Here is a 142578-nt window from a genome sequence, read left to right as displayed (position 1 = left end):
AGCTCTATGTGGCTCCATGAAAATAAAGTATATTTTTTAAAGGACTCTCTAAACCACAGACAAAAGGACGGTCTCAGACTTCTGCAGTTGCAAATAAAAGATGAGGGATTTATCTCCAAAATCAACCCAGAAGCAAGCTGGATCCTGCCACATTAAATTACGACATGTCAACCAGGTACCTGCAAAAATAGAACTGTGTAGGCGTGAAGTCTTTCTGTAACTCTTTGGGTTGAGAATGTCCTGCCTAGATGCTCCCTTCCCCACCAAACTTAATACACACTTCTATTACATTTCAGCTTATCGGCTCAACCTGTGTAACAACAGAATTTCTCAAAGAAGAAGAGTTGGTTTTTATATGCCGACTTTCTCTACCATTTGAGGAAGAATCAAACAGGCTTATAATCACCTTTTCTTCCCCTCCCCACAACAGACACCCTGTGAGGTTGGTGGGGCTGAGAGAGTGTGACTAGCCCAAGGTCACCCAGCTGGCTTTGTGTGTAGGGGTGGGGAAACAAATCCAGTTCACCAGATTAGTGTGTAGTGGTTAAGAGTGGTGGTTGGAGTGGTGGACTCTGATCTGGAGAATCGGATTTGATTCCCCACTCCTCCACATGAGCGGTGGAGGCTAATCTGGTGAACTGGGTTGGTTTCCCCACTCCTACACATGAAGCCAGCTGGGTGACCTTGGGTAAGTCACAGCTCTCTCAGCTCCACCTACCTCACAAGATGTCTGTTGTGGGGAGGGGAAGGTGATTGTAAGCCGGTTTGAGTCTCCCTTAAGTGGCAGGGAAAGTCGGCATATAAAAACCAACTCTTCTTCAGCTTAGTGTCCGCCACTCATGTGGAGGAGTGGGGAATCAAACCCCGTTCTCCAGATCAGAGTCCACCGCTCCAAACCACTGCTCTTAACCACCACACCACGCTGGCTCTCTGCGTGCAGATAGACTGCTCCAGCTGTCTGCATGCAGATAGACTGCTCCGACATGCAATGTTTTAGGTTGGACTGCTCTACAGGTTGAACATTTCTCTGCAGAGAGACTGTTTGTCCGCTCGCTTCTGTGGGAGGGAGGGGGAAAGGCTGGGTCTGAATCCTGAAATTTTATCCTGAAATTCTGCTACTTTAGCCAGATATGTGGGCAGCATGGACATACTTGAGAGTAGCCCCCCACACACACAAATGAGGCATACTGTTTCCAGGTAGACCCTACCCTATAATGTGATGTCCTCTGCTGCCTCCTCCCAGAATAAGATGAAAGAAAATAAAAGCATCCTCAAGGTCGTTCACTGTTTCTTGAAAGCGACAATTATGAGACGGGGAAAGGACCTGAGCAAACCATATGTGATAAACAGAGGAGGGGGTGTGGCTCAGTGGTAGAGCATCTGCTTTGCATGCGGAAGCGGCATCTCCAGTTAAAGGGACTAGCAAGTAGGTGATGTGAAAGACCCCTACCTGAGACCCCGGAGAGCTGCTGTCAGTCTGAGTAGACAATACTGACTTTGATGGACCAAGGGTCTGACTCAGTATAAGGCAGCTTCAAGCATTCTAAATATCAACAGAAGTATAGTGTCCAGATCACGCGAAGTGATGGTATCGCTTTACTCTGCTCTGGTTAGACCTCACCTAGAGTATTGCATTCAATTTTGGGCACCGCAATTTAAGAGGGATGTAGACAAGCTGGAACGTGTCCAGAAGAGGGCAACAATGATGGCGAGGGGGGTCTGGAGACCAAATCCTATGAGGAAAGGTTGAAGGAGCTGGGTATGTTTAGCCTGAAGAGGAGAAGACTGAGAGGTGATATGATTCTATGACCTTAGGCAGATGATGAGAGGGAGGGCATCTTGGGCATCTACTGGGCATGGAGTAGGGGTCACTGGAGGTGTGGGGGGAGTTAGTTGTGAATTTCCTGCATTGTGCAGGGGGTTGGACTAGATGACCCTGGTGGTCCCTTCCAACTCTATGATTTTATGATCAAGGCTACAACGATTTAACTCCATTTATAGGTTACTGAAGACCATAAGACCAACCCACAAACCAGAGTATTTGAAGTAAAATCTTCAGACATTGAACTCTGGCCCTTATCTATTAGCAGGTCAGATCTGCAGCATGGGAAATACCATTTTTATCAAGCCCACCTTAGCAAAGAAAGGCAACTGCATGATTTTAAAGGGGAACTCCTTGCCTGGGAGGGAGCGGTTAAAACGCTTAAGGCTGTTTAGTATGAAAAGAAGGCGGTTAATGGGAGACATGATAGAGGTGTATAAAATTATGCATGGTATGGACAGGGAGAAGCTTTTCTCCCTCTCTCATAATACTAGAGTGTGGGGTCATCTGCTGAAGCTGGATGGTGAGAGAATCAAAACTGATAAAAGGAAGTATTTCTTAACGCAACACATAATTAAATTGTGGAACTCCCTGCCCCAGGATGTGGGGATGGCTGCCAACTTGGAAGGCTTTAAGAAAGGAGCGGACATATTCATGGAGAAGGCTATTCATGGCTACTAGTAAAAATGGATATGTCATGATGCATGCCTGTTCCCTCCAGTCTCAGAGGAGCATGCCTATTATCTTAGGTGCTTTGTGATCTAGAGAACCAGGTTTGATTCCCCGCTCCTACACATTGAGCAGCAGAGGCTAATCTGGTAAACTGGATTTGTTTCCCCACTCCTCCACACAAAGCCAGCTGGGTGACCTTGGGCTAGTCACACTCACTCAGCCCCACCTACCTGACAGGGTGTCTGTTGCGGGGAAGGAAAGGTGATTGTACGCCAGTGTGAGTCTCCCATAAGTGGTAGAGAAAGTCGGCATATAAAAACCAAGGGCGAAAACGCATGGGAGGTTTTGCCTTCGATTTGCCGCTCTCTGAATGCACATTTCCCCCATCTAAATTCTCAAAACTCAAAAATAAGCCCCCACCCCCATGCAGAGTTTGGAGAATTCAGATGGGGGAAATGTGCATCTAGAGAGCGGCAAATCCAAGGCCAAACCTCCCATGCGTTTTTGCCCCAAGCCTTCTTCGTGTTCTTCCAGACCCCCGCCCCGCTCCAAAAAAGAAAAAGAAACTTTCTCCTTCGCCCCTCTCCATCCAAAAGTGAGAAAGAAGGGAGGCTTGGAGAATGTATTGTGAAAATCACTTTTTAACGGGGCCATTTAACGGATACTCATCGATCTAACCCCTGATTCACATTTTGTGTTAACTTTCATATTAGGCATTGATTTCATAATGTTGGATATGACAAGATCAGACACATTAAAATAATATTGGGATTAGTTCTGTTAGCAAAAGAGGATACAATTTAATTTTAGACGGACGAGGGAAGAGGGGGAAGCCATGTGATTGTTAAATCAGAACAACATTTGTTCTTTCCTTTATGATTATATTGTTTTCTACGGATAGACGGAACGAAGAAAAATAAAAAAAAAATTATTTAAAAAAGCCAAAAGTGAGAACGAAGTCCCCCGCGAGGCTGCGGGCCAGCGGAGCCCCCCTTCGCCCCCTTCCCCCGGCCCGCGCGGTTCTCCTCCCCGTCCAATCGGCTGCAGACGGGCGCGGACCGCCGGCGCGGCGATTGGCGAGCTCGGGGCTGGGTCCCGCCCGGTTTGTGAATGGGGAAGGGGCGGAGGGGGCGGAGCTCCGAGGCATCCTGCACGCCATATAGGCGCCGGGTCCCTTTCCCCCCCCCCCCCCGGCGTCGGGAGAGCCGTCTGGGCGCGCTGCTTCTGGGCTGCTCCGGATCCCGGCCGCGCGGAGAGCAGCAGGCAGCAGCTGGATTTGGTTTTTGGGTGTTTTTTTTTTTTGGTTTTTTTTTTTTGGGGGGGGTGTTTTTTCAAGAGCCGTCCAGACAACCCCCTGGGACACGGGTCGAGCCTGGGGGCCGCAGGCGCGCGCGCCCCGTCCGTGCCAGCCGTCTGCAAAGCCCCGGACTTGGAGAGCTTGAGACCGGCCGGGGCGCAGCGGCTGGAAACGGCGGCTTAAGGACTCGGCCGGCCGCACGGGCGACTTCCACCTCTCCTCCCCCCAAAGGAAACTTTTCCCCCGGGAAAGCCGAACTCGGGACCGCTCCGACGGAAGACTTGGGGTTGATCCCCCCCCCCTTGCGCAGGTACCGGTGTGGGAGACCCGGATCGGGGGCCGCGTAAAGGCGCATTTGACCTCCGGGCGAGAGGTTTGGCAAGCGACCCCCCCCCCCGGCTTCCTTCCCCCCCCCCCCGGAACGCGCAGCCAGCCGCCGCCGCGCAGGGCCTTGGGGGTGGCGGCCCCCGATGCCTTTTGAGCCGCGCGCCGGCGCGCCCTGAAGCTTCCGAGCGCCCCCCCCCCCCTCGCCGAGCCGGACCATGGCCTGGGCCTCCTGCTGGGGCCTGGCGGTGCTGCTGAGCGCCCCCTGGGGGCTGCCGCGGGGCAGCGCCGGGCAGCCCTGGGCGGGCGAGAAGGGCATCTCGGTGCCGGACCACGGCTTCTGCCAGCCCATCTCCATCCCGCTCTGCACCGACATCGCCTACAACCAGACCATCCTGCCCAACCTGCTGGGCCACACCAGCCAGGAGGACGCCGGCCTGGAGGTGCACCAGTTCTACCCGCTGGTGAAGGTGCAGTGCTCGCCCGAGCTGCGCTTCTTCCTCTGCTCCATGTACGCCCCCGTCTGCACCGTGCTGGAGCAGGCCATCCCCCCCTGCCGCTCCCTGTGCGAGCGGGCCCGCCAGGGCTGCGAGGCCCTCATGAACAAGTTCGGCTTCCAGTGGCCCGAGCGGCTCCGGTGCGAGAACTTCCCCGTCCACGGGGCCGGCGAGATCTGCGTGGGGCAGAACACCTCGGACGCGGCCGGCGGAGGGGGCACGGGCGGCCCCGGGCCCCCCACGGCCCGCCCCACCCCCTACCTGCCCCACCCCCGGGGGCCCCCGCCGCCCCCCGCCGGCTACGCCTTCGCCTGCCCTCGCCAGCTTAAGGTGCCCCCGTACCTGGGCTACCGCTTCCTGGGCGAGAAGGACTGCGGGGCCCCCTGCGAGCCGGGGCTGTCCAACGGGCTGATGTACTTCAAGGAGGCCGAGGTCCGCTTCGCCCGCCTCCTGGTGGGCATCTGGTCCGTCCTCTGCTGCGCCTCCACCCTCTTCACCGTCCTGACCTACCTGGTGGACATGAGGCGCTTCAGCTACCCGGAGAGGCCCATCATCTTCCTCTCCGGCTGCTACTTCATGGTGGCCGTGGCCTACGTGGCGGGCTTCCTGCTGGAGGACAAGGTGGTCTGCGTGGAGCGCTTCTCCGAGGAGGGCTACCGCACCGTGGTGCAGGGCACCAAGAAGGAGGGCTGCACCATCCTCTTCATGATCCTCTACTTCTTCGGCATGGCCAGCTCCATCTGGTGGGTCATCCTCTCCCTCACCTGGTTCCTGGCCGCCGGCATGAAGTGGGGCCACGAGGCCATCGAGGCCAACTCCCAGTACTTCCACCTGGCCGCCTGGGCGGTGCCCGCGGTCAAGACCATCACCATCCTGGCCATGGGGCAGGTGGACGGGGACGTGCTGAGCGGGGTCTGCTACGTGGGCATCTACAGCGTGGACGCCCTGAGGGGCTTCGTCCTGGCCCCGCTCTTCGTCTACCTCTTCATCGGCACCTCCTTCCTGCTGGCTGGCTTCGTGTCCCTCTTCCGCATCAGGACCATCATGAAGCACGACGGCACCAAGACGGAGAAGCTGGAGAAGCTCATGGTGAGGATCGGGGTCTTCAGCGTCCTCTACACGGTGCCCGCCACCATCGTCCTGGCCTGCTACTTCTACGAGCAGGCCTTCCGGGACTCGTGGGAGAAGACGTGGCTCCTCCAGACCTGCAAGAGCTACGCCATCGAGTGCCCCACCGACTTTGCCCCCATGAGCCCTGACTTCACCGTCTTCGTCATCAAGTACCTCATGACCATGATTGTGGGCATCACCACGGGCTTCTGGATTTGGACTGGCAAGACGCTCCAGTCTTGGCGGCGCTTTTACCACAGACTCAGCACGGGCAGCAAAGGGGAGACCGTGGTATGAGGGTCTCCCCCCAGCCCCCTTTCTCAAGGCCGCTCTTGGTTTCTTGTGTGGGAGACAAGAGAAGGAAAATGGGGTGGAAGGGGCGGGTGGGGCCTCCAAAATCTGCCTTGTTCTTAACCAACAGAGAAAAAATTATGCGTGCAAAGAACCTCCTGACTTGGTTTTCCTCCCTGGCCGAGTTGGAAATGCACAGAATTAAGTGTCCTTTTTAAGACTGCTCTCGAGAGACAGACAGTACATTTCTCACCCTGTGAGGATCTTTCTTCCTTTTTTGGGGGTGGGTGGGCTGCCTTTTTATTCTTTAAACATAAGTTCCACAGTGTGGTCAAGGGGAAAGGCTGGAATTTTTGTGGCATGAGTGTGAGTTAGAAGGAGGGGGGTGGGCAGGAAAGAGGAGGCCATGGGTCCATCTTGCAAAATGTGGCCCTGTTCACCCTGCCAGATTGTAACCTTAGATGGGCGAACCGTTCCTTAAATCCGAATTTGTTCTCTCCGATTGCAGAGTCTGCCTTTCTTGCCTTTGTTTAAGCTGAAGCCGCCGATTCAAACCCTGTTGGGGGCTCCTGTTCGGGCCGCAGGCCTGTCCACGCTGACCCGGGAGTAAACCGCCCCGATCGCGACGGGGCTTAACTTCTGAGTTAATGGGCACAGGGTTGGGTTGCAAGAGGGGACAACGAAAACTTTTCTCCCACTGCAGTTTTTAAAAGTTTTTTCCTTTCCAGTGGAATCCTCCTTTGGCAAAAGTGGCTTGCTGAGGTTTTTGGGGAGGGGCAGGGAAGGAGGGAAAGCAGAGCTCCTATACAGGGCTGTAAGAAGAAGTGACATGTTGATTTTTTTTCAGGGGGATGCTTTTTTTTACTCGCTGGCCTTTTGTTAGCGGAGACAAAGGAGGAACAGAAGTGTGTGTGTGTGTGTGTTTCTTCCCCCCCCCTGTGGTAAAGCATAAGCGCAGGATTGGTTTTTATGGGCAAACTAACAAAAGAATTTGGCGGGGTTCAGCTCTGGATGCAGCCCGGCTCGAGCAGTCCCACATTCCTTGGGAACACAGAGGGGAAAGGAAGTCTCCAGAAAGGGTTGCTGCCTAACTGAAGGAAATCCGAGACGCCCCCCCCCTCCCCCTGTTTAAAAACACTGCTTTAATTCAGAACACCTGACATAACAGCCCCGCATAGAAATCTGTAAAACAAGCACGGATAAATATCTCCTTTCTTTTCCACAAGCCTCCATTTTCCTGTTCATTATATCTTGCCCTTTGATACAGGAAAAGAAGGATTAGGTATTTGGCAACAGGACAGATAATCTGGCGACGTGGAGCTGAACCGTTTTGGGTCACCATCCTGCGCTCTGGTTACGTGCTTGGGAAATCCTTTGGGGTTTGTGTGCTTAACTCTCTCGGCTAGACCGGGGCTGTTTTGCAAAAGTCGGGTCTCCTGGGAGCGAATTGGCTGCATATTTTCTGCATTGTGGGCTCAGTAGGTTAGCATAAAACGATTCAGAGATCTCCGCTTCTACTCATGTCTGACGAAGGGGGCTTTGACTCTCGACAGACTTTTGTTGGTCTCTTAAGGTGCTATTGGAATCTAGCAATTAAGGCTGTGATCCTTTGTACACTTGCTTGGAAGGAAGTCCTGTGGGACTGGGAAGTGTAGTTTCCGTTTAAATGGGTGTAGGATTGGGCTGGGCGTCCTCCTGAATGACACCAGTCATGACTAATTTCTGTCCTGTTAATTGGCATTACCACAAATTTAAAAAATTCTGGTTTGTGCTCGGGGTGCAGAGATTGGGATGGTACGGTAGTTAAGCGTGTCTTCAAAGTCCTTCGGATGTGCATTTCTTTCTTTTTTTAAAAAAATCAGCATTATGGACACTTTAAAAAACACTTGATGATATCATAATCTTGGCCTTCCAAAATAAAAATGCAAACCTGTTTTAAACATGCATCATTACGTGTGACATTTCCTGAAATAGGACCACTGATTAAAAGCCATTATTTGAAAACCTGGTTTAAGAGGCTTGGAGAAGAAAAGAGTTGTCTTGACATTTGAAGAAGGAATATGAAATGCACCTGAAGGAAAAAATAAATTTGTCACCCCTGCCCAAAATTTTTGATTGGTTATTGTGGACCTAATTTCCTGCCCCCCCCCCCAACAAATTAATTGGAGACCGGTAGATTTTTACAAGCCTTACTTCAGTTTCCCCTTCACTCACAAAGACTGCAATCATTTCCTCTTTTTAATGAATGGAGATCAAATTGTTGTTTTTATAAAACCTCTTTAGAAAAGAGGGCTGGTAAGAAAGAAGACAGCTGTCAGTTGGGTCTGCTAGCAGGATGCGTGCGTTTGGGGATGAAGCAGGGAGAGAAATAACCCACTATAATTTTGCAGTATAATTGATTATCAGGGTTCAGTGATCCCGGTACTTCCCCCCTTTTATGTGTGCACAAGACAAGCTGAAAGTGCTGTATGTATGTTTTGTAAATCTGACATTTTGTAAGAAAATATATATGTATTTATGTTTTTACTTGCTTTTTGTTTTGTTTTCAAAGGTCTGCGGAAGACCCATTTCATCATATGTACAGAACACAAAATAAATGGATTTTTAATAGTGTAGGTTTTTTTATTTTAAAGTCCCCTGTAATGTTCATGTTTCTTATCCTGTGTTGCTTAGGTCTCTAAATCCTAAACAGATTTGTCCCCTTCTAAGACCATTGACCTCAGTGCTAAGTCAGTTTAATTCCAAAGTTTAATTCTGAAGGTGAGGCTGTATTCAGACATAAAAAACCCCCAAAGAACAGCCCTTGTTTATCTTTCTGCCTCCCCTTCCAAAGGGAACTGAATGATTTCTAAACTAGGAAGTCCTCTATCTTGAGCTCCCAAATTTGTTGTGATGTCGCAGTTTGGGTGCTGGAAGTTAACACACTGGCCTTTGTTTCTTGCACATAAACTAGGATTGCAATCCCATTGTGATTTGGTCTTCGAAATGAAGCAATTGCTCTACAATACATCCCTGATCTTCCAAAACGTTTCTTTCTTCTGCCGGTCGCTTTAAGGAAGCCTATTGATGTTAGTTATTTTTGGTGTGTCCCCCCCCCCCCGCCCACCCCTCTATAAAAGTGTGACAATCTTTTGACCCCTCCTAAAGTTCACCCAGGCTACAGATGCAAGAAATGTTAGCACATAAACTTACACATAGCTACTGGGAGGAAGAGGGTGACTTACTCAGAGTAAAAACTGGGAGAGGAAAATTTTCATTTGTAAATGCTTCTTTGTTGTTTTTTTAATTCCAAGCTCCTGTATCTCTTTAACATTCTGCCTGGATTTGTTCTTCCCACACCTCCATTCTAGCTTGGAAGGGGTCGTGCAACCCTAAGCATCTTTCCTCTCACCTGAGTTCAGGGGTACATGACAAGCTAAGGCTGTTTGGGCCTTGAGACCCAAGGAATAGTGTTTCTGAGTAATCAGGCACAGGATTGCTAAAATCCCGGGTAATTCTTTTCCTCTGCTAGAAGTCAATCTGTGCCAACCACGCTTCATTTCTTTAAAATGTTATGCACAGAATTCTTGACTTCAGGCATTATTTTATTGGGGAGAATAGTTTTATCACAGCTTTGTTAGAAGTCACCCAGTGTATAAGCATTGCTTTCAGTAACCAAAGATATTGCAGTTTATTTATTTAGAATATTTCTATGCCACCTCTTCAGAATCCTCAAGTTTACAGTGCTTTGATGCTAAACATCGTGTGTGGACGGTTCAATGTAGATCGTTAGAGTTAGGGTGACTAAAAATCTGCAAAATAGACTACATCCAGTAAATCCTTTTCCCCACCCTGCAAGGTTCTGTCTAGCTGTATTAGATTTCTGTGTCTCCCTTAGTAGGAATTTGAACCGAGACCTCCTGGGCATGACCCAAATTCTAGCCACTGTGACATACTGGTTCTCAAGCACGTTTCTTTGGATTAAGTTTTAGGTGCTCTTCCAAATTAATGGGTTTTTAATGGTATAAATGATTTACTCCTCATTTGTTGCCCAGGATGCAGAAGGTTTCTCCTCAAGGGTGCATTTCCATTGACAGGATACCTTCCCCCCCCCCCCCCCCTCAACACTACAAAATGCAATTTTCGGTTGTTATAAATATTTTGTCCAGTGTATTCCTTGCTGTTGAGAATTCTAGCAAGTGACTTATGCATAAACGCTGGAACGCCAGTAGTGCTCTCAGTTTGTTCCCCACCCCATTTTTGACCTTTTAAAAACAAATTATAATTTTATTGTTCTCAAATGATTGTAATACAGTAGTGTAGTGGTTGTAATATTTCCCACTCCAACGTGCCATTGTGAAAATGTTCATGTGGCCTTTTCCCTCCAAAGATGGGGGGAAACAATACACTCTGCAAGGACCAGGCTGATGACTTATTTAATGAACAGAATTTATCTGCCACCTTTCTGCCCAGCCAGGGCTACCAAGGTCCCTGGAAATGCTCTTGAAATTAGGTGAAAATGTTCCCTAGGAACAATAGTCTACTCTTGAGTGTAGAAGACGGCCAGGTATTAGCCCTATATCTGATGCTCTATTGGCACCATTGAGTAGCTGATGCTCTATTGGCACCATTGAGGTGCTTTATCAAAGGAAGGTTGATTTGGGAGATGACTGTCATGGCCCTGAATCCTTTTAGGTATCATGTGACCCCCCCCTCAAGAGCCAATCCTGTGCCACGGCCTTCCCAAAAACCCACTCCCAAACAAGCCTCATTCCTTGAGTTTGAGAAAACTGTTCTTAAAGGAGATTAATGGGGTCTGCGTGTGCCAAGTGGCATAGATCCTTGGCAGCTCTTGGTCCTGGGCACACGGCAACAAGTTTCCAAGCTTCAGTTTGGATTTTACATAGATTCAGCTAGAATGCAGACTTATTACCATGGCTTCTTTTTTTAAAAAAAAATACACCCTACATACGCAGGCACATGTCATTTGCTTGGGTTCCTGGGTTTTGTTTTGCATGTTGTTGATAAGGTTGCCAGGTCCCTCTTTGTCACTGGCGGGAGGTTTTTGTGGTAGAGCCTGAGGAGGGCAGGGTTTGGGGAGGGGAGGGACTTCAATTCCATAGAGTCCAATTGCCAAAGCGGCCATTTTCTCCAGAGGAACTGATCTCTTATCGGCTGGAGATCAGTTGTAATCGCGGGAGATCTCCAGCCACTACCTGGAGGTTGGCAACCCTAGTTGTTGAGCATTGTTAGAAAGATAACAAGGAAAATGGCCTCTGCCCCAACTTCCGCGAGGGGGCCCTTAATAATTGCCACATTTCAACATGAGAAATATCAAAGCTAATGAAATTAGTGTAGCTTTTTGCCAAGACTCGAGGCATCGACCGCTTCACACAACATTTCCATCTCTCAAGGTCCCACCAACTTACCTTGACCCTATTATCAGACTTTCCCTGACAACTGGAAAATATTATATTTTTTTATAAACCCCAGAGTGGCAGATTGCCTTTGTGATCTCTGTAAAGTTCACAGAGTCAATGCCGTTGGGTAAATCGGTTCCTAATTCATCTTGCGCACAAGACGTACCAGCAGAAATCCAACTTATTTTTTCCCTCCAGTCTAAACCTCGTCAGAGAACGGATTTTTATTTATTTAAATTTAGAAATAAACCTGAAGTAAGAAGTGGCCTGGAGCCTGCATTTTGACAAGCGTAAACTAACCCCTTTTGGTATTAGGAAACCCCAACCTGCAAAAACTTGTTCATCCGAGGTGCCCCGGCCATGTCACAACTTGGTTTGATTGCAAGTAAGTTTTTATTTCATATGAGGATTGTCGTGTTGTTGTTGTTTTTTAAAGACTGAGAATGAAGCAAGCCCGGCACATTGTGTCACAGTGCGGCTTGCCAAAATAAATCTCTGCTTAGCTTGAGTGTTGTGCACAGACAACAGGCTTAAGCGCACCTAATTCTGTGGAATTCGCTGGATTGGTGCCAGACGTTGCTGCGTTGGCCCTAAACAATACAACATGGCAAGTGCCGTTGGACCCATTTCTGATGTTCTCAGAAGGTGCAAGCTTTTGAGTCATACATGATTCTTCATCAGGCAGAATGGAAAGGTAGCAGGAGCTGAGCTAATAAACACAGAGCAAAGTGCTTTGCGTGAAAGGGATTTCCCCCCCTCCCAAATAGACGGTGGTACAAATTCATTTTTAGCTGCTTGAAATACTTAGGAATCAGAACAGCTTCCCTACTATGGTAATGATTCAAGACATCTGTTAAATCCATAAGGCACCAGCTTGGAGAAACTTCTGTGCATGTTGAAGTCACCTTATACTGAATCAGTACATTGGTCCATCAAAGTCAGTATTTTGTCTACATCCAGTACACCCTCGAGGTTCTGTCTAACTGTATTAGATTTCTGTGTCTCCCTTAGTAGGAATTTATTGGCAGCAGATCTCCAGTATCTCAGGCAGCGGTCTTTCACTTCACCTACTGCCTGGTCCTTTTTACCTGGAGATGCCAGGGATTGAACCTGGGACCTTCTGCAAGCAATGCAGAGGCTTTCCCACTGAGTCATGGCCCCTTTCCATTAAATGGTATTGAGTGGGAACAGTATATTGAACGCCATCAAGCACATTCACTACACATTTCAATGAAGCTTGTATAGGAGGTGTGACTTAGTGTCTGTTTATGTGAATGGGTAGCTATAAGAGAATGCCCCATGCAGCTTCAGGGACAGAAAGACTACTTCAGACATGTAGCTGCAGTGATCACAGGAGCCTTGCTCTGCAGCCAGGTCTGCTATCACAGGTAGGGTTTCCAACCTCCAGGTAGTTATTGCTGTGTTCCGTATGGAAAAATACCGAAATAAAAAAAAAATTACAAATAAACCTTATTTGCTTTTACTGTATGTTGTATATACTTCTTACAAACTTACAATCATTTAGCTTCTCACATACATATACATGTAGATTTACACTTCTGAATACATAGGCATGATATAGTCGGGAAGTTTGTAGGAAGTATATACAACATACAGTAAAAGCAAACAAGGTTTATTTGAAATTTTATTATTTCGGTATTTTTCCATACGGAACACAGCAATAACCTCCAGGTAGTAGCTGGAGATCTGCTATTACAACCGATCTCCAGCCAATAGAGATCAGTTCACCTGGAGAAAATGGCCGCTTTGGCAATTGGACTCTATGGCATTGAAATCCGTCCCCAAACTCCACCCTCCTCAGGCTGTGCCCCAAAAATCTCCCACTGGTGGGGAAGAGAGACCTGGCAACCCTAATCGCAAGCAACGAGGCTGGTTTGAGTAGAAAGCTTTCTCCATTCACACATTTGGTAAATATGCTCCAAGCCAGAGGAAATTATGTTCGCAATTTTCCTCAGCACCATCCTTTCTCGATTAGGCAGTCCAAGTGCACAGGCTTTACAGTCTACACAGGAATCTGAGTCACAGATGGAATCATGATAAATAGAGCAATAAAAACAACAACACTGAAAGGTATCAGAATTGTCAACTGTAATGGATTATATTTGTATAACAACAGAACCATCTAGGCTTGCCAATTCTGGGTGGGGAAATACCTAGAGATTGGGGGGGTGGAGCCTATGAAGGGAGGGGAGGGACCTCAACAGAGAATAATAGAGTCCACCCTCCAAAGAAGCCATTTTCTCCAGGGGGGTCTGATCTCTATCGGCTAGAGATCAGTTGTAATAGCAGGAGATCTCCAGCTGGTACCTGGAGGTTGGCAACCCTACTTGTGATAGCAAACCTGGCTGCAGAGCAAGGCTCCAGGGACCACTGCAGCTACATGTCTGAAGGAGTCTTTCTGTCCCTGAGGCCGGATGTGGCATTTTCTTATAGCTACCCAAGTGACACTGGGATCCCCCCCCCCCCATTCACATAGGTCAATCACGTTAGAAGGGCGTCCTTCGGCTCAGGAGTGCTTGAGTATTTGTTTAAACAATGTGTAAATATTTGACTGATCCATGCAGTTTAATTTAATGTGGTGGTGGAAAGTGCTGTCAAGTCAACTTGTGGTGACCCACCCAAGGGGTTTTCAAGGCAAGAGACATTCAGAGGTGGTTTGCCATTTCCTGCCTCGGTGTAGCCACCCTGGACTTCCTTGGTGGTCTCCCACTGAAGTACTAACCAAGGCTGACCCTGCTTGGCTTCCAAAATCTGATGCAATCAGGCTAGCCAGGGCCATCCAGGTCAGGGCAATGTAATAATCTAATATGCAATGCATTTAAAATCGGGGAGCTGTGGCTCAGTGGTAGAGCACATGTTTTACATACAGAAGGTCCCAGGTTCAATCCCCAGCCTTTGCTGTGAAAGGATCTCTGTTCTCAGGTGACTTTTCTTTGCCAGCCTCTGGGCAGCTGCTACCAGTCAGAGTAGACAACCCTGAGGTACAAGGTAGGGTTGCCAGGGCCCTCTTTGCCACCGGAGGGAGGTTTTTGGGAGGAGCCTGAGGAAGGCGGGGTTTGGGGAGGGGAGTCCAACGCCATGGCGTCCAATTGCCAAAGTGGCCATTTTCTCCAGGAGAACTGATCTCTATCGGCTGGAGATCAGTTGTAATAGCGGGAGATCTCCAGCTAGTACCTGGAGGTTGGCAACCCTAGCCATCCAGATTAGAGCCTAGTACTCGTACACACACGTTCACCTGCTTTCTTGTAATACAAAAAAAGTCCATGTTCTAGATCAGTGGTTCTCAACCTGGAGCCATATGCCCCCCCCCCCGGAAGGCCCCAGGATATTCCAAGGGGGCCACAGGTGAAAATTGCGTAAATGGGGGGGCCGCGGCACGAGACTAGGGGGCCACAGAGGGAAGTGAGAAGTGAAGAAAACAGAGAAGTGACCAAGAAAAGAAAACAGAGAAGTGAAGAAAATAGAAAACAGTGGTAGAGGTTTTGTTCTCCCTTGTATGTGAACATTGTTGACTAGCGTGTTGTATTCCCTTTTTGTGGGGTATTTTTGGAAAATTTCAGTTTCCCAATAAGAACTGCAGGTGTGCATTTTGCGTGGCTGTTTATGCTTCTTCTTTGTCCCTTGGCTATTTGCAAACAAAACATTTAAATAGCTACCTTTCTACTGGTAGAACTGGGGGGCCACAGGAAGGAAACAAGGTCGGAAGGGGGCCACGGTCAGAAAAAGGTTGAGAACCACTGTTGTAGATAACCTGCCAGCCTGCACATTGTCTTCATGGACGACATTCAAATAATTTTCTTGCTACTTTGGGAAGGTTTAACCATGGCAGCGCCTACTCAATGCATTTTTCCACTCTGAGATTATCCTCTGCAGATATTAAGATCTGATAGGACGAGGCCAAGAAACTTGACGCTTGCAACATATAATAAAACAAATATGACTCGGCGGTCCATGGTTGCTTAAAATTTTTTTTAAAGCACATTTCTTTTGAAGTTTACGACACCCACAATTCTCAAGACTTCTAATTGTCAATAATTTTTCTTTTCTTTTCCCCTGCACATCAAAGGCATGTTCCTGGCCCCAAATCATCATCTTGTTTTTTTTATAGAGTCTGCACTGGAGACAGTCGAATTGAACGGCTTCCCAAATGTTTATCTAAACGGTGAAGTAGATCAAGTGTCTTCCATGGCCCCTTTCCAAGAATTTCCTGCACGCCCTGTTTCCCCCCAACCCCCAAGCGGAGCAGTTGCCAAAGTTCCAGTGTAGGTAAAATGAAGAACATAGCAAAGATACAGAATTAAAAGAAGACTATTACCCAGTGGGGTGGGCTGCCGAATAAACACTGGTGTTAACTGACATGTTTTATCAGCGTTCTGCACGGTGTTTAGATCCCTACAGCCGATTGCGTCCTTCACGACTTTCACGTTCCCGTGAAAAACCAAACTGTCCCTGAAAGAAATAAAAGGGGTGTGTGTGAGTGTGTAAGTGTGTGTATGCACACACCATACAGCGCTATTTATAAAAAGGGGGGGAAGGATTTGGGTGGTTGTTTTTAGCGTGTGTGCCTGCGCAGAAGTCCAGCGCTCACTCCGATTCTCGGAAGCAAAAGTCAGCCTCTAGAACAGCAAACCTTCCTAAATGTAAAGGTGCAATCTTTTTTTCTTTTCTTTTTTAAATGCAATCTCTGAAAAAGAAAAAGACCCTGGTAATGCAATACTTTTTTTTTTTTAATATGTAGAAGTTTCAGCTAGCATTTCCTGTCCTTGTTTTATGAGCTGTGCGCATAGCAGCATTCCACGGGGACCGGCAGCCAGTAAAATGGATGTCACTCGACACCCTTCTACACAGACTCGTAGAAGTCTGGAACTGAGGAGTATTATGTGGGCGGATGGAAAAAACGCTTTAGAGCTCACTCTTGTTCATGTTGCCTCTCATTTTTACTGTACCCTCGGAATTCTCCCTAAGGTTAATAAAATAAAACATATTTCTCCATTCTCATAAAGAGAACTTATTCAGAAGTAACCCTAATCAGCACTGTGGTTAGGGGGAGGGAGGTGAGCCAGTTCTTATTTTCCCTTTCTTAGGATAATTCTTGGGTACATTTAAGAAGGGCTGGAATTCAGATGTCCCTCACAAATCTTTGCTGTTTGAATAGATGGATTTTACCAACTCTTAAAAATATATATATAAAAACTTTTTTCGTGGATATAACCCTTTTTTAAGAGGATCATCACATTCAGGGTTGTCTTCCTTTTGTGTAAATATGGAATGTCTATTTGGATTCTCCCTAAGGCGGTACTTCTAAACATATTGTTCCCAAGCCAGATGTAATGGCTTTTTGAATGTTACAATAATGTATATTAGGAACCTGTCAATCATATGTAATGGGACTGCGTACTACCCATGATTCTGCTGATATGCGCAGTTGCTATGTTGAATGAAAACGAGCCACGCGTGTATTTAGCATGTACAACATGCATGAACCAACCTCTAGATTTTTGCAGAGCTCACATTAACATGTGCTCAGGTTGTACATGCAAGGTAAATACATGTGTTGCCCCGTTCACACAACATGGTGATTTGATTAGGGTTGCTAGCTCCGGGTTGGGAATTACCTGGAGATTTTGGGGGTGAAGCTTGAGGAGGGTGAGGTTTGGAGAGGGGAGGGACTTCAATGCCATAGAGTCCAATTGCCCAAGTGGCCATTTTCTCATGGTGAACTGACCTTTATCAGCTGGAGATCAGTTGTAATAGCAGGATATCTCCAGCTACCACTTGGAGGTTGGCAACCGTAGCTGGGAAATACCTGGAGATTTTGGGGGTGGAGCCTGAGGAGGGGAGGGACTTCAATGAGGTATAAGGCCTTCAATGAGGTATAAGGCCATAGAGTCAATCGGGTATAAGGCCATAGAGTCCACTTTCCAAAGTGGCCATTTTCTCCAGGTGAACTGATTTTAGTCGTTTGGAGATCAGTTGTAATAACGGGAGATCTCCAGCCACCTCCTGGAAGTTGGCAACCCTAGACTCCATGGATTGGGAGGATCGTGGGTTGCGTGTGCTCCTGTTAGGAACAGTTGGTGGGGTTCCAGTATGCATTGCTGTAACATCTGAAAAGGTCTGCTGCTGAATGCGGTAACAAACTCACCCAAGGCCATGTTTTGGCCAGGGACTGGAATCGCTAGTTTCAATCACAGCTTTTCCCCCAGCGGCTGCATGCTAATTCCTGGCCAGACAACTTCTCTGGACTGCTTGCTGCTGGATGGCAAAGCTGCCTTTCTTCCTCCAGCAGTAAACAAAAACGGCCTTTCAAGGCATTAAGAACGTTAATCCATTCCCACTGCTCAGGGTTGCCAACCTCCAGGTACTACAATTAACAATAAACCTGTGCTCTAACAGTATCGACTATCAAAAATATGTTAGCACGTGGGCTCATTCAATAACATCAACCACTTACTGTGTATTCAATTTTATATTTTTCTTAAACAGAACCAATCACAACAAATATTCTATTGCCTGACTGTCTGACTAAACCTAAATGTATTGTGACATCAAAACTGATACAGCTCAAGATTGATACAAACGTTCTAAATGTTACAAAATAGTAGAAACGAGTTGTGCATGCAAATGCAGCAAAAATGAAAGTCCATTAAGAAATGAAACCAAGACCTTCGTCCTATACAGTAAACATCTCCTTTATAGGACAATGTCCTTGGTTTCATTTCTTAATGGACTTTCATTTTTGCTGCATTTGCATGCAGAACTCGTTTCTACTATTTTGTAACGTTGGTATCAATCCTTTAGAACGTTTGTATCAATCTTGAGCTGTATCAATGTTGATGTCACAATGCATTTAGGCTTAGTCAGGCAATAGAATATTTGTTGTGATTGATTCTGTTTAAGAAAAATATAAAATTGAATACACAGTAAGTGGTTGATGTTATTGAATGAGCCCACGTGCTAACATATTTTTGATAATCTCCAGGTACTAGCTGTTGCAACTGATCTCCAGCCAATAGAGAGCAGTTCATCTGGAGAAAATGGCCACTTTGGCAATTGGACTCCATGGCATTGAAGTCCCTCCCCTCCCCAAACCCTGCCCTCCTCAGGCTCCGCCCCCAAAATCTCCAGGTATTTCCCAACCCAGCGCTGGCAACCTTACTCTCAGCCCATGGGCGGGGTTTTTCCCAACATTTGCTGCATTAAATTTGCAACACGTTTAGAGCATTCACAAGTCCAGAGGATCATAGGCAACTCCTAGTAACTTAAAAACAAACCCCAAGAAACAAATTAGCTTTCACATTAGATGCTGGCCTTTTAAGTTTATTTATTTGCTTCATTTATACCCTGCCTTTCTCCCTTGCACTTGTCCACTTTTGAGACCTACATGAATTTCTTCTGGTCCTATGAGACTGTGTTTTTTCCTTGCACTTTACTGATACAAATAGCTGATGAAGCCATGAGCGAAATGTGATTTGGATCTAGACAACACGTCCTAACAGCTTCCCTGCGTGGCTCCTGCCTGGGACTCCGCTTTCCAGCAACTTACAACATCTAAAGGAGTCCATTTTTGAGTATAAAAATTTTCTTACCTGTTACTCAGGACACTCAGGAATTGACGTTGACTTACCTGACTCCCAGGATATTTATACATTGAACTTTTTTGCTGCTGGACTGCTATTGATATCTATATGTGTATCTGGTTATTACCTTGTTGTATATATTGTTCACTTTTGCACCTTCCTTCACCTTTATAAATTAGTACTTTAATATATATTGTGTGAGTGCTGCCTGGATTCCTTCCTTTCTCCCTGAAGTGGCTTACCACGTTCTCTTCTCCTCTGTTTCATCTCCACGACAACCCTGTGAGGCTAAGGAAAAGTCACTGGCCCAAAGTCACCTAATGCGATTCCTTGGCAGAAGGGAGATTAGAACCTCTCAGATCCTAATCTGATTCTTCAACCATTACACTACACTAATCGTTGACTAGAAAGGAAAATTCTGCCAGACGCTGCTTGTTCCTTGGTGGGTGGTGGGAAAATGGGGAAACCCTGCATCTTGCAAAATTTTCCAGTTCACAAGTAGCTTTGCTCAATTCCATTGCACTTTTTGGAGTTCAGAACTCCGCAGGTTAGTTTCTAGGATTTCCTCTTTTGTTTGAAGATGCTGTGGGACCAGGGCCTTGGGATCCATGTGTTTCATCTGTTGGATGTGGTGCCGGTCTATGGTTGCCAGCTCCAGGTTGGGAAATAGTTGGAGATATTGTGGGTGGAGAGCAGGGTTTGGGAAGGGGAGGGGAAGGACTTCAATGCCATAAAGTCCAATTGCCAAAGCGGCCATTTTCTCCAGGGGAACTGATCTCTGTCGCCTGGAGATCAGTTGTAATAGCGGGAGATCTCCAGCCACCACCTAGAGGTTGGTAACCCTGCCTATGCTGCTCTAACACACTTCCTCCTTAAATCTCCTTTTCTCTTTTTACCTGAGTTTTAGCAGTTTATCTAACTCTTTCCTGGATGGCCCAGGCTAGCCCGCTGTCATCCGATTTCAGATGCTAAGCAGGTTCAGCCCTGGTTAGTGTTTGAATGGGAGGCCACCAAGGAATATGAGGGTTGCTACGCAGAGCCAGGCAATGGCAAACCACCTCTACTCGCCTCTTGCCCCGAAAATCCTATGGGGTCACCTTAAGCCAACTGTGGCTTGGCGGCCCTTTCCACCATCACCACAGTAACCCAGTCCCAACAGCCTGACCGAATGCCCAAGGTTTTCAATCCCCCGTGAGGTTACCCAGGGCAAGGGCACTCTTGCCGGCACGCCAACTTGGAAAGTAGGCGAGGAATTCCTTCAGATGGCGACTGTGCCAAATGGCCTCCCCGGAACAGTTTGTTTCCCGGCCCCCCTCCACAAAGGTTCTCTCACCCGCTGTAGGGAGAATGCAAATTCCTTCCCGGTTTCCACACATAAATGGTGCCATGGCCACAAGACGTCTGGCGGTTCCCGAACAGATGTGGGGAAGGGAGGGAGAAAGGAAGAGGAATAGAAAGTCAGCCACAAAACCAAGTTGTCCATAAAAGCGTCTGATAAGCCACTCATGAGCAGCAGAAAACCAAACTGACTGCAATCAGGGAGAGCTGTAAAAACCCATATAAGAGGTTTGTGGAAAATAAAACCCAATAGGATGGGTTAACCCAATAGAGGCTTTTATGAATTAAATTTATGAATTTATGAATTAAATTTGGATATGGACATTTATAGAGAGATTATGGATTGTAAGGAAAGGGGATGTTTTTAAAGAGTAGAGAAGAACTTGAAATTAAAGATTGGTTTATGTATTATAAACTAAAAGATATATTTAATAAAGATGAGCTGATGGGATTTAGTAAAATAAATCTAAATTAGAAATTATATTAGGTAAGGGAAAGAAAGGATCGATAGGAAAAATATATAAATTATTAATTGAATTAAACTTGGAACAAGAAAGAATTAAACCAGTGATGGTAAAGTGGATGCAGGAACTAGGATATTTCCAATATTGATTTGGAAATGTGGGGAAATCTCTGGAAAAAAGAGTATAGATTTGCAATTACTAATGAAATTAGAGAGAATTTATACAAAAGGTTTTATAGATGGTATATAACTCCTGTGATGATAAGTAAAATGAAAAATGGAGAATCGGACCTATGTTGGAAATGCGGAATTGAAAAGGGAACCTTTATGCATGCATGCCTAGTGGTTCTGTAAAATTTTTTAAAGTTTTTGGATAAAAGTTTTTCAAGAAACCAATAATTTGATTAATATTAAAGTAAAAAAGGATCCGGCTTTTTGTTTATTGGGAATTCCTCAAAGTAAAATGGATAAATATGATAGAGTCATATGCCAATATAGCTTTGCAGCAGCAAGAATCATAATAGCTAAATCCTGGAAGCAAACAAATAAACCTTCAATCATTGACTGGAGAGAGCAACTATGGATGTATATGCGGATGGCCAAGTTAACAGTTTTCCTACATGGAAAAGATATGGAAGAATTTAAAATAACATGGGCAAAGGCCGTCTCATATTGGGACAAACTGGCAAAAATGAATTTTACTGTCTTAGTTAATGAGTTATAGAGATACATGAGTATATCTATATATTACTGTTATGAATAATTTTATAAACTGTTAAGACACTTCTCCGGAAGTCTGGTGATGGGTCACTGTTTTAAGGTGGGTGGTGGGTTTTAAGGGTATTTTAAATTGTGTAATCTTTTAGTATATTATGTAGTTAAAATATTTTGTATGTACTCTTTTGTTTTTTCTGTTTTTTAAATATTTTTTATTATAAAAATAAAAAACAATATTAAAAAAAAACAACCCCTTATTTCTGTTAGGCTTGAGACAAATGGTGTCAGCCTGTGCAAAAGAATACCTTAATGAGCATCTGACATCCCAAAATGACAGTGTTCAGAAACTTATCAAAATTGTTTAAATCTAACAGATTCCTCTGCTGATCTCCTGAGAGCTGCCATTCTTCAGCAAGGGCACTTCAAAGGGAGAGTCCAAGTTGCTGGATTAGATTTCATCCATAGGTTTGATTGTCTCAAACTGGAGTTAAACAGAGGTGGCACCTTTCTTAGTCCGGATAGGTGTTAAAGTGCTTAACATAGTTATCTCCAGTTACAGCTCCTGTGGAAAGGTCACTGGGGGTTATCTTGTATACTTTTTGCATTTTGCATACAAATGTCCAGGACTGAATCTGTTGGGGGCTGTGGCTATTGAACCCATTTTCACATTTTTTTCTTTTGTGTGTTTTTAGCCCACTCTTCCTTCAAAGGAGCTCAGGGCAGCATACATAGTTCTCACCTGCTCCACCTTATCCTCGCAACAACAACCCTATGAGGTAGGTTACGCTGAGAGAGAATGGCTGACCCAAGGTAACCTGTACGTTTTATAGCCCAGTTAGTGGGAATTTGAACCGGGGTTTCCCCAGTCTTAGTCCGACTCTCTATCACATAGAGGTCATTTATGCATGGTCGCTTTAACCTCCTTTATTCCCCGTTTCAGCCAGGATCAAAGTAACCCGGGTTGGGGAAAACTGTATGCATTGGTTGGAATGATCAGGGACGAAACTGTGTGCTGATGGAGGCATGAATACAGAAAAGCAGTCTCCCAAGTTCAAATCAAGTCCCACCCCTTTAAATGCTGCTCTGTAATTGGCTTACCTCGTGAGAGAAAATCTCCTTCCCCCCAGACGCAACTGCCACATAAAAAAGCATTTTAAGAACAAAACAAAAAAACCCGGAGCAATCTGAAAGAAGGGGGGGGGGGGAGAGAAATCCAAGCTTCATTTTTAAAAAGCCTTTCTTTTGCTCAGAAAGAGCTCCCATGAAGCAGGAAGCACTTGAATCCCCGCCTCTTTACACGCTGCTTTGTAATTGGCTGTGAGAGAAGCCAATCTTCTGTGCTTCCCCTATTTGGCTGGCTGCATGCTGCCTTGAAGAGGGGTTTGGAAAAGGGCGGGGCGAAGCTCAACCCGAGAAAGGTGTACGCTCGCTCAGCAACTCCAGAATGAGCCAGGATCCACGGTTTGATTCGGGCAAGAAGAGGAATGGGAAGAGCCAGATTCCTTTTGTGTTGAAGCAGCGTTGAGCTTCAAAGGAATGAGGTAACGTGCATACCCATGGCGAAAACGCATGGGAGGTTTTATCCTTGGATGTGCACATTTTCCCCAGATAAATTCTCAAAACTAAAAAATAAGCCCCATGCAGAGTTTTGAGAATTCAGATGGGGGAAATGTGCATCTAGAGAGCGGTGAATCCAAGGCAAAACCTCCCGTGCATTTTCACCCCCCAAAATTTGATCCTGGCTGAAACAGGGAATAAAGGAGGGTTAAGCGACCATGCATAAAACACCAGAGTTGCCTGCTCTGGGTTGGGAAATACCTGGAGATGTTGGGGATGGAGCCTAAGGAGGGTGGGTTTTGGGAGGGGAGGGACTTCAATGGGGTATAATGTCATAAAGTCCGCCTTCCAAAGCAGTCATTTTCTGTCAGGTGAACTGATCTCTGTCACCTGGAGATCAGTTGTAATAGCAGGAGATCTCCAGCTACCACCCGGAGGCTAAACAAGTGAAAAAAATACCACTGTGCCATCGTGAAGCTGTTTTATATGTATTAATAATGGTATACCATTCCATTCATGAACTTTTATATAGAAATTGTAACATAAATCATGAACTTGCATTCAAATTGTATTAATTGTAACAAATTGTATGCAAGTTCATGATTTATGTTACAATTTCTGTATAAAAGTTCATGAATGGAACGGTATACCATTAATTAGTACATATAAAACAGTTTCATGATTGCACAGTGGTATTTTTTTCGGGACATACTAAAACTGACAGCGATTGCCCATAGACAATACATGATTGCCCATAGGGAATGCATGCTTGCCCATAGAGAATCAGGCAAAACACACTTGCCCATAGAGAATAAGGCAGACCATGCTTGCCCATAGAGAAACAGGAAAACTACGCTTGCCAATAGAGAATAAGGCAGACCACGCTTTCCCAGAGAAACAGGGAAACTACGCTTGCCAATAGAGAATCTGAAAACTAAGGACAGCGATTGCCCATAGACAGTACATGATTGCCCATAGGGAATGCATGATTGCCAATATTCTGAATTGGCAACGTGTGGTTTCCCTTATTCCCTATGGACAATCATGTATTGTCTATGGGCAGCCGCTGTCCTTAGTTTTAGTCCGTCCCTTTTTTTTCACCTGTTTAGTCCTAGGTACCACTCCCCTCTATATATTGGTTGGTATAACCACCTGGAGGCTGGCAACCCTATTTACACATGAAGCTGCCTTATACTGAATAAGACAATTATTCTATCAAGGTCAGTATTGTCCACTCAGACTGGCAGCTGCTCTCCATGGATTCAGGTAGGTCTTTCACATCTACTGCATGGCCCTTTTAACTGGAGATGTCAGGGATGGAACCCGGGACCTTCTGCGTGCAAAGCGGAGGCTCTTCCACTGAGCCACGGCCCTCTCTAACTACTGACTTCTGTGGTATTGTTTTTGTAGCTTTATTAAGCAAGGCTCATTCTGCAATTAAAATATGTACATAAAAAGGTCTGCAAAGTCTCCCACATCAGCTGAGAGAATGAAATTCATCTTAGACTTGGGAGGAGGAAAGAGGGACATGAACTGAGGGTTTTTTAATAAGTAAGTAAGTAAAATCACTTGGCATTGACTAAAGTAGCCATGATTTCAGGAGAGAATTGAGTCAAATTTTTAAAAAACACATTCTTAATCGGATTTGTTTTATCAGACCACTTAATTAGTTCTGGCTTTCAGTCACTAGTAATGAGCATCTGTGAGGGAAAGCAGAGAAATGACTGTTTATTCAAATGGTAATAATTTTGAGTTTCTTTAATTGTCTCCTGGGGGGGAAGGGGGAGAGAGAGAGAGAGAGAGGCATTTCTCTGCTTCTCTGCTGTCTGAAGTCATCATAATTGGAGACTGACTTTCTTCAAAAATACTCATATGTGACTTTAAACTTCAACCTTGCCTATTTTTGCTAATTTTGTAATATTATCCTCTATGTGTAGTCACTGCATATGTGTAATGTAGTATATAAATACTGTTTTCACCTTTGCATATCTTGTTGATCCTGTACTGAATTCCTTATTACCAGGAGGTTGGCAACCCTAAATATAAAATATCATTTGCTCCTAATACTGAAATGTAGCTTTGTGTTCCTTCAAGTCTCAGTTATCTTCCCTTCCGATGCCTTAACATGACACCTGGTTTTTTGCTTTCAGCGCACCGTATCTATTGAAACGTTACCAAAGAACTGGTTAAAAGGCAAATGAAATTCTTCCATCAATTGGCAGTGAAAAAAATGACAAACAGCCAAACTGGGTCGACTTTACAAGCAGGAAATAAAGTGGCAGTGGGTTTAAGGAGGATTCTCCCGCCTTCTGACGGGGCCAAAAAGTTCCTGTACACAGGCCCAGTTGCCAACTCTGGGTTCCCTCCACCCATGACAATTAGCCATGTTGCAAAAGACTTTGCTAGACGGGATCAAATGCAGCAGAAGCTCGGGATCACATCCTCTAGCAGGAAGTTTCCTTCCCGAGCAGCTTCCTAGGCTCCCGAGCCCCCTCCCCTCGCACCCCGGGGGCTGCCTCACTCTTCTGGAATGTGCAGGCCTTTAAGTGTCATGCACATCGAGGCCAAGCGGTTAGCCGGCTCCCAACCGGTGGAAAAATAAAACGAAACCAGGGCCTATGGCTGGCCTGCGCACAGGGAGCATTGAATTACCATGTTTATTAATGGGGGTTCTTTTAGACGTCATACAGGAGGGATCTTTTTAGGCTTGCAAACACTGTGTGTGTGGGTGCTGGGGGGGGAGGTAGTTTCCCCCTCAACTTCTTCGGGATCGGCCTCCTCTTTGTAAGCACGCTCTTGAAGTGGCTTTACAGGGAACCCTTTACGGCCATTGTCCTCCGATTCACATGTGAGGAGAATCCCCCCCCCTTTCCCCGCTTTCCTCTTGTCAGGGGACAAGGCTTCCACAATATGGATTTTATTGTACACCCCCACGCCTCCCGCCACCGGCCCTTGTCAAAAGCGGAGAGGCTTCTCCGCCACCCTGGCCAGAAACAGGAAATTACTATTCAGGAAAACACAAAAGGCGCATGGATTTGCGTGGCACAAAAGATCATTTCTGAAGAGAGTCAGTCGTTCCCTCCCCCTTGGGTCCAAACATCTGCACCAGGAAGCCGAGGCCCACGTTTCCTAACCTGCCCTGTGCACATCAGCATGCGCAAGCGGCGCAGGGCAGGTGTGCGATATACGATCGCCTGGCCCTCCGACTCGCTAGCATTATTTTTCATACCAGCTGTATCTTAAACACTCGGTTAAGATGGTGATTAGGGGTGGTGGCGGGGGGGGGGTGTCACAGCGGGGGCCTTCTGAAGAAGAAAAGACTTTGAATGAGCCCATGAAAGCTGTTGCCAAGGAACCAGATGCTATGAACATGCCACTCCGGGAGCATAAGAATACAAACCATGGGAGTGCTTGCACGGAGCATGACATGCATGGGGTGGGTGGGGGGTGGGGAGGATTGAGCCAGGAAACATTAACCCTTGTGGTGCTTGAAAGAGAATCCACACGCACATCCACGCATCGAGAGACCAATATGGAATCCGTCTGAAATTAAGGCACCCGACAAATGGTGCGTCCCTTGACACGCGTTACCAAACTGCATGCATGCGCACAGACAGACCGAGCTTTTCAACATCTTTGCTCCCCTTTGCCTGACCTAGCATGGTTTTGGATGTGTGACTGGCCACCAAGATTAAGTTAATTCATGCCATTGTATTCCCTATTACTAGGGTTGCCAACTGCCAGGTGGTAGCAGGAGATCTCCTGCTAATTCAAGTGATCTCCAGCTGATAGAGATCAGATCACCTGGAGAAAATGGCCGCTTTGGCAATTGAACTCTATGGCATTGAAGTCCCTCCCCTCCCTAAACCCCTCCCTTCTCAGGCTCCGCCTCAAAAATCTCCCGCCGGTGGTGAAGAGGGACCTGGCAACCATACCTATTACTTTGTATGGGTGTGAAAGCTGGACATTGAAGAAAGCTGATAGGAAGAAAGTAGATTCCTTTGAAATGTGGTGTTGGAGGAGAGTGTTACGGATACCCTGGACCGCCAATAAACAAATCAGTGGGTTATAGATCAAATCAAGCCTGAACTGACCCTAGAAGCTAAAATGACTAAACTGAGGCTATCATATTTAGGTCACATCACGAGAAGACAAGAGTCACTAGAAAAGACAGTCATGCTAGGAAAAGTTGAGGGCAGCAGGAAAAGAGGAAGACCCAACAAGAGATGGATTGATTCTATAAAGGAAGCCACTGCCCTCAATTTGCAAGATCTGAGTAAGGCTGTAAAAGATAGGACATTTTGGAGGACATTGATTCATAGGGTTGCCATGTCGGAAGTGACTTGACGGCACTTACACACACACACAATGTCCTGCAGGAATACGGCCAAATATTTTGACTTCACAGTAAGGCATGAGAGGAAATTTAGCCTTCTGTTCACATTCACAGTTAAAGGAGGTGCTCTTGAAAAATCAAAAGGAATCAGGTCTGTTTGGTTTTAAGACAGTTTCTGGTAGAGTTGTCAAACTCCATCTTGGGAAATTTCTGGAGATTTGGGGGTGGAGCCTGTCAGGGGGGATTGGGGGAGGGGTTTTGACAAGAATCTAAGGTATGCCTATGGTTGCCAACTTCCACATGGCACCTGGAGATCTCCCACTATTACAGTTGATCTCCAGACAATCCAGATCAGTTCCCCTGGAGAAAATGGCTGCTTCGGAGGGTGGACACACATTATGTGTGTTAAGTACTGTCGTCGCTTCCGACTCATGGCGACCCTATGAATCATTGTCCTCCAAATCTTTAACAGCCTTGCTCAGGTCTTGCAAAGTGAGAGCCGTGGCTTCCTTTATAGAGTCCATCCATCTCTTGTTGGGTCTTCCTCTTTTCCTGCTGCCCTCAGCCTTTCCTAGCATGATGGTCTTTTCCAGTAACTCTTGTCTTCTCATAATGTGATCAAAGTACGACAGCCTCAGTTTAGTCATTTTAGCTTCCAGGGTCAGTTCAGGCTTGATTTGAGCTATAACCCACTGATTTGTTTTTTTGGCTGTCCATGGGATCCGTCACACTCTCCAACACCACATTTCAAAGGAATCTACTTTCTTACTATCAGCTTTCTTCAATGTCCAGATTTCACACCCATACACAGTGATAGGGAATACAATGGAATGAATTAACTTGATCTTGGTGGCCAGTGACACATCCTTACACTTCAGAATCTTTTCTAGCTCCTTCATGGCTGCCCTTCCCAGTCTCCATCTCCTTCTGATTTCTTGGCTGCAGTCTCCCTTTTGGTTGACGATGGAGCCAAGGAATAGAAAGTCTTGAATAATTTCAGTTTCCTCATTGTCAACCTTAAAGTTGAGTAATTCTCCTGGAGTCCGTCCTTTTGTATTATCGCATTATACACTGCCAAAATCTCCAGGCATTTCCCAACTCAGAGCTGGCTACCCTAGGTATGCCATGGAACCTGTTCTCTGAAGCTGCCACTTTCTCCAGGGAAAGTGATTTCTCTAGCCTGGAGATTGGTTGTGATTCCAGGATAACTCCAGTTCTTACCTGGAGGTTGGCAACCCTAGTTTCTAGCCTTCTTCATGCCCATCAAAACTGCTGCCCTTGGTGGGTGGAAGAGTCGCAGGTCCCCTCTCCTCAAGCTCTCATTTCCCAGGCCAGGCTCAGCTGTGTCCTCTGGCTGACCACAACTTTACCCTCCTTTATAATTACTTCAAGCCCTTTACTGAAAAAGTGAGTCATGGCTTAAAGAGGTCACTCCTTTTTCAAACTGAAGCCAGGTGGATTGGTCCGCTCCAAAGAGAGATGGAGCAGCATGTCAAATTTAATTTTTCTTTAAAAAAGGCTTTCCTCGTCTGCTCTGTATCCCCCCCCCCCAAAAAAAAGCCATAAAAACTGCAATGTGATTTTTAGAGGCTCTGAATCGGTTTCCAAAATTTTACTAGTTTATTTCTATAAGTTCTTGTTGGACCTCATATGGACAATGTGCTAGCCATTAATATATGTGAATGTTCGTAATATGCTGCTCTAGTATGACACCCACTTTACAGATGGTCGTGCTTATTAGCTCTCACATGAGGATGCTAGGAAGGAACGCTACGAAATACCCGCATCTCTGGAAACCCTACCCAGAACAACAGTTCTTATACTAGTGAAGAAAGGTCAATTTTCAGATTGTACCTCAATCCCTCCAAAACTGCCTTACAGTGAAGTTATTTATTCCTCCCTAACATTTATGTGAAGAAGCTGTAAATAGCCTCTCCATCCCCATAATGGTCCTATTCTAAATAAACACGCTTGGTACCAATTTAGCGAGCCGACTGGTTTATGATCTTTATCTCATTGGTAATTAATGTAATTATCCTATAAAAAAAGAGAGAGGGTGATTGTCCCATACTGAATCATTTTCCTTGATATATGTTCCATAGGGCCCCGCCACTTCCACAGTTGACCATGTAAAATCACAAATCATATGCATGCCTACTTGCAAGTAATTCCCACAGAGGACACTGAGGCTTAAAAAGTAATCAAATATCACCTCAGAGCCTAAAGCGGTAATTTTTTTTGCCTACCACCTCTGAAATGAACAAGGATATTATTATTTATCATTTTTATAACACCAGTTCAGACGGCTTTCCGGTCCTTATCTCATTCATAACTCATGTCATTATGCTTTTTAAAGAATTTATTCTTAAGACAAAGAAGCTTTGTAGCCGTTGTAAATCAGTTCGCAGCAGTTCGAGTGACATCGACAGGATAAACCAGATGCTTTCAGCAATATTTGTACCATTCACATTTCCTGGACTCTCTCCAAATGAAGGGCAAGCGCTCACCACTTGCTCTGTAAAGAAGAAATCCAGAGATAGCTGCAGATATAGGAGGACCTTTGAGCACAGCTGCCTATGCTCCCCGATCACAGAACCATAGAGTTGGAAGGCACCACCAGGGTCATCTAGTCCAACCCCCTGCACAATGCAGGAAATCCACAGCTACCTCCCCCACACACACCTTCAGTGACACCTACTCCGTGCCCAGAAGATGGCAAAAAAAACAACCCTCATCCTGGTTCCCTGGCCAATCTGGCCTGGAGGAAAATTGCTTCCTGACCCCAAAGTGGCGATCGGAATTACCCTGGGCATGCAAGAAAGGGCCACGAGAGCCAAACACTGATGCAACCCTTCCTGTCCTCCTTCTCCTGATCTGCCTAAGGCCATAGGATCAGCATCGCTGCACCCTTTGCTTTCCCCATAGGCTTACAAGGTCCCTCTTTGCCACTGGTGGGAGGTTTTTGGAGCGGAGCCTGAGGAGGGTGGGGTTTGGGGAGGGGAGGGACTTCAATGCCATAGAGTCGAATTGCCAAAGTGGCCATTTTCTTCAGGTGAACTGATCTCTATCGTCTGGAGATCAGTTGGAATAGCAGGAGATCTCCAGCTAGTACCTGGATGTTGGCAACCCTAATTACAACTAATCTCCAGGCGACACAGATCAGTTCACTTGGAGAAAATGGCTGCTTTGGAAGATGGACTGTATGGCATTAAAGTCCCTCCCTGCCCCAAGCTCCTCGCTGCCCCAAGCCTGGTCTTCGCATTCCTCTGTTAACTCGACTCTTCCCTCTCCCCTGAGCTCAGCCTGGGTGAAATCCCTGTGGATAAGGCAAAGTGTGGGATACGTAAGCTTGGTTTCTCTCACAGCCAGTTACAAAGCAGCATGTAAAGAGGTGGGGATTCAAATGCTTCCTGCTTCTTCGGAGCACTTTCTGAGCAGAAGAAAGGCTTTTTAAAACTGAGACTTGGATTTCTCCCCTCAGATGGCTCCGTTTTTTGTTTTTTGTTTGTTCTTAAAATGCTTTTTAATGCAGCAATTGGATTTGGGGGGAATTTTCTCTCACAGTAAGCTCTCCAAAGCAAGCCAATTACAAAGCAGCATTTAAAGGGGCGGGGACTTGATTTGAGCTTGGAGACTGCTGGTGCATAGGTTCCTAACAGGAACGTGTGGGTCCAGCGAGCAACGAACTTCAGGTAAAACTCCCATGCATAAACGACCTTTGAATTATCACATGAAGATGAGCAATCTTTCACATCTGACAAGTGGCAACACTATTTGTAAAGGATTCTGGGAACCGTAGCTCTGCAAGGGCATTGGAGGTAGCTGTCAGACAATTCTCATCATTAACTTCTCAAAAGTCGCCTTAAGCCGGTATCGCGCATAGATATGAATTTTTGGTTCAGCTCTTAACATCCTTCTTAAGGATGAATATTCTCAGGTAACAAAATTAGTGGCCAAGTTTTGTAGAATAGTATTCAATTATAGTAAATCTAAATAGAAATGAAAAGTGGTAGCGTGGGTTGATTGTTTAATGTTATATTGCTGACCAGTTTTTAAAGAGAGTAATGTTTTGTATAGTGTTTTAACCAAAAGGAATTGTTTTCTACTGCCGGTTTGGGTAAGGCAATGTACCTGCAAACATTTTATGTTTTGTCTAAGGACCGTAAAATTGAATAAATTCGAAATTTGGTTCGGCTCCAAGCTGGGTGATATTTCTATGTCTGGGTGGCAGATCACCAACTCAACCAATTAGGGAAAGTCTACGCCAACCGTCCGTAAGGAGGCACAGAACATCAGACACCGTGTCCGCGGCCTTAAAAGCAAACACCCGGGTTGCCCAAACTGGCGCTAATTGGTTCCCACCTTGACAGCCTCCGAAGAAGCATTTTGATGTGAGCAGAAGCGATTCATCTGCCTTCTTACCCCCTTGACAAATGTGGTTCGCAGGCAGCGTCTGGGAACGGGCGGCTGCGCCCACGTCTGCATTTTGCTAAAACTAATTTATGTACTGAGCCGGAGCCTCCAAGGATATCAACTCAGCAACTTTCACAAGAACTAATATTCACTTGAAAGCAAAGAACTGTTGAAAGAGAAACAATCTGCATTGCTGCAGCTTCGGGCACCGTGTGGAAGTTGAGAGGCGGAGTGCCGAGGCACCTTTACCATATTTATTTTGTTGCTGCAGGGAACCCTGGGATTTTCCTTTGACCTTTTGCATTTACATAAGCGGGGACAGCCATGCCGGCGTTGTTCCGTCTGCAGCTGCTGCCAAGATGAGCACAGGAGCTGTTGGAACAGCTTCTCAACATGGCACACTCTTTGTTGATACGCCAAGCAAATGCAGTCTCTAAAATGGGCTGGGTGGGCCTTTAAAAATAAAGGCAAATCTGCAGGGACAAGATACCACTTGCTGTGACAATTTTGGCAGTAAAATCTACCCTCAAGTCCTCATGAGACCATTCAGTGAGCTACTTTTTAAACACTCTGAATAGGGTTCCCAGTAGGGTTGCCAGGTCCCTCTTTGCCACCAGCGGGAGGTTTTTGGGGCGGAGCCTGAGGAGGGCAGGGTTTGGGGAGGGGAGGGACTTCAATGCCATAGAGTCCAATTGCCAAAACTTTTCCAGGTGATCTCTATCGGCTGGAGATCAGTTGTAATAGGAGATCTCCAGCTAGTACCTGGAGGTTGGCAACCCTAGTTCCCAGGTGCCTGCTAATGGCTAGGGTTGCCAACCTCCTGGTACTAGCATGAGATCTCCTGCTATTACAACTGATCTCCAGCCAATAGAGATTGGTTCACCTGGAGAAAATGGCAGCTTTGCCCACTGGACTCTATGGCATTGAGGTCCCTCTCCTCCCCAAACCCCGCCCTCCTCAGGCTCTGCCCCCCAAACCCCCCAAACCTCCTGCCCAGAAGAACAGGGTTGCCAACCCTGGCTTGGGGAAAATTCCTGGAAATTTGGGAGCACTGCCTGGTATGGGTAGAGTTTGTGGAGGGGAGGGCGCTCCTTGGGGATGCCATAAGGTGTGCCCTTCGAAAACTGCCGTTTCCTCCAGGGGATCTCTGTAGTCCGGCCGCATTACTTGCGGCCATGCATCATTTATGATAAAAACTCAGAAGTGACATAGGGTAGCTCTAGGAATCGCCAGAAACGCTGCGGTTTTACCATAGAGGTTTTCAGCATTGCCTAGAGCTACCCTATGTCACTTGCAGGTTTTTACTGGATGAGACATGGTGCTGCAGCTAGTATTGTGGACCCCCCCCCCATGATCCTGCCCACAACCCTCCCACCAGTTGCCAGGCAACCCTAGCTTTCCCCATTTGAATTGCAGCCACCCCATGCAGTATTTCAAATTGTTTTGGGAGCTTCTCCACAGCTGCTTCCACACGGAGGGTGTTCCCCCCCCACCACCACACACACAGAGGCAACTAAGGTGGAATGCTTTGTTTCTTGGCACATCCAGATGACACCACAGCGCAATTATGCTCCCATAGACCTTTGCCTGCCCTTGGTACGCTCATTCCCAAAAGTGGTTTTCTCTTCTTCTTCTTTTTGAAAAAACACAGCCCAAGAACATTCTCTTTCCATCTGGACAGGAAGGTGTACATTTTCGAAGGTCCTACCCACATTGGTGCCATGAAGGTGAAGGGCGCATAAAACTCCCTGGTGGCAGCTCTGTTGGCCAGTGAACATGCCTTGGTGCTTGAAGCTAAAGAATGGAACAATATGTGCCATGTTTTGAATCTAATAGGGCAAGAGGCTTAAATGTCCTATGAAAGAATTGAATACTATGCACAGACTCCTCTGAGATCGAATGACTGATGAAGCCTTTGGTGGAAACGGACTCCTAATTTGTATCCGGAATGACCGTCTCCTTCTTTGATCTCTTTCGGATCTTTTTGATCCATTTTGGATCATTGTTCAGCATCCACACTTACCTGACCACCAGTATTCTTCATGTCTTGTTGGATTTCTCTGTCTTATTTACCCCCATAGAATTATAGAGTTGGAAGGGAGCACCAGGGTCATCTAGTCCAACCCCCTGCACAATGCAGGAAATTCAAAACTACCTTCTCCCCCCCACACCCCCAGTGACTAGAAGATGGTCAAGATGCCCTCCCTCTCATCATCTGCCTAAGTTCACAGAATCAGCATTGCTGACAGATGGCCATCTAACCTCTTCTTAAAAACCTTCTTAGAAGGAGAGCTTACCACCTCCCGAGGAAGCCTGTTCCACTGAGGAACCGCTCTAACTGTTAGAACGTTCTTCCTAATGTCTAGACGGAAACTCTTTTGATTTAATTTCAACCCGTTGGTTCTGGTCCGACCTTCTTGGGCAACAGAAAACAATTCGGCACCCTCCTCTATATGACAGCCCTTCAAGTACTTGAAGATGGTTATCATATCACCCCTCAGTCGTCTCCTCTTCAGGCTAAACATATCCAGCTCCTTCAACCTTTCCTCATAGGACTTGGTCTCCAGACCCCTCACCATCTTTGTTGCCCTTCTCTGGACACGTTCCAGCTTGTCTACATCTTTCTGAAATTGTGGTGCCATGTGAGGTTGGATTGTAATGTTTGTTCACATGTGTGCGTAGACACTATATAGATTGCTATGCATTGTAGCATGTCACGTATGTTTCTTGTTCAGTTTCATTACATGTTGTTCCATTCTTTAGCCTGGTGTTGTTTCCCTTCAAACATTGCTTTTTACAACACTATTTATCATTTTCGACTTGGGGTTTGAAGCAGCGACAAATGCAAAACGGAGATCCTCGCGGCGTGCGTGCAGTCCACGTTTCCAAACGAATGCAGTCCACGTTTCAAAGCTAATTTCCCATTAAGCGTGATGCAGGAGTTGCTACTGAAGAAAACCCCACCCAAAGGCCCCAGCATACAACATAGTTCTGCAGCTATTGTAGGCAGCTATGGTAGGCAGATGTGATCTACAAATATAGACGCTACAAAACTGTTCCTGGGTAACCCTAGATTATGTTGGTGCAAGACCATATCAATGGTCTTTTTAAATTCTTACATGTAAGAAAGCAGAGGGGTTTTAGGTCCAAATATTTCCCTCCCAGCTGGGAGTTCTAATCCTTTTCTAATGCCTGGTTTGTTAGTTTTTTAAAAGAGCTTTCCCCCCCCCCCCCGCTTGCTCAGGAAACCCCGTCTTCTGTCTGAAGGCTTATTTGTTTTGTACATTTTCTAGTGCTGTTTGTATTTTGTAAAGCACGTTGAGCACATGTTGTGTGAGAGGCACTCTACAAAATCCAGCGGAAGGTAGCCTGCTGTATAACTTTGTGCATGGCAGCAGGGGGGCACTTTGAGAAGATTGATACTGAAGTACGCTTGACGTATAAGACTGGTTTCGGGAGTGAATTCACTCTCCGAGTGCAAGCAGAACGATCCTTTTTCCGACGCAAGACAGAGCTCCCTTCCCCTGCCTTCTGAATTCTCAAGACAAATTAGGGTTGTTTCTTTTTCAAGTTCAGAAAGAGATCCCATCCAAAATGAGAATTGTCAACTCTCTTGCTTTGGGGAAGGGAAGAAAAAACAAAAAATAATCCGAACGGCAGCAATTCAGAGCAAAAGGAACTCTTCCATTTTATGATACGTGTACATTTTCTCTTATTTAGGGAGTCTGCAAATAGGACTGCATTAAAGTTGCCAACTGTGGTTTGAGAAATTTCTGCATATTTGAGGGGTAAAACTTGGAAAAGGCGGGGTTTCCCTGCATAAATGGCTATAAAGCCCACCCGTAGGGTTGCCAGGTCCCTCTTCGCCACCGTCGGCAGGTCTTTGGGGCGGAGCCTGAAAAAGGTGGGGTTGGGGGAAGGGAGGGACTTAAATGCCATAGAGGCCAATTGCCAAAGCCAGGTACCTTCTTCCATACACACACAAAAAGTCTCCCCAGGAAGTGAAATGCAAGGAATTATGGACCCTGGGATTTGTTCTTATTTTTTTGCTGTCAAGTCTCAGCTGATTTATGGCGACCCCGTAGGGTTTTCAAGGCAAGAGACCTGCGGAGGTTGCTTGTCATTGCCTGCCTCTAGGTCAGGCCCTTGGTATTCCTTGAAGGTCTCCCATCCAAATACTAGCCAGGTCAAGGCTGAGAGTGTGCGACTGGCCCAAGGTCACCCAGCGAGCTTCCATGGTGCCAGCGGGGATTCAAACGTGGCTTTCCCCGGTCCTAGTCCGACACCTTAACCAGCACACCACGCTGGCTCAAGCGGGATAAACTCTCTGGACAAGAGTTCAGCTTATATGCTCTGTGCTACTTATGACAAAGAGAGAGAAAAAGAAATACTAGAAGTTTTTGATTTTCTGGTAAACCACAGAAATAATGAGCTGAAGTTGCTGCATGAAATGCTTTTTTTTGGGGGGGGGTGCCCTATTACAGGTCAAACCATTTTTGAAATCTGAGCCTGTTCTTTTCAAAATCAGTGCATTCTCTCTCTGTGTGTGTCTCCCTCTCTCCCCAGCCTTCCCTCTCGCTAGTTTAAACAGCTTAATTTCCTTTTGCTGCCATAGCAACACAGAAACAACCCCAGAGTGCAATGAAAAGGATAGCAGAGCCGCACAAACCTGGGGACCAACCGGCACAGAAGCAAGGGCCGCCACACAGACGACAGAAAACTTACCTTACGGGAACGGATACTATAACAGGGGACATGCAGGCTCTTTGCTTATTTCAAAGGTAGAGCAGATTTATGGACCTGGTACCAGTCCTCTCGTCAGGCCCACATTTGACGGCGTTGGCTAGCTTTTTTGGGCCAGGTGAGGCTGTCCTAAAATGCCAGGAAGCAATGCTCCCAGAGGGCCGCTGAGGTCGTGCGTGCCCTCGTTTTAAAAATGCCCCACCTGTCTCTTTTAAGTCGTGGGGCTGGGCAGGTGGTCCGAAAAACCCAGGAGAAGTTGGAAGTGCATTTCGAACCAGAGGTAAGTCCTCGTTCCCAGGAACAGACAAGAGTTGTTTTCTGGTCAGGTATTCTAACCAAGGTTAAAGTTAGCAACTGTTTTGGGAAGCCCCTCTTTTTTTAGAATTTCTAGAATGTGTACAGTTTGCAGAAGCAAAAAAAAAATTAATCTGGCTTTACTGGCCTGTTTTAATATATAATGGGAAGATTCAGAAACAAGACTGTGATTTCGTGAAAACAGTTCCACCATCCTAGTAACATTCCCAGTCTAGCGATGACTTTAATTGGTCTTTTTAAATGTTGGCCAGAGGAGTTTCATGTGAGTTCAAATATGCCAGATCTGAAGTAATATCCTCATGGACCAATTTTATCCAGCTCAGGCTTAAAACCAGCCTCGGCCATTTATCTGGTTTATCGAATCCACCCACTCTAAGAGCTTTTAATGACAGTTCCGCCATTTCGATAGTGTCTTAACTATTACTATGGTCGTTTATGCATGGGAGTTTTACCTGAGGTTATTTGCTCGCTGGACCCACACTTTCCTATTGGGTATCTATGCACTAGCAGTCTCCAAGCTCAAATCAAGAAGCATTTGAGCCTCTGCCCCTTGAAACACTGCTTTGTAATTGGCTGTAGTGCTTACTGTGAGAGAAAAGTACCCCCGAAATCCAGTTTGTCACATAATAAAGCATTTTAAGAACAAAAACATAAAACTGAGCTATCTGAAAGGAATGGGAGGGGGGAGAAACCCAAGCCTTGTTTTTAAAATCCTTTCTTCTGCTCACAAAGAACTTCGACAAAGCAGGAAGCGGGAAGCATTTGAATCCCTGCCCCTTGACATGCTGCTTTGTAAGTGGATGTAGTGCTGTCTGTGAAAGCAACCAAACTTCCGTGTCCTGCGCTTTGCAGGGGTCTTTCACATCACCTACTTGCCTAGTCCCTTTAACTGAAGATGCTGGGGATTGAACCTGGGACCTTCTGCAAGCCAAGCAGGTGCTCTACCACTGAGCCACAGCCCCTTCCCCAGCCACAGCCCCTCCCCGAAAATCTTAGGGCCTTATGCTGCAGCTTACTTAGCGTGTACATCAATCCAGTTTTGCTGAGATGATTCACCATATAAACACTAAAGTGGTGGACAACTGCCTGTAGGAGTTTAAAGGGAATCGGTGGGCACACCACAGTTTCCAGTCCTGGTATGAATGTCTGACCGAGAGCCTCGTCCTGCAGCCAAACAGACTTAGTAGCAGAAAAGACCTAACAGCTCCAAGAGCGAATGTTGCTGGCCTCATGGAAGTCTGCCAGACTCAGCATTCCCCGTGACATCTGCGTGATGGTCACAAGACCGAGCCTTCAGACATACCAGCAGCTGCATTTCAACTTGGTGTCCTCTACAGGGGACGACTGTACTCCTCTTAGGTCAGTGACACAGACAGTCGATAAAGTCTTGAGGAATAGCCACGTGACTGGTAGAACTGTGGCTTTGGAGTAAGGTTGCCAACCTCCAGGTACTATCAAAGAGAAACTCTATGCTGAAATAGAAGCTCAAACAAAGTAAACGGCACGAAGGCTCAAGAACAACAACAACGATAATAACACTTTAGAATATTTAAAAGCACTTTAGAATTTTTTTATTATATTTAATAAAATTGATATGCATGTAATATAGCTTCTATGTAGTTTCTGGTTGTTTAAAAATAGGATTTAAAAATAGGTTAAGAAATAAAAATAGGATTAAAAAGCATTTAGGGCCCATTCCTGAGAAATGGGCCCAAAGCCCTTAGGAGGCCGACTACGGCTAGGAGGCGTTCCGGCGCCCCGGGAGGCGTTCCTGGGGCGTAACGGCGCCGGCCACGGGGCAGGGCTAACGTTAGCCCCTTTTTATTTTTGTGAAGATACGCCGCCAGTTTGCCTCCTAAGCCCGGCATGGGCATTCCTTTCAAGAATGCGCTGTTAAAGTATTATACTGTTAAATATGTTCTAAAAAGCCAAAAGCTAGTTGCAGCACAACTGTAATGATCCCGTCAGAACCGGGTTGTCAAACCCATGAAAGAAAATGGAGGAAGAGCAGAATAAAAATGTGATCGGCCCCTTGGAAGAGAGTTCCTTCATTTTTTTTCCTCCTTTCAGGCCCTGGAGATAAGATACTTGCTAAGCTGGGCAAATAAGTTTGTTGAGTTTCCCTTTCTAATATTCTTGTTTTGCCCCTCCATGTTAGGATTACTTCAACTGGAAATCCTCTGAACGCCGCTGCTATGATACCAGAGCACTGGATGACAGTAAAGTCATGGAGGGATCTTGGAGCCTGTACCTTCCGAAAACCTACAGCACAAAAACAGGCGCGCTCGTTCTGTATTCGGAAGATCTAGCCAAACCGTCTAGGAAGCTGAGAAAGAGCCAGCAAATATTTAGAAGCAAAAGCAGGGCCTTACATGTAGAACTTCACACCCTGCGAGATCTGGTGCGAGCCATCTTGGCATATGGAGGCAAACAGGTAAAAAGATACAGCCAATTCATATTGAAGACTAAATAATGTACTCATTTCTAGTTACAGTAGGGTTGCCAGGGTCCTCTTTGCCACCAGCGGGAGGTTTGGGCTTGGGGAGGGGAGAGACTTCAATGCCATAGTGTCCAATGGCCAAATCGGCCGTTTTCTCCAGCTGAACTGATCTCTATCGGCTGGAAATCAGTTGTAATAGCAGGAGATCTCCACCTAGTACCTGGAGGTTGGCAACCCTAAGTTACAGGGTTTCTTTTAAAAGTTGTTCAGTAATAATTAATGCTTGTATCATCACGAATCTTCCTTTTTTATCTAACCAAGTGAGGATCACCTTTAGGGATCAAATGTGAACAAATGGGATATAGCAATTATATCATTTTTAATTACCCCCAAAGAATCCTGTGAATTGTGGTTTGGCAAAATGTTGTGACACTTCTTGGCTAAAGATATCTAGCTCCCTTGCATAGAATTTGGGTTCCCATGGAAAACCAAGCACGTGCTTGTAATGTAGATAAACCCATTTAAAAGAAAAACTCTTCAGCATCTTCTAAATGAGAAGTCCAACAATAGAGAAATATCTTTGAATGCTTAAAAAGTGCTGTTGCGAGAATCATTTGGTATACAGGTTGTGTATCCCTTATCCCGACTGCTTGGGACCAGAGGTGGTCCATATTTTGGGTCTTTCCGTATTTTGGAATATTTGCATATACATAATGAGCTAGCTTGGGAATGTGACCCAAGTCTAAACACGAAATTCATTTACGCTTTATATGTTTTATATACACTTTATACACATAGCCTGAATGCAATTTTAAACAATATTTTAAATAATTTTGTGTACATTGAACCATCAGTAAGCAAATTGGCATGTTGCCGAGGGTCCTGTGAGTAATGCCTGCATGCCGGCTCAAAAAGTCTGGCTTTAGGATCAGTCCGGATAACAGATGTCCGGATAAGGGATACTCAACCTGTATTTGATTCATTTGGATTGTACCAATTCATTTGCACTGTACCAATCATAGTATTCTACGATGAAATTCTGTTTTGGCCCTGGGAAGAGAACCCGTTAATAAATCCCGGCTGACCCAAGAAGAAGGCGGTGCCACACAACCGAAGACAAAACGCACCTCTAAAATAACTCCCTGTGATCCGAGCAACCTCAGTGTATCCAAGCACAACATCCATCAAAGATTAAAGGCACCGAAAGAAAGGCACTGCTGTGACCAAGCACGTGAAATCATGCGCTGACTGCCACAGACAATTAGAATCCAGCAGAGAGGTTCTCAGGCATTTGCAAATCATGTTGCCTGCTGAAGGAGCTAGCAAAAAATGAAGCTGGAATTAACCCATCATGCTGTCTTATCAGGCACAATGCTATGTTGCTGATTTTTTAAAATTCACTTTTAAAACCACCATACAAAACATAAAGGCCATTTATGCATGGCTGTTTCCTCGAGGTCACCCCGCCAATTTCTTCGGGGCTTTGCTTTGATTATGCTCGCATTTTCCGACTGTCAGAGGTTGCCTCGCTTTCCCTGCGCATTCCTCCTGCGTTTTCTGGATGCTGGCTAAACATGAATCAAGAAAATGCATGCAAAATGTATGGAAACACTGGGGGGAGAGCGGAGGGAAATATGCAAGCACAATGCCAGGGTCTTCTTCACAGTAAGCCAAGCCAACATTTAGGATTAGGATTAGGATAAGAAGAAGAAGAAGACAACGACTTGGTTTTTATATACTGACTTTCCTTCCCCTCCCCACAACAGACACCCTGTGAGGTAGGTGGGACCGAGAGACTGTGACTAGCCCAAGGTCACCCAGCTGCCTTCATGTGTAGGAGTGGGGAAACCAATCCAGTTCGCCAGATTAGCCTCCCCCCTTCATGTGGAGGAGTGGGGAATCAAACCCGGTTCTCCAGATCAGAGTCCACTGCTCCAAACCACCTCTCTTAACCATTACACCACGCTGTGCTTATTGAATACTAGCTAGTGAAATAAAAAAATACTAAAACTAGGAATGCCTACACAAATACCCTTGAGCAGAAGTGTGCAAATTGGAACCCGGGAAGACAGTGATTACAGAGAGTTAACTGGCTGTGGTACCACAGAAAATGGACATGTCTCAGCATGCTTTTTATTACTCAGCGCACTTCCAATGGTTTTCATAACAAGGCACCAGAACATGTTAATAATACAATTCAACGGCACTCCGCTCAGCTAGAAACCAAGTCTAATTTAGATTCTGTCAGTTCCCCTAAATTTCAAGGCCTACTTCAGTTGGAAAGGGGAGAGGGAGACTTTCTTAGCCTCAGTTGGTCAGTGATGAGGAGCCCTCCCCAAAGACTTCATAGAACATCAGTCTCCTTTCTTTAAAGTTATGTATTTGTTTCCATTTCTGTTTCATTGTACCTTAGGGTTGCCAGGCCTGGCTTGGGAAATACCTGAAGGTTTTTTGGGGGGAGCCCGAGGAGAGCAGGGTTTGGTAAAGGGAGGGGCTTCAATGAGGTATAATGACAGAGTCCATTTTCCGAAGTGGCCATTTTCTCCAGGTGAACTGACCTCTGTCACCTTTTCTCAGGGCAGATCGACCCAGAAAAGCTGTGGAAGCTACTGGGGGAGCATACCTTTCCTTGCATTCCTCTTCTCTGACAATCTTGTTTCTGAGACTTGGGGGTCCCTCATGAACAAAATGTGCCCCAGTGCAATGGGTTTATTTATTTACTTACTTCATTTATACCCCACCAATAGAAACCCAAAGCAGATCCCAGTCGGATGCTCTAACCCTTACACAACACTGTTGCAGTGAGGAGGAAGAACTGGGCAAAAATCACTGCCGATTTCACCCGGTTCTTTCTCCTCCTTAGCTTTTCCCATACTTTTGTTCATGAGGGTCCCTCAACCCTCAGAGAGGATTTTTGAGATAAGCCAAGGATGCTGGGGGAAGACGTAGTCAAGGAAACCTCCACTCTGTCAACATCTTGCCTACTTGATTGAACCCAGTATGTTTTCTGATAATCTCACTCCTCTTAAAATGCTCTGTCTGCCTTTACTCTTCACTTTTTAATTGCTCACAGGACTATGGGAAGTTTTTAGATTCACTGTGACCCAGAAAGTAGCGACCCTGAAAATGTGGTTTCTTCTCAACATCTGTTGGTTAACAGTTGGCCTTTTTTGCAGGGACGTTTCCCTGCGGTCACCCCCACCAACTGCTTCAGGGCTTCCTTTTGATTATGCATGCCTTCTCTGCTGGTCAAATAAGGTTGCCAACCTCCTGGTAATAGCAGACGATCTCCTGCAATTACAACTGATCTCCAGCCAATAGAGATGAGTTCACCTGGAGAAAATAGCCACTCTGGCAATTGGATTCTATGGCATTGAAGTCCCTCCCCTCCTCAGGCTTTGCCCCAAAAACCTCTTGCCGGTGGCGAAGAGACACCTGGCAACCCTACCGCCAAAGGTCCCCTCGCTCTCCCCATGTGTTTTGCCCACCTTTGCTGTTTTATCCTGAATCTGGAAAATGCAGGCAAAACGCACGGGGAGAGCGAGGCAACCGCTGAAGGGCAGAAAAGGCATGCATAATCGAAAGAAAGCCCTGAAGCAGTCGGCGGGGGTGGCTGCGGGGAAATGTCCCCGCATAAAAGGCCAATGCCTACAAACATGGTCTGGGTAGAACTGATTAGAATCTCTCAGTCTCTCAGAAATGCATCTTGCTTTATCTATGTTAAAGGCACGGAGGGATCGGAAGGAGACAGCAGGGCAGCCGTATCTTCACTTCCTACGTGATCCAGCTATCCAGCCCGACAGGCAAATGAGACCAGGTTATTCAGCCAAGAGGTACCTCCTCAAACTCCTCAAGGTCGCTCAGACCTGGGATCCAAACATTTTACAAAAACTTCAATGTGCAGGTCAGTGTTAGTAACAATTAAGCCAAGGCTAGTGCCGATGTGTCTAAAAATTAGCACTTTGAGGCCTATGGAAGAAAATGGCCATAAATATTTCCTGGAGGGGTTGTTCAATAGCTGTACTTTACTAGGGTCGTTTGTGCAAGGGCGTTTTACCTGGGGTTCGATGCTGAGTAGGGTCGGCCCTGGTTAGTACTTGGATGGGAGACCACCAAGGAATACCAGGGTTGCTACACAGAGGAAGGCAATGGTAAACCACCTCTGTTAGTCTCTGGCTTTGGAAACTCTGCTGGGTTGCCGTAAATTGGCTGTGACTTGACGGCACTTTACACACACAGTTTACAATACACCCTTATTCTTGATACACGGTCTTATATGTTGTTTTTAATTTCCTTGGGGTGGTTCTTTCTTGTGCTCTCTGCATGTATGCCACATACATTCCAGGATACATCAAGGATCCTTTCGTGCTTGAGGACAATGTACAGTACCACAGAAGGAAACAAGATCTGTCAGCTGTTCCTCCAAAATATAACCTCCTGCCTGTTTTCTGTCCGCCTTGCTCATATCCATGGGCTGAGATGGAGAAGGCAAATCCAGGTACGGTATGAAATGAATGCATGCTAACAGGGCATGCGAATATTTATGATGTGACTTCAGGGTCTGCACAGGGGATGAGCATCATTAGAATGGGGTCCTCCAGTACCAGGGCTGCCAAGCCCAGGTTGGGAAATACCTGGAGATTTGGGGTTGGAGCCTTGGAGAGGGCGGGGTTTGGGGAGGAACCTCAGCAGGGTATAATGCCATGGAGCCCACCCTGCTACTCTACTAGCCTGAAGCTTTCTTCCAGCCTAAGGTGAGTTCTTCGAACTTTAGAGCCTCTTCCTTCAACAGAGGCGCCACTGAGGTCAGAGGAAGTCATCTTAGAACATAAGAACATAAGAAAAGCACACTGGATCAGACCAAGGGAGGGGCTGTGGCTCATTGGTAGAGCATCTGCTTGGCATGCAGAAGGTCCCAGGTTCATTCCCCAGCATCTCCAGTTAAAGGGACTAGGCAAGTAGGTGATGTGAAAGACCTCTACCTGAGACCCTGGAGAGCCGCTGCCGGTCTGAGTAGACAATACTGACTTTGATGGACCAAGGGTCTGATTCAGTATAAGGCAGCTTCATGTGTTCATGTGTCCAAGGCCCATCAAGTCCAGCATTCTGTTCACACAGTGGCCAACCAGGTGTTTCTAGGAAGCCCACAAACAAGACAACTGCAGCAGCATTGTCCTGCCTGTGTTCCAAAGCACTTCATGTAATAGGCACACTCCTCTGATCCTGGAGAGGATGGGTATGCATCATGACTAGTATCCATTTTGACTAGTTGCCATGGATAGCTCTGTCCTCCATGAACATGTCCACTCCCCTCTTCAAGCCTTCCAAGTTGGCAGCCATCACCACATCCTGGGGCAGAGAGTTCCACAATTTAACTATCATAGGCTGGAGGAAGGTTTCAAACTTTGCTGAGTGGCAGGGTAAGGTACAGGCCATTAAGTTTAGTAGCGGGTTCCAATCCTAAAAGCCCAAGGACTGCTGCATTAGGGGTATTCGGGGTACTTCAATTCCATCTCCTCTTCGTGGCCACATCACATTGAAACTGTGGCAGTGGGCTGGGCAGGTATGCTCTTAAGCACAGCAATGTCAGAATCACTTGAGTATTTTCACACCCAAGTAGATTTTACATGTGCCGAGGTGAGGAAGCCAGCCAGGCAACCGGATTTGGGTGTTGTTGCGGTCAGTAGAATGGTTGCCAAGTGATTGGCAGAGAGGGAGATGAACACATCGGATCCATACTAGGTAGTTTGTGTCTTCTGCCAAGGCTTTTACCAACCCTTCCTTTTGTGCTGCCGAATTTCACAGTTGTTCACGCCCCCTGATAAGTAGGAGCCATTAGGATTTTCTGCCTGAGGCACCAGCATGTCCTGCTTTCACCTTTAAAGGACTCTTGAAATTATCTTGTACAATCCCGGTGCACATGTGAATGCTGTTAACGCAGGACAAAAAGTGAGCCCATTTTAAACTGAATACATATTCTTGCCTTTGGTTTTACACACACATTTCCAAAAAGGGAAAATGCAGATATCCATTGAAATATCACTTGTGGAAACTGCCAAAGCATCCCAATCTTTCCCTTGGCAAAGGCCTCTTTTATATATTATACGACTGCTTCTTTTTTGTATTATTTGTTTGTTTATTTATTAGATTTTTTTAGTCACCGCTCACCCAAAGGGTGTCGCAGCAACTTACATCTCTCAAAAAACATCATAATAAATGTTAAAAACCAACAAAATCAGGTAATATGTATAAAATTAAGATATATAACTCAGCATCAGACCAATATCAAACCAGCCCAGAACATCTGGTTAACAGCTAGAGAGCCAGTGTGGTGAAGTGGTTAAGAGCAGAGGACTCTAATCTGGTGAACCAGGTTTGTTTCCCCACTCGTCCACTTGAAGCCTGCCAAGTGAACTTGGGCCAGTCACAGTTCTCTCCAAACTCTCCCAGCCCTACCTACCTCAAAAGGTGCCTGTTGTGAAGAGGGGGGCTAGGTGTAGGGTTGCCAGGTCCCGCTTCACTACTGGCGGGAGATTTTGGGGGCAGAGCCTGAGAAGGGGAGGGTTTGGGGAGGGTTTGGGGAGGGGAGGGACTTGCATAAGTGCTGACCCCACAACAGCTGTATTGCCCCCCATGATCTGGCAACCCCCTTCTGAGAGTGGCACATTTTCCTCTCCTACAGGCCTTGGTCTTTCATCCAGCATGAAATCTGAGAACGAAGCCAGGTTGGTGGATGGCTACAAAGGAGAACAACACGCCAGAAGGAAACCTCCGATTCCTTTCAGGATTTCTGTAAGAAAGCTCAGTTTTCACTTGAGTCCTCCGGATACAAAGGGGAGCACCTGGAGACAGAAGGCCTCATATGGAGGAACTGCAGAGGTAGGACCATTTTTTTGTGTTTCCTGCAAAAAGCAGAACAACAGTGGTGGCAGATCTACGCATAAGTTTTACAAACAGTTTCCAAATATCTAAAAACAAATCCATATGCAGGAATTTCACAACTACTTCCTCCACACACACCCAGTGACCCCTACTCCATGCCCAGAAAATGGCCAAGATGCCCTCCCTCTCATCATCTGCCTCTCATGAACTGCCTAGGGTCATAGAATCAGCATTGCTGACAGATGGCCATCTAGCCTCTGCTTAAAAACCTCCAGGGAATCTGGTCACTTGGAGATGGCCGTCCATCCCCTTCGAGCAAAATCTGCCTCGTGATGTCTTTTCTCGTCAATAGCCTCACCTTTGGCAGATCAAAGACAGCCGGAACTGGGCAGTCGAGCCTGTGTACTTAGTTCTGTGTGTTGCAAGAGTAGCCAGCGTTTTACAGTGGATCTGTAAGGCATCTTTGAGCCTCACACCCTTATTGCTACTCTCTGGCAACCAGGAGGAGCGGGGAATCCTTGGGTCAGCAGGGTTTTGTTCCTCTCCTGTTAGCATTTGAGCTGTGCACCTCCTAGTGCCCCCTGGTGACATGAAACTGAATCGCTGGTTAGCCGACCAGATTTTGTTCCACTTCAGTTTCACTCCAGTGGTGGTGTGGTGTATAGTCTCCCTGGCATCCCAAAGCAACACCTGAAGTGGAAAATCCAGCTGGAACCGCCTTCCCCTCGATCAACATATAGGGTTGGATATAGAGTAATTTTTCTGCTGATGGAAAGCACTTCCGCTAGCAGAATTTAACTTTTCTGCCTCTCCTCCTTCTGAGGTCCGTGAAATGTTGTTCCTGAGGTTAAAAGGGGCCATTTTGGAGAGCAAGAAAAGTTGTATTCTGCTGGCAGAAGTGTCTCCCATCAATGGAAAATTTAGCCTGGATCCAACCTTCTGTTAAGTAGGGTTGCTAGTTGGTCAGGAGGAAAAAAAATACCCCATCCTGTTAATAGAGGCTTAATTTGAGGGAATCGGCAGATTAAGCTTTTCAAGGCCCTAAGGTAAATGGCATCCCATTCAGCCTCCATTAAAGGCACAGGACCGACCTTTCCCGTCTAGGCTGTAGGCAACCATGGTTAACAGAAACCGCCCTTTAGGTTCAACCCCTAATATTTAATTTACTAACTAAAAGCATTACTGCCTTTGAAAGGTGACCAAAGCTGTTACCGGCAACAACATATCTCTTTCTTTGTAAAAGCAGGGGGTGCCTCTGTGGCCCTTTTGTAACACAGATGAGTGTGGGACTATCCAGATGTGCGGGCCACTGAAGCCGTTGATACATTCACGCTGCGTTACGTAGGAGCGGGCTGCGGAAAAGAGGCGTGTGACTGTACTCTGTGAGGCCAAGCTGAAACGGTCATTCATAAATGCAGATATTGAACTGCTTCTGTCCTTCAATCTAGAACCCCAATGTGGGAGTTGACCAAAACCTGGAGGCAGCCAAGGAGGGTCAAGACCAAACTGAATCGGCAAACCAGTCTACAGATTGCCCAGTTTTGGAGAAGATCCGTAGTGATACTTTGGATCTTTGGCGTGAGAAACCCCACGTGACTTTCTATGGAGGTTTTTTCCCTGGAAGAAAGATCTCAGATAGTGGTAAGAAGCTAAGGTAGAGAACTGGTTAAAAGTCATCGGCTGGTTATTTCCATGCAATGGATATGGGGAAGTTTCTTAAATGAAACCCATAGTTTCTGCCTTCTAAACACATGTGAGCAATTTGCTGATTGGAATGTTCTTAAAATGCATTGTCTTAAAATATAGGGGAGGTTAGAGGTCAGAGAAAAAACAGAGATCTCTCCACCCACAGTAGGCACACAACATTCCTACTATACACCTTGACATTACTGACAATTGGCATGCTGATTAATAATCTGTACAGTTTCTGCAGCCCAAACACAGGTTGGTGTGAGTCGTTTAATCGGAAGTTGTGCACAAGGTCTCACAATAAATAAGGTATGCACAAGGAGTACCCTGCAGGATTGTTTTAGTGAACTGGCATCAATTGGTGCGTGGTTTACAGGTTTCACACTTGGATTACTGGCAAATGTTCACCTTTGTCACTTTTTTTTTCCTCTAAGGGCATTTCTAAGAAGCCCTTCAGTCCCACAAAAACTTTTGCCTGTCATTCCTTTCACATACTAGTGATTCTAACATCCCAGCTCTACCCTTTAACATAGAGATTTATTTTTCTTTTTTAAAGAGCCATATCTGGTTCCATACTGAGCCTAGGGTTGCCAACCTCCAGGTGGTGGCTGGAGATCTCCTGCTATTACAACTGATCTACAGGCGGCAGAGATCAGTTCTCCTGGAGAAAATGGCTGCTTTGGCCATTGGACTCTATGGCATGGAAGTCCCTCCCCTCTCCAAACCCCGCCCTCCTCAGGCTATGCCCCTAAAATCTACAGGTATTTTTCAACCCGGAACTGGCAACCCTAACTGAGCTGCATGCTGCTCTAGAGCATAATAATAATAATAATAAATTTTATTTATACCCTGCTCTCCCTGGGTGAACCAGACTCAGGCTGGCTCAAAACGGATGAATATATACATAAATAAAAAATACAAATTAAAACAATCTAACCATTCTAAAACAGTACTATAATTAGGGTTGCCAGCGCTGGGTTGGGAAATACCAAGAGATTTTGGGGGCGGGGCCTGAGAAGGGCAGGGTTTGGAGAGGGGAGGGACTTCAGTGCCATGGAATCCAATTGCCAAAGCGGCCACTTTCTCCGGGGGAACTGATCTCTATCAGCTGGAGATCAGTTGTAATAGCAGGAGATCTCCAGCCACCACCTGGAAGTTAGGAATCAAAATAATGCACTTGTATAGCTAACAATAAAAGCTCAGACTCAAACTGAAATGCAATTAGGTCTATTCAAAGGAACAACCTTAATTATAAGAATAAATACGTGCTCAAAGAGCAAAAGACAAAAATCAAACAAAATTCACAGTTACAGTATCCCAAAGGTAAGTATAAGTATACAATTTCTCTAAAAGGTAAGTCGAGGTATAATAGGCCAAAAGTCCAAACATCCAACTGGTAAGTATGCACAGGCAACAGAGTAGTTATAAACCGCAATGGGCTTCCGGTAAAGTCCCCATTTCATATTCTTTTTTCAAGCTTCAAATGTTTCCGTGTGCCAATAACCCTTATGGGAAAAGAAGCTTGTAAGCTTGCAATTAAATATGGACAGCTTTGGTAACCATAAGGGTTATTGGCACACGGAAACATTTGAAGCTTGAAAAAAGAATATGAAATGGGGACTTTACCGGAAGCCCATTGCGGTTTATAACTACTCTGTTGCCTGTGCATACTTACCAGTTGGATGTTTGGACTTTTGGCCTATTATACCTCGACTTACCTTTTAGAGAAATTGTATACTTATACTTACCTTTGGGATACTGTAACTGTGAATTTTGTTTGATTTTTGTCTTTTGCTCTTTGAGCACGTATTTATTCTTATAATTAAGGTTGTTCCTTTGAATAGACCTAATTGCATTTCAGTTTGAGTCTGAGCTTTTATTGTTAGCTATACAAGTGCATTATTTTGATTCCTTGCCTTCCTTGTGTACTTGGAGCCAGTTTTTGATTACTCACCACCTGGAGGTTGGCAACCCTAAGTATAATAAGCCTATGCCGATGGCACCTAAATGCTTCACCTTGGAAGGATGCCATAAAAGAAGTGTGGGCCCTGCCCTGTGTTTACTGCAAACTTGTGCAGAGCTAAAGCAGAGTTTAAAGTGGCAGAGGCACTGAAGATACGTAGGACTGCCGTTGGCATTCTCATCTTCCTGCCAAAAGCAGGAACCCCCGAGATGGAAATCTCTGTGTCTCGCCTCCCCTCGGTGCATGATGTCGACTGGCTTGCTCTGTCCCTCCTCCCCCATGGCCCCTTTTGCTTTCTATTCTGCCCTCCAGTTTGTAAGCTCTGGAGAACGTGGTTGATTCCTTGCGCAGTTGTGCATTATCTGCCTTGGTATGGCGGGAATGTGTGAAGGTAAGTTTCTGTAAAACAAAAATGTGAAAGGATAATCCACTAGTGTGATAGACAGATGGGGTGGAGCAGGAGAAGAGATGATAGCCACGTGTCGAAGTACTGTTTGCTCTCATCCAGAAATTCCTCAGCTATGTAAACACAAGTCCGCTTCACACCTTCCATGTTAAGAGGACACCTAAAAAACATGAACTTATCATTGGTGGGAGCTGGGGAAAGCCAAGACTCCCTTATTGCATACTGTCCCCAGACTTCTCCCCCGAATATATTGTACCAACATTTAGACAGTTCTCCCCCCACCCCGAGGGTTGCCAGGTCCTTCTTCGCCACCGCCGGGAGGTTTTGCAGGGGCAGAGCCTAAGGAGGGCAGGGTTTGGGGAGGGGAGGGACTTCAATGCCATAGAGTCCAATTGCCAAAGCAGCCATTTTCTCCAGTTGAATTGATCTCTATTGGCTAGAGATCAGACGTAATAGCAAGATCTCCTGGTAGTACCTGGAGGTTGGCAACCCTACCCACCAACTTTAGGCAAACATTTGGAACATTCCAAGTATATTGGCATTTCTGGCGCAATTGTTCTGTTTTACTTCGTTAGCTAGTGTGGTGTAGTGGTTAAGAGTGTCAGACTAGGATCTGGAAGAGCCAAGTTCGAATCCCTACTCATGCCATGGATAGGGTTGCCAGCTCTGGGTTCGGAAATACCTGGAGATTTGGGGGTGGAGCCTGGGGAGAGCAGGGTTTGGGGAGGGGAGGGACCCCAGCAGGGTACACTGCTATAGAGTCCATCTTCCCAAGCAGCCATTTTCTCCAGGGGAACTGATCTCTATTGTCTGGAGATCAGTTGTAATAGCAGGAGACCACCCACCACCTGGGGGTTGGCAACCCTAGCCATGGAAGCTTGTTGGGTGACCTTGGGCCAGTAATACCTTTTCATCCTGACCTACCTCACAGAGCTGTTGTGAGGATAAAATGGCAACGAGGAGAAAGATGTAAGCCACTGTGGATCCCCGTCGGTGAGAAAAGAGGGTTATAACTGATATAAATAAATAAGGGTGTTTTTTTTCTGATTTTTAGACAGAATATCTTGGATGTTTTAGCAGTTTGATTTCATTAGATTTGTAAGCTGCTTCAAAGAGGTGGTGGATGCTTGTAAAATAACAGTTTAAATATTTTAAATGATAAAAGAAACGTGCATTCCATATAGAGTTGCCAACCTCCAGGTACTAGCTGCAGATCTTCTGCTATTACAACTGATCTCCAGCCAACAGAGATCAGTTCACCTGGAGAAAATGGCCATTTGGGCAATTGGACTCTATGGCGTTGAAATCCCTCCTCTCCCCAAACCCTGCCCTCCTCAGGCTCCACCCTGGAAACCTCCCACCGGTGGCGAAGAGGGACCTGGCAACTCTAATTCCATATCCAGGAATCTATCCAAATAAAATTAGTTGTTCTGAAATCCCCTTGAAATGAATGGGTGTTAATCTATTTGGCACTGGAGCGGAGCTGTTGCGTTCGAACTCTCTTTTTCTCCGGCCTCCCGCAGTCAACCAAAGGAAACTGAAGAACTCGAATGGCAGAGAAGGGGGCCCTTCCCATTTCTTGCCCCTTATCCAGACTGGCACAAGCTCCAACCAGAATGAAGCCAGGAATACACAGAGGAAACAGGTGAGTTCATATCCGTTCACACAGCTAAAGCTTCATGGATGAAGGAAATAAATGTCATCCCCTGATGGCAATGCCTGTAGGAATTGCTTTCATGGATCATTGATAGGATTGCCAACCTCCAGGTACTAGCTGGAGATCTCCTGCTATTACAACTGATCTCCAGCCAATCGAGATCAGTTTCCGTGGAGAAAATGGCCGCTTTGGCAATTGGACTCTACGGCATTGAAGTCCCTCCCTTACCCAAACCCCACCCTCCTAAGACTTTGCCCCCAAAACCTCCCACCAGTGGTGAGGAGGGACCTGACAACCCTACCACTCACAGTGTCGTTGTGCAAGTAAAATGGAGGAGAGGATACCGATGTAAACTCCTTTGGGGAGAAAGGCCAAATATAGATGAAGTAAATAAATAAATACCCATGTAACTGGGTGTGTTTGGTTCCTCTGTCTTATTGCAGTTAGGTACAGCTCCATAAAAGCCACAGAAATGTAACTTTGCAGGGCGTCTGACATCATTCTTGCTGTTTGTGATCAGCTGTCAGCTAGAGGTAATACTACAAGTACCAACAATAGTGCTCTTAAAAATTATTTCGAAACAGTTACAATAGCGTGGACGAAAATCAGTTCTGAAGCCAGATTTTAATTAGCATCCTTGCCTGTCTGCAGAGCAAATCCCTAGCAGGGCAGGGTAAAAAAAAATTAGGAATTGATTTCTAGGAGCCAGGCGGGCTATAATCCTCTTGGAGACATTTGAAAGGGGTGGTGTCGAGGATGTCAGAGGTGGGTGTTGTCAAAACAACTTTGGTGTCAAAGATGACGAAAAACAATGTCTTGAAGTTTTGTTTTCCTGCAGATGCCAGAGATTTTTAGGTTACCTGTGATATCCGAAGACCAACTCAGTGCTCACAGGGGAAAACTTAAATCCAGAGAGCTCCCAAAAGAACTTGCGATCTTTCCTTTGCTGGTTCGGTTGGAAAGGGAGCCCCACACCAAAAGGAAAAACACTAGAGGTACAGAAACACACTCTGGACAAATGATAACCACATGCCCTATAATACTACTAATAATAATTGTTTGCCATGAAGTAGCTGCCAACTAATGGTGACCCTATAGGGTTTTCAAGGCAAGAAACTAGGGTCTTTTATGCATGGCTGTTTCACTCACCGTCACCCCTCCGACGACTTCGGGTCTTTGTGTTGATTATGCATGCCGCTTCCGACCGTCAGAGGTCGCCTCGCTCTCCCCCTGTGTTTCCCCACATTTTGTCTGCATTTTCAGTTTCAAGATAAAACAGGTCTCTGTGGGGGCTGTGGGTCTCCGCTGGGTGGGTGAGTGCAGGAGCAGCACAGCCCGCATGCACCATGGAGGACTCAGTGAGGAGAGGGCCACACGACGCTCCCCCAGACCAGGAGCAGCTGCGAGGCGCAACAGAGGCAGACCCTGACTGGTGCCAGCAGCCTGCATCTAGTTCCCACCCACAGATTTGGGGCAGGCACATACGCGGGAGCCAGGCACCGGTGGCCCTGGGGCCCACTGGCCTTCATGCGGTGCCAGCTCGGCTTGGCGTGGCTGCGGTGGGCTTGGAGGCACGTGGGTGAATTAGTGCATAGGCAGCTCGTTCCCACTGGAAGCTGAATGGGAAGCGGTGCGGCTGCAGCTGGAGGCGCTGCAGCGATGAGCCTGCGCCCGTTCCTCCAACCAATAACTGCCGCCATGGCCTACGCTGCCTCCTCTCTGCCACCGCCCCCTCTATTCCCATGTCCGGGGCAGGTGCTCCCCACAACCCCCCCTAGATTCGGCCTTGTGATTAGGTGCCCTCAGATCATATTTTGGGGTCCATGTTATCATTACCTTTTCCATTTAAACTTTGGCCCTTTATACAGGGATGTTTCCCCGCGGTCACCCCCGCCGACTGCTTTGGGGCTGCCTTTTGATTATGCATGTCTTTTCCGCCCGTCAGAGGTCGCTTCGCTCTCCCCGCGCATTTTGCCCGCGTTTTCCAGATTTTGTTTTAGTGGGGAATCGTCCCTGCATAAAAGACCATAGAGTCCAGAAAAAGCCACAGGGAATTGATGTTGCTAGTACAGGAGGAAACCATCTGCAGACGGGTGCCAACATCCAGTCTGCTCAATCATTCTAGTCATTTTCTCTCTTTCTTTTCAACAGCTGGTTTTGACAGATCCGGTTCTGAGGCTTATGTCTGCGATAAGCTGTTGGCTCTTTCGTCAGATGATCACGTCCCTGAGCCAGGACACAGAAACAAGCAGCGCCTGGTGGTCAGCAGTGAGATCCCACAGAATCCTCAGTGTAGTTTTTCCTTACCTCCAATAAGTAACGGAGAGTTTACCCTCAGTAGGACGAAGACAAGAAAGAGAGACAGTGGAGCTGAAACGAACAGTCCACATCAAAGAGGTTAGTCATCCCAGGCAAATAGACAGAGCGCAAAGCATATAGAAGGACTTGTATGTTTTCCTCTACTGAGGAAATAGCAATTCGGGGAGGCAATTTCTAGCAGGAAAACAGTGTGGGGGATAAGGGGAAACAACCCTTGTTCACGGAAAATGCCATCAAGTCACAGCCAACCTATGGTGACCCCATAGCCCTAGAACAGGGGTGGGGAACGTCAGGCCCAGGGGCCATATAAGGCCTGCGAAATCATTTGGTCTGGCCTTTCATGGGTCCTGGCAGATCTCTAGCTCAGAAGGATCTAAGGCTGGTGATCCGCCCCCTCCCGCAGACAGGAATACCCTCTATTCAAGGTGGATGTGAGTTTGTTTTGCCAAGAAAAGGAACCTTTTTTCCCCCTTGCAGAAGAGTTGTTAGCTATGGAGCTGCTAGGACCACCCAAGAAACTGTGTTAACCCTTTCCCACCCGGGCTGTGGAGAAACTACGTGGCAGACACTCAGAGCCGTCTCCGGTTGTGCCTCTTGGCTAAATGTTTGACCAAATATAGCAGGCTAATTTTTAAGTTGATAATTTTGTATGGCCCGCGAATGATGTTATAAATATCCAAATGGCCCTTGGCAGAAAAAAAGGTTCCCCACCCCTGCCCTAGAAGGTCGGACCAGAACCAACAGGTTGAAATTAAATCAAAAGAGTTTCCGTCTAGACATTAGGAAGAAATTTATAAGTTAGAGTGGTTCCTCAGTGGAACAGGCTTCCTTGGGAGGTGGTGAACTCTCCTTCCCTAGAGGTTTTTAAGCAGAGGCTAGATGGCCATCTGTCAGCAATGCTGATTCTGTGACCTTAGGCAGATCATGTGAGAGAGGGCATCTTGGCCATCTTCTGGGCATGGTCACTGGGGGTGTGGGGGGGTAGTTGTGAATTTCCCGCATTGTGCAGGGGGTTGGACTAGATGACCCTGGTGGTCCCTTCCAACTCTATGATTCTATGATTCTATATTGTTTTCAAGGCAAGAGACTTTCAAAAGTGGATTGCCTTTGCCTGCCTCTGCTCAAGAACCCAGGACTTCCTTGTCAGTCTCCCAACTAACCAGGGCTGACCCTGCTTTCATTTCTGAGATCTGACAAGTTTGGAGTAACCTGGATCATCCAGGTCAAGGCAAAACAACCCTTATGTGTGAAGTGCCATCAAGTCGCAGCTGACTTATGGCAACCCAGTCGGGTTTTCAAGGCAAGAGACTAACCGAGGTGGTTTGCCATGGCCTTCCTCTGCATGATAACCCTGGTATTCCTTGGTGGTCTTCCATCCAAGTAGTAAGCAGGGCCAACCCTGCTAAGCTTCTGAGATCTGAGGAGAGCAGGCTAGCCTGAGCCATCCAGGTCAGGGCAAAACAACCAGTGCTATTTGTCCCATTTGGTTGTCTTCTCTTCCCCCCTCCCACATAATTGCTTTTAACTTAAAACAAAACAAAACAAAACAAAAAACCCACAGGAGATCCCAGGTCTTCTGCCTGCCAATTTTTTTCCCCAGTTGGATCCTAAGACCCAGTTCAAATATGCACTGTGGTTGCTGAAATACTTGGATTCCTCTCCACGTAGTTACACAATGTCCCTGAGATTTCCCCACTTGTTTATCTGCCAGGGAAATGTCTCACTTTGGGGAGGGGATGTCTGGCTTGGATAGAAACTGCTCAGCTTCGCACAAGCAGCTTTCCATGCAAGGAGGCACCCCTGCCATTTGGTAGCAACAGTTGAAGTATCCCAGACCCAGGCCCGTATGCCTGGACAGGAGAAACGTATGCTTAGTCATCAACACACGAAATATCTTCTTAGTGGCATTAGGCAAGGAAGCATTTGGTTCTGTAAAAACAAAGAGCCAGCGTGGTGTAGTGGTTAAGAGCAGTGGTTTGGAGCGGGGGACTCTGATCTTGAGAACCTTGTGTTGATTCCCCACTCCTCCACAGGAGCGGCGGAGCCTAATCTGGTGAACTGGATTCGTTTCCACACTCCTGCACACAAAGCCAGTTGGGGGACCTTGGGCTAGTCACAGCTCTCTTCCATCTCTCTCAGCCCCACCTACCTCACAGGGTGTCTGTTGTGGGGAGGGGAAGGGAAGGTGATCGTAAGCCGGTTTGATTCTTCCTTAAGTGGTAGAGAAAGTCGGCATATTAAAAACCAACTCTTTTTCTTCTTATAGTCTGCATGACACAAGTAAATCTGTATCAAAACTTAATGCATGAGGAAAATTAGGATTCACCTGAAAAGGAGGCCGCTTTGGAGATCCCTTTTATGGCTCTTTCATGAAGATAGTTTCAGAAGGTGGCTGTGTTTAGTCTGCAGTAGAACCGCTAGATTTGAGTCCCGTAGCACCCTCGAGACCAACAAGAGTTTGGGGGTATGCGCTTTCGAGAGTCAAAGCTCCCTTTATCGAAGATTAGTTAAGCAACATCTCAATGTTTATTTGGCCATTGACGCTGTGTGCAAAATGTACTTTAGAAACAGTATTTGCCTTGGGTTCCCCCTGCTACCTTAGGGTGAATAGAGTTTAGTGGTTAAGAGCATAGTGGTTAGGAGCAGCGGACCCTAATCTGGAGAACCGGGTTTGATTCCCTGCTCCTCCACATGAGCGGCGGATGCTAATCTGGTGAACTGGATTTGTATCTCCACTTCTCCACGTGAAGCCAGCTGGGGGGTGACCTTGGGCTAGTCACAGTTCTCTTAGAGCTCTCTCAGCCCCACCTACCTCACAGGGTGTCTATTGTGGGGAGGGGAAGGGGAGGAGATTGTAAGCCAGTTAGATTCTTCCTTAAGTGGTAGAGAAAGTCGGCATATAAAAACCAACTCCTGCTCCTCCTCCTCCTCTTCTTCTTCTTCTTCTTCTTCTTCTCTGTCTTGTACCTTTCTGTATTCTTCAGAGTGCAGCTGTTTTTCTAATTTCATTTATAAAACTCCATATGTATGTTTATCCCATTAAAGGAAGTTTTGTCCTTGGATTGAAAAACAAAAGAAAATGCATATTTTAATATTTTCAACAGAGGATGGGGAAGAAAGATTCATGGTCCACCAAGTGCCAGCCAATGAGTGTTGAGCCCAGCTGGTAAAACAGTCCTCTATCTATGAAAGTTCATACTGAAACCAGTTTTTAACCATATCATAGAGCACTGTCTTTCTTTACATCTTTTGCAAAGAAAGATCATACAAATGAATGACATTCCCCATCCTGTACTACTATTGTATCTTGTGCTTTTTTAATCAGCACCTTTTCTGTTCTTCATTTCTATTCCCTTGCCTTCTTTTCAGAGAGTATCCAAGATGGCGTCCCAATGTTGGGTCCCCTGTCAGCAATCACCAGAAAGAAGGATCCAGGAGATCAGGATAAAAGGGCTGTCTTTGAAACCTCCACCATCACCAGTGCTGGCATAAATGGTGTTTGTAAGGATCTACCTGTTGGAATTACTAACACTGTTATGCAAGAAAAACTGGGAGGTAATCACTAGTTTTGTGCAGGGAATCTAACTACCTTTCATCGTATACGGAGACTTATGTTGGTCTACAAACAGGGTTGCCAGGTTCCTCTTCGCCACCAGTGGAAGGCTTTTTGGGGCGGAGTCTGAGGTGGGTGGGGTTTACGGAGTGGAGGGACTTCAATGCCATAGAATCTAATTGCCAAAGCGGCCATTTTCTCCAGGGGAACTGATCTCTATCAGCTGGAGATCAGTTGTAATAGCAGGAGATGTCCAACTACAGCTGTTGTTCTAGTACAGATGCTGGATTTCTCAATTGCCAAACATTCTGGCCCCTCTGAATGTAAATAAAACTTTAAATGGAAATGAAGGATTTAAGCAGGGGTTACCTAGAGTTAGCATCAGCTGCAGTTCCCAGTTGGTTGACTAACTTCGTAGTGGTACCCAAGTCCCACCCAAGTGCATAGCATATGTTTCCTGGCTATACGTTTTAACACCATTGCTCACTTAACTCCCTCCCTTGTTTTCCAGAATGTCATACTGGCACTTCACTCAGCAGTCTCCCTGTGGGTCGTGATGGAGAAAATGTTTGTCCATCGCCCTTGGGATCCGTTCAAGCTACTAGAGATCCTGAATATCTTGAATTTGTTCCGGTGGAAGAAGGTAAGAGCACAAAAGCTACAGGAGCCTCTTGCTGATAAAGAGCCAAGTGCATATAGAATGCGGACGCCAGACAACCAAAACACATGAGTTAGTCTGATCGGTGTCTTCCTCAAGACAATGCTGCTTGTGTACGTTCAGAAAATATTTGTATAGCAAGTTTATTTGTGCAGTGATTTGTACAGAACAGGTGAAGTTGTAAAGTTCCACTCAAAAGAGAGACGGCATATATTTAAACATTTCTAAAATATATCAATATATAACATATTTCATTTCGTGTGGGTTTGTTTGCGTGCCTGTCTATATAGAAAGATAAATTTGAACGTGTGCATGTGTAACGATAATTGAAAAGTTACTTTGTTGGAATTGGCCCAATACAAGCAGTGCATTTCTCATTTTTAAATCAAGAAGGCAGCTCATTTGTAATCTGCTCAGGTATTTGTACTGTGTTTCAGCCAGCTCGTCTGAGTCACCAGGCTTCTGAAAGGCACTCTGACGTAATCATCAGAAACTGACGGGCATGTTGTTGACTTGCAAGGAAAAAGAGCACATGTTGTGCAATCTTTCTTGCGCTTTCTCCAGCTGGGGCCTGGAGATCTCCCGAGATTATATTTGATCTCCAGATGGTAGATATTGATATGCCTGTATTATTGTATTAATATTGTATTAATATCAATATTATTGTATTAATATAATAATACAGCAGGAGGTTGAGAGTTCAAAGCAGTTTGTTTATTAGGCCCAATATACACACCGGGTGAGAACTGCCCAAATGCACAATTCACACACCAGAACAAAGGATTGCAACAACGTTTATAACTTCTGGTCAGGGGTGTTACAATTACGTAATATAGTGCGTAGAGACACAAAGACCCAATAATGGATATATTTGGATTAGCATATTCTGTCAGTATGGTTTTGAGGCGTGGATTTAGGTGGCTACATGATCTGTAATGGAGAAACGAAACTTAACATTCTCATCTGACACCCCTAAATCACTGCCTTGGGCCTCATTAGGGTGGCTACCTGTACCAGGCCTGCAAGGATGATCTCACTGGCATCTGATTCGTAGTGGATGCCAGTTTATGCTAACTTGGTGATCACACAGGAGTGAATAGGAACCAAAGAATAATACTTGACCCCTTATACATGGGGTATTGCCATTATATATGTGTGCAGAATATGGTATTGTGCTAGATGCTAACCCTTATACCCCGGGCTTAGCATCTTTATAAGTGTGAGTATGCGGACTGAGTATAAAAGCATACATTTCCAATAACAATGAAGATTATAGGCATTACAATATCAGCTCCTCTGGAGAAAATGGCTGCTTGGTAGGGTTGCCAGGTCCCTCTTCCCCACCGGCGGGAGGTTTTGGGAGCGGAGGCTGAGGAGGGCGGGGTTTGAGGAGGGGAGGGGCTTCAGCGCCATAGAAGTCTAGCTCAGGGGTTTCCTCCACGCTTTCCCCAGCTATTCCCCCCACCGCTCCTCCAGCAGGGGTTTTGCTGGGGGCTGTTATCAGCAGTAGGAAAAGCGCTGTAGTGTTAGGAACCTTTATCTCACACCATTAAGTCTGCTAAAGAAGCACTCAGGCTGAGTCACCGGAGAATGGGCAGAGCGCGGGGGCCTTTGATCGGCTGAGGCCTCAGATCTCTCCCCCTGCCTGGCTGACTCAGAGAGACAGCCCCGGCCTGAGTAATTAACTCTCAAGGCTTTCGCCGTGTTGGATGGATTATAGTAAAGGCCTGCTTCATTAACACGTGCTTTGCCCTTGGAGGACCCTGTGAGATAAAGCAGGTCTCCCACCTCTCTCCCCTGAAGCTGCCCTTGAGAGTGGACCCAGCTGGGAAATGTGGTCCAAATGGCCCTGCCCCAGCGCCTTCATCCCATGCTGTGCTGTAGAAACGGTTGGGTGCAAATTAATATGAAGCCAAAGGTACTTCACAGCGGGTAAGGGACAGGAGCTGTGAAGCAGGAAGCGCCCGGTTCAAATCCTGTCTCTGCCATGAGCTTATTATAGGTAACATTAGAGAAAGCACCCTGCAGCAAGACGCCATCTGTAATGTGGAGGTGATAAAAGTACTGAAGCTAGGGTTGCCAACCTCCAGGTGGTGGCTGGAGATCTCCCGCGATTACAACTGATCTCCAGGCGACAGAGATCAGTTCACCTCGAGAAAATGTCCACTTTGGAAGGTAGAATCGTAGATTTGGAAGGGACTACCAGGGTCATTTAGTCCAACCCCCTGCAAAATGCAGGAAATACTTCCCCTCCTCACACACCCGTGACCCCTACTCCATGCCCAGAAGATAGTCAAGATGCCCTCCCTCTCATGATCTGCCTAAGGTCATAGAATCAGCATTGCTGACAGATGGCCATGTAACCTCTGCTTAAAAACCTCCAGGGAAGGAGAGCTCACCACCTCCCGAGAAAGCCTGTTCCACTGAGGAACCGCTCTAGCTGTTAGAACATTCTTCCTAATGTCTAGACGGAAACTCTTTTGATTTAATTTCAACCCATTGGTTCTGGTCCGACCTTCTGGGGCAACAGAAAACAACTCAGCACCATCCTCTATATGACAGCCCTTCAAGTACTTGAGCATGGTTATCATATCACCTCTCAGTCTTCTCCTCTTCAGGCTAAACATACCCAGCTCCTTCAACTTTTCCTCATAGGACTTGGTCTCCAAATCCCTCACCATCTTTGTTGCCCTCCTCTGGACACGTTCCAGCTTGTCTACGTCTTTCTTAAATTGCAGTGGCCAAAACTGAACACAATTCTCTAGGTGAGGTCTAACCAGAGCAGAGTAAAGCGATACCATCACTTTGCGTGATCTGGACACTGGACACAGGTAGACTCAGGTCCTTTGGTTGTCTTCTGAGGTGTTGATGGTATGAAATCCCTTACCTGGTTATCTCTTTTACCTTGCCCTCAGGGTGTACAGGTCTTTAAGTAGCCCCAGGAAAGGTGGCAGAGGCTGCCTCAGGACCTTTCTCTCAGACTCTTGGTGGTTCCGTTCAGGAGTTGAGGGTGTGGTGGGCCTTGCGACAGCCTAGCAATCGTCCACACTTCCCAGTCCATTCCTGTCTGTTTACCTGTTCTGAAATGAGCTTCTTAAGAGGGGCAAATCTGATCTTCTCGTGGGTCAAGCCTTCCAATGATCCAGAGACCTTTGGTGGCAAACACGAAGGAGAAATTGGGGGAGGGAGACAGGATGTCTTCCACCTTCTCTTTCTCTCTACAACCAGCTTTAACTCTCCTGGTTGCAAATCGGATTGAGAGTGTCATCCTAAATAGAATTATCCCCATCTCAGTCCATTAAAAGGAATAACTGTTTAGAACTGCACATACACATACCATACATACAAGTTTTTGATTTTTTTTAAAAGCCAGTTTCTTACTGAAATCATGAGACGTTTCCCCCCCCCCCAAAAAAAAAACTTGGCTTAACTGTTTTTGTTCCAGACTTCCCATAATTTTAATGGTACTTTCTGATTTTCAGGTGAAACATGCTAATCCTAATGTATTGTTAGCCTTATGACTTATGGCGACCCCATAGGGTTTTCTAGGCAGGAGACGTTCAGAGGTGATTTGCCATTGCCTGCCTCCATGTCACGCCCCTGGTATTCCTTGGTGGTCTCCCATCCAAATACTTTCCAGGGTCGAGGCTGAGAGTATGTGACTGGCCCAAGTTCACCCAGCGACTTTCCACCCAGAGTAGAGATTCGAACCTTGGTTTCCCAGATCCTAGTCCGACACTTTAACCATTACATCACGCTGGCTCTCATCGTTAGCCTATGCTCAACTTTAATTCTCACTTGAGAGCCAGCGTGGTGTAGTGGTCAAGAGCGGTGGTTTGGAGCGGTGGACTCTAATCTGGAGAACTGAGTTTGATTCCCCACTCCTCCACATGAGCGGCGGACTCTAATCTGGTGAACCAGGTTGGTTTCCTCACTCCTACACATGAAGCCAGCTAGGTGACCTTGGGCTAGTCACAGCTCTGATAGAGCTCTCTCAGCCCCACCTACATCACAGGGTGTCTGTTGTGGGGAGGGGAAGGGGAGGAGATTGTAAGCCAGTTAGATTCTTCCTTAAGTGGTAGAGAAAGTCGGAATATAAAAACCAACTTTTCTTCTTCTATCTTTTTTTTGTAGTTCGCAGTTATGTGTAAAAATAAAAATATAAAGCTATGCTCAGTGTTTACTACCATTAAAATTTCTGTGACTATACGCTGACTCTCCCTTTCCCATTACCACGGTCTCTTTAGAAGGGCTGCTCGCTGCATTCTGTCACAGCAAAAATAAAATTTCGTTATGCTTTTCTATTCCCTCTCTCCGAGTATACTTCAAGCTTCACATTCATGATTTTTCATGCTCCAGAGCATCTACCTTTGAACTCCATGGCAAACAGTTAACATTTAATAGTATTTGTTCCCCCAAATCCAGTAGTAACACGTTTACACCAAATCCTCCTTTTTTTCTGCTTCTTTTTGTTTAATCATGGCTTGTCTTTATCCACATTCCTGGGAGTCGCAGATATTTCCATTCAAGTCAGAGAAGGCTAAACAATATAATCTTGAGATGGAGAACAGGGACACCGTCGGGTCGTTAAGTGCTTTGTTTCTCGGATGACTTATTTGCCCACTTCAGAGACAACAGCGCTGTACAAAGAGTTGGTGTGTCTCTTTAGTCATAACAAGATTTGAGATACACAGTCTCCTTTTTGACAACTGTGTGCCCACCTTATGAAGTAATGCCCCATTCTGGGTTAGCAAGTCACATCCTTTTCACCTAAATCGTTTTTGAGATACAGAGCCCAGTTTTATGCTGCACTGCACGGCAGCCGTGATCAATGGGGTTGCCAACTCCGGGTTGGGAAATACCTGGATATTTGGGGGTGGAGCCTGAGGAGGGCGGGGTTTGGAGAGGGGAGGGACTTCCATGCCATAGAGTCCAATTGCCAAAGCGGCCATTTTCTCCAGGGGAACTGATCTCTGTCACCTGGAGACCAGTTGTAATAGCAGGAGTTCTCCAGCCACCACCTGGAGGCTGGCAACCCTAGTGATCAAGGGGCTACATAGCATGAGGAAAAGGTCCAGGTCAGACTGACTAGTACATCTGAGAGCATTTTGCTTTTTTCAGCCTATAACATGTGACTTGGCTCACTTGTTTGAATCACATGATTTGTTCTACTGGGTTTTCCCCCTATTGTGCAAACACTTGCATTAAGCAGGGGGTTGGACTAGATGGTCTGTATGGCCCCTTCCAACTCTATGATTCACCTTTGATATTTGAGACAGTTTCCCTTGTTTCTGCTTATAACATACTATGGTCTTTCTTCAACTAAGCATTCTCAACTAGATTCTTTTCATCAGTAACATTTCCAGGATCACTTCTTAAAACACATTTCTTGTGACTGCAGAGTACGGTTGCCAGGTCCCTCTTCGCCACCAGCGGGAGGTTTTGGGGTGGAGCCTGAGGAGGGCGGGGTTAGTGGAGGGACTTCAATGCCATAGAGTCCAATGGCCAAAGCGGCCATTTTCTCCAGGGGTACTGATCTCTATCAGCTGGAGATCATTTATAATAGTGGGAGATCTCCAGCTAGTACCTGGAGGTTGGCAACCCTACTGCAGAGGGTTCTCTGCAGTCCTGAGCCCAGCTTCTTGCTGGGGAGGGTGGGATATACAGTGAGGGGAAAAAATATTTGATCCCTTGCTAAATTTGCCCGTTTGCCCTCTGACAAAGAAATGACCAGTCCATAATTTTAATGGTAGGTTTATTGTAGCTGTGAGAGACAGAATAACAACAGGAAAACCCCCAGAAACCCAGAAGACAAAAGTCAGAGATTGATGTGCATTATAATGAGTGGAATAAGTATTTGATCCCCTATCAACCAGCCAGGTTAGGGTTAGGGTTAGGGTTCTGCTGTCGACAGAAGCAATCAATCCATCAGATTCCAAACTAGCCACCATGACCAAGACCAAAGAGCTGTCCAAGGATGTCAGGGACAAGATTGTAGACCTGCACAAGGCTGGACTGGGCTACAAGACTATTGCCAAGCAGCATAGTGAGAAGGTGACAACCCTAACCCTAACTGTCAACCTCCCTGGGTCTGGGGCTCCATGCAGGATCTCATCTCATGGAGTTGCAATGATCATGAGAACGGTGATGAAGCAGCCCAGAACTACACGGGGGGAACTTGTCAATGATCTCAGGGCAGCTGGGATCATAGTCACCATGAAAACAGTTGGTAACACACTACGCCGTGAAGGACTGAGATCTTGCAGAGCCCGCAAGGTCCCCTTGCTCAAGACAGCACATGTACAGGCCCGTCTGCAGTTTGCCAATGCACATCTGAATGACCCAGAGGAGAACTGGGTGAAAGTGTTGTGGTCAGATGAGACCAAAATCGAGCTCTTTGGCATCAACTCAACTTGCCGTGTTTGGAGGAGGAGGAATGCTGCCTATGACCCCAAGAACACCATCCCCACTGTCAAACATGGAGGGGGACATATTATGCTTTGGGGGTGTCTTTCTGCTAAGGGGACAGGACACCTTCACCGCATCGAAGGGACGATGGATGGGACCATGTATCATCAAATCTTGGGTGAGCACCTCCTTCCCTCAGCCAGGGCATTGAAAATGGGTCGAGGATGGGTATTCCAGCATGACAATGACCCAAAACACACGACCAAGGCAACAAAGGAGTGGCTCAAGAAGAAGCACATTAAGGTCCTGGAGTGGCCTAGCCAGTCTCCAGACCTTAATCCCATCGAAAATCTGTGGAGGTTCGAGTAGCTACACATCAGCCTCGAAATCTTACTGACTTGGAGAGGATCTGCAAAGAGGAGTGGGACAAAATACCTCCTGAGATGTATGCAAACCTGGTGGCCACCTACAAGAAACGTCTGACCTCTGTAATTGCCAACAAGGGTTTTGCCACCAAGTACTAAGTCATCTTTTGCAAAGGGATCAAATACTTATTTCACTCATTATAATGCACATCAATCTCTAACTTTTGTCTTCTGGGTTTCTGGGGTTTTTCCTGTTGTTATTCTGTCTCTCACAGCTACAATAAACCTACCATTAAAATTATGGACTGGTCATTTCTTCGTCAGAGGGCAAACGGGCAAATTCAGCAGGGGATCAAATACCTTTTTCCCCTCACTGTAAGTTGCCTTCTCCTGCCTGTGTGGAATGTGTTGGAAATTATCTATCGTGGTGATATTTCTAGTATTTAGCAGAGTGCATTAAGCTAAGCTAAACAGCAGAAGCCTACACATGCGTGCGTGTGTGAAAATAAAAGGAGCATCAGTCGTTTGCTCTAATCAAACTAAAGTACATTTATTGTTGAAATACACATTGGATAGGAAAGGACAAACAAGGGTCCCTTATCCTAATCTACCTTGCTAATTCTCTAGGTATAAAAAGGTATCTGCCTTCCACTCCATCTTGGGGTGGGAAGGCCTGGACGCACGGAGCGCCCGGCTCTAGGTCTTGCTTGGATGAAGGGCAAAGGGGAAGTTTCCCTGACAATATATCTCTAAACATCAAAGGGGACATGAAATGAGGGTGAGGTGCAACTAGAGATAACCTTCCCGTGTCCTGTCTATCTATCTGACTCTCTGGTCAGTCCCCCTCTCTAAATGTGCAGGCAAGTGACCCCGTCTAGAAGGGCACATTTTCCAACAGAATGGCAGTTAGGAGCATGGATACAGGAATGAAAGTTGTGTTGAATACATTCCAAAATCCCCCTCAAGGAACCTGCTTGCATTTACCATCACGCTCTCTGTTTCCATCAGAACAATCTAAAATACAAAATCCCAAACATACATGACTCTCAGGCTGCTTCCATATGGAGGTTTTTCTTCAATGTGGCTTTCAAACTGAAGGGTGTATTTTTTTTAAGTTTCTACACAACATCATTCTCTAATCATCCTGTTTTCAGGTTTTCCCCCATCCTCGATATGCTCTTTTGCAAACCTGCCAGCATGGTGTAGTGGTTAAGAGCGGTGGTTTGGAACGGTGGACTCTGATCTGGAGAACCGGGTTTTATTCCCCACTCCTCCACATGAGCGGCAGACGCTAATCTGGTGAACTGGGTTGGTTTCCCCACTGCTACACGTAAAGCCAGCTGGTGACCTGGGGCTAGTTAAAGCTCTGATAGAGCTCTCTCATCCCCACCTACCTCACAGGGTGTCTGTTGTGGGGAGGGGAAGGGAAAGGTGATTGTAAGCTGGTTTGATTCTTCCTTAAGTGGTAGAGAAAGTCGGCATATAAAAACCAACTCTTCTTCTTCTCTCCCATCTTTTTGGAAAGGCCGCAATCTAAGTTCCTTATCAAATGGTGTGCATGTTCCTCCCCTTTAAGCATCCGGCTGACATGGGCACCATTTCCTCCCACAGGCTTCTTTTTCCAAGCATATTTTTCCTGCAGCTCCACGAGGGCTTCTTGAGGTTTTGTTGTTCATTAGTACAACAGATCTGTAAATTTGGTTAATTCCTAAAACAAGGAAAACGTTGCTTCATCTGCATGCTCAGTGCTGTCTCGGCCTAATTCATGGAGATGAAGGATGATTGCCCATCTCTGCCTAATGCCTGAAAGGTTTTGCTTATCTGGTGATTGAGGTGTTGTCAGTTTAAGGAATCAGACTAGAGACTTTGCAATCGGAGCAATTAAACAGAGGATTTACTTGTTCTGTGAATACATTAAGCAGAAGCTTTTGGGGGATTTCTAGAGTTAAGTACGAGTTCCTTCCTCTTATTAATTCAGCGGTTTGAATTATTTCAATTTGGATTTCGTATTACAGTGGATGGCACAGGATCCCTTGAAGCAAAAATTGGTGTTTCCAGAAACCTGTCGGAGATCTCCTTTTCTGCTCCAGAACTGGATGAGAAGGTGCTGCTGATGATACTGTGTTATAAGTTTCATGGATCTCCCCACCCCACCCCCCAAAAACATGGTGCAAGTAGACAATTTTGGACTCTATACTTAATGGTCTTGTGTCCCCTTCTCCTTTAGATGGTATGTACACAAGAACACATGAAGCTGCCTTATACTGAATCAGACTCTTGGTCCATCAAAGTCAGCATTGTCTACTCTGACCAGCAGCGGCAGAGGTCTTTCATGTCACCTACTTGCCTAGTCCCTTTAAGTGGAGATGCTGGGGATTGAACCTGGGACCTTCTGCATGCCAAGCAGATGCTCTACCACTGAGCCATGGCCCTTTCCATTAAAAAAAAACATATGAACACATGAAGCTGCCTTATACTGAATCCGACCCTTGGTCCATCAAAGTCAGTATCATCTATTCTGACCGGCAGCAGCTCTCCGGGGTCTCAGGCTGAGGTCTTTCACATCACCTACTTGCCTAGTCCCTTTAACTGGAGATGCCGGGGATTGAACCTGGGGCCTTCTGCATGCCACTGAGCCACGGCCCCTCCCCAAAGCTACAGCCTGCTTTTGGGGGGGGCCCTGCTGAGTCAGGGCCCCAAACTTCCACCCCAAAGTCCAACCCTGACAGCACCAGTTCCCCAACTACTATAAGTGCAAAGACAGAAGACTATCCACACTTTTCATGACTACAGCAGTTGAAGTGCTTCCTTCCATTTCCATGCTAGAGATTTCCTCTGAGCAATGCCGTTTAATCTCGGCATGAAGGAGAGCTCTTCTGCTAACTCCTGCTGCCAGAGACACATAGAACTGGAGAGACGGTGTAGTCTGAAGTTACGTAAACATATTAATATCATACCCTCGCAGTGGAGTCTCTGTTATCCCTCTTTCGGCTATTTGTTATATAATTGGCTGTTGAGAGCGATCCACATTCCTATAAAAGTGGAGGCAGATGTAACATTTTAGAGCAATGGGACTGGTTTGAAAAAGCATAATCACTTGCTTTTAGTGCAAAGGTACCCTTTTCTGTCCAGGCTAAAAAAATGTTTCTAGAGGTTGGCACAAAAGCCAGCAGTGGACAGGACTGATTGGCTAGCACCAGTTCGGTTGGATCCAAACTAAATTGACAATTTCCACCGATGCCCTCCCCTTCCTACTGCAGACCGGCCTGATGTCATTCTTAAGGGTCCCCTGTCCTTCCAGGGAGCCAGCGTGGTGTAGAGGTTAAGAGCCGTGGTTTGGAGCGGTGGACTCTGATCTGGAGAACCGGATTTGCTTCTCCGCTCGTCCACATGAGCGGTGGACACTAATAGGGTGAACTGGATTTGTTTCCCCGCTCCTACACATGCAGCCAGCTGGGTGACCTTGGGCTAGTCACACTCTCTCAGCCGGCTTACAATCACCTTCCCTTCCCCTCCCCACAACAGACACCTTGTGAGGTCTTTTGTGGGGAGGGGAAGGGAGGGTGATTGTAAGCCGGTTTGAGTCTCCCTTAAGTGGTAGAGTAAGTCGGCATGTAAAAACCAACTCCTCTTCTTCTTCCTCCTTCTTCCTCCTCCTCCTCCTTCTGCAGCATTTTGTGACAATCAGTGGGCTGAAGTAGGAAGAAAGAAGCAGGAAAATTTTGTTCTCCCACTGGAAAATTTAGTCGTGATCCACAGGGGCATGGTGATGACAAATCGGCTCATCCACCATGCGCTTGAAGACAATTGGTGAACGGACAGAGTGTAGATAAATGTGTTTGTGTCACTGCTGTGTTTAGGAATCGCTGTTTTACAGAAAGAGGTTGAAGATTTGTGTTGAAAAAAGCATTTAAAAAAAGACAACACCATCCCATTTGTTTTGGCTGTAGGATATTTTCCAAGGGACAGGTTTCTATTGCCTCTTGTGAAGCTTGGTTTCAATGTTTAGCAATAATCCACGGAGGGGGGGGAGGGGGGCAAGATTTAAAGCAGAAAAGAAAAGGAACAAAGATAAAAGAAAAGTCTTTTTTAAAAGATGAGACAGGCAAGAAGATAAGCTCCAATATTGAATTTTTTTTTACTCTTTTGAATGAACGGACTGGACTCCCCACTGTGAGCATTATTAATATTTATCAGTCCATTTTTGCATAATGATAAAAGCACAGAATAGCTGCAGTTCAGGAACCTTGATTCCAGTGGTTTCGACACAGTAGCGCAGGCCAAGACTGTGAGCTGGGAGGGCCGAGTTCAAATCCTGCCTCAGCCACAAACTCACTATGTGGTCTAGCCACTGTTCTCCCTGTGTGCTACATAAATGATAAGATTATTGTTCTCAGTATGTCTTGGGTCACTAAAGATTCACCTTTCCAAGAGTAATTAGGGACGACTGTTGTCAATCAGTGCCTGAGTTCTTAAAAACGGTGGTCCTAAGACTGAACGGCGCCTGCTTTGGATAGTCCCATGCTTTCTTCTTAACCCCTCTCCCATCTAATCCAAAATAAATAAATAAATCTTTATGTGTCCCGTACAGATTTAGGACCTGACCTGGGTAGCCCCAGGCTAGCCTGATCTCATCAGAGCTCAGAAGCTAAGCAGGGTCAGCTCTGGCAAGTATTTGGATGGGTGACCTCCAAGGAATACCAGGGTTGTGACGTGGAAGCAGGCAATGGCAAACCACCTCTGAACATCTCTTGCTTTGAAAACCCTACAGGGTGGCCATAAGTCAGCTGTGACTTGAGGGCAAAAAAAAAAATCTAGGAAGCTAAGCAGGGTTGGACCTGGTGGATGCTTAGATGGGAGGCCACCGAGGAAGTCTAGGGTTGTACACAGAGGAAGGGAACGTGAAACCACCTCTGTTTGTGTCTTGCCTCAAAAACCCTACGGGGGTTGCCATAAATCGGCTGCGACTTGACAGCGCTTTCCACCACCAGTCTTAGGCGTTTTCTACTCTTGAATCCTGAATACAGGAGTTTCCTCCAGTGGCCGCCACTCCCAGACATTCCTGTCATCACTTTTCAATGTGTCTAATCTGTCACAGCCTCCCTTCCCCCCCACACACACACTTTATTACCTGAGGGAGAAAGTGTTGTGCAACAACAAGACAGCAGAGAGGAGACGCTAGTGACATGCTCAGGATTGGGAGCTGACAGCTCTTAAAATCTAATCTGAGCCAGATCTCCCTGGGACCAAGTTTTTCTTTCTTCTCAGTGCCCAAATGTGCTTTGCTGGAGGGGAAGATTCCCTCCGGAGAAACGGTTTCTCCCATTTGCTGCCTCCATCAGTGCAAGTAATATGGTCAATGGGAGGTTGTCTTTTGCAAGAAAACCCCAGCGCTGTAGCTGTGTTAGTCTCTTGTAGCAGAACAAAAGTTTATTGGAACCTTAAAGACTAATAACATTTATTCCGGGTTGAACACGGGTTGAACACGGTGCATGGATACTTTCACTCACATTCGCCCTCAGTCTGCCTCGGTTGTTCCTTGGAGTTATGCATGAGTTTTCCCTCCATTAGAGATTACCTTGCTGCCAGGCCTCACAAATCCTGGGACTTCCCGTTCCTCTACTAACCCGATTCTTCGATCTCCCTTGAGATCGGCCTGGGTGAAATCCCCATGCATAAGGCAAAGCATGGGACAAGGAAGCTTGGGGGAGTGACATTTTTGTAACAGAAAGCACTACAGCCAATTACAAAGCAGCGTGTCAAGGGAGGGGGATTAAAATGCTTTCTGCTTCCTGGGAGTTCTTTCTGAGCAGAAGAAAGGATTTTAAAAATGAGGGTTGGTTTCTCCCCCCTCCTCCCCCGTTACTTTTAGAGAGCTCCGTTTTGTTTTTGTTTTTAAAATGCTTTTTAACACAGCAGTTGGTTTCCGCAGTGGGGGACAGGACTTTTCTCTCATAGTAAGCACTACACCCAATTACTAAGCAGCGTTTCAAGGGGTGGGGACTCAAATGCTTCTCGATTTGAGCTTGGAGACTGCTGGTGCACAGATACCCAACAGGAAAGTGTGGGTCCAGCGAGCAAAGAACCTTAGGTAAAACTCCCATGCATAAACGACCGTTGTATCGAAGGAAGTGAGCAGTGACTCACAAAGTCTCATACCGGAATAAATGCTGTTAGTCTTTAAGGTGCCACTGGACTTTTATTCTATAAGAAAACCCTGCTGATTTAGAAGTTTCTGGATATGGAAATAAAGCAAGAGCCTGTCTTGCAGTGCCCCACTAGTCACTGGAACAATCATTCATCGTCCATAAATCCAAATTATGAATGTCCCAGGGTTTAAGCTCACCTAGGTCTCTGTTGGGTTTCAGCCTCTGCATATGTACACATTTGTGTTGACGCGTCTTTGTGGGTTCAAGAAATGCTGAACTCTCCCCTCTGTCACTCTTCTCTCACCTGATCTGGTCTAGCGGCAGCTGCCACGTCCTTAAGCCATCTCTAACATATTAGCCTACTGCAACAGTTAAAAAAATGTCATTGCCAATTTTGCTCATTTCAATAGTAATTTCTTCGTTTTTACTAATCCCCTGTATAACCCTCTTCTGATTAAAACAACACTTCCCTGACAGAACTCTGCCTAAAGATCCACAGACAAATGGCACTTTCAGAGTGTGGACTCTGTGGAATTACATCCTGAGTTTCCCCCGTTCCCAAACTCCATCCTCCCTAGACACAGCCCCCAAATTGGCAAGCCTATCTCCCAGTCCACTAGGGTTGCCAGGCAACCAGCAGGAGACTGGGGAGGTGGGGACATGGGGTTCATGTTTCCCCAGAAGTGACATTGCCCCTCTCTAGGAATCACAGGAAACTCTATGGTAAAGCCATAGAGTTTTCAGAGATTCCTAGAGAGGACTAGGGTCACTTTCAGGGGGAAACCCAGAAGTGATGTCAGTCCTCTCTAGGGTTTACCAGAGCCTCTATGGTTTTTGTTGGGAAATCTGCCCTTCCTAACGGTGTCACTTGCCTACCCATTAAGAGGGGGGACTGACCACAGAGAGTCAGATAGATAGACAGGGCTCGGGAGGTATCTGTAGTTACACCTCACCCTATCCTGTCCCCTTTGATGTTTAGAGATATATTGTCAGGGAAACTTTCCCCTCTCTCTCTTTCCCTTTGCCCATCATCCAAGCAAGACCTAGAGCCGGGCGCTCCATGCGTCCAGGCCTTCCCACCCAAAGATGGAGTGGAAGGCAGATACCCTTTTATACCTAGAGAATTAGCAAGAGAGATCAGGATAGGGGACCCTTGTTTGTCCTTTCCTATCCAATGTGTATTTCAACAATAAATGTACTTTAGTTTGATTAGACCACACGACTGATGCCCCTTTTATTTTCACACACGCACGCATGGGTATGCTTCTGCTGAATGCTAAGCTTGAAGCACTCTGCTAAATACAGGAATATCTCTACAACAGATATTCCAACAGTTTTTAACATAGAGTTTCCATTGATTCTTAGAGAGGGTGTGATGTCACTTTTGGGTTTTCCCTAGACGTGTCATGCCACCATTGGCCTCCCACCACCACTGTGGTAACCCTAAATCCAGTTGTTACTAAAGAAGCAGAAGGTTGCCATAATCCATACTTGTAAAAAAGACAGATCTTACAACAAAAATTTGCTTCTTCTTTTTTAAAAGGTAAATCCCCAAACACAAGAAGTTGGAAGAGTACCAGAAACTGAGAGCTGCCCACCAAATGAACAAAGCACCATGGGTAAATGTATATAGGCTTAATCAGGTAGTATCAACATTAGATCTGTGAATAGGAAGCTCTGTGAACAATAATACCCCTTTCATTTTTACGGACTAGGAAATGGGAGCACTGGTGCTGAATCCAGAAAAGAGATTCAGCAAATTCAAGATGGCTTCCATGGAAACAACCTCCTGCTGCAGAGGAAACAGAAAAAGGGGCACTCTGGATTGCCAAAAACACAAGTCCCAAAGCAGAAGGAAGGTAGTGAGACTTTTTGTATCAGCATGCACGCACAAAAGAGTAGCAAACGCTGACTATTTACAAGAACTATGGCTTTGTGGTGCATGCATACATGGTGCAAAACACATTTTTCTGTATGTCATATACTCTGAGCCTGGCAACCACTGGGAGGGTTGGTGGCAGGGAAATGGGTGCGGGCATCAGCTGTGTTGCTATGTCATTTCCAAGGAAAACCCAGTAAAGCCATCGAGTCTCCAGTGGAAGACAAATTCCATGCTGGCCATAATTAGACGAGGAATAGGGAATAAAACTGCTGACATCATACTGCCCTTGTACAAATCTATGGTGAGACCACACTTGGAATACTGTGTACAGTTCTGGTCACCACACCTAAAAAAGGATATTACAGAGCTTGAGAAGGTGCAGAAAAGAGCAACCAAAATGATTAGGGGACTGGAGCAACTGTCCTATGGGGAGCGGTTAAGACACTTAGGGCTGTTTAGCTTGGAAAGAAGGCGGCTGAGGGGAGACATGATAGAGGTCTATAAAATTATGCATGGTTTGGAGAGAGTGGACAGGGAGAAGCTGTTCTCCCTCTCCCATAATACTAGAACATGGGGTCATCTTCTAAAGCTGGAGGGTGAGAGATTCAAAACAGATAAAAGGAAGTATTTTTTCACACAACGCATAGTTAAATTGTGGAACTCCCTGCCCCAGGATGTGGGGATGGCTGCCAGCTTGGAGGGCTTTAAGAGGGGAGTGGACATATTCATGGAGGAGAGGGGTATTCATGGCTGTTAGTTAGAATGGATACTAGTCATGCTGCATACCTATTCTCTCTAGTATCAGAGGAGCATGCCTATTATTTTGGGTGCGGTGGAACACAGGCAGGATGGTGCTGCTGCACTCGTCTTGTTAGTGGCTTCCTAGAGGCACCTGGTTGGCCACTGTGTGAACAGACTGCTGGACTTGATGGGCCTTGGTCTGATCCAGCAGGGCCTTTCTTACATTCTTATGTTCTTATTCCTAGAGCTGCCTAGGTCACTTCTGGGTTTCCCCGGGAATTCATATAGTAACATAGCTGATGTCACTGTTGGTTGTTGTTTTTCTCCTGCCACTGCTCCAATCCTGACAGCCCACTGTGCTCCATCTTCCTTCACACGAATAAGAGAAAAAAATAGGCTTTGCCTCTCTGTGGTCCACAAAGATATCCCTTTACACCTGTGCAAAGGAGGTGAGAGAAATTGCCCCATGTGCAAATTGGACCGCAGATTGGGCTGTCATTGATTGGATCAAGGGTAACATGGCACGGAGGCATTTGGGCACGCTGTTAACAATGGGTGTTTATTTGTTTGGCTATTGAATTACAATATTTGTATTCTACTTGCCCACCAACTGTTTGCAAGGCCCTTTACAGCACTCTTCGAACAATATAACGTGAAGCAACATGACTCAGAATAAACCCATAAACAGAATCCACAGCAGCCATAAATCAGCAGGCAGAAATTGTGGACATGAGAAAATGCCTACATAATTTTGTTTTAACAGCACAGGTGCCAAGCAAGCAGTTGCAGGGAAGGAGTTCCAGAGGCAAGGCCCGGCTGAACTCCACGCCACTGGCAAGAAGTTCCAGAGGTGAGGATGTAATGTGGGAACTTGGTGGCCAGAAAGTCCGGGTACAAATGAATAAAACTTCCTTTGGTTCTCAACCTGGGGCCATATGGCCCCCTGGGGGGGGGGGCTAGGATATTCCAAGGGGGCCACAGGTGAAAATTGCATAAATGGGGGGGCACGGCACGAGACTAGGGGGCCACAGAGGGAAGTGAGAAGTGAAGAAAACAGAAGCACATGAAAACCTAACACATGACTTTCTTCATTGCACTTCTATGCATCGTTTGCAACTGTGGATTTTTGTATCGCTGTAACCTTGTGCAATGGTGGTAGAGGCTTTGTTCTCCCCTGTATGTGAACACTGTTGTTTACTAGCGTGTTGTATTCCCTTTTTGTGGGGTATTTTTTGTAAATTTCAGTTTCCCAAAAAGAACTGCATGTGTGCATTTTGTGTGACTGTTTATGCTTCTTCTTTTTTCCTTGGCTATTTGCAAATAAAACATTTAAATAGCTACCTTTCTACCGGTAGGACAGGGGGGCCACAGGAAGGAAACAAGGTCGGAAGGGGGCCATGGTTGGAAAAAGGTTGAGAACCACTGCCTTATAGGGTTTGTAGTTTCCCCTGTGTTGGGGACTTGTGAAAGGAATGCAGGGAAATTACCTTGAGCTCTGAAGAAGCCACAACAGATCTCCATTGCAGTGACTCTGAGATGATAAAATCTTCCAACAGCTGTAACAGAGCTTGGAGGAAGTGCAAAGGCTGATCCCGTGGCCAAAGGGGCCTTCCTTTCCCTCGCAGTACAGAGAAGAGCAAGCTCAAAGCACTCTCCTGCGCATGCGCAGATGGAGGGGCTCTTGATCAGATGCACCTGCACAGCAGATTGCAGTAGTTGCCATGGGTGGTAAAGGAAGGTGGGAAAGCAATGCATGGCTGCTGCAGACACCTGGGCAAGTTGAGAGAGCTTGGAATATACGCCAAGAGATTTCAAAAGGGTTATATGACTGAAGAAAGCATGGAAGCCTTAAGTAGCCTCATCTTCAAGTTTGAAGGCTGAATCATACTTGGAAAGGAGGTGGCTAAGAGGAGACATGATAGAGGTCTATAAAATTATGCATGGTTTGGAGAGAGTGGGCAGGGAGAAGCTGTTCTCCCTCTCTCATAATACTAGAACGCGGGGTCATCTGCTGAAGCTGGAGGGTGAGAGATTCAGAACTGATAAAAGGAAGTATTTCTTCACAAAACGCATAGTTAAATTGTGGAACTCCCTGCCCCAGGACGTGGGGATGGCTGCCAACTTGGAAGATTTTAGGGAGTGGATGTGTTCATGGAGATGAGGCCTATTCATGGTTACTAGTCAAAATGGATTCTAGTCATGATGCATACCTATTCTCTCCAGGATCAGAGGAGCATGCCTATTATATTAGGTGCTGTGGAACACAGGCAGGATAATGCTGCTGCAGTCATCTTGTTTGTGGGCTTCCTAGAGGCACCTAGTTGGCCACTGTGTGAACAGAGTGCTGGACTTAATGTGACTTGGTCTGATCCAGCATGGCTTTTCTTATGTTCTTATGTTCTAGAATCATAGAACCATAGAGTTGGAAGGGACCACCAGGGTCATCTAGTCCAACCCCCTTTACAATGCAGGACATTCACAACTACCTCCCCCCCAACACCCCCAGTGACCCCTACTCCATGCCCAGAACGTATAGGATCTGAACCATATGTGTTGGTTCTATACCTTGCTTTCCTAAGTTCCTCTGGCTTTTGGGCTCACTGGAAGACATTAGGCTTAGATGACCGGAAGGTCCTAGTGCTGGAAAGACATTCCAGAGCAGAAGACCACCACCCCACAGTGGAAAGGGGCACTGCGTACACAGAAAGAAAGCATAGGATCCAAACTTCTATCTAGGTATGAATGCGCATGCGCAATTGTGAATGGATACCCACACAACTTGTCTCCACAAAACTATGTAGAAAAGGGAGGGGGTCCTGATTCTTTCCCAGTCGCTGCTTCTGTGTTTATCGCAGAGAAGAGTAGCCATCAAAACTCACTAGCGCTTTCCACAACAGACGCTCCATGCATGCATTTGTACGAGACGGGAAAGGTGAATAGGCCCCGAGAGAACTTGGGAGTAAAAACGAAGGACTAGTTCTTTGGAACCTCTCATTAAAACTAGGAATGTACTTTTAAAGAGAGAGAAAAAAATAGGTCTATAATTATCGATTCCCAGCTTCCTGGCTTTATTGAGCGGAGACATCAGACTACCGCTAAGCAACAGTGGTTTTCTTGAGCTGCTGGCAATGCTGAAGAAAACATCGCGGAGCATTAGCAGGGGAGTTTCGTTCCCTTCATCTGTGATTCTCTGGCATTTGTTAGCTAAACCTCTTAACTCCCTCAGCTGCCGATTACTCGCACCAGGGAAGTTCCTAAAGCACACCTTTGCACACAGCATGGGTTTTTATCTTCCAGTTGATTTCTCTTTCTGAAGTCCACACACACAGAAACTCTTATGAGTAAGTCTGTAACAACGAGACAATTTCAGCTCTGAAAACTCCCTCCAGAGTTGTATCCAAAGAGCTCATTTATGTATTTTCCCCCCTTTCGCTTTTTTCTTCCTACAACAGTTTCACCAAAAGAAGCACAGGGGGGGGGGGGAATCCTAGATCTTTACACAGTAAATTGGCTTTCCTAGCGTTGTAGATGTGGAGGTGTTGGTTGACTTTGCTAGAGGCATGAAGTTTTACATTCACTTGGGTTACGGTGGTAATTCGAGGAAGGGGGACAGAGATTGGCTCTTTATTCTAATCTTCTAATTATTATACTATCTACATACAGAACTATAGATACAGAAATGTGAATTATATTAGAAAATCTGTGTGCCTTCATATGAGTTGGGGTCATATGGGATGGAACCCCGTAAAGTGAATGTTGAAGACCTGCTCACACACTGAATATAACATGTAATTTGGGTGTTTTCTGCATATAATTTGGGTGCTGGGAACTAAACTCCCTGATGCATATGGACCTGATTCAGATTGGAACCATGGCAAAAGGGGAGTGGAGGATAAACCTCCTGGCATCCTTTTCCTGATCTAAAATTACCCCAGGGAACAGCTCTTTGCCCCACTGGGGAAATTTACATGTATTGAGGGCTGCTTCAGTAGGGGAAACAGTACAGGGTCCTTCAGCATCTTGTTGTCCTGCAAAGTGCCATTAAGTTGCCGATTTATGGTGCCCCCATAGGGTTTTCAAAGCAAGAGCTGAACAGAGGTGGTTTGCCATTCCCTCCCATTGCATTTGCCATTGCTTGTCACTGCAACCCTAGACTTCCTTGATGGTCTCCCATCCAAGTACATGACTGACCCTGCTTAGCTTCCAAGATCTGATGAGATTGGGCTAGCCTGGGCCATCCAGGTCAGGAAGACCTTGTTGGGTTAGACACTTAGAAATAACTGTGGCAGCATAGTTGTTTTCAAATCAGGTTGCATAATGTAATCTGCATCTAATTAATCTGCATCTAAAGGATGCCAGGAGGTTTATCCTCCACTCCCCTTTTGCCATGGTTCCAATCTGAATCAGGTCCATATGCATCTGGGAGTTCAGTTCCCTTCACTATTTTTGGGACCGCACCAGCGTGCAGTGTTCCTAACAGGAAGCAAAGTCTAACAGCATAGCCTTATTTCTAAATACAAATTTTACTGCAGTCTTTCGTCTGTCTTCCTTCCTTCCTTCCTTCCTTCCTTCCTTCCTTCCTTCCTTCCTGCCTTCCTGCCTTCCTGCCTTCCTGCCTTCCTGCCTTCCTGCCTTCCTGCCTTCCTTCCTGATTATCCCCGCTGTCCCAAGATTATCCCCCCTGTCCCCCCAGCATTTTATTTCTTAGCAATTCTCAAGACAGTTTCGTGCCAGTCATCGTTCTGTGTTCTTTCACTTCTGTCATTGCCAAAAAGTTTGCACGCCCTGTTCCCGAGCCAGAGAAGGTATCAGAATCGATCCTGCGTTGTTAAAAGAAGAGAAGAGATATGTGAGGTGAAGTGTAATGCATTTTGGAGCAAGCGGGTGAAACCTCTTTTGGAACTGGGTGTCAGAATAATGTGGAAGTTTGGGCTTGAGGTGCAAATTGATTTTCTGACTGGTGACATAAGTGTAAAAAAAATGGTAAGTGAAGCTCCCAGCGCTTTAGTGCTTAGTGGGAGGTCAAAATGGGCGACTGCCATGCTGAGAAGGTGCAAGGAGATGTGTGAAGGAAAGCCAAGTGTCAGGATGTTATAAAGAGGCCAACTTCCTCGCTTTGATTTATGACTTTCTTGTCTCTGCCATTCCTGGGAAATAATCAGCAGCAGCGTTGCATTTCTTTATGTACATTACATGTATGCTGTACAAGGTGGGATATTCTCTTTACAAGATTCTGGATTAATGGGCAGTATGTGTAGCACGTCCCCTTTGAATCCTGAGTCGGCAGACATCTGGGCTGCTCTTGGTATGATCCTCAGGCTAGTCAAAACAAGACAAGTACTCATACAGTTTCCAGCCAGTTCGCAAAATGGCCTTTGGTTTGTTGGGATGGCCAATGGCCCCAGGCTGATTTGTACAGATCAGTTTGGTTTTTGCTTCTGTGTGGTGGCTTCCCGTGCTGCCCCTGTAATCTAGGACCACATAGTAACCCTGTGACATGGTTACTCCCTGCAACAAAGCTGTCAGGGTTGCCAACCTCTAGGTGGTGGCTGGAAATCTTCCGCTATTACAACTGATCTTCAGGTGACAGAGATGCTGTAACTAAAAAGGCAAACACAGTCTTGATCTGCATCAACAGAAGTATAGTGTCCAGATCACGCGAAGTGATGGTATCGCTTTACTCTGCTCTGGTTACACCTCAGCTAGAGTACTGTGTTCAGTTTTGAGCACCGCAATTTAAGAAAGATGTAGACAAGCTGGAACGTGTCCAGAGAAGGGCAACAAAGATGGTGAGGGGTCTGGAGACCAAGTCCTATGAGGAAAGGTTGAAGGAGCTGGGTATGTTTAGCCTGAAGAGGAGAAGACTGAGAGGGGATATGATAACCATGTTCAAGTACTTGAAGGGCTGTCATATAGAGGAGGGTGCCGAGTTGTTTTTTGTTGCTCAAGACGGTCGGACCAGAACCAACGGGTTGAAATTAAAACAAAAGAGTTTCCTTCTAGACATTAGGAAGAATTTTCTAACAGTTAGAGCGGTTCCTCAGTGGAACAGGCTTCCTCGGGAGGTGGTAAGCTCTCCTCCCCTGGAGGTTTTTAAGAAGAGGTTAGATGGCCATCTGTCAGCAATGCTGATTCTGTGACCTTAGGCAGATGATGAGAGGGAGGGCATCTTGGCCATCTTCTGGTCACTAGGGGTGTGGAGGGGGGAGGTAGTTGTGAATTTCCTGCATTGTGCAGGGGGTTGGACTTGATGGCCCTGGTGGTCCCTTCCAACTCTATGATTCTATGATTCTATGACTTCTCCTGGAGAAAATGGTTGCTTTGTCAATTGGACTCTATGGTATTGAAGTCCCTCCCCTCTCCAAACCCCCCCTCCTCAGGCTCCACTCCCAAAATCTCCAGGTATTTCCCAACCCAGAGCTGGCAACCCTAAATGCTGCCCATCCCTCGGGGGCTGGTGATGCTGCCATAGGAAGTAACCACATCGTACGCTCCTTCCACATCATCTCCCCTGTTCCTATTTTACCAGAACGGCATGGGGAGCAGCCAAATGGAAGAAGCCGCCAAATAGCGACAGTAGCGTGATAACTAGCCCTCAGCAATGCCGGGGGAGATTGGGGGCCAGATTAGTTAATTAATACAGCAAATGCCATTAAAAACATTTATATCAGTTACAGAATTAAAATTGGAGAGTATGCAGTAACTAAAACTACAGGAAATACAATTCATAAATAGTTTATATAATTTAAACAGACCCCAGATTAATAAAACAGTCTCTATTTTAAGTTGAGTTACCAAGCCCCAGCTTTGTCTGACGGATCTTATATATTGCGGCACAGAATTTAGCTACCGTACCTGCTTCACCCTCCGGTCTGATCCTTCCCATAGGAGACTCCTCGGTCTCCCTTCCTCGGAGCTGTCCTTTATTAGATTAAGAAGAGGGGGAATTAGCTTGTGTCGGACTTCCTGATAGAACGAGCACCTGAAAAAGATGTGCGCAGTAGATTCAACTTCGCCCGACTGGCAGGGACAGCCCCATTCTGATCTTGGTAATCTACCAAATCTGCCTTCTAGGAGGATTGGGAGCCAGGTTTTGAAGTAAGTCATGTGTCAGTCGTGCGGCTTGTTTTCATATAATGATCAGGTTGGGTCCGAGTGGCATGGAGAGGGTGCCCCTAAGGGAATCTTCCGGGGTCTTATCAGCTCTGGCTTCGGGGGTCTTATCACGTTTCAGCCAGGCCCACGTAGTGAATGGTTTGTTGGACTGCTTCACTGTCATCCTGGGCTCGTCTGCAAAAACACCCTTTTGGCTCTGTTCTGGATATTTTGTCCCTCATTGGCCCCATGTTAGCCTGGTGCGTGTTTCCCCATTCTTTTTGGTATTTCCTTCTCCCAGGAGTCGAGGCTGTTTGTTTTTTAAACACCACCACCACTGTGTGCATCCTGTTATACAAAACAGGAGTGGAAGAAAAGAAGCTCTTAAAGCCAAGTCAGCAATCTGAGGGCCACTTTGAAGAGGTGATTAAGAAGAAGAGTTGGTTTTTATATGCCAACTTTCTCTACCTTTTAAGGAGAATCAGTCTTACAATATCCTTCCCTTCCTCTCCCCACATCAGACACCTTGTAAGGTAGGTGGGGCTGAGAGATCTCTAAGAGAGCTGTGGCTAGCCCAAGGTCACCCAGCTGCCTTCATGTGGAGGAGTGGGGAAGCCAACCCGGTTCACCAGATTAGCGTCCGCCGCTTATGTGGAGGAGAGGGGAATCAAACCCGCTTCTCCAGATTAGAGTCCACCGCTCCCTTGTGAAATTTTATCCAGCTATCTTCATAAGATACTTGAGGCCCAGTGAGGAATTTATGGCCCTGAAACACTTCTCTTGCTTAATTCAAAAGCTCAAGCCAAGGCTTTTGAATCTGCCTTTCTCCACTGATGGATGCTTTTGGTACTGTCGGGCTAAGACTTCTCATACATGCCTGGGACAAGATCGCCCTCCACTGGCAATAAGGAACTGCTAGCGTTTCAAAACTAAGAGATGTTCGTGGTTGGAGACGTTCGTTTTAATCTGTCTAGAAGGCTCAGGGATGGGTATATGTTTACCAGGTTTGAAGACAATTCAAAGATTTAAGACTGGCGTACAACAATGTGGAATACTAAAAACAACAATAAATGGGGGGGGATTACACCACAATAATATCAGTATTAAAATGTTTTACAGTGTGGCAGAAATGCAGGTTTCCTGAAAATTTAAATGACTACTGATCGGAAGAGGAGAAAATCAGGGCATGGCAGGAAATCAAGAAGCATATGATATAAATAGAAAGGTTTTCATCCAAAGCCAAAACCAGCACCTTGAATGGCCTGGAAATGCACAAGAAGCTGGTGCCTCTGCTTTAATGTCTGTGTCATGTTCTGCCTGCCTGCTAATACCAGACAAGATTTTGGCTGCAGCATTTCGGACCAGATGAAATCTTCCCTCTGCCTTCTTTGCAGATATAGGGAAAGAGGTGGAGAACTTACCTCAGTCAGATAGCTTCTCACGTTTGGAGCCGAGTCTAAGCCAGTGGATGATTCCTGAATCAGAGATGTAAGTATATAAAATAAACAGCTACTAGTTCATGTGTTACATTTTGCAGATACAGGATGATAATGTGCATATGGTAGTTTGGTACAAATTTTATGCATCAGAAGACCAGTCAAAACATTTTCGAATTCTGGGTCTCGTGAGTTTTTGTCTATTTATTGCACTTATCTCCAGACTTTCTCCCCAATGGAGACCCACAGCAGCCTACATTGTTCTCCTGTCCTCCATTTATCCCCACAACAACCCTGTGAGGTAGGTTAGGCTGAGAATGTGTGACTGGTCCAAGGTCACCCAACAGGCTTCCATGGTAGAGTGAGGATTCGAGCCTGGGCCTCCCAAATCCTAGTCTGAAACTCAAAACCTACACCACCCTGGCTTTTGTGGGGTGGCTGCTGTTGAACAGTAGCAAGCAGCTAGGCCTGGGTGAGTCTTGCAGGTCACATGGTGGCAAGTAACCCGGTGGTTGCTGGTGGGCCTGGCCCTGATGAGTCCTCTCTCAAAGGCCAAAACAACCCTGGCTTTTACTGACAGAAACCAAGGCTTGAAAGCCAGCAATACTGTTACAGTTGCATAGCAATAGCCACAATGGCCTCTGAGCAGCCACTGAGAGGACATTCATTTTTTTAAAGGTACAGATGCTTCTTCTGTTATATTGGGAATTTTTAACCCCGCAATGTATTTTTCTTTTTAGATTTCAGATTGTTCTTCAAACCTGGGGCTTTCTTCAGGTTTGTAGAAAGATCTCTCTTGTCTGTTTATCGGCCAGGCTCCAGATTTAAGTTTCTACACACGGGGCCATATTGAGAATTAAATATATTGATGTTTCCTTGTGAAACCACTCAGTAGAAAGTTTATTGCCCTGATCGCTGGGGAAATATAGTGTAGGCTTCACCCCAAACAAGAGTGTCAAAAATCCAAGCTGCTGAAGGGTGTATATGTTGAAAACAGCACTTTGATTTATACCTTGAAGACCGCAGGAAAAAAATGTTGCTGGAACACAGATATCATGTCGTCTCAATGATTCATTTCCACCTGGATCCCATCTACACTGGGCACGTCTACATCACAAACTCACATTGTTTTCAATGTCACTTCATCTTTCATCGCTTCCCTCAAAGAAGAAGAGTTGGTTTTTATATGCCGACTTTCTCTACCACTTAAGGAAGGATCAAACCTGCTTACAATCACCTTCCCTTTCCCCTCCTCACAACAGACACCCCATGATGTAGGTGGGGCGGAGAGAGCTCTAAGAGAGCTGTGACTAGCCCAAGGTCACCCAGCTGGCTTCATGTGTAGGAGTGGGGAAACCATCAATCCCGTTCACCAGATTAGCATCCGCTGCTCATGTGGAGGAGTGGGGAATCAAACCTGGTTCTCCAGATTAGAGTCCACTGCTCCAAACCACTGCTCTCAATCACTACACCACGCTGGCTCTCAAAGAATCCTGGGAATTGTCATTAGGCAAAGTGCTGAAACTTCTTCTGTTATCTATAGTATTTGCCTTCTGCTTTTGAGCCACGATATTTCTTAGAATGGGTCAGAATAATAAAATCAGTTGATAGGTAAACGATACTGCTCGGGTGGTGATGGAACCCTTCGAAGTGTGTCTAAGCTTTAGAGAAGGTACTTCCTGAGAGTTGTTATCGTGGTGGTCTGGGAATCTCTGAGGGGAAAAGAAATGAGCTGCTTCTTTAAACAATTGGTCGGGTTATACCAGTTGATGTTAGATGAACCCAGGGTGATATCCACACACTGCCCCTCTTAGCTCTGCTTCCCCTCAACAGCCGTAGTAGTACCAAACGTTCAGCATAAAGTGAAGGTCCTCTCTCCAGTTCTCTGGCTGTTCTTAACCACCAGTGCTGACTCCCTTCTCACAACATTACGGTTCGCAGCGACCCATGAGCAGAAAGAATGACTATTTTAAATCTATAGAGTAGGTATCTTCTTCTGTTGACCCATATTCCAAATAGTCATGAAACAAGAGGCGGGACCATGAAGAATCATGGAGAAGGGGAAATCCCATTTTTTCTATCCACCCTCATGAACACATGAAGCTGCCTTATACTGAACCAGACCCTTGGTCCATCATAGTCAGTATTGTCTAGTCAGACCTGCAGTGGCTCTCCAGGGTCTCAAGTAGAGGTGTTTCACATCACCTGCTTGCTTAGTCCCTTTAACTGGAGATGTCGGGGATTGAACCTGGGACCTTCTGAATGCCAAGCAGATGCTCTACCACTGAGCCATGGCCCCTCTCCCTTGGCACTGGCTCTCTCCCCCCCACCATGTGTGTTCCTGTTTTCCCTACTCCCCTGTCTCCAGTTTTCCTCTTCACCATTCTCTGGCTTCCCTTCCCTACCCCTGGCCCCATGGTTCCATCTTCCTTCTATAAAGGCATACTTTATCGAACTGTATTTTGTTGCTGATGTTGACTTCAGTGAAAGATATTGTTGCCCCACCTTTTTCTAAAGTTATACCATAAACTTTTTTTACAAAGACTTTGGGACATCATAAGATGAAAGGTGCTAAGAGTATTTTGGTAGCCGGCCTTTTATAATTTACTACGTAGAATAGTCTTGGGATCCCCATTAATACTACAGGAGGATAATTCTTGCTTTTCTTGGTAATGCAACAGGAGAAAGGCAGCTACCTGCTGGGGTCATTACAATTACATGAATTGTACATCAGGGGATTTCATAGCTTGCAAGTGAACAAAATCAAATGTAATTAGAAGGGGTGCCCAAAGTTGTGGGTGTTGTTGTCTTGTTGCGCCTTTTCCCATGCAAAACAAAAATTAACTTTCTAAGAGTTGGTCTGGGGTTTTTTTGTGTGTGTTTGCGTGATGCTTTCTGAAAGGGACCTTGACTCAGCCGTCTGGGAGTTTCCTGGCCTCGAAATGGAGCTGAGCATCGGAATGGGCATACATTCTTCTGAATATCAAGCGGAGGCAGGAGAGAACAACAACACAACTTTGCCAGAGAAACCCAGCTTACAAACTGGCCGTAGCTCCGTAAGTTTCACAGCATGCAATCTTGCAGCTAAATTGTCTTGAAAACTCACAGGAGACTGATCTGGGTCCAAAGGATTTGAGGGAGCAGAGTTCAACCTAACCTGAAGCAAGGTGAGATTGTGGAGGACCATTAATGGGCAGCAAATTGTCCACTGTTTACCTTATTGTTACACTTGTACCCCTCCAGCATAGTGTAGTGGTGGTTTGGAGTGGTGGAGTCTAATCTGGAGAACCAGGTTTGATTCCCCACTGCTCCACATGAGCGGTGGAGGCTAATCTGGTGAACTGGATTTGTTTCCCCACTCCTACACACAAAGCCAGCTGGGTGACCTTGGGCAAGTTACGGGTTTGTTAGAGTTCTCTCAGCTCCATGTACCTTACAGGGTGTCTGTGGTGGGGAGGGGAAGGGAAGGTGATTATAAGCCGGTTTGAGTCTCCCTTAAGTGGTAGAGAAAGTTGATATATAAAAACCAACTCTTCTTCTTCTTCCCTCTTTGCCACCAGTGGGAGTTTTGGGGGGCGGAGCCTGAGGAGGGCGGGGTTTGGGGAGAGGAGAGACTTCGCCATAGAGTCCAGTTGCCAAAGTGGCCATTTTCTCCAGGCGACTTCAATGCCGTAGAGTCCAATTGCCAAAGTGGCCATTTTCTCCAGGCGAACAGATCTCTATCGGCTGGAGATCAGTTGTAATAGCAGGAGATCTCTAGCTAGTACCTGGAGGTTGGCAACCCTAACCGGAGAGGACTCTCCAAGATTGGTCAAGGCCGCTTTTATTCTTTTGGGGAAAGGAAATAAATCAATACCAAGCACTGATTTATTTGCTCAGGCACTAACATTGCAATTTGTTTATTTACTTATTTCTAGGCTGACGATGGTTTAGCAAACAAACTGATAACCAGGCAGAAGAAACCTGAATTGAAGAAAGATGGGCCGGGGTCTAAAGCACAGAAAAAGAGCCCTAAGAATGATAAACGTCATAGCCGGGCAGAGTTTGTTGTAGGTATGAATGCAGGGATATTTTTATACCCATTAATGCCCTAGACGGCCTTCCTGAGAAGAGCTGTCAGAATGAAAAGTTTATACAGTGAAATGCAAAGGTTTTAGAGGGATACTAAATAAATGGCGGGGCAAGGCTTTTTTCTGAGTGTGATGCTTTTCAGTTGAGAAAAAAGACGGCTAGGAGAGGACGTGATAGAAGTTTATAAAATAATAAATGGGATGGAGAAAGGGGAATGAGCTTTTTGTCCCTCTCCCATAATACTAGAACTCAGGGGCACTTGGGGAGGGGCTGTGGCTCAGTGGTAGAGCATCTACTTGGCATGCTGAAGGTCCCAGGTTCAATCCCTGGCACCTCCAGTTCAAGGGACTAGGCAAGTAGGTGATGGGAAAGACCTCTGCCTGAGACCCTGGAGAGCCGCTGCCGGTCTGAGTAGGCAATACTGACTTTGATGGACCAAGGGTCTGATTTAGTATAAGGCAGCTTCATGTGTTCATGTTGATGGGTAATAAATTCAGGATGCACAAAATGGAGTATTTGTTCACTCCATTATTAATTAAATTGTGGCATTCACTGCCAGTGGACCCCGTGATGTCCATGAGCATAGATGGCTTTTTAAAAGAGGGTTGGACGGAGTCATGGCAAGATCCATCAATGGCTTTCTAGCCATGGTGAGTAAAGGGAACTCCATACAGGTTGCGCGTCCCTTATCCAGACTGCTTGGGACCAGAAGTGGTCCCTATTTCGGATCTTTCCATAGTTTGGAATGGTTGCATATACATAATGAGATATCCTGGGGATGGGACCCAAGTCTAAACATGAAATTCACTTAAGTTCTATATATGTTTTATATATATTTTTATACACGCTGGGAGCCAGCGTGGTGTAGTGGTTAAGGGCGGTGGTTTGGAGCAGTGGACTCATTCCCCACTCCTCCACGTGAGCGGTGGACGCTAATCTGGAGAACCAGGTTTGATTCCCCACTCCTCCACATGAGCGGTGGACTCTGATCTGGAGAACAGGGTTTGATTCCCCACTCCTCCATGTTAAGTCCGCATGGGGGAACACACGAGGTCAGAGATGGAGTTCCAACAGCAACCGCTTTATTAGGTGAACGAGAACAGAACTAACTTACAGTGACCAGACCCCTGCTTATATGTTCCCCAGGCCACCTGCGGCCACTCCCCCCCAGTCCGTGATTGGGGGGGGGGAAACCCCAGTAGCCAATGGAACATACAGTTCAGGAGCCTTGGGGAACACCAAGCTGCCCAGGGTTTCCCCTGATGCAATTACAAGGATCGTTATTCCCTTGATTCAATCACACACACCCATGCATGCATAACACTGCACATGCGCAGTGGACTCTAATCTGGAGAACCAGATTTGATTCCCCACTCCTTTACATGAGCAGTGGACTCTAATCTGGAGAACCAGGTTTGATTCCCCACTCCTCCACATGAAGCCAGCTGGGTGACCTTGGGCTAGTCAGTTCTCTCAGTTCTTCTTAAGATACCTTACATGACATTCATAAGCATTACCATACCCCTTCAGTAATTCAGTAAGTAATTCTTCGCCCAAAGATAAGAACTTTATTACTTTGGAACACATCAAGTAAGTTCTGTGTTATAGGGGGAAATGTTTTAACATATATGAAAACAATTACGCAAGATGGCTTTGGTTAAAAAAAATTCACAAGCTCTAAAGTAGGATATAAGCGGTGGGCTTCAGGAAGGGAAAGGATTCACGTTAAGTTTCAAAGAGAGCACTTTGCAGCCAGTTTAAGAGAAATGCATCTTTCTACAGGAAAACCAAAACAGAAAAAGGCCGTTGGAAAAACAGCTTCTTTCTCCAAGGAGAAGGCAGATATTAAAAATTCAGAGGCACTTGAAGAAACCGACGAACAGGAAGAGGAGGAGCAGAAGGAAGCAGAGGCTGAAGCAAAGCAGATTGTTTCTGGTGCTGAAGAGGACGCCTTGGGAGAGGCATTGGACAAAAGTACTTCTCCTGCTCTCAGTCTTACGGAAGAGGGCCCCTTGCCTCCCGATGACGGACAGCCTTTTCCTACAGATGTTGAGCATCCTTCTGGGTTTCATACAGACAAGGCTCGTGAGACCCCCACTGCAAACTCCCCAATAGTTTACACTGCAGTTGGTTCCCAGACCATTGTAGTGCCAAACGGTGAGCTGCCTGAGGTAAGAATTATCCTCTTCGCTTTCCAACAGAGAGACCCCTAAGAAATTGTTCTCTGCAGATATTGCGCTGCATGTTCAGCACAGAAGAGTTTTGCACTCACCTTTTCACCTTTTCACCTTTTCACAGTTCGCTCCACTGTGGGGTGCCATGTGCTGACTCATGTAACACACATCATCTAATTGAGCCTAAGTTAACAATGCCAGGGCAGACTGTTCTGCGTGCAGTGATACTCATCATCATCAAGTCTTTATTGCATTAGCAAAAAAAAGCCGTAGCAACAATACAGAACAAGGTGGAAATTCCGCCAAAATAAAATCAATAACATTTTAAAAAAATAGTAACATAATTTAACCCAGGTTAAAAAATTAAACATTTCCCATAAAATATTAAAATGCAAATACAAATTCATCATTAAAATATAATAGGAAGGAAAGATCAAACAATCCAGAGACAAATAAAAGATGACAAATGACCCAGAGTAGAGCAATTATGGGTCAGAGATATTATGGTCAGCATGTCCCATCATCTTTTTGTGCTTCATGATGGCAGCAGCAGATCTTCCCATTTGAGAAGTAATGTATTTGTCTCTGTCTTTCAATAATATGACTAATTTCTCTTGATCTGACCTTCCTGGGAAACGGGATAATATGGTCTGCAAAAATCCGTTACACTCATCCTCATATCTTGGACATTGGAATGTGATGTGGGATAGATCCTCAATAGACTTTTGATCACTGGAGCATACTCTTTTCCTCTATGGGATCCCACTGAAACGGCCCTCCAAGGCTGCGATCGGCAAAATATCTAAGCGTGCCCTGGTGAAGGCCTTTCTATGCTTGTGTGTGTGTGTTTGTGTGTTAAGTGTCGTCCTTTCTGACTCATGGCGACCTTATGAATCAATGTCCTCCAAACTGTCCTATCCTCCTTAACAGCCTTGCTCAGATGTTGCAAATTGAGGGCTGTGGCTCAATCCATCTCTTGTTGGGTCTTCCTCTTTTCCTGCTGCCTTCAACTTTTCCTAGCATGATTGTCTTTTCCAGTGACTCTTGTCTTCTCATAGTATGTCCAAAGTACGACAGCCTCAGTTTAGTCATTTTAGCTTCTAGGGTCAGTTCAGGCTTGATTTGATCTAAAACCCACTGATTTGTTTTTTGGGCGGTCCAGGGTATCTATGCTTGCAGTTCCTTAAACTGGTGAAATACTCTGGAAGAGTCAGGGGGGAGAGAGACAGCTGACTATAAAGTATTGATGTTCTCAAATTGCCTACAAGACCTATATAGTTATACTCTATCTCTTTTTACCATGCAGGTTCTCCCTGTGACCGAGAGAGAGAAGTTATCACGGGAGAGGATAATAGCGGAGAGGGCGGAGAAGCGACGGCTGGCAGTAGAGAGGAAGCGAAGAGAACAGGAGGAGCAGAAATGGAAACAGCAGGAGGAGCAGGAGCGGATGGAGCGGATGAAGGAAGAAATGGAGGAGGAACGATGGCGAAGAATTGAGGAGATACGGTTAGCAGGAACAATAATCCAGTTAGACAAGGGAGAGAAGTCTACCCAAGACATCAATTTATTGGGCCCTTGAACACCCATCTTCGTAAGGGGCCAAATTAGATGATACATCTGCAACAGGTTGTGTCAGGGTTTCCAGACAAATATTACATCAGAGGAATAACATTCCCCAATAGTATGGGAGTAGGGTTGCCAACCTCCAGGTACTAGCTGGAGATCTCCTGCTATTACAACTGATCTCCAGCCGATAGGGATCGGTTCCCCTGGAGAAAATGGCCGCTTTGGCAATTGGACTCTACGGCATTGCAGTCCCTCCCTTTTCAAACCCCACCCACCTCAGGCTCTGCCCCAAAAACCTCCCACCGGTGGTGAAGAGGGACCTGGCAACCTTATATGGGAGAGAGCCAGCATGGTGTAGTGCTTAAGAGTGGCGTGCTCTAATCTAGAGAACCAGGTTCAATTCCCCACTCCTCCACATGAAGTCTGCTGGGTGACCTTGGGCCAGTCACAGTTCTCTCTGAACCCTCTCAGCCCACGCAGAGGCAGGCAATGGCAAACCACCTCTGAATGTCTCTTGCTTTGAAAACCCTATGGGGTAGACATGTCAGCTGTGACTTGACAGCCCTTTCCACCACGATCAATAGTATGGGGCCCAATTTGGCATGGAAGAACAACACAAGGGGAGGAGGGGACTAATCTCCCCCCCCCCCCGCACCATTTTTTGTGACATGGAACTCCACAGCGGGACAAATAGGGTTACTCCACAGTCATTTCAGCTCCCAAAAGCAGCAGGGCAAGGAAAGCTGAAACCTCTCTTCCTCTTGCACTTTGCTCTCAAGCCAAATCAGGCCCACCATGTTAGGTAGGGTGGTCAGATGGATTGGAATGGCGGGCAATCTATCGGCCGGCTCACAGCAAGGATCACGCGCCCAGCCATGAGCAATGCAATCCCATCACTTCCGGTTTACTTCCAGAAGCACTGCAGCGCGAAGGGACGATTTACCACTCAAATGGGAGTTTGAGTGGTAAATCATCCTGTCGTGCTGCGGCGCTTCCGGAAGTAAACTGGAAATGATGCCCCTTTAAATGCTGCTTTGTAATTGGCTTACTTCACAGTGCTCACTGTGAAAGAAAATTCCCCCTCCCCAAAACCCAGTTGCCTCATAAAAAAGCATTTAAAGAACAAAAACCAAAAACCGGAGCAATCTGAAAGAAAAGGGGGGGAATCCAAGCCTCGGTTTTAAAAAGCCTTTCTTTTGCTCAGAAAGAGCTCCGAGGAAGCAGGAAGCATTTGAATCCCTGCCTCTTTACACGCTGCTTTGTAATTGGCTGTGAGAGAAGCCAAGCTTCTGTGTCCAGTGCTTTGCCTTCTGATCAGAGATTTCAGCTGGGCTGAGCTCAGGGGAGAGGGAAGAGTCGGGTTAACAGAAGAACGGGAAGTCCCGGACATAGCGAGGGCTGGCAGCGAAGTCATTTCTAATGGACGGAAAACTCGTGCAGAACTCCAGGGCACAACCGAGTCAGACAGGGGGTGAATGTGGGTCCAAGTGCCCATGCAGAAATGACCTAGAAGGGCTTTTCACAGCAGCTGAAAGAAAACGAATTTTGCCTGACTTCAGTCTTTGATCTGCAGAAATGTGGTGATGGAAGTGGCACCGTTTATCCTGGAAAAGCGCATTTTGTGCTTGGTTGCCCATTAAAAACAAGCCAACCCTTAGCGACACCAGTATGTACTTCCTTCATTTCTACTCATCACTTCTTTTGTCATCTCGAATACCCTCTTTGGCTACTTTTGCCGTTTTGTTTCTTTATTATTGGAGGGCATGTTAAGGGCAGATGAAATGCCTTCCTATGGACATAACGGCCCCTCTTCTTCTCTTCTGCTTGGGGATGACCCTGTGGGCCTTTCTGATAACCCTTCTGTTTTAGTTTAAGAAAGCAACAGCTCCAAGAAGAGCACCAGCGCCAGGAGGAAGAAGTAGCCAGGAAGCTCCAAGCGGAAAAGGCAGCCCAGGAACGCTTCCGACAGCAGCAGGAGGAACTCCGCAGGAAGCTTCTAGAAGCTCAGAAGAAGAAGGAGGAAGAGGACCGGAACCGTGCAGGTGCTCAAAGGCGGGCCTTGATTAGGGTTGCCAACCTCCAGGTACTAGCTGGAGATCTCCTGCTATTAAAACTGATCTCCAGCCGATAGAGATCAGTTTCCCTGGAGAAAATGGCCGCTTTGGCCATTGGACCCTATGGCATTGAAGTCCCTCCCCTGATGCTAAGGAAGGGGGTGGAGGTGGCAAATCAGAATCACTGGTAGGGCTACCAGGTCCCTCTTCACTACCAGCGGAAGGTTTTTGGGGCGGAGCCTGAGGAGGGCGGGGTTTGGAGAGGGGAGGGACTTCAATGCCATAGAGTCCAATTGCCAAAGCAATCATTTTCTCCAGGGGAACTGATCTCTGTTGCCTGAAGATCAGCTGTAATAGCGGGAGATCTCCAGCTACCACCTGGAGGTTGGAACAAATATAAAGTTAGCCTGCTATATAATTAGTTAGTAAACCATGAAATAAAAGACTGTGGCAAAAAGAAAAGACTATCTTATTGCCAGAAACCCTTGCCACTGGGACTACCTTCACATCTCCAAGACGCAAGTCAAAGCGAGATATTTGCACAATTTGTGACTGTCAATTGATATACTGCGACTGTACTAATTCATATATGAACTTTAATATGATGTGAATATTTGTGAAACATATATCTAACTAAAAAGATAGCAGTATAAAACTTTGCATATTTTCTGCTATTTCATGGTTTACTAACCACCTGGAGGTTGGCAACCCTAATCACTGGGGTGTCTCTAGGCATGAGGGGCAGTTTCTTACTCACCAAGGTGGAAAAAATAATTCATTCTACATCTTGTAACTCCGGGGCTTTCCTTTACTGTGAGTCTGCATTAGGGTTGCCAAGAACCCTCTGGCAAGCAGTGTGGGGCAGGGGTGACTTACCAGCAGCGGGATAGAGGCCTAGGCTGGCATCGCCAGTGACATCACTTCCGGTGTGCACCGGAAGTGATGTCATCACATCGCTGGTGCTGCAGGGATGCTCTGGTACTTGGGCAAAAACTCTATGGTAGAAGCCATTGTTACCGTAGACGTTTTGCCCAAAGACCATGGCCGTGTCATCGGTGACGTGATGACATCACTTCCGGAGCATGGTGCACTTCTGGTTTCGGCAAGAGATCCATATTAAGAAATGCTGAGCCCCTTCCCTCCACAAGCTAAGTTTAAGAGTCATCATAACATTACACCCCCTCTACAAAAAATGGTTGTGTAGTAGTTTTGTTGTATTTAGAGCCCTGAGGCCCTAAACCCGAGCTTACCTAGCTTGTACACAAATCCGGCTTTGTTTGGAAAATTCGTATTCGGCTATTTTGCACCACCTTGAAATTTGAAAAAACGGAGGCTCAAATCTGAGAAAGGTCTCTCCTTCAAGCACCCCCCCACCCCCACATTTACAGGAGGGAGAACTTACCTTCATTCAATCCCCCTTGCCATAATGCCTTTGGGCATGAAAACCAACTCTAAGAAATCCTGACTTTCAGGGCCAAAATGGTGTGTGACCCTGGAAGCTCCACTTCCAGAACGCTCAAGTGAACCCTCTTTTTAAATAACAGGAGTGGTGCCCCATTTTGGCTTGGGACCTGGGTGTGAGGATGACCCCCGTGCTGTTTTCCCAGCAAGAAATGGTCCAACAGAGCTGGGATTTTCAAGCAACAGTATTTTTCCCCACTGGTAGGGTTGCCAACTTCCAGGTACTGGTTGGAGGTCTCCTGCTATTACCACTGATCTCCAACCGATAGAGATCACCTGGAGAACATGGCCGCTTTGGCAATTGGACTCTATGGCGTTGACGTCCCTCCCCTCCCCAAACCCTGCCCGCCTCAGGCTCCGCCCTCAAATTCTCCAGATATTTCCCTACGCAGAGCTGGCAATCCTACCCACTGGGCAAAGTACAGCTCCCCAAGAACATTTCATGTGTCCTTTAATAATCTCTAAACTTTAAAATCGATCACAGCAACTAACAACTCTGTGACCATCTTCAGAAGTCGAGAAACGGCAGCAGAAAGAAAGGGAAATGTGGCTAGAAGAGGAACGCCGACGCGTAGCTGAGATGGCCGAAGAACAACGGGTGGAATACGAGAAACGGAAACGAGAGGAAGAAGAGAGAGCAAGGCACGAGGCAGAGGAGAGAAGGAAGAAAGCGGAAGAAGCGGCTAGACTTTCCTTGGAGGAAGCAAGGAAACAAGCGTTGTTACTGGCGAGGTATACAGCCTGATGAACAAAAAATATTTATATTAGTAAATAAGTCTAGTTTGAATAGAACCCCCAGTTCCTAGACAAGGGCTGTTACCGCACTAGGTATTCCCAGTGATGTATTAAGAGTTTGGAAATGTTATAAAAAATACTGTTCACACTTTCTATGTATTCCCACCGATGTATTAAGAGTTTGAAACTGTTATAAAAAATACTGTTCGCACTTTGTTTGGCCCCTTTAGCTGTGAAGACGTCTGCCAACCATTTTTTAGCCGTGGCATCCAAAAACCCTTTTAAAGCAATGTTTTTTATAACATTTCCAAACTCTTGATACATCGCTGGGAATACCTAGTGAGGTAATAGCCATAGAAAAAACCCTGAAATTCTTACCCGGCCGGGAATACAGCAAAGATGGTTTTCTCAGGGCAACTTCTACATTACAGTGAGGCATTGCTGTGGCATATTTAAATCTCCCATTGTAATAGAGGGAGATCTCCAGCCACCACCTGGAGGTTGAGGAAATAAATAGTACTAGGCTCCTGCAATGCAAACAAGCATCTATTAATAATACAAAACTGTGCAATAAGTGAAAGTGCAAACTCTTACAAATGGAACGACAACACATACACATACAATACAGCTCCAAAAGGCTGCTCAATGTTCTACAAAAATTATCACAGAAGTGTTGTAATCAGTCAAGATTGACTTGAACTAATACATAAATTATCTCGAGAGTGAGGTCAAGACGAGAACGCGACCCGGATGACCCTTGCGTTTTCGCTGCTGCGATAGCAGCTTCTTCAGTCATTCGTCTTGAATTTCATATGCAGTTGCTTCTTAGCTATAGAATAAAGATTCTCAAAAATTGGCTCTGAGGCCGGTGGGTCTTGGTTCCCTGAGTCTTTTAGAAATGAGATTGAAAGATCTCCGGTTGGTGCTTCAAAACGAATGTTAGTTTTATCCATTCTGCATTTTCAAAGTGACATCACTGCAAAATCCGGTCCCCCTTCCGAGGCTGGATATCTACACGTGTTCAGTGCAGCGCGTTCACACGGGGCCTGCACCCTTCGCAGTGCAGAATACAGCAGCATACACTGGCTCAGTGGTAGAGCACCTGCTTGGCGTGCAGAAGGTCCCAGGTTCAATCCCCGGCATCTCCAGTTAAAGGGACTAGGCAAGTAGGTGATGTGAAAGACCCCTGCCTGAGACCCTGGAGAGCCGCTGCTGGTCTGAGTAGATAATACTGATTTTGATGGACCAAGGATCTGATTCAGTATAAGGCAGCTTAATGTGTTCACGTGTGTTCAAATCTTGCAGCACTACTCAAGTCAGAGATTAATTTCAAAATTAGAACACACGTGTTTTCCACCCAAAATAGAAGGCTGGAGCTTAATTAAAGAGGCAGGATTATCTAACGGCTGATTAAGAGCGGTGGTTTGGAGCGGTGGACTCTGATCTGGAGAACCGGGTTTGATTCCCCACTCCTCCACGAGTGGCAGACGCTAATCTGGTACACATGAAGCCAGCTGGGTGACCTTGGGCTACTCACAGCTGTTAGAGCTCTCTCAGCCCCACCTACCTCACAGGGTGCCTGTTGTGGGGAGGGGAAGGGGATTGTAAAATGGTTTGATTCTCCTTAAGTGGTAGAGAAAGTTGGCATATAAAAACCAACTCTTCTTCCTTCTTCTTCATCATCAGGCAAAGGGCAGAGCAAGAACAGAAACAGCAGTTCCAACACACACTTTTTGTGGAAGCCAGCGGACTTGAACGACGGCAGGATATTTCACGCCCCTGGGTTTATTCCTACTTCCAGCATCCTTTTCTAAAAGTGGGAGATGAAGAATGAAGAATTCTGCACAAAGGACTTTTTTATTTAGTGATTTCAGCAGAGCGTGGTCATCTCATCCAAAATGCCAGTATTTTCCTAATTGCTCTCCATGTGTCAGTAAAGAACAGCACACTCACTGGTCAACTTATATCAACTGCAAAATCAAAATGTAAATGTCTTCCGAGCCCTGTTCTGGAAATAAGCAATGGAAGGATCAGCCTCACCTGCGGCTGAAAAGTTTGCATAGTCTGGTGTAATTTTTGGAGAAATTAAACTTGCACAAGCATAGAGATTCTTGGTAACCTTTACAGAAGCTATCTTTTAATTAATTATATCAAAGATGTAAGTCACTTGTACTCCTTTGTTCTAGAACAGAGGTAAATCTGTGGCCCACAGGCAAAATCTGACCGGTGACTCAATTAAGCGTGGTCCCAAGGATCCTTGAAATGGGTCTTTGCACTTATTATATTCTGTACAGCCATAAATAGAAGGCCCACACTCCTGAATGCTGTTTATTCCCACAGAGAGAGGGATGTCAGAGATGCGGAGCTAGAAACACTACCAAGATTCCCACATGTGCACAAACACACAGTACAGGCCATTCTGGCCCTAAAATTCCTGAACGTCCAGACACTGGAATCTATTTGTTTAGTACATGTTTATCCAGCCCTTCTTCCGAGGAGATAAGGATGGCAGGTATGTTCTCTCTTCTCACTTAAAACCTCACAACCCTATTCCTGTTCACATGTTTACAGTACCTCTGTTTGTAAGAAAGGGGCAAATGAAACTGGGAACTAGTGCCTGGATAAATATGGGGTTTAAATCACACCTTGAGCGGTACATGTGAACTGTAAACTAAGAGAACCAACGTGGTGTAGTGGTTAAGAGCGGTGGTTTGGAGCAGTGGACTCTGGAGGACCGGGTTTGATTCCCCACTCCTCCACATGAGCGGCGGGAAGCTAATCTGGTGAACTGGATTGTTGACCTTGGGCTTGTCACAGCTCTCTTAGAGCTCTCTCAGCCCCACCTACCTCACAGGGTGTCTGTTGTGGGGAGGGGAAGGGAAGGCGATTGTAAGCTGGTTTGATTCTTCCTTAAGTGGTAGAGAAAGTCGGCATATAAAAACCAACTCTTCTTCTTCTAATAATTCCTCCACACATGTATAAAGAAAAATCAAGTGTTCACTGTAACTTGTGAACAGGGCTCCTGTGAGACAGGGCGGGTCAATGGCTGTCCCACGATCATCCAGTTTTCCTAGTAAGCCAAATTAAACTCTACAACACACTGGCTCTCAAATGTCCGAGGTCATCAAGACCCCTTAACCCTGTCAGTAGGCGGCATAGTTTCTCTGCCTTCCTCATTTGCATGGGGGGGGTGTCAGTTTACTACTAGATACAGCAATGGTTGTTTCAGGGTGGGACGAGAGAGATGGTTTGGAAAAGTGCCCAGGTGAAACACAAGCCCTATGAATTTGACATGCTCAGGGTTTCCATTCTTAAGGGTGTGGACTGGTTAACATAACACTTAACCCCATGTTTGGATTTTTGAAAACAACTTTTAATTTTAAAAAAAGTTCAGCATGTGTACAAAAAAGGCATCAGAAGTGGGACACAGAAGGTACAAGCGTTGCAGAAGATCCATTTAACACTTTACAGTTAAGTGCCAGCTTTGGAGGGGGAGGGAAAGCTACCCACAATTAAACAGTTTGCTAAATCATGCGCAAGAACATTGCGGTTTTGTTCCTCCCCCCCACCACTTTCCTTGCAAGGAAGAAAAAAAAAATCAGAGGTAGAGGAGTGTGTTTCTATCCTGCCCTCATCACATGCTAAATCTGAGCTAAAGGGCCACCCTTCTCGCATGACAGTATCCTGTAACTTCCTACCGTCACTATCAAGGTCAAAAGTATTAAGAGCTAAAACAACCCATTCGGAAAGACATATTTAAAGTGGACAGCCCCCCTTCCAGAATACCAGTTCACAGAGCAGACGCCACACAACCACCGAATTTCTTAAGATGTTGCCCATTTGCTATTTACATAGGGTTGGAAAGTGTTTTCAGAAGAACATACACACTAGCACACTTAGGTCGACGCAAGCTCCCCGGTAACCAACTGGGGTTGTTTCTACCTACACGGAAGTTTCAGGGGTATAATTCCTTATGTTGCTCAAGACAAACAACCAACGCTTTGGGTTTCAAAGGGTTACGGGCCCTGATCTTCGGCCTGCACTATTACAAGCTCCTTTGTAACATTTAACGTTCTGTAAGCATCAAGTGCGATTCACGCATGCAGTTTCTTCTCATTTCCACGTAATACGACGTTTGCTGAACCCATCCCAAAGGTGACCCCCCAGATTTTCACGGCTACGCTAAGCATTTGGGCTGCAACTCAGAGAAAAGCTACGCTCACGTCCCATTGAAAATCAACATGACAAGCTAGTCATGACTATAACCTTCATTCTCATCCCGTTCAGTAAGCTTGCTTTGCAACTAGTTGCCTCTGGATCTAGGCCTTGGTTCGGGGGGGGGGGGGGATTATATAATGTTTTGAATAAGTGGTTGACTGATTCCTTGGTTTTTCCACATCTTACACCTGACTTTATTTTTCAACATTATGCTAACACGAAGTTTCAGAATTTGGGAGGCGCACATTGCATGTACAAAACACAACAGAGTTTAAAGATGTACTCAGATTGCTGTTCAGTATTCCAGAGCTAGCAGCAAGGACAGTGCTAATTCATTAAATTCATCAAAGTCCATTTTTATACATTAAATAGCTCTGAGCAGGGTATGAAACCAATGCTCCTCAATATTTCCCCCTCCCCTACTGTTTCCTCACACAGCCTCCCACCTTCAGTTATGCCAAAAGAAAATGCAGATGTTTACATATTTGTCTGTTTTATTTACGGGAAGCCAGTACAGTCGATGTCCATTAAAAACCCACATCCCAGGCCAAAAGGTATAACATACAAATCATTACCAATTCTTGAAGCATAAAAGTTACATATTAACTACTATAAATTCAACCTTTTGTAGTAGGCTCTTCTGTCAATGAAAAATCAGCAGACTCTTCCACACTGTTTTCGAGGAAAGGATCTTGAATTTCTATCACCAGAAGGGGAAAAACCCTACATTTTCCCATCAACATTTGGATACTTCTCTGTTCTAGGCTATCAGCAAAAGCTACAGAAAACAGTTCTGAATCTGAGGACACGTGCCGCCCACTGTGTAGACTTCAGAAGAACTTCCATCTCCAAACTTAAAATCCACAAGTAAAAGTCACATCCAATCTTCAGGCCGATTTTTTGGAAGTTATTAGGAACCCTTCGCCCATCTAGCAGATCTGTTAACGTGCTTGAAAACACATGAGCCTCGTGAACACGCAAATGCATGTGTGAGTGGGTTGTATTTCTAAAGAGGGAACAGGGAAAACAGGGAAGCACAACTGCGACAGGTTCACAAGAGTTCGGCACTATGAAAACAAATGATTGTGTGTAATGAGCACAAGGAATTCAGAACAGACACTTGGAAATAAAACCCCGGTTAGGGGAGCGGGGTGTTGCTTTCAATTCAGTGTTATATACCACATTACAAAAGAACTATCATTTAAAAATAAAAAAGGATCAAAGGAAATAAAAGGGGCGGGGGAAGGAAGCAAACAGCCTAAATTGTTGAATGGCCTCCTGTCTGTTCCTGATAAACTTCGATCACATCTTCTTCTTCCATCCCAAGCTGTGAAAGAGGAAACAGATTTGTTTTAAAGAACTGCTCCAATTTTCTGAATTCATAGCCGTTCATTCTCTTCTCTTCTGTATGGCCATAAGCTAGCAGAGAAGTTTACTATGACTAACAAGCTAGTTATACAAAATAAACACGATTCAGTGAACTGACTCAAATCATTACTATAAACCAACTTTATATCCTGCACATTAGGTATTTATGAAGAGTAAAAATGTTGATTTGTGCGGGGGGGAGGTAGTTGTGAATTTCCTGCATTGTGCTAGATGACCCTGGTGGTCCCTTCCAACTCTATGATTCTAAGTCCCTGGGGTGCCCCAGTGCCGTTGGATCTGGCCGCACAGAAGGTGAAGGACATGCTTCCGCCAGTCATAGTCTCCCTCACACAGGCAGCCACCAGATGGATCTGAAGCAACCCCCGAATTAGCAGACAGCACTGCTGGCTTTGGCTTAATCCCAGAGAAGTGCAACCTTCATCTTGCCTCTCTCTTTGCCATTTTGTTTGCCCATACATCGATATCTTTCCAAGCGACTGCTTCCCACCCGCTTCTCTCAGGCCAGAACAGTTGCCTATTCAGAACTACTGTTTACCTCAGGAAGTAGTTATCACTAGATATCTCTGCAAATTCTGGGCTGTTAAAAGAACGTAAGAAAAGCCCTGCTGGGTCAGACTGAGGCCCATCAAGTCCAGCAGTCTGTTCACACAGTGGCCAACCAGGTGTATCTAGGAAGCCCCCAAACAAGGACACTGTCCTGCCTGGGTTCCGTGGTACCTAAGATAATAGGCACGCTCCTCTGATCCTGGAGAGGGTAGGTATGAATCATGACTAGAATCCATTTTGGCTAGTAGCCATGGATAGCCCCTCTCTTTCATGAACATAATTCGGGGGTTGCCTCAGATCCATCTGGTGGCTGCCTGTGTGGGGGAGAACATGTCCACTCCCCTCTTAAGGCCTTCCAAGTTGGCATCCATCACCACATCCTGGGGCAGGGAGTTCCACAATTTAACTATATGTTGTGTTCCTAATGTGACGTCCATAGGCCAACATCGCTTGGGCTCATCTATGCATGGGTGAACCAGCTGCGCCTCGCAAGCTCCTCTGATGGGCCTGAGGCATTATTTTGAGCCTCCTTCCAGCTCATCCATACACAGAAGCTGCTTCTGAAATGTGGGAATGTGTAAAAATTGTCCAACTTACAATCATATCTTATTTCCAGATATTTTTGTCACCACATATTAATTTTTTTACAAAATAAAACCACTTACCTCTTTCGGAGTATGATTATCAGTTATTCTCTGACCCTCAAAGAGGAACCTGAGTGAATTCATTGGAACCCCCTAAAAAGAAAAACACAATGTACCGATATTTGCAAGACTAAACAAAAAGTACTTACAAAAAATGCAGTGTCTACTAACTAATCTTACTTTACTGTAAAATTTATGTGTAGAAAGCCTCCTTTATACCTGAGGATGCATAAACAAATATTTACTGTGCAGATATTTACCAGATAATCTATTCCACTGTATGTCACATGTACAGTACTGCTCTTACTGCATTTTCTACTTTTGAAACTCTACTTTTTGCATGGTTTATTACAAACCATATCTGATACTTTTTTGCATAGCCTCTAATTTTTGTGTTCCTAGCTCTAATTGTTTGCTAAGAACATAAACGTAAGAACATAAGAAAAGCCCTGCTGGATCAAACCAAGGCCCATCAAGTCCAGCAGTCTGTTCACAGTGGCCAACCAGGTGCCTCTAGGAAGCCCACAAACATGATGACTGCAGCAACATTATCCTGCCTGTGTTCCAAAGCACCTAATATAATAGGCATCCTCCTCCGATCGTGGAGAGAATAGGTGTGCCTCATGACTAGTATCCATTTTTACTAGTAGCCCTGAATAGCCTTCTCCTCCATGAACATGTCCACTCGCCTCTTAAAGCCTTCCAAGTTAGCAGCCAACACCACATTCTGGGGTAGGGAGTTCCACAATTTAATTATGTGTTGTGTGATGAAATACTTCCTTTTCTCCCACCCTCCAGGTTCAGCAGATGACCCCGCATTCCGGTATTATGAGAGAGGGAGAAAAGCTTCTCCCTGTCTACTCTCTCCATACCATGCATAATTTTATAGACCTCTATCATGTCCCCCCTTAACCACCACCTTTCCAAGCTAAACAACCCTAAGAGTTTTAACTGCTCCTCATAGGGCAGTTGCTCTAGCCCCCTGATCATTTTGGTTGCTCTTTTCTGGATGTCTCATGCCACGTGACTGCATTGTCTTATACTGTGTAATCCACCTCAAGTCTCAGCAAGAAAGGCAGGCTATAAATAGACAAAACAAGCCACTTCCATGACCGTTGTCCTTACTGAAAATGTGTTTACACTTAACAAAAATACTTTGATTCTTCCAACCCAGTCACCCAAATCGGTACATCTAAGAATAATCTTTTCTGGGATCTTTTCTTACAAAACATATCCAAACTATTATCCTACAGAAATGTTTACATTAACCTTAACTTCTACAGTTTGAAAAGTAGTCGCTATATGAAATATTAAAGAATCAAAGCGAGCGAATCAGGAGTTGATGCAAGATAAAATCCTCCATTAAAAACCAGTTGCTACAATTTTCTGCAAATTTCACTGCGATATTCAGAGGGCTTATGTGTGACATTAAATTGATTCTCGCCAGTTATGCCCTCTATCAACACTAACAAGCAGCTGAAGGCAACAGCAACATCTCTTCCTGTAGACCTAAAGTTCGACAAGCGCTTGGAGATACCCAAGTGGTTCTGCACGGGGAACAGAGGTAGATGACCCAATGCTTATTTTCAGCTCCAGTTCTATAAATTGGAGCTGTACACACCTTAACCCCCTCAGACCATTTTGATGCTGCATCTCTCTCAAGTTAAAAAGCAGAAGAGCCAGCAAAGGTGTAGTGGTTAAGTGTGGTGGTTTGGAGCGGTGGACTCTGATCTGGAGAAGGGGGTTTGATTCCCCACTCCAGCACCCTCAGAAGTATTAAATGGAAGATATGGAAATCTACCATACTCTGACAGACTTTGCTCATGCAATTCCAAGAAAACTGACACATTATCTCATAAGATGATGGAATTCCCCCTTTAAACACCACCAAGATAAACGGATCGCCCCCATATTGGCGAGAATTCCTGCCCCCATAACAAGAGACAAAATACTCCCTTTTGCTGATGGATAGAGATCCAAATATAACACTGGCCGTGGCCAAATATCTCTCCATCATATTTTCCTCTAAGAAATAACTGCTCAGGACCTATGGGTCATAGGAGCAAAGGAGGAAAGGAAAGGATCCCCCACTCCTCCACATGAGCGGAGGCAGCTAATCTGGTGAACTGGATTTGTTTCCCCACTCCTACACACAAAGCCAGCTGGGTGACCTTGGGCTAGTCATTCTCTGCCTGAGACCCTGGAGAGCTGCTGCTGGTCTGAGTAGACAATACTGACTTTGATGGACCAATGCCCTGGTTCAGTATAAGGCAGCTTCATATGTTCATGTGCCTTAAGTGGTACAGAAAGTCGGCATATAAAAACCAACTCTTCGTCTTCTTAAAAAAAAGAAAAGAAATGCTGTTCTCAAGAGACTAACTGGGCAATCCTGAAAGGGGGGGCAGAGCTGAACAGGAGCCTGTGTGACTCATACGCTGGCATCAGTTCCACTTGCGCTGTGCAAAGAGGCACGGACGCTGGTGCAGGGCAACTTAAGCCGGCCCCAAGGAGCAATGCGCCTGCACGAGCCTCGTGCGCCGGCACTGCCTCCCCAGCAGCGTATGCCCAGGGTGAGTGCTTGCGCCGCTTCCAGGGGGGCATTTCTGAGGGGTGGAGCTGCCTTTAGCCAGCGTGGTGTAGTGGTTAAGAGCGGTGGTTTGGAGCAGTGGACTCTGATCGGGAGAACTGGGTTTGATTCCCCACTCCTCCACATGAGCAGCAGACGCTAATCTGGTGAACTGGATTTGTTTCCCCACTCCTACACATGAAGACAGCTGGGTGACCTTGGGCTAGTCACACTCTCTCAGCCCCACCTAGGTTGTCTGTTGTGGGGAAGGGAAGGTGACTGTAAGCCGATTTGATTCTTCTTTAAGTGGTAGAGAAAGTCGGCATATAAAAACCAACTCTTCTTTTCTTTATACCCCCACCACCCATCTTTCCTTTGGATTCCACTACCAATCCTGCTGTTCTCCTTCTAAAGCCCCACCCCTTAGCAATTCTATTTCCTGGAACACAACCTCCTCAGCTTTCCAGTCTTCCACCTTCTTAACAGTTCCTTCTGTCCATAAGGACTAGGTGACATTTTAAATCTGCACCAAAACGAACTCTCGCATCTCTTACAGAGGCTGAACTATTTGCAAAAAAACTGTCATTGGGAACTTCATTTCCTCAGTATTTAGAATACACATGAATATTCCACTTCATAATAGCTCAGCTCATCCCTGCCAGAGGCTCCCATATCATAATCAAATCCTATTAATCTGATGTACTGTGTAGTTTTATTTATCCCACTTCAATCTCTTTGACTTTTGTAGCTGAAAAAGAATTCGAGTGCCTTTTAGGGAAGAAGGTCAAGTTTCCACAACTTCACAAACCTGTCTCTGACAGTATGATTCTTTAAGTTTTTTTAGATGCGTTGTCATTTTCACCTTGAAGTGGATTTCGCTGCTGTCCTACAAAGGAAATACAAAATACATTACCATATGATAAAGAAGAAGAGTTGGTTTTTATATGCCGACTTTCTCTAGCACTTCAGGAAGAATCAAACCGGCTTACAATCACCTTCCCTTCCCCTCCCCACAGCAGACACCCTGTGAGGTAGGTGGGTTTGAGAGCTCAAAGAGAGCTGTGACTAGCCCAAGGTCACCCAGCAGGCTTCAAGTGGAGGAGTGGGGAAACAAATCCAGTTCACCAGATTAGTGTCAAAGCCCTTTATGGTTTGGGACCAATATGCCTGAAGGACCGCCTAATCCCTTATGAACCTGCCCAACCATTACGGTCATCTTCGGAGGCCCTGCTTCAGGTGCCCCCACCTCCTGGGATTATGTGGGTAGCAACGTGAGAAAGGGCCCTCTTGGTCATGGCACCAAAGCCCCAGGGTCTGTCCCCTTCTGTTGCCATCTTCCACCAGTGGGTGAATTTTGTTTTGTTTGGCATTCCCTCAACAATCCCTCCTTCCTAACCAAAGTTTTATGGTTTGTTTGTTTTGTTAGTATTGTAGCACTGTTTTTTAACTCTCTTTAAAGCCGTTTTAATGAGGTATGTTTGGGAGGGAGTTATTTTAATGGCTTATAACATCTTTTATCATGTATGTTTTAAATTGTTAGCCGCCTTGGCAGCCCTTGTAAGGGCAGAAAGGCGGGATATAAATTATGTAAATAAATAAATATGTGCCCGCAAGATTGCACCCCATGCAATTGATCAGAAGTGCTCACCTGCCCAATGACTTTGAGTTTAATATATTCTCCTTCTTTCTTATCTCCCAAGTCCTCTGCTGAAGGTTTTGCTTCCTGCAAAAAAACAACAACCAATGATCTGAAAGAGGGATAAACTACAGTCTGTTTTCACTGGACAGTTTTTTAGCATCTTTTTGTGCATTTACAGAAAACTGGCAAAAGACGGGGACCGCTCAGCTTTTCTTCTACATACATGAGACAGAGAGCCGTGAAAGATTAAGGTTGGAAGAACTGAATTAGATGCACAAAGACTATAGAACAAAACTCTGTTTAGGATTGCTCTCCTAGACAAGCAATCCCTGCACTCTTTCTCCAGTGGTACAGTCTCATACGCAGGATGTACCAGCCAGCATGTTTAGAACAGCAAGCTATTATCGCAAACTACTGCAAACTACTGTACCTGGATGGAGTACGGACAACTGGGAAAGTTTGCTTTACCTTTGCGTTACCTACAATATAAAGGAGCTCTCTCAAAGTCATAATGCAGATGATCTGTTTTCAAGAGCAGTATGCACAAAATCCCAATTACTGATGCTTACCTATATTAAAGGTGAATATAATTTAAACACATCCCCTTATTTTCAATAGATGCATGGCAGTTTGCAGAGGAGGGGCCATGGCTCAGTGGTAGAACATCTGCTTGGCATGCAGAAGGTCCCAGGTTCAATCCCTGGCATCTCCAGTTAAACTGGGACTAGGCAAGTAGGTGATGGGAAAGACCTCTGCCTGAGACCCTGGAGAGCTGATGCCAGTCTGAGTAGACGATACTGACTTTGATGGACCAAGGGTCTGATTCAGTAGAAGGCAGCTTCATGTGTTCATGTGTAGTTGTAATGGCTTAATAAATGGAGAGACAATCTGGATACATCTGAATATTGAATTAATTCAATAAACAAATTTGCACTAGCATTCACAGAGCAAATTAAGCCTAAGATATTTCAATACTACCTCCGACTTGAAACCCTGAATGTGCAAGAGAAAAGTATCCTGTCTTGTTTTAGTTTCAGGTGGGTAGCTGTGTTAGTCTGTAATAGTAGTAGTAGATTTGAGCCCAACAGCACCTTAAAGACCAAAAAAAGGGCATAAACTGACATGAATTTCACTTGTGCCCTGGAAAATGTTGTTGGTCTTTAAGGTGATCAGTTTCCAGTAACTCCAGGGTTCTGCAGAACAGAGTCCAAAAAGTTCCAGCACTGAAATATCAATAGTAAAACTCAGCAGGTGTTTAAAAAAGACAGTAAATCTATTTTATTTAATAAAGAGAATAATGCTATCACCCTTACAAGCAACCACGTATTTATCCTTTGCATAAAAAGTGCCTAGAAGAACTAGACATTTTCTGGAGAATTCCCCGACAATGTAACTCTTGTTTTGTAACGGAGAATTCTCTTGTAAGATGTTTGCATAAAAATGTTTTGGAGAATGGACAGCTACCTCAGCATTTAATAAAGCATTAAGCTTCCTGCTGAGAAAGCCTCTCTCTCTCTCACTTTTGGCTTAAATGAAAATCCATCAATACCTTCTACATACTTAGGGCAGACTCAAAAAAGATGGTGAATAATTCTATTGAGCACACAATGGACGCTGACAATAAATCTCTTGGAAGGGTTTGACCACCACAGGCTTGTGCTAAAAAAAAGTCCAGTGGCCTAGTTTATATTATTTCTAAAACACAGCATAGGTAAACTGAGAGTGCCAAATAAACGCAAGATCAAGGGAATTAACCAGGAGCGTTCAGAAAGTTAGAACTGCAGCTGCTACGACAACACAAGAGGAGCAGGTAGAATTCTGTTAGAAACACGGCAAATCAATTATGACAGCGTCATATCATCATCTCAGTGGGGGAAAGCGGTTTTCATGAAGTTCCTACCTGGGTTCAGCTTTCTACCTGTGTTCCTGATCCCAGTAGAAAATCATGATGCAAACGGGCCCACCCAGAAGATGGCAAAAAGCCCTAAGAACAGAAGGGCTGCTGTGTATTAATTCTAGCAGGTCACACCACTTCCAAAGGGGCAGATAACCCAGTTAATGCGGCTTGTTTTGGGAAAGCATGGGCAGCATTCCTAGGGATTGTTTCCATTTCACGAACAACATTTCTTACACACTTTGTGGACTCAGTTCTGCTGCTAAAAGTATTCCAGAAGTCTTACAGTCAAATTAGATTTACAACCCGCAATGTTACAGAAAACCACAATACTAAAAAAAATTAATGATCAGGCCATCTGTGCAATGTAAATTTACGATTTTGAGCTAGTTTTTAATTTTTGATTAAAAGCTGAAGCGTACAACTGCAAAAAAAATGACAATCACCCCCCCAAAAAATGATGAATGGTTACAGTGACAATTGAAAGATATGTCCGAGAAAACCGTTCTGCTCAACTCACTCTCCCTCCACACGATCTCCAAGAAACTAAACAATATGGGAATTTGCCCCCCAACTATTTCTTTGGGATTTAACAGCTCTCCATAAAGAAGCTCCCCTTCTTACCTCCACCAAGGTGTCTATGTTACAATGCGTGTACATAACCTTTCAAAGGAGTTACTGGTAGATCACGATGGGTAGTCGTGTTAGTCTGTCACTGTGTGTGTGTGTGTGTGTGAAGTGTCTTCAAGTCGCAGCCAACTTATGGCGACCCCTTTTTGGGGTTTTCATGGCAAGAGACTAACTGAGGTGGTTTGCCAGTGCCTTCCTTTGCACAGCAACCCTGGACTTCCTTGGTGGTCCCCCTTCCAAATAGTAACCAGGGCTGACCCTGCTTAGCTTCTGAGATCTGATGAGATCAGGCTAGCCTGGGCCATCTGTCACTAGCAGTAGAAAAGAGCCAGAGTCCAGCGGCACCTTAAAGACTAACAAAATTTCTGGCAGGGTAAGAGATTTCATGAGAGATCTGAAGAAGTGAGCTGTGGGCCCACGAAAGCTCGTACCTTGCCAGAAATTTTGTTAGTCTTTAAGGTGCCGCTGGACTCTGGCTCTTTTCTATACCTGAAGTCAGCTGTGACTCACGAAAGCTCATACCTTGCCAGAAATTGGGTCAGTCTTTAAGGCGCTACTGGACTCTGGCTCTTTTCTGTATCTGAAGAAGTGAGCTGTGGCTCACGAAAGCTCAACACCCTGCCAGAAATGTTGTTGGGTCTTTAAGGTCCTACTGGACTCTGGCTCTTTTCTGTATCTGAAGAAGTGAGCTGTGGCTCACGAAAGCTCAATACCCTGCCAGAAATGTTGTTGGGTCTGTAAGGTCCTACTGGACTCTGGCTCTTTTCTGTATCTGAAGAAGTGAGCTATGGCTCACGAAAGCTCAATACCCTGCCAGAAATGTTGTTGGGTCTCTAAGGTGCCACTGGACTCTGGCGCTTTTCTAATAACCCTTCCAAGGCCGCGAAGACGCCCCGAGACCGGCAACCACCCCGGCCCAAAAGGTCGCTTCACACGACACCAAACAGAAACCCGCATCTGGCGTGGAGAGCGGCCCTCGATGGGCACGCAGGGAGAAAGAGACTCTCCCCCCCCACACACACACACACACACAAAAACCCAAAAACAAATAAAACTATTTGGGGGAATAACACAAAAAAACACGTCGCGGCGTCCCCGGGGAGCCGCCGCCAGGCCGAGGAGGGCGAAACGGGGGGCCTTTGGTTTGCGGCCTGGCGCGGCCTCTCCGTCCCCGCTCTCGCGTGGCGCCCCGCGCCGGGACCCCCCTCGCCCGAGGCGGCCTCCTCGCGGCGGGACCCCCGGGCCCAAAAGAGGGGACGGGGGGAGCCCGAAAGCGGCGCCTGGGGGGTAGGGGGCCCTCTCCCGCCCCCCTCGCCCCGCGGCCTCCTCGGCAGGGCCTGGCGGGGCCTCCCTCTCCCGGCGCAGGGCGGCGCAGGGCCGCGGGCGGCGCGCCTGACCTGGTCCGACATGTCTCCTCCCGCCGCCGCCGACGCCGGTGAAGCGCGCCCGGCCTCGGCCTCGGCCTCCCGCTTCGCCTCGGTCGCCGAGCCGGAGCGGCGCAGCGGCAGCAGCAGCACGCAAGGCCGGCCGCGGGCGGGATTTCCTCTGCGCCGGGCCCCACTTCTCGCGACGCAGCGACGCCGCCGCTCCTCCGCCTCCCCCTTCCAGCCCAGCCCGGGGGCCGCTTCTCGCTCCCCGCCTGCCCGCCTGCCCGGCTGGAGACCCCGGAGAGCCGCTGCCGGCCTGAGCGGACAAGACTGGCTTGGAGGGACCCGGGGGGGGGGGGTCTGGTTCAGGAGGAGGCAGCTTCGTGTGTTCGTGTGTTCGGGGAGGGGCTGCGGCTCAGTGGCACGGCAGGAACACACATGAAGCGGCCTTATGCTGAATCCGACCCTTGTCCATCCAAGTCAGGATTGTCCACTCAGACCGGCAGCCGCTCTCCAGCATCTCAAGTCTTCCCCATCGCCTACTTGCCGAGACCCCTTTAACGGGAGACGGCGGGGATCGAACCTGGGACCTTCTGCATGCCGAGCAGTTGCTTGGGGAGGAGGTGGGCTCAGTGGCAGAGCATCTGCTTGGCATGCGGAAGGTCCCGGGTTCGATCCCCGGCGTCTCCAGTTAAGGGGACTGGGGAAGTAGGGGATGGGAAAGACCCTGGAGAGCAGCTGCCGGTCTGAGTAGACAATTCTGACTTTTGCATACAATAAACAATACTGACTTTGCATGCAGAAGGTCCCCGGTTCAATCCCCGGCATCTCCAGTTCAAGGGACCGGGCAAGCAGGTGATGGGAACGATCTCTGCCTGAGACCTGGAGAGCGGCTGCCGGTCTGAGTAGACAATTCTGACTTTTGCATGCAATAAACAATACTGACTTTGCATGCAGAAGGTCCCCGGTTCAATCCCCGGCATCTCCAGTTCAAGGGACCGGGCAAGCAGGTGATGGGAACGATCTCTGCCTGAGACCTGGAGAGCGGCTGCCGGTCTGAGTAGACAATTCTGACTTTTGCATGCAATAAACAATACTGACTTTAAAATATTGTCAAAGGCTTTCACGGTCAGAGTTCATTGGTTCTTGTAGGTTATCCGGGCTGTGTAACCGTGGTCTTGGAATTTTCTTTCCTGACGTTTCGCCAGTTTCCTGCCTGCCACAGTTGCTGGCGAAACGTCAGGAAAGAAAATTCCAAGACCACGGTTACACAGCCCGGATAACCTACAAGAACCAATACTGACTTTGCATGCAGAAGGTCCCCGGTTCAATCCCCGGCATCTCCAGTTCAAGGGACCAGGCAAGCAGGTGATGGGAATGATCTCTGCCTGAGACCTGGAGAGTGGCTGCCGGTCTGAGTAGACAATACTGACTTTTGCATGCAATAAACAATACTGAGTTTGCATTCGGAAGGTCCCAGGTTCAATCCCCAGCATCTCCAGTTAAAAGGACTAGGTGAGTAGGTGATGTGAAAGGCCTCTGCCTGAGACCCTGGAGAGCCGCTGCCGGTCTGAGTAGACAATTCTGACTTTTGCATACAATAAACAATACTGACTTTGCATGCAGAAGGTCCCCGGTTCAATCCCCGGCATCTCCAGTTCAAGGGACTGGGGAAGTAGGTGATGGGAAAGACCTCTGCCTGAGACCCTGGAGAGCCGCTGCCGGTCTGAGTAGACAAGACTGACTTGGATGGACCCAGGGGGGGTCCAGTTCAGTAGGAGGCAGCTTCATGTGTTCCTCTTCCCCCCCCCCAAAAAAATAAAAAATAAAACCAGAGCAAGAAAAGTTCAGGAGTCGACAAGAATCACTGGGAAAGACAGTCATGCTAGGGAAAGTGGAGGGCAGCAGGAAAAGAGGAAGAAGACCCAGCAAGAGATGGATGGACTCAACAGGAAGCCACAGCCGTCCATTTGCAAGATCTGAGCAAGGCTGTCAAAGATAGGACATTTTGGAGGACTTTCATTCATAGAGATAATTCACAGTGAGTAGCCGTGTTAGTCTTTCTGCAGTAGTAGAAAAGGGCAAGAATCCAGCAGCACCTTAAAGACTAACAAAAATATTTTCTGGCAGGGTATGAGCTTTCGTGAGCCACAGCTCACTTTGTGGCTCACAAAAGCTCATACCCTACCAGAAAATATTTTTGTTAGTCTTTAAGGTGCTGCTGGACTCTTGCCCTTTTCATTCATAGGGTCGCCATGAGTCAGGAGCGACTTGATGGCACTTAACACAGATGAAATCAAGTCTGATATCTCCCTAGAAGCTAAATGACAAAACTGAGGCTGCTGTATTTTGGCACATTATGGGAAGACAAGAGTCACTGGAAAAGGCAGTCATGCTAGGAAAAGTGGAGGGCAGCAGGAAAAGAGGAAGACCCAACAAGAGATGGGCTGACTTAATAAAGGAAGCCACGACCCTCAGTTTGCAAGATCTGAGCAAGGCTGTCAAAGATAGGACATTTTGGAGGACTTTCATTCATAGAGATAATTCACAGTGGGTAGCCGTGTTAGTCTGTCTGCAGTAGTAGAAAAGGGCAAGAGTCCAGTAGCACCTTAAAGACTAACAAAAATATTTTCTGGCAGGGTATGAGCTTTCGTGAGCCACAGCTCTCTTCTTCAGATACAGCTAGAATGTGCGACCATTGGTGCTGCACAGTTGTTGCACGCACAAATACGGGACGGTGGGTTGGGTTGGCTGCCGATGGCACGTAGGGTCTGGTGATTACCAGGAGGGAGAGAGGTGTGAAGTGCCGTCAAGTTGTTTCCGACTCATGGCGACCCCATGAATCAAAATGGGTTACCGCACTTTGTATTCCCCGCGATGTATTAAGAGTTTGAAAATGTTATGAAAAAACATCGTTTTAAAAGGGTTTTTGGATATAACGGCTTATAAATGGTTGGAAAACGTCTTCACAGCTAAAGGGGCCAAAGAAAGTGCAAACAGTATTTTTTTATAACATTTTCAAACTCTTAATACAAGTGTGGTAACCCCCTTTGACATCCTACCTTTGACAGCCTTGCTCAGACCTTGCAAATGGAGGGCTGTGGCTTCCTTTATTGAGTCAACCCATCTCTTGTTGGGTCTTCCTCTTTTCCTGCTCAACTTTTCCTAGCATGACTGTCTTTTCCAGTGACTCTTGCCTTCTCATAATGTGACCAAAGTACGACAGCCTCAGTTTAGTCATTTTAGCTTCTAGGGTCAGTTCAGGCTTGATTTGATGTAGAACCCATTGATTTGTTTTTTTGGCAGTCCAGGGTATCCGTCACACTCTCCTCCCACACCATATTTCAAAGGAATCTGTTTTCTTCCTGTCAGCTTTCTTCATTGTGCAGCTTTCACACCCATACATAGTAATAGGGAATACGATGGCATGAATTAACCTAATCTTGGTGGCCAGTGTCACATCCTTACACTTCAGAATCTTTTCTAGCTCCTTCATGGCTGCCCTTCCCAGTCTCCATCTCCTGATTTCTTGGCTGCAGTCTCCCTTTTGGTTGAGAGAGTTAGGAAACTACAAGACTCAACAGGGAGTGGAAATCCCATTCCCTTCCTGCTGGTAGGGTTGCCAACTTCCAGGTAGTAGCTGGAGATCTCCTGTGCAAAGTAAATTTCTGTGATCCCGGTTTTTAAATTTTTCAGATTATATAGATTACTACCTGATGCTTTTAAACTGAAATCCTTTGACTGAAGCCATTGCAGGCTGTTGGAAGTCAGTGGAGCTACACTGGCATCCATTTTACTACATTTCAGTAACTATTTTGGGGAGGTTTGGGGGTCACATGTTTTTAAAATTATGAGTCTGACAAGAAAAGAATGAAGACGCAAAGCTTTTGCTGATGTGGGGTTAGGGAAAAGCATCACTGGCTGAATTTCCTCCTGTTACCCAGCTATTAAAAACATAGGAACTCTGCAACAAGAAAAAATGCCATTAGTACATTTTTTTTTTTTTTTTTTACATTTAGGCCATTTATGTATGGGACGTTTGCCTTGGATTTGCTGCTCTGCAGATGCAGTTTTCTGATCTGAATTCTCAAAACTCTATGCATGGCGGCTTTTTGCCCTGAAGAAATTCCAGAAGTACATTGTGATCAATTATGCATCCCCAGCAAAATACCGAGTTTCTGAGTCTCTCCCCTTTGGAGGGTGGACTCTGTGGCATTATACCCCACTGAGGTCCTATGCTGCTTTGTAATTGGAAGACTTTAAATTTGTGGCAAAACAGTATCCTGAGTCCATGGGGAAAGTGTGAGGCAGCAGCTAAGTGACTTCTGAAGGTTGGGGAAATCGTGCATAATCCCAACAAAGCCCCAAAGCAGTCCAGCAGGGATCGCAAGGCTAAATACCCATGCATAAAGGGCATTAAAGGTAAAAGTCCCCTGTGCAAGCACCGGGTCATTCCTGACCCATGGGGTGACGTCACATCCCGACGTTTACTAGGCAGACTTCTGTTTACGGGGTGGTTTGCCAGTGCCTTCCCCAGTCATCTGGCCTTAGAATTGTTTTAAATTGAAGGCTTAGCCTAAACCCACTTGCATGCTGTGTTTGGAACCAAATGAACAGACGTGCATTATTTTTATAACAGCTGCAATTTGCACTTTATTAACATACTCAGTGCTGTGAATAATCTCTCCGTAAGTAAATCTGCAGAGATTTTATTTTAAAATGCATGGTTTAGACTTGTTAATTTCCCCTTGTTTTGACTGCTGAACTGTTATATTTAGACCCAACAGATTTGATTATGCATTTTACTGTGAAACTATGGAGAGAGAGAGAGAGAGAGAGAGAGAGAGAGAGAGAGAGAATTTGCTGTCAAATCACAGCTAACTTATGGCGACCCCATAGGGTTTTTTTTACCTGTATATTACACCAAATTTTATTTATACAAAATGCCTTGAGTGAAAAACAAACAGGAGGAAAAACTGCTGATCGGATTCCAAGCAAGCCAGTCCCTTTCGCCATCGAAAGGCAAGATGGTTACTTGGCATTGTTTGCCTGCATTTTTCCCCCAGCCCTTTTTTGTTGTTTCTTCGCAAAGTGCCTGTTCCTCAGGAACTTGGGATCAACCCCCTTCAGAGATTCATATCTATGTGACCTGGGCTTCTTAATACCATTTCTGTGCCGTTTGCGAGACTGGTTGTGAGTGGTGTGGTTCTTGGACTTGGCCATAGCTTAAACTTCTGCCTGCAACACCGCTCGGGCTACGAATGGAAGAGCACCCCATAGGGTTTTCAAGGCAAGAGATGTTCAGAGGTAGTTTGCCATTGCCTGCCTCCGTGTCAGGCCCCTGCTGTTCCTTGGAGGTCTCTCATCCAAATACTTGTCAGGGCCGGGGCTGAGAGGGTTGGAAGTGCAGGACTTTACACTGTCCCTTGACCTCAAACTTCAGAGGGGCAATTGACAAGAGATTCAGAGAGATAGAGGGGTCAAGGCTCTGGGCATCCTTTCTCCACTTTTCTGACACTATCCCTTTGATGTGCAGATGGCTATTCTCAGGAAACTTCCTCCTCTTCACACCTCCCCTCGCACACACACATGAACACATGAAGCTGCCTTAGACTGAATCAGACCCTTGGTCCATCAGTATTATCTACTCAGACCGGCAGCGGCTCTCCAGGATCTCAGGCAGGGGTCTTTCACATCACCTACTTGCCCAGTCCCTTTAACTGTAGATGCCGGGGATTGAACCTGGGACCTTCTGCATTCCAGGCAGAGGCTCTACCACTGAGCCACAGCCCCGCCCCTTTTCCCACACCTTCTTCTCCATCTTGCAACCATGAGGGCAGGACACAAGTCCCGTATCTCCCTCCATCCTAGTTAGTTAGACTAGATTAGGAAACTGTATTTACTCTATCCTATCCAGAAATGGCGCTCCTACAATAAATGAAGTATATTAGTTTGAATAGATAAAAGGCTCCGAGTAATTTTGTTCCTGGCAAACACATCGATCATATGGGCTTTGCTGCGCACAATAGCCTTTGAGCAGTCTGCTAAATTACCAGATTTTATATGAAAAATCTAACAATGAGTGTGTGACTGGCCCAAGGTCACCCAGCAGGCTTCATGTGGAGGAGTGGGGATTCGAACATGGGTCTACTACATCATGTTGGCTCTGGCAGAGAGAGAGACATACATCTAAAAACAGCAGCCTGGGTATAGAAATCTTCCTTTGCTGTTGTTGCAAATTTGAACTATGTTATCTTTATTGCCAGGGCTGCCAACTCTAGAAGGGGACATTCTTGGACATCTGGGGCGGAACAAAGGGAGGACAGAGTATGGGGAGGGGAGAGACCTCAGCAAGGTATAATACTATACAGTCGTGTCCCCCCCCCCCCAAAAAAATGTGGCCATTTGCCCCAGGGGAACTGATCTCTGTAGTCTGGAGATCAGTAGTAATTGCAGGAGATCTGCAGGCCCCACCAGGAGGTTGGCAATCCTATTTATTGCCAACCAGCAGCTGTACCAGCTTAATCTGTAGTTTATACAAGGAAGTATTTTTGATGTTGATTAAGCTGAAAATTTAAGGATTTTATTACTGGTTTAGGCCTACTATCTGGTCATTTATAATAGCCATTTTCTTTGCTTCCTAAACAGGATCTTTTGGGGAATATTGGCCTGGATAACGATAAACAGAAACTTCGCAATTTGTTTGGTAATACGTGGCTCAGGAGCTGCTGTGGCTGACGGGAAAGAAAGGAAGGAAAGAAGAAGAAGAAGAGTTTGTTTTTATATGCCGACTTTTTCTACCACTTAAAAGAGAACCAAACCGGCTTACAATCACCTTCCCTTCCCCTCCCCACAACAGACACCCTGTGAGGCAGGTGAGGCTGAGAGAGCTCGAAGAGAGCTGTAACTAGCCCAAGGTCACCCAGCTGGCTTCATGTGGAGGAGGATGAAAACCCATCCAGTTCACCAGATGAGCCTCCACTGCTCATGTGGAGGAGTGGGGAATCAAACCCGATTCTCCAGATTAAAGTCCACCACTCCAAACCACTGCTATTAACCACTACACCACGCTGGTGTAGGCCTAACTATGTATGCAATTCCCTTGTGTCCATGTACTCAGTGCTTTTGGATTGCAACCAGCACAAAGAGAGACATGGTTTACCTAAAAAAACAGTGTTAAATCCACCAAAGTTACAGGAGTATAAGCTGGATCAGAAGACTGCTACGCAGGGCACAAACTGCAACGTAGTTCATCTCCACCTGTACTCAGATCTTTCTGAACCATATTCAAACCATGGGTATGTTCTCTCACATAGGCCATTTATGCAGGGCTGTTTCCCTGGCGGTCACCCCGCCAACTCCTTCAGGGCTTCCTTTTAATAAAGCATGCCTTTCCCGACCATCAGAGGTCCCTCGCTCTCCCCGCATGTTTCTGCTCATTTTGTCCATGTTTTCTGGATGCCTAGAAGGCTGTTGTTTTTTGAGAGGGCAGTTGGCTGGTTCTGGCTTTGCACGGACACCTGATTAATGGGATTTTTATTTATTTTATCTAAAACATTCCAATGCCGCCTTTCCCCCTAAACAGTGTCCCCCAAGGCCGCAAAAATCAAACATTAAAACATTTTGACATTTAAAACAAAAATAAAAAACATAAAAACAAAAATAACATCAAAAACTTATAGATGGAGGCCAATAAGTCATTGGGTGTATAACAAACAGAACAAAAAAGTTTTCACTGGCTGGTGGAAGACGACAATAGAGGGAGACACAAATCTCCCTGGGGAGGGAGTTTTTAATGGTCTATTGTGGCTTTTTATAGTTGCATCGTGCTGTTTATGAGGGGGAAATGTTAGTACATGGGACTGTTTTATTGCCTAAATGGAATTTTTAAAAAGTTGTTGGACTCTGAAGAAGTCTATTATTAACAAATGGGATTAATTTGTTAACTGTTGCAAGTAGGGTTGTCAGGTCTCCACTGGCCACCCACAGAAGATGGGGGAATAGGGCTGCCTGATCCAGGTTGGGAAACTCCTGGGGATGTGGGGATGGAGCCTGGGGAGGACAGGAGCCTCAGTGGGGTCCAATGCCATAGAGCCCACCCTCCAAAGCATCCATTTTCTTCAGGAGAACTGATCTCCATAGTCTGGAAATGAGCTGTAATCCCTAGTTGGAACTGTGGTACATTTTTTATTGTAAAATACAAAAAGCAAACAAGGCAGATACAAGTACATAAGAATCAGGGTAAAAGTTATTTAATCTAAGTGTCATTTAAAGGTCCCCTTGTGTGTGTGTGTAAAGTGCAGTCAAGTCGCAGCCGACTTATGGCGACCCCTTATGGGGTTTTCATGGCAAGAGACTAACAGGTGGTTTGCCAGTGAAAGGTCCCCTTACGTTGCAGTAATTTGAGAGGCGCTTTCACACATGCCGGATAATGCACTTTCAATGAACTTTCAACGCACTTTGCAGCTGGATTTTACTGTGTGAAACAGCAAAATCCACTTGTAAATCATTGAAGTGCATTGAAAGTGGGCTGAAAATGCATTATTCAGTGTGTGTGAAAGTGTCACACTTTCAATGCAACCCTAAGCAAAGAAATTTCTTTAGGATTACATTACACACTTAGTCCGGGGGGGCGGGGGGATACACTGCCGGCTGTATGAGCAGGTGTATTTTTTTAAGGGAAGGAACTCATAATATATACTAGGACTCAACTGACCGAGATGGCGAAGCTTACAGCTTTGATAAACCAGAATGATAATGTACAATTCTGGGGGGAATGGGAGGCTTGGAGAATGTACTGTGAAAACCATTTTTTAACGGGACCATTTAAAGGATACTCTTTGATCTAATCCCTTATTTACACTTTGCACTAATTTTTATATTAGGTATTAATAATGTCAGCTACGTCAAGAACAGGTACATTAAAATAATATTGGGATTAGTTCCATTAGCAAAAGTTTATACAATTTATTTTTAGATGGAAGAGGGAGAGGGGGAAGTCATTTTATTGTTAAATTAGAGATATTACTTGTTTTTTTTGCTTTTAATTATTACTTTTATATTGTTTCTGTTGATTTATTAAATGAAGGAGAAAAAATTATTAGAAAAAAGAAATAATATATACTAGGACTCTTCCCGCCCCGCCTTCGTTCTTGCTGAACAAAACCAGGTCACGGTTCTCAAGGAAAAGGTAACAACTCCCAGCCCGCAAGCAGACCGAGACGTTTGTCCAAGAGCGACAACCGAGGGCCGGAAGTCCGCCCGTGGGACGCTCGAGACTGCCACACCCGCCCCTCTGCCCTGCTTCCCGGCAGGCCGTTCGCCCAGCGAGCACGCACGCAGCCCACGGGGGCGGAAGTGAGCGTCGGAGCGCCACACCGGAAGCAGGCCGAACGGCCTGCTTCCGGTGTGGCGCTCCGACGCTCACTTCCGCCCTCGTGGGCTGCGTGCGTGCTCGCTGGGCGCCCGTCCGTCCGTCCTCGATTCCCGCCGGCGGCGGCCCTCCTCCCGCGGGAAGCGACTCCACCGGAGCTCCTCGGCTTCTCTCCGCCGCCATGCTGGTCCTGTTCGAGACCGCGGCCGGATACGCTATTTTCAAAGTGAGGCGGCCGCGCGGGCTGGGGTCCCCACGTGCTCGTGGGGGTGGAGGGCGAGTGGGGGGGGGCGGCGGCTCGGGCCCGCTGCAGAGAAGGGGGCGGGCATGGAGAGCCTCTCCCCACCTCGGTATATCTCACCACCACTAGTGTTGGGGGGGCTGCTCCTCTAAGTTTGATAAGGGTTAGGAGGTGCAGAGCTTCCATTACCGACTACAAAAATGCAAAGAATTTGCAAATGACAGTCCTGCAATGGCGGAAAGAGAAGGACGCCTCTACAGGAAAAGGAGGAGTCCCTATTATTGGGTGGAAAAATAAGAATTGTTGGTTTTTATGTGCTGGCTTTCTCTACCACTTAAGGGAGAATCAAAGCAGCTTACAATCTCCTTCCCTTCCCCACAACAGACACCCTGTCCGGGGGCGGGGCGGGTTTCCAGCCTGGAGAAATTACAATTGGTCTCCAGACGACTGAGATCAGTTCCCCTACAGAAGATGGCTGCTTTGGAGGATGGACCCTATGGCATTATATCCCACTGGGGTCCCTTCCCTCGCCAGATCCCACCCTCCCCAGGCTGTACCCTCAAATCTCCAGAAACATCTCTGTTCAGAGTTGACAACCAGAGTTGAGCTCACCAGTTGTTACTCAGCTTAAGTAGATGTGCTGGAGGAAAAGCCCTTGTAAGTAGGCAGACAGCTTCAAACTTTCCTGAGTAGAGTGCTAAGATGCAGGCCAGTAACTTCTGTTTAGTGGCTCTTCGTGCACATCTGTATCTGTTCATAATCTGCCTGAGAATTTGCTTCCTGCATCTGATGAAGCGGGCTCTGGCTCACAAAAGTACATCGCACAATATGTACGTTAGTCTTTTTAAGGTTCCACAACAAGGCAGAGTTTTGTATTTCGATGTAGTGGATGTTAACCTTATCGTCCCGCAATTATCTGTTTGGTGTTTACAGTGGAAGATTGGTTGCACTGGTTCTCAGTAGTATGGAGGGTCAAGATGATGGATTCTTGAACAGCCTCTGATTCAGGGTTGGCTTGTTAAGTTGGTCTGGCCCCCAGAATAAAATCGTAATTTTGCTGACTGCAAATTTCGCTTAACGACAAATTAATAGGCTGCCATATTTTGTGTTTATCTGTCTGCCCTAGGTTCTGGATGAGAAGAAGCTCCAGGAAGTCGATAGTTTATGGAAAGAGTTTGAAACACCTGAAAAAGCAAATAAAATGTAAGCCAGTTTTCTCAAAAAGTACAAACCTGGTTTTTCCCCCCTGAAAGATACCAGACATCACACCAGACCATGGTGAAACAAACTTGGAGTCTTCGCATACACCTGCTTCCCCTTGAGTTCTGTGATTCCCTCCTCCATTCTTGGTTGGACCGTGATTTGAAGTTCTGATCGGGAGTGCGAAAGCAAACTAGTTTGCCGGTTTGCATGTCTGGAGACAAACCAGGCATTACGCTGGTTCACGCAGTGCTGGAGCAAGACTTGATGTTGCACCTTAGCCTCTATGGCTCTTCCCAATGACTTCCCTATTAAGTGGTTTTCTGCCAACACTTTATTATTTTATTTTTAAAATTATACCCCACCTCTTCTCTTGGCTCATCTCTTACTTCGTGGGGGGGAGGGGGGACCAGGCATTAACAGTACAGTCCTAAAGCAGAATTACACCCTCCTAAGCCCGTTATGTACACCTTTAGTGGACATAGAAGGGTGTAGCTCTGCTTCGGAATGCAGCATTGAGTCTTGTGCAGTCATGATTATGTTCTAGAAGTGACTCCCTCTTAGAGGGAGCCTGAGTCCTGTAGCAGCATTGCCCAGATATAATCAGGGAGAGGGAGTCTTGTGGAGAGCCAGCTTGTAGTGGTTAAGAGTGGTGGTTTGGAGCGGTGGACTCTGATCTGGAGATCCGGGTTTGATTCCCCATTCCTCCACATGAGCAGCAGGCGCTAATCTGGTGAACTGGATTTCCCCACTCCAACACATGAAGCCTGCTGGGTGACCTTGGGCTAGTCACAGCCCTCTTAGAGCTCTCTCAGTCCCACCTACCTGACAAGGTGTCTGTTGTGGGGAAGAGAAGGGAAGGAGATTGTAAGCTGCTTTGATTCTTCCTTAAGTGGTAGAGAAAGTCAGCACATAAAAACCAACAATTCTTATTTTTCCACCCAATAATAGGAACTCCTTTTCCTGTAGAGGCGTCCTTCTCTTTCCGTCATTGCAGGATTGTCATTTTCAAATTCTTTGCATTTTTGTAGTCGGTAATGGAAGCTCTGCACCTCCTAACACTTATCAAACTGTTTGTCCCTTCTTTAGAGTGAAATTGAAGCACTTCGAAAAGTTTCAGGACACAACAGAAGCTCTTGCAGGTAAAATAAGGGTTGAAATGTCCTTCTCTTTGTTTTCTTGCTCAGCGACTAGATTGCAGGTGTTTTGAGTCAGGCGCTCTGACAAGCAGGGACCCTGAACTCAGCTGTATGAACAGATCAGCAAAAATTACGAGGCCACAAAAATAAGGGTTCGGATTGGCAAGGCATACCAGTGTAAGCAGTTTGTGGCACATCAAGATCCTATTGGGGGAAGGGAAAACTGGTTCTGATCCACAAATCCCTACCTGCTCAACTGGAAGCGGTCCCTTCTCTCTGTAATAAGTGATGGATGTTGGCAAGCCTATACAAATTAGCCATTACCATAACATGCTTCTGTACAATCTAGTCATGCAATGATTGCATGAGCCAGTGATGGTTGGAATCCTACACATGAGCATTAGAAGAAGAGTTGGTTTTTATATGCCGACTTTCTCTACCACCTAAGGAAGAATCAAACCGGCTTACTATCACCTTCCCTTCCCCTCTCCACAACAGACACCCTGTTAAGTAGGTGGGGCTGAGAGAGTGTGACTAGCCCAAGGTCACCCAGCTGGCTTCATGTGGAGGAGTGGGGGAAACCAACCCAGTTCACCAGATTAGCCTCCGCCGCTCATGTGGAGGAGTGGGGAGTCAAACCCGGTTCTTCAGATCAGAGTCCACCGCTCCAAACCACCGTTCTTAACCACTACACCATGCCAGCTCTTAGAGAAGCTTAAAACTGAACCGAGTGTAAGCTGTATATCACTGATGCAGAGTGGAACCATTTCTGTAGTCCACATCTTGTCCCTGCCACTCAGAGAACAGATTTAAAAAAAAAGTGTTGGGTGTCATATTTTGTTGGGACACGTTTTGTTCTACAATAACCTTTCCTGGTTTCAGAGTGTTCGAAAAATCTCTATAAACTTTTATTACTTCTGTTTTTCTCCCGTAAAGCATCCACAGCTCTGGTGGAAGGCAAGATCAGCAAAAACTTGAAGAAGATTTTAAAGAAGATTGTAGCTAAAGATGCCCACGAACAGTTAGCTGTAGCAGAGGCCAAGCTGGGAGGCGTAATAAAGGTAAAAACTAATCAGTGTGTCTCTGAGGTCTGTAGCTTTCTGTTGAGGCCTGTGGTGGCGATACTTCATGCTGCAAGCATTATTTATTTGGCAGGCCGTTCATACACCGAAACATACAAGCATAGAAACCTATACAAACAGGGTATCCAACGATGGCTGATTGCCTATGTTCAATGTCCACAGTTGTAGGAATATCCAACATTGGCGGATTGCCTGTTATCAGTGTCCTTAGTTGTAATAAAAAATAATGAGGTGTAGTCTCATCTGAAGAGCCTTGCAAGAAACCCTGCGCTGCTGTGTTCGTATCTGTCTAAAAAGCTGAACAGGAAGGGCATGATCAGCTTGCGGGTATATCATGGCTGGACAGTGTTATGTTTCTGTACAGGGTCTGTTGGTGCCGAAAAATGAGGATGTTGTGTACTGTTTTCTCACCATGGATGTCTCTGATGGCTTTTGCAGGACAAGCTGAACTTAAGTTGCATCCACAGTCCGATGGTCACCGAACTGATGAGGGGCATCCGTTCCCAAATGGAAGGACTCATCACGGGCCTGCCGTCGCGGGAAATGGCAGCTATGTGCTTGGGGCTGGCACACAGGTAACACGCGTTCCTCGGCAGCCGTTTATTCGTGCCTTTAATCTCGATGTGGGTCGTTTTCCTTCTGCATGGCTTGCTGACTGGCTGCGCAGTCTTAAAGTTGCGCCGTCCCATGTATGTTGACTTCAGTGAACTCCAAAGCGCAGCAACTCCTCCACATGAGCAGCGGAGGCTAATCTGGTGAACCGGGTTGGTTTCCCCACTCCTCCACATGAAGCCAGCTGGGTGACCTTGGGCCAGTCACAGCTCTCTCAGCCCCACCTACCTCACAGGGTGTCTGTTGTGGAGAGGGGAAGGGAAGGTGACTGTAAGCTGCTTTGATTCTTCCTTAAGTGGTAGAGAAAGTCAGCATATAAAAACCAACTCTTTGGTGTAGTTTACTGCTTAGAGAATGACAAAGTAAGGGGCGTGTGTACCACATTGCATTTAATTGCATTTACTTAACTCAGACATAAGCAGCTCCAAGATGCATGGGATTTATTTCTAGTTAAGGGTGCAAAGAATTGCAGGTATATTCACATACAGTAGTTTAGGAGTATGGGGTTTCCCTGTCTTATGGAGTTGTAGAGATCTGATGTTTCTAAACATCCGCAACCCAAAGACAGGATCCAGTTCAAAAGACCGAACACCCATGAAGCTGCACTTTACTGAATCAGGGCAGTGACATGGGTCTTTTTTGGGTTAATAGGAGCCATTTCTGCTTTGTGAGGAAACTTGTGCAATTTGGGAGCAGTTTCTGTACTACAGACTTCCCCTCTACGAAAGGAAAACTGCCCGGAGCACTTGGCTTCAGATTCCTTCCCTCCGCGTATTTTAATTCAGTGCTTTATTTTCTCATGCATCAGAGTAACAGTAATGATCATCTGCTTTTATAAAAGGAAGATTTGGTTTTTATACACCGACTTTCTCTACCTTTTAAGGAGAATCAAATTGGCTTACAATCTCCTTCGCCTCCCCACAACAGGCACCTTGCAGGGCAGGTGGGGCTGAGAAAGTTCAGAGAGAACTGTGACCAGCCCAAGGTCACCCAGCTGGCTTCATGTGTAGGGGTGGGGAAACCAAAGGGTCATATTGAAGATCAGTGGGAGTTGATAATGCCTGTAACATTACATATGGCAGCAGATTCAAGAGCTTTTAATGATTGATGCTACGCTAGAAGAGTTAATATTCTTTCGTTGTGCATTGAAACGCCTTGCCTGCTTCCTGGTAGATTAGACGATTGTGTGCATCTCGGTATACATATTCAGGCTGCCCTTGAAAAAGGGTGTTATCACTCCCATTTGCCCTCTAGCCACAATCAGAGCCCGCATTATCTGATGAGATGATACATATGTCCACCTGGCTCACTGGTGCGGGACAAATAAATCAGTGGTGGCGTTTTCGCCATTGCTGTCAGTGGCAATGCCCTTGTTGACTTTGAGGAGAGGATGGGGAGATATTTCATGGTGTCAGTTGACTGTGTGTGTGTTAAGTGCCGTCAAGTCGCTTCTGACTCAAGGCTACCCTATGAATCAATGTCCTCCAAAATGTCCTGTCTTTGACAGCCTTGCTCAGATCTTGCAAATTGAGGTCTGTGGCTTCCTTTATTGAGTCAATCCATCTCTTGTTGGGTCTTCCTCTTTTCCTGCTTCCCTCAACTTTTCCTAGCATGACTGTCTTTTCCAGTGACTCTTGTCTTCTCATAACATGACCGAAGTGCAACAGCCTTAGTTTAGTCAGTTTAGCTTCTAGGGTCAGTTCAGGCTTGATTTGATCTATAGCCCACTGATTTATTCTTTTGGCAGTCCACGGTATCTGTAACACTCTCCTCCAACACCACATTTCAAAGGAATCTAATTTCTTCAATGTCCAGCTTCAGTTGACTGGGTATCACAAATTCCTTTTTGCTGGGTGGATGATATTCATGACCTCTTTGTCTGTGTCTCTCGTTTTCAGCCTCTCACGGTACAAGCTGAAGTTCAGCCCTGACAAAGTCGACACGATGATCGTCCAAGCAATTTGTGAGTATGGTCGGAAGTTAGCTCTCTTCACAGGTCTCCTGTGGGCAATATGAGATGGGGTTGTCGCTGCAGTTGGGAAGTGTTTCAGAGATGCTTGGAGATCCGTCCAGGATCCATGTGATGGCGCAGTGAAGCCCTTCCACCTTCCTTGGGGGCAGGGTCGCTGATACATCTAGTGGGCCCTACATAATGGTGGAGGAAAGTGCCGTCAAGTTGCAGCCCGCTTATGGCGACTCTGAAGGGTTTTCAAGGCAGGAGATGTTCAGAGGTGGTTTGCCATCGCCTGCCTCTGCATAGTGACTCTGGACTTCCTTGGTGTGTCTCCCTTTTGAGTACTAACCAGGGCTGACCCTACTTAGCTTCCAAGATGCGACGAGATCGAGCTAATTTTGGCCATCCAGGTCGGCAAAACTCCAGCACCTTACATAATACTTTCTTAGAATCATAGAGTTGGAAGGGATCACAAGGGTCATCTAGTCCAACCCCCTGCACAATGCAGGAAATTCACAACTACCTCTCCATGCACCCCCAGTGACCCCTACTCAATGCCCAGAAGATGGCTTTGATACTCCCTCTCATGATCTGCCTAAGGGCATAGAATCAGCATTGCTGACAGATGGCCATCTAACCTCTGCTTAAAAACCTCCAGGGAAGGAGAGCTCACCACCTCCTGAGGAAGCCTGTTCCCCTGAGGAACCGCACATGTTCTGATACTTAACTAGGGTGGGAGGAACAATCAGCGCATTGGTACGTGTGATGCTTTGGGCCCTTGTAAAGCTAAAATAGGCTCAGCCGAAGAAGCCTGAAAGACACTTAGCGGTGATGCTGAGTAGCTTCTTGTGTCCTGGTGGCTGTCAGTCAGCCTCCAAAAATTCACCAAGATGATGCCATAGTATGGTATGTGTTGAAACGTTATCCGACGTTGTCGATGATGGAAATATGTTGACCTGAAAATGATGATTTAATTCAACATTTCGTCACTACCACTGAGGCAACGTCTGGGGAGCGACTTGTCAGTTCATAAGGCCATAGACCAGAATTTGATCACAAGCAATACATCTGTTGTTTAAGCAATAATAGCTTGCTTAACTGGTTTTTTGTTTCTATAAAGGCTCGTTGTGGCTGCAGCTTTTCAAAAGACAGTTTTTTCAGCATTTCCCGTCAGGTTTTTTTTCCAGGAAAGGGTTCTTATAATAATTAAATTGTGTGCTAGGAAGTCTGATGGAAGCAGACACATAAACCAGAGGTCCCCAGTGTGGCACCCATGGGCACCACGGCACCCACCTTTCCTTTTTAGAAGGTGGGTGGGGCTTTTGCGCAGGACAGCTGCTGATTGGCCACTGAAGATCTGATTGGCTGGGCAGTTTAAAAGACTGCCTGTTAAACAGAACTTGTGCCGGCAGTGTTGAAGAGTTCGCACACTGTTCAAGTTATGCATAACCTCAATCCCTGCCATTTTGTGCTTGGCTCCACCTCCTTCAGTAGCCACGTTGTGGCTGCACCTGCCACACTGTGCCAGAATTCCCAAGTTGCCCACAGGCTCCGAAAGGTTTGGGGGACCCCTGACATAAAAAGTGCCCATAAGCAGGGAAGGCCTTGCTGCTTGAAGCTTTCTGTCACACCCCACAGTATCCCTGGTTGGGGTGAGCAGTGGGGGAACCCAGGAACATCCTCCAAAGAGGAAGTACTTCAGTTCCCAGGAGGAGGGAAGGGCAGGGCTGAGCTCCGAGAGAACCTAAAAGGGCCGGCAGGGCCTCAGACTGCCAGTATTGGCCTCCTGTGGAGTAAGGGCCTCCTTAGGCCTGCTCATGTGTAGGCCAAGAGAGCCAGGGTGTGTGTGGGGGGGCGGGGGAGGGACAGGAATAAAAAGGGGAGGGAGGAGAAGCATTATGGAAGCAGTTCCAAGATGTTGTCTTTTGATGCGGTTTAGAACAAGATATTGGACAATGAAGACAGCTGAGAGGAAGAAAGTAGATTCCTTTGAAATGTGGTGTTGGAGGAAAGTGTTACGGATACCCTGGACTGCCAAAAAAAATAATCAATGGTTTATAGATCAAATCAAGCAAGAACTGACCCTAGAAGCTAAAATGACTAAACTGAGGTTGTCGTTCTTTGGTCACATTACGAGAAGACAAGCGTCACTAGAAAAGACAGTCATGCTAGGAAAAGTTGAAGGCAGCAGGGAAAGAGGAAGACCCAATAAGAGATGGATTGAGCCACAGCCCTCAATTTGCAAGATCTGAGCAAGGCTGTTAAAAGGATAGGGCATTTTGGAGGACATTGATTCATAGGGTCGCCATGAGTTGGAAGCGACTTGATGGGAGTGAACGTGCACAGAACATGGTATAATGTCTCAAGGAATTCTTGTATGTACCCAAAAAAAAAAAAATTCTGTTTCCCACAGCCCTCCTTGATGACCTGGACAAAGAACTAAACAACTACATCATGCGCTGTAGAGAATGGTACGGATGGCATTTTCCTGAACTGGGCAAAATTATCACCGATAACTTAACATACTGTAAATGCCTAAAGACAATTGGTGAGTGAAGCTGAGTTCCTCTTGATCAACTGGGAATTAATGGATGCCTTTTTACTGTTTCTGAAATTGTGCAGCCCATTCTTTTCTGAGCTGAGGTAAAATCCACAGTGTGCCAGAAACATCTGTTGGTTCGGTCAGCGAATAAATTCAGTCAAGAGCCCTGTGGTGTGGTTAGAACGTTGGGTGAGGACTCTGGGAGAACCTGGTTCAAATCTCCACTCTGCCACAGAGGTTTGTTGGGTGGCCGTGAGCCAGTTACAAACTCCCGGCCCTAAGCTGCCTCACAGGGTTGTTATGAGGATAAAATGGAGGAGAAGAGAGCAGTGTAAGCTGGTTTGAGTCCCTGTTGGGGTATAAACAAAGTGATAAGTTAAGGGGACAATTTATTTATTTGTATCATCACTGTTGCTTGTTTCCTGCTTGGAGACCAACTCCTATGAGGAAAGGTTGAAGGAGCTGGGTATGTTTAGCCTGGAGAGGAGACGACTGAGAGGGGATATGATAACCATCTTCAAGTACCTGAAGGGCTGTCATATCGAGGATGGTGCCGAGCTGGTTTCTGTTGCCCCAGAAGGTTGGACCAGAACCCAACGGGTTGAAATTAAATCAAAAGAGTTTCCGTCTAGACATTAGGAAGAAATTTCTAACAGAGCAGTTCCTCAGTGGAACAGGCTTCCTCGTGAGGTGGTGAGCTCCCCTTCCCTGGAGGTTTTTAAGCAGAGGTTAGATGGCCATCTGTCAGCAGTGCTGATTCTATGACCTTAGGCAGATGATGAGAGGGAGGGCATCTTGGCCATCTTCTGGGCATGGAGTAGGGGTCACTGGGGGTATGGGAGGGGGAGGTAGTTGTGAATTTCCTGCATTGTGAAGGGGGTTGGACTAGATTACCCTGGTGGTCCCTTCCAACTCTGATTCTATAAGTTGAGATGCTGCTGCTGTGCAGTGAGAGATAACAGGGAAGTTTAGGCTTCAGCTCTTTCTCAATACAATTGTAAGTTGGTAGAAATAGAGCAAGGCCCAGGGGCGCGCCAGGGCTGCCAAAGGGTGGTGGAGCTAAGCCAGCTTGGTGTAGTAGTTAAGAGCAGCAGTCTCCAATCTGGAGAACCGGGTTCGATTCCCCACTCCACCACATGAGGCCTGCTGGGTGACCTTGGGCCAGTCACAGTTCTCTCCGAACTCTCTCAGCCCCACCTACCTCACAAGGTGCCTGTTGTGAGGAGGGGAAAGGAAGGCAACTGTAAGCCACTTTGAACCTTCTTAAAAGGTAGAGAAAAGTGGGGTATAAAAACCAGCTCTTCTTCATTCAAGCACAGTTGGGAAATGGATACTTCAGGTAAAAGTAATGACGGAGGGAGGTTGTGGAAAGTTTCCCAAAACTGTGATTGGTTCTGGTTGTTCTTATGCTTAAATGGGCTTGATCTGCCAAAAGCAGCCTGTTTGTGCCTTTGTGATCATAGGATATTGTGCTTAAATAGGAATGGTATGTACTTAGAAAATGTGTATGCTGTTTCTTTAGAGATCTGCTTGAGGCAACTTCCAGCTAAACAAAACCATTAAAATACAGTCAATTAGAAAATAATAATAATAAACAGGCCAGCACCGTTAAAACAAGCCAGGATATAATACGTTTGTCGTGTTTTTGTTTTGTTTGTTTTAAAAAAATCTTCATTCCTGTTGCTATTTCTCCTCCTTCCTATTTCTTTTCTTTTTCTTTGCAGGGGACAGAAGAAATTTCTCCAGTTCCGACCTGTCGGAGGTCCTGCCTGAAGACGTCGAAGAGGAGGTGAAAGCTGCCGCGGAAATTTCCATGGGAACCGAAGTGTCCGAAGAAGATATAAGCAACATTCAGCATCTCTGTGACCAGGTAATGATAACAATGTGATGGAAGGCAGCTTGGACCTTTGCAGCCCCGTCATTGGCTAAAAATCCGTGTCTTATAAAAAGCCCACATTGCCATCGGCAGCCAATCTGCAGTCCATTGAGACCACCCTAGTACTATTTCCTTCGCTGGGAATTAAGTCTGTTTTGTGTGTGTGTGTGTGTTAAGTGCCGTCAAGTCGTTTCCAACTCATGGCGACCCTATGAATCACTGTCCTCCACAGTGTCCTATCCTTAACAGCCTTGCTCAGATCTTGCAAATTGAGGGCCGTGGCTTCCTTTATAGAGTCAATCCTTCTCTTGTTGGGTCTTACTCTTTTCCTGCTTCCTTCAACGTTACCTAGCATGATTGTCCTTTCCAGTGACTCTTGTCTTCTCATACTATGTCCAAAGTACGACAGCCTCAGTTTAGTCATTTTAGCTTCTAGGGTCAGTTCAGGCTTGATTTGATCTAAAACCCACTGATTTGTTTTTTTGGCAGTCCAGGGTATCTGTAACACTCTCCTCCAACACCACATTTCAAAGGAATCTACTTTCTTCCAGTCAGCTTTCTTCATTGTGCAGCTTTCACACCCATACATACTAATAGGGAATACGATGGCATGAATTAACCTGATCTTGGTTGCCAGTGACACATCCTTACACTTCAGAATCTTTTCTAGCTCCTTCATGGCTGCCCTCCCCAGTCTGTTTTAAGCGAAATGTATTTCAGGCTGGCCTGCTTGTGGATGAAGGCAGTTAGTGCTCATAGTTGAATATTTTGGGAGTTTGGCCCCATTCTGTGTATGAAAACGCCATTTTTTGAAAGGGGTTCCAGTCAGCTGTGCTGTTGTTTGTTTTGATGGCCATGATGATCCTGCCATGTCGGCTCTCCTGATGTATAAGCCGTGAAGGTTGTACAGTCACTACCTCTTCTGATGCCATCTTAGAAAATATTCAGAAAATGAATCTGGCTGGACTGAATGATTTACTTTCTACTCGTTTTTCTGGGATCCAGAGACACACAGGGTGTGTGTGTGTGTGTGTGTGTGTGTGTGTGTGTGTGTGTGTGTGTGTGTGTATTTTAGATCTCTAATCCTTGTGGAAAGGAAGAATGCTCATGTTTAGGTTTGCAAGGGGGGTTCTGTCTGGGACTATCAAAGGGCCCCCATTTGCTAGTGTTCAGACAGGAACGCCAATAATAAACAGATAAGAGTAAATTTATTTACAGCAAAAGCTAGAATAAAACAACCAGATACAGCCTGTGAGAGATTAGGATCTCTCTTGTTTAAAAATATCATAATTTAAAAATAGTTAAAACCAATAATTTACCAGATAAAAATTAGCCAGTCCTACTGTTAACCTTTCCCGTACGGATCTTAATTGCAGCAGCTCAAAATTTGGCAACTTGAGAGAGACAAAAAAAAAGCCCCCATCCCAAAGAAGAAGTTTCATTGTCTTCCTCTGACTCCATTAAATTAATAGCAAATCAGCTTCCGCCAAATACCCTCGTAATAGCCACATCTGAGGAGCACATGGTTTGTGTTTTCCAATTCTCCCGCACCACACGGGCACTCTCACTGTGCTCTTGGCAACTTCCTAAATTTTCCCTCCAATAAAGCCGAGGGTAATGCAGATCCTCATGTGAGGCTTAAAGCTCTCGTATGCTTATTTATTTCACATGTAAATAAATACATAGCAGGGACCAGACAGTAGCGTATGCTGGAAGGAGCTAGATAAGCCGGGGAGCTCCTAAGATCTGAATAAACAGATTAATGACTTTCAGGCCTACTGCTGTGTGTCGTTATACTGCTGCTGAATGGGTATATCTGCCAACCTGTGTTTCTTTCAGTGCGTTCCTTTGGCAGTATTCCTTTGTGCGATAAGTGAGCAGCCTTGTTATGTATTCCAGGTGATTGAGATCTCGGACTATCGAACGCAGCTGTATGATTATCTCAAAAACAGAATGATGGCCATCGCGCCTAACCTTACTGTCATGGTCGGAGAGCTAGTTGGAGCAAGGCTTATCGCTCATGCGGGTATGTTGGACCAAAAACCGCGTGTTGTGTGCTTACAGCTACCAAGTGGTAGCTCACTGGTAAGCTGGTGTGCTTCTGCAACACTAAAAGCCTCTCCTTCAGGAGACTAAGGTTATTTCTGCATGGGTATTTGGACTCACGTTCGCCCCGTCTGACTCGGTTGTTCCTTGGAGTTCTGCATGACTTTTCTATCTATTAGAGGTGACCTCGCTGCCAGTGATGTCCAAGTCTTCCCGTTCCTCTGTTAACCCGACTCTTCCCTCTCCCCTGAGCTCAGCCTGGCTGAAATCTCCTTGCAGAAGGCAAAGCACTGGACACAAAAGCTTGCTTTCTCAGCCATTCACAAAGCAGCATTTAAAGAGGCTGGGATGCAAATGCTTCCTGCTTCCTGGGAGCTCTTTCTGAGCAAAGGAAAGGCTTTTTAAAACTGAGGCTTGGATTTCTTTCCCCCCTTTCTTTAATTTTTTTTTAGTCTTATTGAAATATGCAGAATACTACAGAATATGTCAAAATATACAAAAAAAATTTATACAAAAAGAAAAAAAAGAAAAAGTGAGATATAAAACAATACAGAAACCGACTTCCAACTCTCCTCATACAGAACAGATTATTATATATCTTATTTCTTTTGTGAATAACTTTGATTTAATTTATTTTTACTTTAATTATTATTTAGCTATTTTCATCTTAGTCTACTGTTTAATAAGTTTAGGTTCTCAATCCTAAGGTCATTTTTTTATCCCTAAAATATTGACTTATATATACTGACCATACCTTCTAGTCTATTACAATGTCGGAAACCCAGCTATTTTCAATATATTTACTTTCAGATTGCTCTGTTTTTGTTTTTCTTAAAATGCTTTTTTATGCTGCAATTGGGTTTGGGGGGATTTTCTCTCACAGTGAGCACTGCAAAGTAAACCAATTACAAAGCAGCATTTAAAGGGGCGGGGATTTGAGCTTGGAGACTGCTGGTGCATAAATTCCCAACGGGAAAGTGTGGGTTCAGCCAGCAACGAACCTCAGGTAAAACTCCCATGCATAAATGACCTAAGACTTCTGGCATGTTAAAATGCAGAGTGCACGAACTTGTGAGTATTCACAGGAGCCCGGAAGTAGTCAGTGATGATTCTGTTTTAAAGTTTGCCTGATTTCATCAAGGAAGATGAAGGCAACTCTTAAGTCACTACCTCTTCTGAGACACTTCTGGTGCTCTGCCTTGCATTTTTGTGAGGGGCGAATGTTGAGGGTGTGTGGTGAGACAGGGCAATTCTCACAACCAAAGTCTGAAAATTAAGTTCTTGTCAGGGTCCTGACCTGTAACCTGATAAACAAAGGCTGATGATGTTGGATCTGTTTGTGCCACAGGTTCTCTGTTAAATCTGGCTAAGCATCCCGCTTCAACGGTTCAGATTTTGGGGGCTGAAAAGGCTCTCTTCAGAGCCCTGAAGACCAAACGCGATACCCCCAAGTTCGGTCTGATTTATCACGCTTCCCTTGTGGGGCAAACGACAGCCAAAAACAAAGGAAAGGTGAGTGGCCGATGTTTTACCAATAAGTCTCATTTCCCCTCAGTGATCGCCTGAAGCTTTGTACAGCAAAGTGCGTGTGACGCGTTTATATTACTGTGGTACCAGAAGATTGAGTAGCTGAGAAACCATGTTCTGAAAATTTGGCTCAGTTTGCCAGGATAACTCATGGATCTAATCTATGTCTTTTGAACACGTCCCCTCTTTCCCACCAAATATCGTCTACTTCATGGCCTTCCGAACCAATGATCTATTCCACAATTAAGCGTGTAGAGCAGGAGCGTTGAACTTAATTGTTACGAGGGTCAGGTGTGACATAAATGTCACTTGGTTGGGCCATGCCTTGCCAGCCCAGATTGAGAGTGAGGGGTGTCTTGCGGACTGGATAAGAGCTCTCTGAGGGCCGTATCCAGTCCCCGGGTCTTATGTTTGTCACCCCTAGCGTAGAGAGTTACACAACATACTGTTGCCTGTGAGAATCTGTGGCCCATGATGTGAATACATGAACACATGAAGCTGCCTTATACTGAATCAACCCATTGGTCCATCAAAGTTAGTATTGACTACTCAGACCGGCAGTGGCTGCATAGTCTCTGGCAGGGGTCTTTCACATCACCTGCTTGCCTCGTCCCTCACCGTGGGCCTCTCTTCTGCAGATCTCGCGGATGTTGGCAGCCAAGACAGCCTTGACCATTCGCTACGACGCCCTGGGAGAGAGCACCAGCGCCGAGATGGGGGTTGAGAACAGGCTGAAAGTGGAAACGCGGCTGAGGCACCTGGAGGAGAAGGGGGTGAGCCTTTAAAAATTAAAGGGGACAGGTGACACAGCAGAGTCCTTGGAAACGCTGCCTTGGGTGTGAGAGTCACACCCAAGGCAGCGATTCCAAGGACTCTGCTGTGCCAGGACAGTAAGGAGATGATGGCATTCGGGGTGGGGAGGGAGATGCCGTTTTCCACCACGTGATGTGGGTTAATTTTTTCCCCCATTTTTTGCCATCTTCTGGGCATGGAGTAGGGGTCACTGGGGGTGTTGGGAGGGGAGGTAGTTGTGAATTTCCTGCGTTGTACAGGGGGTTGGACTAGATGACCCTGGTGGTACCTTCCAACTCTATGATTCTATGATCTTGGTTGTAGCTACAGCCACAAAAAAGGGGGCATTGAAATGCAGAGGTGGTTGGCCTTTGCTTCCTGTTTTTTCTTACAGCAGTACAAGTATTACGCCAGTATTGCTGCTTTCGACCAGTATCAAATGTCAGTTTGATTCCTTATATGTGTTCCATGGCCTCTCAACTGTATTATCATGTGATACAAGACTGGCCTTCTGTATTTATTTTCTTCATTTATACTTTGCCTTTCTCCACAATGTAGACCCAAAGCAGCTTACATCATTCTCCCCTCCTCCATGTTATACTCACAACGACCCTGTGAGGAAGGTTAAGGAGGCTGAGAACATGTGACTGGCCCAAGATCATCCAGCAAGCTTCTATGGCAGAGTGGGGATTTGAACCTGGGTATCCCAGATCCTAATCCGATACTCTTAAACCACTACACTCTCTGTATACATTACCAGTGTGGTGTAGTGGTTAAGAGTGGCGGACTTTAATCTGGTGAACTGGGTTTCTTTCCCCACTCCTCCATATGAAGCCTGCCAGGTGACCTTGGGTTAGTCACCGTTCTCTCTGAACTCTCTCAGCCCCACCTACCTCACTGGGTGCCTGTTGTAGGAAGAGGAAGGGAAGGTGATTGTAAGCCGGTTTGAGACTCCTTAAAGCTTGAGAAAATCGGGATATAAAAACTAACTCTTCTTCTACCATGACTGGCAGATTAATCCTGCTGGGATTCTTATTGCCTCAGGCTGAAGCGGTTTGGAGGATTTTCGACCCAGTGTGTGTTTCTTGGTTCCTGTGAGTGGGCAAGGGCGTGGTACTCTCCTAACTGGAAGAGAGCCTTCTCCTAGTCTTACACCATTTCTAAGGCTATAAGGGCTATGTGGTTTGAACCAGTTGCTGGTGATTTGTTCTCCGTAACTGTGGCGTTTTCTTCCCTCAGATAAGACGAATAAGTGGCACAGGAAAAGCCTTGGCCCGGGCAGACAAATATCAGCATAAGAGGTGGGTTTGCTCAATTTTGTTTTTATCTGCGCATGGAATCTGTGTTCAGAAGCAGAGTATCTCTGGTGGCCAGATACTGGAGGCAAACGGGAGTCCGGAAATATATTGAATTCAAAGCCTTCTCTCTTTCTCCATTCTTTTCAACTGCTTGCCCTCCTGTGTTGGCATCTATTTATTTAATTTGCTTATTGCATTTGTTTAGAATGTATACGTGCCCTCCTTTTTTCTCAAGCGTTGCAAAAATTGTGGAACTCCCTGCCCCAGGAGGTGGTGATGGCTGCCAACTTGGAAGGCTTTAAGAGGAGAGTGGACATGTTCATGGAGGAGAGGGTTATCCATGGCTACTGGTCAAAACGGATACTAGTCATGATGCATACCTATTCTCTCCAGGATCAGAGGAGGATGCCTATTATAACAGGTGCTTTGGAGTGCAGGCAGGACGGTGCTGCTGCATTCGTCTTTGTGGGCTTCCTAGAGGTACCTGGTTGGCCACTGTGTAATCAGACAGCTGGACTTGATGGGCCTTTGGTCTGATCCAGCATGGCTCTTCTTATGGCTGCCAACTTGGAAGGCTTTAAGAGGGGAGTGGACATGTTCATGGAGGAGAGGGGTATTCATGGCTAATAGCCAAAATGCATACTAGTCATGATGGACACCTATTCTCTCCAGGATCAGAGGAGCATGCCAAATATATTAGGTGCTGCGGAACACAGGCAGGATGGTGCTGCTGCAGTCATCTTGTTTGTGGGCTTCCTAGAGGCAGCTGGTTGGCCACTGTGTGAACGGACTGCTGGACTTGATGGGCCTTGGTCTGATCCAGCATGGCCTTTCTTATGTTCTAAGACCCAGGGCTGGGGACAACAATCTAAAAATAGATGGACAGCTAATTTTGGGGTGGGAGGGGGAGATTGGCCAATAGCATAAGGTAACTAGCTTCTTATGGTGTTGTTTCAAATACAACACTGTATCCTCTGGAGTGGTGATGGAACATTCCATCAAGTCACAGCCGACTTATGGCAACCCAGTAGGGTTTTCAAGGCAAGAGACTAACAGAGGTAGTTTGCCATTCCTCTGCATAGTGACGCTGGTATTCCTTGGTGGTCTCCCATCCAAATACTAGCCCGGACCGACCCTGCTTAGCTTCCATGATCTAACAAGATTGGGCTAGCCTGGGCATCCCCTGGAGTACAACACTTTACCCTCTTTCAACTTGCTGAAAGAGAAGGTCTAGATTAAAATACATGATACAGTTGTTGTTTTTGAACAAAATGAACATTGCGTACCTTTTTATTTATGGCAGTGCGTGCAAAACAGTGTAAACAATCGCGCTTTTTTTGTCTCAAATAAAACAGTGTAAAAACACTTTGATAAGAGAACTAGAGTGACATATGCAAACAATGTTAGAAAGTTAGAACAGATCATTTCAGGATACAGTGGTTCCATATTAACATACCACACCCTCATTAGCACATTATCTGGATACTTACAGGACAATGATTAGGACATTACCTTTGATACTTTTTGTAGGACAATAACTCAGCTCAAACCCAACCCCTTTCTGACTATATATTACTCTTCCTACACACTTGACACTGAGAGACACTGTCCTTCAGTGTTATTCCTCTGAAGATGCCTGCCACAGCTGCTGGCGAAATGTCAGGAAAGAAAATACCAAGACCACAGTTACACAGCCCGGATAGCCTGCAAGAACCAATGTTAGAAAGTAGTCTAAAAATGCCATAGGCCCCCACCATTAGAGATTTACTCTTTGCCCCAAAGCTCATTTAGATGAAAATGAGCAGGCTTTCAGTCTCTACCTACCATGCAGCATACACTGTATTTTACTTTTTTCTGTGAGAGAAAACATAGAAAGCAGGCAGTATGGATCTGCCTGCGTGGACACATGAAGCTGCCTTATACTGAATCCGACCCTTGGTCCATCAAAGTCAGTATTGTCTACTCAGACCAGCAGCGGCCCTCAGGGTCTTTCACATCACCTACTTGCCTAGTCCCTTTAACTGGAGATGCCAGGGATTGAACCGGGGGCGTTCTGCATGCCAAGCAGAGGCTCTACCACAGAGCTGATAGAAAAACAGCAGCAGTAATCTTTAATTTAATTATCACTGCGTATGAGATATATGCAATGTTCTTACCTCAAGTTGCCTTCTTTCATCCGTTCTAGTGAGGTGAAGACGTATGACCCTTCTGGGGAATCCACACTCCCTCTGGTTCCAAAGAAGCGCAAAATTGAAACGGGAGAGGAGGAGACAGAGACACCAGTGAAAGCGAAGAAGGCTAAAGTCGTGGAAATCAAAGGTTAGTTGTTCTGGAGTCTTCCTTGCCTAGAAGAACGGATGAGCTCCCAGCTCCTTTGCAGTCCGTTGAATCTGCAAAACGATTTCACTGTCAAACAGAAAAATTTTGGAGAATGCACTTGGCCAAACCTGCAAGTAAACCTGCATAAAGTTCATGCTCCGGGGTGGGAGGGCGGGGCTGTGCCACGTGCGTCATTCATTCATTAAGCGCCCCACGACAGTAAGGAGTAAAGTCCCAGGTTCAATCCCCGACACCTCCAGTTAAAGGGACTAGGCAGGTAGGTGATGTGAAAGGCCTCTGCCTGAGACCCTGGAGAGCCGCTGCCAGTCTGAGTAGACAATACTGACTTGGATGGGCCAAGGGTCTGATTCAGTATAAGGCAGCTTCATATGTTCAAATCTGGAGAGCCAGGTTTGATTCCCCGCTCCTCCACATGAGCGGTGGACGCCAATCTGGTGAACTGGATTTGTTTCCCAACTCCTACACATGAAGCCAGCTGGGTGACCTTGGGAAAGTTACAGTTCTGTTAGAGCTCTCTCAGCCCCACCTACCTCACAGGGTGTCTGTTGTGGGGGAGGGGAAGGGAAGGTGATTGTAAGCCGGTTTGAGTCTTCCTTAAGTGGTGGAGAAATCGGCATATAAACACCAACTCTCCTTCTTCAAGCCTTGGCCAGAAAGGCTTAAAAGACCTCACTTGGATTTAGCTTTCATTGGCTGTAGCCAGTTTTCCATTAGCAGGATTCCACAGTGTTTTGCTCTTGCCCCGCGTAAGGTGGGCTACAATCCGATAAAGAGCATTTTCCATCCAAATATACGTAAACCTAATAGGGGCAGTTCATGCCGTGCAATTTATTTAATTGCATTATTTTTATAGCTGCCCTTCCTTGCTGAGATTTAAGGCAGGCTACAGCATAAATCCAGTGAACTCATACAGTGTAAGTCATCCAACGAACTATGCAACAGTGCGGAATTAAAAGACAGTGTTGAGCAACAAACTGCCTAAGGCAGGATTTGTCGCTTGGTTCCTGGGCGCCATCTGTTTCTGATCATTCACCCCAGTGGTGCACCACTTCCTGCTTTGTAACCAAAAAGCAGTAAGCCACACACACCACAAGCACCCCTCCAAGTCATGGTAAGCTACAGTAGTGCTGTCAAAGCTCTGCTCACGACCTGAGTTCAGTCCCGATGGAAGTCGGTTTCAGGTAGCCGGCTCGAGGTTGACTCAGCCTTCCATCCTTCCGAGGTCGGTAAAATGAGTACCCAGCTTGCTGGGGGTAAAGGGAAGATGACTGGGGAAGGAACTGGCAAACCACCTCGTAAACAAAGTCTGCCTAGAAAACATCAGGATGTGACGTCACCCCATGGGTCAATAATGACTCAGTGCTTGCAGGAGATGTTCATAGGTGGCTTGGCATAGCCTGCCTCTGCATAGCATCCCTGGACTTCCTTGGTGGTCTCCCATCCAAGTACTAACCAGGGCTGACCCTGTTTATCTTCTGAGATCTGACGAGAGTGAGCTAGCCTGGACCGTCCTGGTCAGTTTGTGGGAGGGGTGCAATTAGAGTCTGTATTATTTGACACTGAGAAGGTCCCAGGTTCAATCCTCGGCATCCCTAGTTAAAAGGACCAGGCAGTAGGTGATGTGAAACACCTCCACCTGAGACCCTAGAGAGGCCGCTGCGAGTCTGAGTAGACAATACCTTTACCTTTTAAGAATTCCTCACCTGCATCTTTACATTCTGCTCGGTTTCAGAGCAGTGGCCTAGGTCGCTCCTGCCATGTTCATTTTCATCTGTATGCCCTTTTATGGTGGTTGACTTGTTTTGGGGGTATTTTTGTGTGATGGACCCTACTGCTTCATTTCTGTTTTTCTCCCCCTTGTAGAAGAGCCAGAAGAGACGCAAGAGGAGGAGGAACCTGTCAAGAAGAAGAAAAAGAAGAAACAAAAGGAGGTGGTGGTTTCTGTGGAAGAGGTGGAAGAAGAAGAGGAGCAGCCAACCACCAGCACAGCAGTAGAGGTGAGGGACTGATAGAATTCTTCAGGGGATACCCATTGTTGGTGATATACTAACCGTTTGGTGATATATGTTTGTGCTTTCTCCTTGGGACGCTTTCCATCCATTGCGCTGTCAAGCACTGTTGGAAGGCAGAGTTAATGGTGGGGTCACTAGAAATCTGTAGCTGTGTTGAATGCCGGGAGCTCGAGCCCAACCAAGCCAGAGCAGAGGCCATAGAAAAGGTCTTTGTGTGGTGTAGTGGTTAGGAGCAGTAGTTTGGAGCGGTGGACTCTAATCTGGAGGAACCAGGTTTGATTCTCCACTCCTCCTCATAACCAGCAGACTCCAATCTGGTGAACCGGGTTGGTTTCCCCACTCCTCCACACACAGCCTGCTGGGTGACCCTGGGCTAGTCACAGCTCTCTTAGACCTCTCTCAACCCCACCTGCCTCACGGTTTCTGTTGTGAGGAGGGGAACCACCACACCACGCTGGCTCTCTAAGCCCATGAATCTTACAGGGCTGGATCCAAGCCCATGCATGATCTTACTGTAAACCCACATCCTTAGTGTGGTGGAAAGTGTTGTCAAGTCATAGCTAACCTATGGTGACCCAGTAGGGTTTTCAAGGCAAGAAACATTCAGAAGTGGTTTGCCATTGCCTGCTTCTGCGCAGGTTGAGAGAGTTCTGAGAGAACTGTGAATGGCCCAAGGTCACCCAGCAGGCTTCATGTGGGGGAGTGGGGAATCAAACCCGCCTCTCTTAACCACTACACCATGCTGGCTCTCTGTACCCATCCTTAGAGATGACTGCAATAGTTCTTTCTGCCACTTCAAAATAATAATAATAGGGATGAGCAAACTCTCTTCCTGTCCCCCAAACTCCTGAAGACAGGAATAGTAGAAATAAAGGGAAGTGCTTCTCAATTGCTTACAATATGATTGATGTATTTACAAAAGTTAAAAATGATATGATTTTTTTCAATAACACATTCTGGGTACGTGGGGTCATCTGCTGAAGCTGGAGGGTGAGAGATTCAAAACTGATAAAAGGAAGTATTTCTTCACACAACGCATAGTTAAATTGTGGAACTCCCTGCTCCAGGATGTGGTGATGGCTGCCAACCTGGAAGGCTTGAAGAGGGGAGTGGACATGTTTATGGAGTCCATAGCTACTAATAAAAATGGCTACTAGTCATGATGCATACCTGTTCTCTCCAGGATCAGAGGAGCAGGCCTATTATATCAGGTGCTGTGGAACACAGGCAGGATGGTGCTGCTGCAGTCGTCTTGTTTGTGGGCTTCCCAGAGGCACCTGGTTGGCCACTGTTGGAACAGACTGCTGGACTTGATGGGCCTCGGTCTGATCCAACATGGCCTTTCTTATGGGTCGGTGGAGATTCAGTAGGCCATCAGCCCTTCTGCTCGTGCCTTTTGCCACGCCTGGGTTAAATACCTGCAAGCAGAGGAGAACATACACTCAGCTCAGATGGTATCCAACTGTTGCTAGCAAGGCTTTTAAAACTGTAATGATTTAGCATGGTGCTTTATAATCAGGGCAAGAACTCAATTGAAAAAGGCCTTCTGAGTTTATTTTTTTAAGGTGTTTTTGGCCGCTGTTGGCTTGAAGCTAGGGGTCGGCCTGCAATTCTGGAGTTGCATCGTTATGGAAATGATCTGGGGATCTGCAAGCAGGCAGTGGGGTCTCCGTTTCACATCCCAGAGAAACCAACCTGTCCTGTAGCAGACAGCCTCTGCACAGACAGGAGGAAGGACAACCATTCTGTTGCAGTGCTTAGAGATGGAAGCTGGCCTTCTGTTGCTTAGCGCTGAAGACTCTCTTCATTAGGGCTGTGTTGGTGGTAACCGTGGTTTCCTGCAGTTCTTTGTGCTTCTCTGTCTAAAGAGGGTGAGCGGATAAATGCAGGTCGAACACGGCCTCTGCTTTGCCATTCGTTTCCCCTAAAGGAAATTAATCTTTTTGCCGCTTTTACAAAGACTACCCCGCTAACCGTGTTATTTCAGGTGTAGTGCCGATTCAAGCACTGTAAATACTGTATTTGTTCCTTACAGAATACAGAGAAGAAAAAGAAGAAGAAGAAAAAGATGAAAATTAAAGAGGAACCAGAAGATGACTAAAAGAGAGAAGCTGCGAGCTCCTGAGATGAATTTTGTCGTATTTTGCTGTTTGCTGAGACACTTGCTTATGAAACACTTTCTTCTAAAAGCGTAATTTTCCCCATGGCTAGGCGAAGCGGATCAATTCTGTATAATTAACTCAGTTCAGTCCGTCCCCACCCCAGTTTTAGTCTAATCTCTGCCGGGGAAATGCCATTTCTACAGCGAGTCCCTTTATAAGGATTCTGAATTAAAAAATGCTATTTTTTGCATAGCCTTTTTTTGCTGCCTCTTAGCTGCATTTGTAATCATGTCCATTTAATTTTGCAGAATGTGATGAGGAGTACTTCTTAAATTTCAGGGGAGGGCAAAAGAGGTTTACTGAGAGATACTTTGCAAACACACTATGCCCAAGTCCCTTTGCTCAAGCCAGGATTGTTACTAGTAGATGCGTGTAGAGGAACTAAGCCGAGTTCTGTGAACTACCTTAAAAAATTTTGAGGGGAAAAGTGATTGTGGGGGTGAATAGGCTTTTGCTGACAACTGACCAGATTGTACAGCTAGACTAGAGTCCAGTCACACCTTAGAGACCCAACAAGATTTTCGGGGTATGAGCTTTCGAGAATCAAATCTCCCTTCATCAGATACACTCAAAAGCTCGTACCCCGAAAATCTTGTTGGTCTTTCTAATGCAGCTGTTCCCAACCCTTTTGAACCTGTAGGACTAGAGCAGCTGCCCTATGACGAGCCATTAAAACACTTAGGGCTGTTTAGCTTGGAAAGAAGGCTGTTAAGGGGAGACATGATAGAGGTCTATAAAATTATGCATGGTATGGAGAGAGTGGACAGGGAGAAGCTTTTCTCCCTCTCTCATAATACTAGAACGCGGGGTCTGCTGAAGCTGGATGGCGAGAGATTCAAAATAGATAAAAGGAAGTATTTCTTCACACAACACATAGTTAAATTGTGGAA

General features: G+C 46.1%; 4 protein-coding genes and 3 non-coding genes across 7 annotated transcripts; 6 read left to right on the top strand and 1 right to left on the bottom strand.

Annotated features, from left to right (window-relative positions):
- Positions 1-4333: 4333 nt before the first annotated feature.
- Positions 4334-6210, top strand: FZD7 (frizzled class receptor 7). Its single transcript, XM_056861217.1, has one exon. It carries the CDS (start codon positions 4334-4336, stop codon positions 6017-6019), a length of 1686 nt encoding a protein of 561 aa, XP_056717195.1. The 3' UTR covers positions 6020-6210.
- Positions 6211-36773: 30563 nt separating this feature from the next.
- Positions 36774-96496, top strand: KIAA2012 (KIAA2012 ortholog). The gene is made up of 23 exons (XM_056861564.1): positions 36774-36860; positions 39054-39329; positions 43062-43239; positions 43681-43833; positions 46018-46214; positions 47666-47858; positions 51799-51920; positions 52771-52927; positions 54084-54333; positions 57625-57806; positions 58316-58447; positions 67251-67339; positions 72928-73003; positions 73100-73246; positions 74771-74857; positions 82497-82590; positions 85441-85594; positions 86456-86591; positions 88392-88780; positions 90090-90289; positions 92219-92391; positions 94377-94596; positions 96286-96496. Exons 1-23 carry the CDS (start codon positions 36774-36776, stop codon positions 96431-96433), a joined length of 3840 nt encoding a protein of 1279 aa, XP_056717542.1. The 3' UTR covers positions 96434-96496.
- A 3325-nt stretch (positions 96497-99821) lies between these two features.
- SUMO1 (small ubiquitin like modifier 1) lies at positions 99822-109561 on the bottom strand. The gene is made up of 5 exons (XM_056861355.1): positions 109523-109561; positions 105611-105685; positions 104771-104848; positions 101418-101489; positions 99822-100144 (listed from the first exon to the last, which is right to left on the bottom strand). Exons 1-5 carry the CDS (start codon positions 109532-109534, stop codon positions 100076-100078), a joined length of 306 nt encoding a protein of 101 aa, XP_056717333.1. The 5' UTR covers positions 109535-109561; the 3' UTR covers positions 99822-100075.
- A 9459-nt stretch (positions 109562-119020) lies between these two features.
- NOP58 (NOP58 ribonucleoprotein) lies at positions 119021-141649 on the top strand. The gene is made up of 15 exons (XM_056861289.1): positions 119021-119091; positions 120233-120309; positions 121396-121448; positions 122382-122506; positions 122966-123102; positions 125038-125102; positions 127507-127641; positions 129360-129505; positions 131411-131537; positions 132906-133069; positions 133723-133857; positions 135116-135177; positions 137360-137493; positions 139378-139511; positions 141562-141649. The coding sequence occupies exons 1-15, from the start codon at positions 119047-119049 to the stop codon at positions 141625-141627; spliced, it is 1605 nt and encodes a 534-aa protein (XP_056717267.1). The 5' UTR covers positions 119021-119046; the 3' UTR covers positions 141628-141649.
- On the top strand, positions 126018-126104 carry LOC130488058 (small nucleolar RNA SNORD70). The gene has a single exon (XR_008933811.1). It is a non-coding gene; the product is annotated as a small nucleolar RNA SNORD70 (small nucleolar RNA).
- On the top strand, positions 130359-130445 carry LOC130488061 (small nucleolar RNA SNORD11B). Its single transcript, XR_008933814.1, has one exon. It is a non-coding gene; the product is annotated as a small nucleolar RNA SNORD11B (small nucleolar RNA).
- Positions 132653-132741, top strand: LOC130488060 (small nucleolar RNA SNORD11). Its single transcript, XR_008933813.1, has one exon. It is a non-coding gene; the product is annotated as a small nucleolar RNA SNORD11 (small nucleolar RNA).
- Positions 141650-142578: the final 929 nt, after the last annotated feature.

The sequence above is a fragment of the Euleptes europaea genome, chromosome 15 (genome assembly GCF_029931775.1).
Source record: "Euleptes europaea isolate rEulEur1 chromosome 15, rEulEur1.hap1, whole genome shotgun sequence".
Taxonomy (NCBI): Eukaryota; Metazoa; Chordata; class Lepidosauria; order Squamata; family Sphaerodactylidae; genus Euleptes; species Euleptes europaea.
This window is presented reverse-complemented; position numbering and strand designations above follow the sequence as displayed.

Bases quoted from the DNA above. Each gene is read 5' to 3' on its own strand.
- FZD7 (XM_056861217.1), top strand. From the start codon at position 4,334: ATGGCCTGGGCCTCCTGCTGGGGCCTGGCGGTGCTGCTGAGCGCCCCC.
- KIAA2012 (XM_056861564.1), top strand. From the start codon at position 36,774: ATGCCCCACCTGTCTCTTTTAAGTCGTGGGGCTGGGCAGGTGGTCCGA. The intron at 46,215-47,665 runs GTAGGACCATTT...CCTTCAATCTAG, and splicing joins CATATGGAGGAACTGCAGAG to AACCCCAATGTGGGAGTTGA. The intron at 86,592-88,391 runs GTATGAATGCAG...ATCTTTCTACAG, and splicing joins CCGGGCAGAGTTTGTTGTAG to GAAAACCAAAACAGAAAAAG.
- SUMO1 (XM_056861355.1), bottom strand. The intron at 104,849-105,610 runs GTGAGCACTTCT...TTTCCTTTGTAG, and splicing joins AACTCAAAGTCATTGGGCAG to GACAGCAGCGAAATCCACTT. The intron at 100,145-101,417 runs GTAAGTGGTTTT...CCTCTTTCACAG, and splicing joins ATAATCATACTCCGAAAGAG to CTTGGGATGGAAGAAGAAGA.
- NOP58 (XM_056861289.1), top strand. From the start codon at position 119,047: ATGCTGGTCCTGTTCGAGACCGCGGCCGGATACGCTATTTTCAAA. The intron at 123,103-125,037 runs GTAACACGCGTT...TCTCGTTTTCAG, and splicing joins TGCTTGGGGCTGGCACACAG to CCTCTCACGGTACAAGCTGA. The intron at 125,103-127,506 runs GTGAGTATGGTC...TGTTTCCCACAG, and splicing joins GATGATCGTCCAAGCAATTT to CCCTCCTTGATGACCTGGAC.